General features: G+C 34.4%; 8 protein-coding genes, 3 long non-coding RNA genes and 4 pseudogenes across 12 annotated transcripts; 9 read left to right on the top strand and 6 right to left on the bottom strand.

The window, feature by feature from the left end:
- Positions 1-256: 256 nt before the first annotated feature.
- On the bottom strand, positions 257-1,503 carry LOC120189601 (transcription factor MYB10-like). The gene is made up of 3 exons (XM_039192837.1): positions 1,361-1,503; positions 1,133-1,262; positions 257-920 (listed from the first exon to the last, which is right to left on the bottom strand). The coding sequence occupies exons 1-3, from the start codon at positions 1,491-1,493 to the stop codon at positions 257-259; spliced, it is 927 nt and encodes a 308-aa protein (XP_039048768.1). The 5' UTR covers positions 1,494-1,503.
- Positions 1,504-23,716: 22,213 nt separating this feature from the next.
- Positions 23,717-25,263, bottom strand: LOC120189600 (transcription factor MYB28-like). The gene is made up of 2 exons (XM_039192836.1): positions 25,046-25,263; positions 23,717-24,380 (listed from the first exon to the last, which is right to left on the bottom strand). The coding sequence occupies exons 1-2, from the start codon at positions 25,261-25,263 to the stop codon at positions 23,717-23,719; spliced, it is 882 nt and encodes a 293-aa protein (XP_039048767.1).
- Positions 25,264-29,851: 4,588 nt separating this feature from the next.
- LOC120189663 (probable galacturonosyltransferase-like 4) lies at positions 29,852-31,016 on the top strand. Its single transcript, XM_039192885.1, has one exon. It carries the CDS (start codon positions 29,852-29,854, stop codon positions 30,881-30,883), a length of 1,032 nt encoding a protein of 343 aa, XP_039048816.1. The 3' UTR covers positions 30,884-31,016.
- Positions 31,017-31,609: 593 nt separating this feature from the next.
- LOC120189665 (BI1-like protein) lies at positions 31,610-34,458 on the bottom strand. The gene is made up of 4 exons (XM_039192886.1): positions 34,155-34,458; positions 32,592-32,705; positions 32,334-32,491; positions 31,610-31,987 (listed from the first exon to the last, which is right to left on the bottom strand). The coding sequence occupies exons 1-4, from the start codon at positions 34,426-34,428 to the stop codon at positions 31,781-31,783; spliced, it is 753 nt and encodes a 250-aa protein (XP_039048817.1). The 5' UTR covers positions 34,429-34,458; the 3' UTR covers positions 31,610-31,780.
- Positions 34,459-34,969: 511 nt separating this feature from the next.
- On the bottom strand, positions 34,970-45,001 carry LOC120189599 (annotated as a pseudogene).
- Positions 45,002-45,867: 866 nt separating this feature from the next.
- On the top strand, positions 45,868-50,238 carry LOC120189598 (structural maintenance of chromosomes protein 6A-like). Its single transcript, XM_039192835.1, has 6 exons — positions 45,868-45,928; positions 48,600-48,758; positions 48,900-48,996; positions 49,086-49,219; positions 49,689-49,785; positions 50,130-50,238. The coding sequence occupies exons 1-6, from the start codon at positions 45,868-45,870 to the stop codon at positions 50,236-50,238; spliced, it is 657 nt and encodes a 218-aa protein (XP_039048766.1).
- A 4,505-nt stretch (positions 50,239-54,743) lies between these two features.
- On the top strand, positions 54,744-64,550 carry LOC120189560. Of its 2 annotated transcripts, none has more exons than XR_005522541.1 (4): positions 54,744-55,269; positions 63,867-63,984; positions 64,080-64,191; positions 64,467-64,550. It is a non-coding gene; the product is annotated as an uncharacterized LOC120189560 (long non-coding RNA). The 2 variants fall into 2 exon arrangements; XR_005522540.1 differs by lacking the exon at positions 54,744-55,269 and adding an exon at positions 63,486-63,576.
- On the top strand, positions 56,769-57,798 carry LOC120189559. The gene is made up of 3 exons (XR_005522539.1): positions 56,769-56,811; positions 57,370-57,426; positions 57,627-57,798. It is a non-coding gene; the product is annotated as an uncharacterized LOC120189559 (long non-coding RNA).
- A 392-nt stretch (positions 64,551-64,942) lies between the features above and the next one.
- On the top strand, positions 64,943-73,741 carry LOC120189597 (annotated as a pseudogene).
- Positions 73,742-76,083: 2,342 nt separating this feature from the next.
- Positions 76,084-90,859, top strand: LOC120189477. Its single transcript, XR_005522522.1, has 3 exons — positions 76,084-77,570; positions 77,679-77,790; positions 90,782-90,859. It is a non-coding gene; the product is annotated as an uncharacterized LOC120189477 (long non-coding RNA).
- A 3,559-nt stretch (positions 90,860-94,418) lies between these two features.
- Positions 94,419-96,726, top strand: LOC120189596 (annotated as a pseudogene).
- A 13,588-nt stretch (positions 96,727-110,314) lies between these two features.
- Positions 110,315-111,889, bottom strand: LOC120189649 (ammonium transporter 1 member 1-like). Its single transcript, XM_039192868.1, has one exon. It carries the CDS (start codon positions 111,818-111,820, stop codon positions 110,354-110,356), a length of 1,467 nt encoding a protein of 488 aa, XP_039048799.1. The 5' UTR covers positions 111,821-111,889; the 3' UTR covers positions 110,315-110,353.
- Positions 111,890-119,217: 7,328 nt separating this feature from the next.
- On the top strand, positions 119,218-121,980 carry LOC120189525 (haloacid dehalogenase-like hydrolase domain-containing protein At2g33255). Its single transcript, XM_039192793.1, has 5 exons — positions 119,218-119,872; positions 120,579-120,621; positions 121,061-121,121; positions 121,215-121,349; positions 121,475-121,980. The coding sequence occupies exons 1-5, from the start codon at positions 119,443-119,445 to the stop codon at positions 121,637-121,639; spliced, it is 834 nt and encodes a 277-aa protein (XP_039048724.1). The 5' UTR covers positions 119,218-119,442; the 3' UTR covers positions 121,640-121,980.
- Positions 121,981-127,185: 5,205 nt separating this feature from the next.
- LOC120189595 (histone-lysine N-methyltransferase family member SUVH9-like) lies at positions 127,186-139,445 on the top strand. Its single transcript, XM_039192834.1, is given in 5 exon segments — positions 127,186-127,685; positions 127,687-128,145; positions 128,147-128,495; positions 128,498-129,049; positions 139,395-139,445. Coding segments are annotated over 4 exon segments (1,794 nt in total). The 3' UTR covers positions 128,984-129,049; positions 139,395-139,445.
- Positions 139,446-140,703: 1,258 nt separating this feature from the next.
- On the bottom strand, positions 140,704-142,185 carry LOC120189524 (annotated as a pseudogene).
- Positions 142,186-142,237: the final 52 nt, after the last annotated feature.

Raw genomic sequence — 142,237 nt, 5'->3', positions numbered from 1 at the left:
AATGAAAAAAAAAGTCAAAAGAGTGATTTTTTTTTTTTTAACAGTTTGGGGAATGGAAACTGAATTACTATTCGGCTCCCTTCGAAAACTGCATTTGTCTTTTTAGTCTATTCTAAAAGAATTAAAAAATGTTTTATAAGTTTAACAATTTATTGAATCGAAATTTGAATCTTTCAAAGTAAAGTTATGCAAATATTTGCGTTATATGCGGGAAGCTAGAAACATTATTTTCTCCTTTCATGCTCGAATATACATTTCAAGGACTATCATCTCTTGAAGTAAATAGGTGATCAGAGTCATAAAATCCCAGAGATCCCACCGTATCAAAGCTCATATGATCATCAATCACATCGTCATCCCAAAGTCTTTCATGGTAGTTAACAGTTGTAGAATCTCTATGATTATCAACTTGGATTTCTCCTGTTATAACGCTTTCGTTGTTGTTTTGCCAATCATTAAGCACATCGACGCAAGTGTATGGAGAAAATTCGGAAACCATAATGTCGTTTAAAACACCTTCATCAATGGCTTTTTCAGATTCCGGTTTTGTGAGCATATCAATGAAATTATTATCTGATGATGGTGGTACCGTACAACTTGAAAAGGGTTGGAATGGCATTGATTGTAGAGTTTGAGGAGGTCGTAGAGGGCCGACACATGGGTTGACCCTAGTGGCTAACTTATTGAGTAGCACTGCCGAAGCTGAGCGTTGCGTTTTGGGTTCGGATGGTTGTGGTTTTGCACATTCTGTGTCTCTCTTGGGACCGGCGGCAGTGACGGTGTTACCCCTGGAGTTTCTGCCGCTTGTTGTCGTCGGATCTATACGTGTTTTAGGTAAGTGCTTCTTGAGATGAGCGTTCCAATGGTTTTTAATTTCGTGATCTGTTCTCCCTGGAAAGTGCTTGGCTATTGTTGCCCACCTTCATGAAAATAAAAATATTAGTACATACATGAGATTGATTATAAAACAAAATAGTTTTAGGGAAGTGTTTCTTGAGATGAGCGTGCCCTTAGTTTTTCTTGAAAAGATATGGAAAGAGAATATATATATATACAACATTCTAAGAAAAGCTGAAGTCAAATCAATGAATGTGTTTAAAAGCAATTTCTAGATGTAGATCAGTGACCTAACCTGTTGCCTAATTGAGCATGAAGTTTAATAATGGTTTGATCTTCGTGAGGCGTGAAGTCTCCTCTCCTAATTCCAGGTTTTAGATAATTTATCCATCTAAATCTACAGCTCTTCCCACATCTTTCAAGACCTGCAAAACCAACATTATATCATCACTTCCACTTCCCACATTCCTACAGCTGAAACTTGCACTTGAATTCAAATGATAGAGAAGATGTGATGATTTACCAGCTTTCTGTGGCAGGGAACGCCACCCACCTTCGCCTTGTTTCTGAACGTAAGAAATGAGCTTGTGGTCTTCTTCAGGAGTCCAGGCTCCTTTCTTCAAACCATCTGAACTGCATGATGGGCTTCTTCCCATTCTGTATAACTCAAAAACAATTCAACTGATGAAATATATGCAAAGTTTCTTTGTTAATTTTGTGAATGTCCAAGAAGGGAAATGAATGGACCAATTCAAATAGAGATACTTTGGCAAGGTCTTAATAAAAAGAGAGAAACTGAAACAAATCCAAAAGAGGTAGATAGAAAAATAGAATCCAAGAGAAGATCGTGTGACGTGATGCGATGTAATACAACTTGCTTTTATTTTTTCAGCGTAATAAGTACTAAATTCCATGTTAGATTCTGTTCGCTTGTTAGCTTTTCCTACGTTTTCTTCTTTCTTTTTGTGTTATCCAAATACAGTAGTTTGTTTTGTTAAAAAATATTCAAAATTATTATGAAGTTTGTAAGCCATATATATAATTAGAATAATTTTTTTATAATTATTAAAATAAACTAATCACTCATGATCGAACATAAGTCTTCTACCCCTTTGCGTGCCTCCTTTTTATGTCCATCCAATAATATTTTTATACTCAGGAGTCTTATTTCACATCAAAACCTATGTAATCTTTAAAAAAAATAATTACTTTTTTTTATTTTACTTCATCTTCAACTTTTAAACCCGTGAAGTACCTACTACAATAGAATTTGGTTATCAAGGGATACTTGTGCCCATCTAAAGCAGCTAATGCAATATTTTAAAAAAATTATTTTTGATTTTTCAAAATGTTTTAAATATTTTTTGGAATTACTGTTTATAAAAATTATAAGTCCTAATTTTATATTTTGACTAAAGTTTAAAAATAAAAATAAAAAATTATTACTTTTATTAGTATGTTATTTTATTAATAAAAACAAAATTAATATTTGAATAATTATTTTATAATAAATCGATACATTAATAATTATAATATAACTTTAAAAAATTAAATTATCCGAATATAAGAAAATTAAAAACAAAAAATTTGATAAGGTAAGCCTTATATTTTGCCAATCAATTCACTTTAACCATTCACAACAACAAGACAAACTATACAACTAAAATTAATTAAAATATCTTAAAGATTGCCAATTTTTAATTATTCTTATTGTTGTTAGACAAAAAAAAGTGTTCACATTGTTTCATGAACCCAATATTAAATTCCACGAACAGCGTTGTTTTGGGATTTTAAAAAAATCACGATTATTGTACTACATAATTATCATATCACAATTGGCTATAAAATATAATAATACTAATTTTCAGTTATAAATTATAATTTTTTTAAAAATTTTACTTGGATTAAAAATCAGTTAACCAATAATTTGATTAAACTTTTAAATAATAATACAAATTTAAATGGTTTCACATGAAAACATAGAAAAAGAGAAAATAAATTATCTTGAACTATTTCCTTCTTAAATTACTAATTGTGAACTTATTTTATAGTATTTAAATAGATCATATCATTGAACATATTTTATTTATGCAACATATTTACTGAATTTAATTGACAACAATTCAACTTAACCCTAATAAGTAAAAAAATGTTGTTTTCTTTTAGGAATCTGAATTCGAGTAATTATATTTGTGAGGTGTATGCATATTGTCAATTGATTAAAAAAACTTTGAACATATAATAAATGGTAATCAATTAAGACTATTAAAAAAGTGACAACAATACATGAGAATTCAAAACACGTCAAATGAGAATTTAAAGAAGGTATAGCAAAATAATTTATGTATTTATTCTTAAAAATTAAATAAAGATAGGAGGGCGAATGATAATTTAGGATGAAGGGGCCATTAATTAGGATGAAGTGTCTGATATTTTATGTTCAGGTTTTATATTTTTTTTAATAATAATATTATTAAAATTTATCTTAAATATTTATTGTATCTTAACACTACGCTCAAAATTTATTCGTAAGTGACAAATCTATTTATCATGGATCGTTCCAAATTATTATTTAATTTATGACTTTATATTACAATAAATGCATACTACGTTTTTAATTAGTTTATATACTTGTATCTAATTTACTACAAAATATGCAATGGAGTTTGATATAATGAATTAAATAATAGCTGGCACGAGACAAACCATGCCTTTTTACCTCCTCTGGGATGTAGGCTTCACCTTTTGATGCCTTGTTCCAATGCCATGAAGTACCAATTCATTCTGATTAGGGACTGTCGGACAACTTTACTAATGTGGTGGACCTGTCTGGCAGCAATCTTTTTGATGTAAATAAAAAAAATTGATAATAACCCTGAGCCTAGCATTTCGATTGGATCTGGTTTTGTTGATATCCCTGTCAAACTTCATGGCTTGTGGAAATTTGTCATATTGATGGGTCAGACGGACAAAATGGGATCAGTCAGTTAGAACACAATGCAAGCTCAAGTTGTGAATAATCTAAGCAGTCGACAAGCAAGCCAGGTTCTCTGAGCAAATTGTGGGATATCTCCTATTGGTGCTCTCATTTCTTTATGGGATTCAAGTTTTTTTTCCCCTTGGAAAGAAAGGTAGTTCTCAACCGGGTTATCATTATAATCGGTGCTCTAGTCCAATCTAGAATCAGATGTGGCCTCATTAATATTTATGTGTCGAACCATCTAGTTGAGAGGAAGGTTTTTATGGATCATTTGGAGGAGCAATCTAGTTAAAAAAATTTAGGCTTATCAGCTTTTAAGTCGAGTCAAGTTCTATTTTAACATTTTAGAGTCGAACTTAGTAATACTCGAGCCCAACTTGACACGTTTACAGCCCTACATGACACGTTTACAGCCCTACAAGAACCTATTAAGTAGTCTAAATAGTTAAAAATAATATTATTCATTTTAGAACTTCTAAGATTAAGCAATTGTATGTTTGCGTTTACAATATACATGTGTTTTATTAATAATTAAAAAAATCCTAAACATATATCATCTTGTAATCATCTTAGAATATTAAAAAACCATTGAAAATTGACACTACATCCAAAATACCATATCTTAAACAATTCTTTGTTTTTCTTGAAGGTTTGTTATCTAAGTTATGTTCAAAATGTATGATTTTTTTTAAAAAGTTAAGTTTTAATTTTATTTTCTAATATATAGTTCATCTTAACATTCTAGTAAAAAATATTAGTAATTTATGCTACAATAAATGCATAATGGGTTTAAGTTATATAACTATATCTACTTTATTATATAAAATAGGCAATAGAGTTTTATATAATGAATTAAATAATAAAAAACTATATATTTATAAAAAATCGTGTCTTTTATTATTAATTAAAAATAAAAAAAACTAAATTATTTTAGATAGAAAAAAAAACTTCCAAATAACATATCTCTAAATTTTAATTTCTATGCACTTACATCAATCTTAAAAATTAGAAAAGGATACAATAAAATCTCTAGAAACTAACATTGTTGAGATCAAGTAATTTCATTAATTTAAAGAGATATTAATTAATCGATAAATTAATAATCTATTGATTTAAAGAGATTTTTTTTTCTATTCAACGAACCTACGTTATCTTTTATGAATGAAACATATACATTATATTGATTAATTGAACGATGTTCATGTACACTGTGACTAACTAAATATAATACATACTCTTAAAAAAATAAAGTTCATTGTAATACGTAGTACTAGTTAAAACTTAATACAAGTTCACCTATGGTAAGGAAATCAAGCATTATATAAACAACATCAAACATTCCTAATTAGTCAACCCAAATCAAAAGTGGCAACCAATTACGCGGAAAGAAACACTCATAGTGGCAACAACTCTTCACAATTTTTTGTTACAATATGAGAACACAACACTGAAACTTTTGGATGCAATAAGGAAAGTTAGAGATGAAATGCAACTAGATTTAAATTTTAAAAAGAAACAAACAACAATAGAATCATGTTTTACTAAGTTGTCCTAGTTATATTTGTAATTTTATAGAATTATTAATTTATAATATTGAAGGGACCATAAGTTTATATAAGGGTCTTCCAAAAAATTATAATCTTATTAGTTTATAGAAATTATTAATTTAGACCTTGAGCCCAATTCGAGACCTAGAAAAATTATTATTTTAGAGAAGCTATTAATTTATCGAGTGCTAATTTATAGAGGTTCTACTTTATGTCACATTTGGCTTTTATAATTTGATAATTTATCCAGTGTTATACATGCACTTTTAAAATATATAATACGGTATCAATACATTGATAAAAATGTCTAATGTTGATTCATATACTTTTAAAATGCCTAATGTTGTACCTATACTTACAAAATACACAAATGTGATAAATGAATTATTATTTGATGTATTAATATAGTACAATGGCGAATCTAGAAACTAGAAAAAATGGGTTCAAAATTCTAGTATTCCATTTTAAGAAAAAATGAATATATAAATTTCTTTATTTTTTTGTTAGTTTTAATATATTAAACTAGATTTAATTATTTTTTTCAAAATAATGGGTATGCAATTGAATCCGATCAAAACCAGATACATCCGCCCCTGCTATAGTACCTGTGAATTTTCATCGGTTGATTTAACACTTATTATAGTATTTGGCACATGCACCATAGTAATGCATAAAATAATAGTTCAGACATGACACTTACTAATGGTGTTAATCCAAAGGAATGATAGTTCAAATGCCTGAACATTTTTTTATATAGGTACCAAATTAAACATTTGCAAAGTACAAGAACTACATTAGACATTGTATAAAAGTAAGATACCATATTACATATTTTATCAAAGTGTATAATTAAATTAACATTCATTTTTTTTAAATTACAATTAAAATCAAATAAAATTTTGTTATCAATTAAAAATAAATCCTAGTTGAGTAGGATAAGTTTGAGTTACAATTACTTTCTATTTGAAAATATAGATGATAGATGCCTTTCAAAACTTCAGCAACATTTTCTAGATTTTTTTTTAACTTATATCTACTTTTACATTAGGTTTTCTTTATAATTTTATATAATTGTATATTCGTTTAATAAATTATATAGCTTTTTGATTTTTTAAATTTTAAAATTTTATACATATTTTTCTTGATATTTTTTTAGAATTACAGTTTATAAAACTTATATGAATCTTAGATCTATATTTTACTTAAAATTTAAAAATAAAAAAAAGAATTATTTTCAATATATAATTTTATTAATTTAGCGAAATTAAAGTTCAAAGAATTATTTTAAAATAAATTAATACGTTAATAATTATAACTTAACTTTGAAAAATTAAATCATCAGAATAAAAGAAAGTTAAAAAAAATTGGATAAGGCAATCCTTATAGTTTGCCAGTCAATTCACTTTAATCATTCACGAGGCAAATTATATAACTAAAATTAGAAAAAGTATCGCAAATTTGGTCAATTTTATTGTTGTTAGAAAAAAAAATGTTCACATTGTTTCATGAAAACAGTAATAAATTCGGTGAACAGCGGCGTTTTGCTGTTTAAGGGGAACTTGTATGTAATTTTATACAATCTCTTTTATAAATTTATATAATTTTAAGAAAAATATATTAATTTGAAAATATCAATATATTTATTTGAATTTGTAAAAATATAAATTTATTTTTATATTTTATTTTTAAAGAAATTACCGTTTTAAAGAATTATAAAATTCTTATATTTGTATTTTGACTAAAATTTAGAAGTTAAACAAAAAATAAAATCTTTTTGTTAACGTATTATATTATATATATATATATTTGAAGTAAAAGTTTAGATCAGGGGTGTCTCCCATCAATTTAGGGTCTAGGCATATTTAATACTTAATTGAGATTTACATAGGAATTTACATATTGCCTATCAAGAATGACGTTGGTATCGAACTTGATCTTATAAACTCAAATTCATGAATTCTAACCGCTTGTGCCAACATTTATCGACAACGTATCATATTGTTAATGTAAAAGCAAAAATTAGTATTTAAATGATTATTTTACAATAAATTGATTATTAATGATTGTAATATAATTTAAAAAAACAAATGATCAGAATAAAAGAAAGGCAAGACAAAAAATCGGATAAGGTAATTCTTATATTTTGCCATTCAATTGACTTTTTTTTATTCATTCACAACAGGACAAACTTTATAGGTAAAATTAATTAATATATGGTAAAGATTGTCAAATTTTTATTGTTGTTAGAGAAAAAAAATCTGTTCGCATTGGTAGAACTGTCCCTCGATTCTCGCAATTCATCATTTGAAAATTCATCGAATTATTTAAAGTTCGTCCAATTTATTTTACTTTTTTTTTCACTTTCTTTCTCATAATTTTGAAGTCCGAAAATCATGCTTTTCTTTAAAGAAATATGTACTAGTTGCATATGTGCAAATCATTGTAGTGAGTTTTCTTTTATTATGTAACACTCAAAACTCATATTTTGATGGTGTCGAACTCGATGATGCACTTGTTCTTTTTTATGTATGAGCCCGCAAATCTCCAAACCTTTCATTTTGAGCTCTTTCTAGAGCTTTAGTATGGTTCACCACTTCTTGAAATGAGAATAGATTTAACACAATTAACATCTCTTTCAAACGAGGATGTAATCCCTCCACCAACCAATGGCAAACATCCTTTTCGGTAGAAATCAACTCCGTAGCGAAACGACTCAACTTGTTAAATTCACATTCGTACTCATAAACTGTACGATTCCATTGCTTCAAATTCATGAACTCTTGCTTCATTTGTCGGATGAACTGATCTCCGATATATTTATGTTTGAACTCTTCTTAAGAACAAGGACCAAGTTACTTGATCACCAGGCATTCTCAATGTAACGTTGGTCCACCAAATCCTTGCTTGCCCTCGAAGCAATGAGACTATTCCATCCAGCTTTTCTGGATCGGAACAATGGAGTCCCTCAAGCATGATTTTTACATCATTAAGCCAAAGATCTGCAGCAACAGGACCTTCTTCGACTTCACCTCTAAACTCTGGTGCTCCTAAACCCTTCAACTCCTTTGCAACATTCATTCTTGGAGTTGAAGTAACAGAAGGTTGAAAATGCGCCAATACCGCATCCAGTGTTCTGAAGAACACATCTTGATCATTTACAGGCACTCCAAAGGGTGCCTGATCTTCACTCTGCCTGGCCAGGGCATGTGAATTACTACTTTCAGCGGGCCTATCATCTCCCGCTTCACTTTTAGAGCTATCATGTCCGGATATCTATAAAAACATACCCATATCATTCTATCAGCAAAACAACATACTTACTATTATATCAGTGTCAACACACCTTTTCGTCCTACTAGGATTCAAACTCCTAAAAATAGGATAGAATTTTAGGATTCAAACTCCTAAAAATAGGATAACATTTTGCTAGGATTCAAACTCCTAAAAATAGGATAGAGTTCTACTAAGATTTAAATTCCTAAAGATAGGATCCACAAGCACTATAAATAGCCATTGTAACTCACCATTGTAAGACACGATTTACACACAAAACACAGAGGAAAGCACGGAAAATACAAAGGCAAAGTTGTTGTAAACGATTCGAAAAGGAAATAAAAGGTAGCATCTTTTTTTACATTAGTTCGTTCATTTCTCTCATGTGCACGTTATTTTTCTTGAGATTTGGTTCGAATAACCCAAAGCGTGGGTTGCGCCGATGACTAAAAAGGGGTGGGATTTCGAAGTTTCGAACCTAGATCCACCCCCGAGGCGTGTTCATTTTTTAAAATATTTAATTCTCCCCCTAAATCATTTTTTCCTACTTTATTATTCTTGTTATATATGCATATTACTTTCTATTAATTATTATATATGTATATGTTTTTTATTAGTGTTATTATATATATATATATTCTATTTTGCATGTATATACGTATATTACTTTTTTTTTTTATTATATTATTTTTACTTATATATATATGCTTTATTTTTTTTATATATTTACTCATTTATTTATCTTTTTATTTATCCTATATTTTATGTTTTTATATTCTTTTACTTGTTTTATTTATTTATTTGCATTATCATTTATTTATTTAGTTGTTTGCTATGCATATATTAGTGTTATTGTTTTTTTATTTTATATATTCTATTCATTTTATATTTACTTTATTTCTTTCTTAATCTCCTTTTTATTTGTTTTACTTTATTTATCATTTATTCATCTCTTCTAACCCATATTTTGACTTTTAAAGGGTATATTTGTAAATCCGTTAAAGGTAAGTAATTTTGGATCATTATTTTATCTTTTAATTTAACTTGTTATTTTTCTTAATTAAGACAACTGGAAATTACGTAGTACCGAAAGGGCGGTTCAAGGGTGCTAATCCTTCCTTGACCGTAACCGACTCCCGAGCCCGACATATTTCTGGTAAGACGCAGATCAGGTAAGAAATAGGGTATCCGATCAACCCATTTATCTTTAAATAAATGATCGGTGGTGACTCCAATCCACATTTTCCAAGTCGAAGCCCAATTCCGGGGCCCAACCGAAAGACGGTTCCGACAGCTTGGCGACTCTGCTGGGGACAGGTAAGTGAGTCAGGCCATAATTAATTTTCAGTTGTCTTTTTATGCGAAAATAGTAAATTTAAATTTAAATTTATTTATTCGATTCCAATTATTTACCTTTGATTATTTTTGAAATAAATAGTTGTACTGACATTTTTTCAATGATTTCAGATTTTTAAAGTTTTCCATTTAAGGCTCTATACCCGAGCTCCGAACCCTATTTAAGTGGGGGTGAAAGCGACGCCTTCGTGTGAATTTATTCGTGCGGGCCTAGCAAGTAGCCTTCGGGATTCATATACCTTATGTCTTCGTGTGAATTTATTCACCGTGCGGGCATAAGGGAATGTTTCCTCTCGAGTTTAACTTAGTCCACATAAGCTTGTAATGGGCTTAGGACTAAGGGTCTGGCAAGCCCAAGGGGGCACCAGCAAGGAGAACTCGAGTACTGTTTTTAGAACCTAAACCGGGAGAGTGCAGGGAATTAGAGCCCACCCCAAAACCTCATTCCAAACCCTAGGCTATTTTATTTCCTACTTTATTTTCTGCTCAAAACATGCGAACTAGACAAATATGCGGTTAGGATTTGTTTGAAATTAGCATGCGGGATAGAGATCATGTCCGGATAGGAATTAAAGCATGTGGGGTAGATATCATGTGGGGTAGGATTTTTTTCATTTTTATTATTGTTTTGATTTACCTCACTAACCCTTTTATTTTTTGTTCTCTTTTATTTTGTGTACATCGTTTGCATCATTTAAAACGATGTGTTGATCCACCAAAAATGTGTTTGTTAAACATGAATAATCTGCATTAATGGACAAATGGGTTATAATACAAAGAGATAAAAAAAACTCAGAAGTCCAACCGTGGTCAAAGATATAGGTAAAAGTTGCAGGGGCAATACGAGGAAAAGGTCTGACCCGGTCGCTCCTTTCGAAAACTACAAGAACAAGATGGTGAAACACTAGCTGAGCTGGATGCCATTACTGACGAATTCAAGAAGCAAGCCTTGGATAGTTTCCCTCGATGGAGGGCTCCAATGACACTTTCGTTAGAAACAAGCTCGGTAGAAAGTGAAAGTCGGAGATGCAGTCCTTCGAGATCTTTCTTTTTGGGGCAAGCATCTCATTATTCGCACATTTTAGCCAAAGGAGCCGGAATGGTTCGACAGGATATTCAACTAGTGAAAAAGACGAATCAACTTGTCAGAAGCTGTACAGGATCTATACCATCAAAAAAGTTTTTTGTCTCTTCAGACGTAACATTTTTGTCCCCAATAAAGATTATTCAGAATAATAGGCACATTTTTCGGATCAATGCCTCGAACATTTCATGCATCATACATTCAGATATATTGTGCATTTTGTTACTTTTCTTTACATTCGCATTATGATTCCCTTTTTTTTCATTACATTCACATGTCTCATCAAAAATGAGAATATTCCGATCCTATGACATATAAGGAGCTTTACCAACAGTTGTTTGACGCACACGTGGTGTCACCATATCCAGAGAAATCCATGAAGCTCCGTACCCCAGGTAGTATGATGAGAACGCTCACTGCGAAAATCATAGTGGAGTCCCAGGGCGCACTATCGAGAATTACTCCACAATCAACAGTATCATACAGAAAATACGTAACAAGAATCGGATCGACTTTAACAACTTGGGGGCATCCAAGTGAGGAAGACCATTTCATCATTTGAGACATTTTGTTTGAATTTGTTTTTTCATTTTTTTTTCTTTCAAGTTTTTATAAGGACTTTTAAATAAATTTATGTTACTTTAAAGATGTTAAGCAATGGATCACATTTGCAAACTTGCAATTCTTTGAATATCATTTGAATTAAGAAACTCTGTGAATGGTTCAAAGTTACGGATCTTGACAAAGTAACATGTTTTAAAACAAGGACCTTGACCTTACCCAAAATATACCCTCAAACACCGTACCCTGCTCTTACAATTAACTAAGACAACATTTTCCTTTCATAAGGTACGGACAACATGGGGCATCATTTGCATATGACAATTACTATGTTTTTTTATTTAAGACGTTCAATGACGATGATGATCTTTACAAATGAAAGAGTCGAGTAGGTGAATCCAGTTTAGGTCAGTTGCTTGAAAATTGAACTCTAAAGATGAGATTCCTTGACTTTCAAAAAACACCTAGGCTATAACAGGTTCTTCTTGACAATCTTAGGAAATTAAATCCGTAAAAACTGAGCTATTCCGCTAAGGCAATTGGTTATAGAGGAAACTTGAAAGCCCTGGCCTTATGAGTAAATTACGTTCAAACCATGACATTGCTCGGACACTTGGCAATTCGGTGTTTGCTCCACTGCTCTTGTCAGGCTGAAGACTCTGTGATGAGATGAACCCTTCAGTTAAACCTGATAAAAGTGATTATAATTTAAGCTGTCCCTCTAAAGCAATTGGTTGAACGCCCCGCTTTATGGATTCGGCTATCCAGATAAAGGCAAATTAAATCAAGTTTATCTAAGCAAGAAATTTTCGGTAAAATGGACTAAGGGAGTTAAGGAACACCTGTTATAGTCAACTACACGAGCACTCAAGAATTTCATTTTTAGACCGAGTTTTTGCACTGCCTTTGTTAGAGGAGCCTGCAAAGCTTGAACAAATAGAAGATTTCAGAGGACTGAAATAAAAGGTCTAGTAAGTCATCATGCTAGTTGTGTCATTTTGTCCGCACCCAATTGAAGTGCCAAAGCATGTTGCGATATTTAAAAAAAAATGACTTTTTTTTTTCTTCCAAAACCTTATAAAGGAGGCCAAGCTAAAGCCAACCCATCCATTTGACACTGGTCAAAGAGCTGTAACTCTGAAAACGTTAAAAGAGCTATTGATTCCTTTGATATTCTTTGAACTCACGTTTATAATTTGATTCAATTGCGAATAATATTTTACAGCATTTTTATCGTTTTCTCTCCTGAAACAAGAAAAAAGAGAAAAACATTTTCAAACAGAACAATCTCAGATATGAAATGTCTGTAAAGCCCAAGCTCGAGAAGAAAATGGGGCACGATCGATTCCATGGACCAGATTGGCCGACAATGCACGAGACTCCATCCAGAAGATAACACATAATTCATTCATATTGCATGCATCTTAAACATACTTAGGTGCATCACATTCATCATTTTAGCATACACGTTTTTTGCAGCTTTTAGAGTCAAGTTTTGACTTCAGGATGAAGGATACTCGATTCTCAAGCGCCTTCAAAGAAGGATGGTGGTTGATTAACTCTGCAGTAAGAAGCTACACTTCGACCAACTCGATAGATTGAAAGTTTCTCTCGAAACTACACATATTGCTCGAGTGCCAATTTCAACTTCACAACGAAGGATATTGGACTCCAGACAACGCAAGTTCAACTTCACGACGAAGGGACCGCTGGTTGTCAATAAACAATTTCCCAATTTCAGAGCCAATTTCAACTTCACAACGAAGGATATTGGACTCCAGACAACGCATGTTCAACTTCACAACGAAGGGACCGCTGGTTGTCAACAAACAACTTTTCAATTTCAGAGCCAATTTCAACTTCACAGCGAAGGATATTGGACTCCAGACAACGCAAGTTCAACTTCACGACGAAGGGACCGCTGGTTGTCAACAAATAATTTCCCAATTCCAGAGCCAATTTCAACTTCACAGCGAAGGATATTGGACTCCAGACAACGCATGTTCAACTTCACGACGAAGGGACCGCTGGTTGTCAACAAACAACTTCTCAATATCAGAGCCAATTTCAACTTCACAACGAAGGATATTGGACTCCTGACAACGCAAGTTCAACTTCACGACGAAGGGACCACTGGTTGTCAATAAACAATTTCCCAATTTCAGAGCCAATTTCAACTTCACAACGAAGGATATTGGACTCCAGACAACGCATGTTCAACTTCACAACGAAGGGACCGCTGGTTGTCAACAAACAATTTCCCAATATTCAGAGCCAATTTCAACTTCACAGCGAAGGATATTGGACTCCTGACAACGCAAGTTCAACTTCACGACGAAGGGACCGCTGGTTGTCAATAAACAATTTCCCAATTTCAGAGCCAATTTCAACTTCACAACGAAGGATATTGGACTCCAGACAACGCATGTTCAACTTCACAACGAAGGGACCGCTGGTTGTCAACAAACAACTCTCAATATCAGAGCCAATTTCAACTTCACAACGAAGGATATTGGACTCCTGACAACGCAAGTTCAACTTCACGACGAAGGGACCGCTGGTTGTCAACAAACAATTTCCCAATATTCAGAGCCAATTTCAACTTCACAGCGAAGGATATTGGACTCCTGACAACGCAAGTTCAACTTCACGACGAAGGGACCGCTGGTTGTCAATAAACAATTTCCCAATTTCAGAGCCAATTTCAACTTCACAACGAAGGATATTGGACTCCAGACAACGCATGTTCAACTTCACAACGAAGGGACCGCTGGTTGTCAACAAACAACTTCTCAATATCAGAGCCAATTTCAACTTCACAACGAAGGATATTGGACTCCTGACAACGCAAGTTCAACTTCACGACGAAGGGACCGCTGGTTGTCAACAAACAACTTCTCAATTTCAGAGCCAATTTCAACTTCACAGCAAAGGATATTGGACTCCAGACAACGCAAGTTCAACTTCATGACGAAGGGACCGCTGGTTGTCAATAAACAATTTCCCAATTTCAGAGTCAATTTCAACTTTATAGCAAATGATATTGGACTCAAGACAACGCAAGTTCAACTTCACGACGAAGGGACCGCTGGTTGTCAATAAACAACTTTCAACTTCACGACGAAGGATATCCAACACGAGAAGGCTATCTGCCAAAGACCCCCGAGTTCGATTACGCTCAGCTCTAAGGCACATCATTTGCAGCATAACTTAAGTCGAGAAGGGTTATCTTCCAACCAAATACCTTTGAGTTCGACTACGCTCAGCTCCAAGGTACATCATTTGCAACATAGCTCAAGGCAAGAAGGGCTATTTGCCAACCAAAGACCTTCGAGTTTGACTACGCTCAGCTTCGAGGCACATCATTTGCAGCATAGCTTAAGTTGAGAAGGGCTATCTGCCAACCAAAGACCTGACGAGTTCGATTTCATTCAGCTCGATGACAGCGATAAATTGCTTTCTGGAAGAATTTTCAAGCCGAAATCTTTAAACCGAGAAGAAGACAAAGGCCCAATTCCAGGAAGCTCAATCACATTGAGAACACCAGACAAAAACTGGTTGTTTTTTTCGTCTTTGCCCTATTCTTGCTAACACAAGAATGTGCAAAGAGGGGCAGCTGTAGACACCCGTTTTTGACCGGACTTAAATAATATATATTATTATTATTATTATAATTACTTATTATTATTATTATATTATTAATACTATTAATATTATTTTTGCAGGCTCCACTACCCCACTATTATCTCAACTACACAACTACCCACCTACTCCACTACCACATGCATCAGGGAGCAAATGGCATGGATTTGGAGTGTATGAAATTAGCTTTAAATAAGGTTTGGAGGGGGTTAATACGGAGGATAAAAAGTAAACGTTTGCTGCCAATAAACTGAAGAAAAAGAGAGGGGAGAAGAGGGGGTTATCTCTGTAAGTGGAGCAGTTGCAATCTCCAAGATAAAAACATCAACATGCTTTCAAACTAAGGAAGAGCAGTTTTTGATATCTCCCGAACTGCAAAGACTTTCAAAACCACATTTTTTCCTTTGAGTTGAGCAACACACAACGTTCGCGTGCGCTTGAGAAACAACAACAAAATTCAGCCTTGCTTTTGCTCCACGGGTTTAATACCATCGCTATCTGGCAATGGCGTCAACAGGCCCGAGAGTTGTTTGAGAAATTTTTGATGAAGAAAAAAGATGTTTCATAGATCACCATGGGTCGTATGCATAGCCAAGATGCACTACTCTCTTTATACCTATACGATAAGTTTGAATCAATGACAAGATGAGTTCGTTCGTGACAAACGATGCAACGGTGTCATTCGGAAAGGAAGAAGGATCACAAAGAGTATACGACGAAAATACAGAAAAAAAACACAAGTCGTTTACACTTGTTAAACTTCGAGAAAGAAATAAAAGGCTAAGAACCTTACCTGAGGTTGTAGATGGTGGTGGCTCCGGCGATCAGTTTGTAAATTCCAACGGCGAGGAGCTAGGTGATGACGGGGGTAACAATATATCTCGACCTTGTGAAGATCCAACGGTGACAGTGTGAGATCAGTGGTGCGAAAGAAATCTAGAGACCTCACCATATTCAAGCGTTTGGGGTTGATTTATTTCAAACCCGAACCAGAAAAGAGCAAGGGAAGGGAGAGAAACCAAGCAACAACACCGACGATTGTAGAAGCCCTAGGATGACGACGAGCTTGAAGGTTTAATAGCGGCAGCACCTTTGTTTGCTATGGAGGAGATGATATCTTTTGCACTTTTGTTTTAATTAAGGCTACTGCAAAGTCCTTAGCAAAACAAAGGAGAAGACCTCCATTCACATAATTCAAGTGGGCTATCCATCTCGAGCCCAAGCTTGTAGTTGGCAAGTCCAATCTCTTGGACATTTGGGTATTTTTTCTATCCATTTATGTATGAGTTTTGTTTACATTAATGAATCATGTTGAGTTTCACATTAAAAAAGATTGAACATTTTTCTTCGTTTTATTTTTTATTTTTTATTTCAGTTATTCTTAACATTTTATTGTTATTTTCTCAATTTAATATTTATTTTTCAATCTAACCATTTTTCGACTTTTTTAAAGATAATTTCAATCGATTAAAGGTAAGTAATTCGAATCGAACGTTTTAAATTTTAATTTTAATTTTAATTTTCGCAAGTAAAGACAACTGGTAAATTAATTGGTACCGAAAGGGCGGTTCAAGGGTGCTAATCCTTCCTTGACCGTAACCGACTCCCGAGCCCGACACATTTCTGGTAAACGCAGATCAGGTAAGAAATAAGGTATCTGATCAACCCACTTTTCGTAAAGTAAATGATCGGTGGCGACTCCAATTCATTTAATCCAAGTCGAAGCCCAATTCCGGGCCCAACCGAAAGACGGTTCCGACAATCAGATCATAAGTTTTCACTATTTTGTTGGCATGTATACTTTATAGGACACTCTAGACTTCGGTTTATGCCGAGAATCGACTAAACCGTAGCTCTGATACCATTAAATGTAACACCCCCAACCAGTATCCGACCCGAATACGAGTCTGAGGTGTCACATTAACTTTTCAAACTTTGACACTTAAAGAAAACAAGGAAATTTAAAACTTTCATTAAAATAAAAGCAGTTTGTTTACATGGATTGACCAAAATAACCAAAATCGATCAGAGCATTCATAACTGACACTTTACTTACATGCCAACATACTATACACGACAAAATACATACTTTATCAGTTACTTCTGATCTGATCCGCTAGCAGTTCTGCTGTTCTTGCCACCCTATTCCGCTCTTCCTGATTCTTGGTACCTACGTGTAAATCACTTACACGCTAAGTCACAGACTTAGTGAGGCATATCATCAAAGTATGTATTCACATGTATAACCATGAATTTATGAACATGCATTTTTACCATGAATCAGGACATTTCAATGTTCATGTATCAATTACACGATAACATATATGATGATAACATGTACATATAACTCATACATTCTCATGTCAATTCCAATTTAATTTATCTTTGGATTGCCCATGTTATTGAGAACAAAGTTATGTGAGTTCATAGAGGTTGTGCACTATGCTGTCACCACAGCTCGTATAATTCCCTCAAGGGGCACTTAATATTTTTCCGAAAGACGAAGAACCACTATGTCCCGAAGGACCACTGATTAATCCCTCGACTCTTGGCATGCCAATTATACCTATATCTCTCGTATCATATAACATGGGCTTAAATATGAATACATTTCTCATTTCATATCTCTTTCATCATTTTTCATATAAACACATATAATCATTTCCATTAATCCACATACCTGGATTGTTTCTCTTGTAATGGCATTCGTTCCCATAATATCATATTGAAGTATAATGAATTATACATGAAATCATTATAAAAATAATACATGTATGCATGCACATGAATCTTAAATCATGAATTCCACTATTAGAGATAGACTTATCACAAGTCTTATCTCTATACACTTTAACTAGAAAATGCACTCACCTTGGCCTTGCTTGTTTCGACTTGATCTTAATCCTTTGTTTGTTCCGGAACGAAATTATGTTCTATATCTACATAGTAATACATTGATACTAATCAGTATATTAATTAATATATTCTAAACTATCACTCATTAGGCTAAAAATAAAGTTATTTCCAACTTTTAATGAAGGTATGCATCGATGCACTACACCATGTATCGATGCATCCCTTGACAGGTGCATCGATGCACTACCTATGCATCGGTGCATAAATCCCATTCGATGTTTGTATTTTAAACGGGTGCATCGATGCACTCCTTATGCATTGATGCATCAATGGCATTCGATGTTCATTTATTTGAGAGTGCATCGGTACACCTTGAAGGTGCATCGATGTACTCAACCAGAATTGCCATTTTCAACACGAAATTCACCCCTTTCCAACACAACTCTTATTATTTCACTTCCTTTAAGATTTATAATATTTTAAACGGTGCATCGATGCACTCCTTATGCATTGATGCATCAATGGCATTCGTTTCATTAATTTGAGAGTGCATCGGTACACCTTGAAGGTGCATCGATGTACTCAACCAGAATTGCCATTTTCAACACGAAATTCACCCCTTTCCAACACAACTCTTATTATTTCACTTCCTTTAAGATTTATAACTCGTATACATATACTTACACTCATTACTACTCAATAACCACTTCTTTAAACTTAAAATCCAATCTTCCGCATAGAATTCAAGAATTTCACCCAAATTCCAACATGTTCAAAATCTAATTCTAACTCTTCATCTTCCTTACTTAGATAGATGACAAGTCAAATTCAACTTCTTATTCCAATTATAGACTCTATTTCAAAATTTCATTCAAAAACTCCAAATCTTTAAATCCTTCTACACTCTTCATTTTGTTGTTTTACAACAAACTAAGCTTCCTTAAGCTTAATTAACATCTAAAGCAAACAACTTAAATTTCAGCAAACAATTAGCTTATGAAGAATCTCACATTTGCTATAAGTCTTCACGTTTGGGAGAAAAGAAGATAAGAAGAGAACTCTGGAACCTTTGTTTTTCTTTCCTCTCTTCCACGTGGAGCTAATATATATATATAAATCCCTTCTTAATTATTTTCCTTGCCAAAAGACCATTCTATCCTTCTATTTCTTCTTCCTTGCAAATTAACCCTATATCAAATTACAATACTATTCAATTATTCTACTTTAATCACCATGTTCTGAAATTTTACAATATAATCACTAACCCGTTATTGAAGGCTGTTACAAGTTCGTTCTTCGTGATTGATTTGTCGAACAAATATCCAATTCTTAGTACTAAATGTGATCTAGAGTTGAGCTGAATACTTCCAAAATTATCATCGAGCCAAACTTAAGAATACAAACACGCATTCAAGTGACATCTATGTCGTTCAGGTACTGATATAACACTAGAATTGGTTGCTTGGCTTAATATATGATCTATAACTTTTAAGAGCAGTACCACATCCATGTTTATTTGGACTCCTTAATTAATCTAACACCTCTACTTAGTTTAGGCCATAAGGGTATTTTGGTCATTCTGGTGCTCAGTTTCATTCTATTATTTTCAGATCTCGAGGATATCCAATCATTCCTGAGCTTGGTGATATTCTTGAGTCATTTCCATTACATGGGTATTTTGGTTATTTTACAGATTAACGGTATTTCAATCTTTTCCTTCCATCCGTTCTTATTATTTAATTTAATCTTATCATTTACTTCAGTCATTTCAAATAATTCTGACAAAATAACACCATTGATAAATCATTCTTCAAGTATTAACTTATAACTCGGATATTTTCGGTCAAGTGCCTTCTCAGATTTTACAAATGGAATATCACGAATTTTTTTGCACTAAGTCAGGATCTTAACAATCAAATACGTACTTAATCGAGTTAAGTATGAATCCTCAAAGTACTTTCTTATTTAGGGTTAACTCAGATTAGTTTCCCTTTCAAGGGCATTTTCATAATTTCTTAACCAGATAATTTTGGTATTAGCTCTTAACGAAAATAATTATAATTTAAAGATCTTATGGTCAATTGCTTTCCTGATCATTCTCTGATCTTGAAATTATTCCTTAACAAACTTCTAGCATCTTGTGCAAATCTTTTTTGGCGTTAAAAAGCCAACTATTCAAATTTTCTAAAAAAACATTATTTCTTATGCATATCTGTAATTATATCGGATCAATATGTCTTTTCAGAGTTATTAACCAACTTCCAGAGACAATTCTTGTCATCCTGCAACATAAGGGTGTTTTCGTAATTTTATCCTACCAGAGTATTCTCATAATTTCCTATCCAAATACCTTTAACGTTTAACCTTTGATGATATATAATATAAGTTACAAATCCAGAGCTGATTTCTTTATCACTAATCGCAAACTTGTAATTTAATTCTAACAATTCCTCAATCACTTATATTAGTCATTCGATCCGTATTCAGTTACAGAATTTCTACCACATTCATATCGAGTGTATAAATTATTCAACTCCACAAAAGTGATCAACATTATCTTATTCATGCATTTACCAATATCAACATATTCCATAAAGCATAAAGAGGTAGTAAAGTATTACCTCGATTTTCGTGCCATACTGAGCGACCATAAAAATTCTATTCGAACGTCCTCGATCTTTAATTTAACTTCCAATAATTTCTCAGATACATATCAATATAAATTATATAAAAAACAGAGCTTAATTGCGATAAACGGATCGAATCGGGTGATTAATCAGTGAAAACCAACTTACCGGGTTCAAATTTGGCGAAACAGACCCCAAAAACATATTCAAAACATCAAAAACATAAAATATGACTTTTCAAAAATTTTGAATTTTTGGTCAAAGTTAAAGTCAACGGGTTTGACTGACAATTTCGAAACCTTTGAGTCCGAATTTCAAAAAATGGACTGCGGAATTGGACTCAAAACGTTGAAAAATGTCAGGATATGTATACTCGGTAAAAGTCAAAGGTCGTTTAATGCCCGGTTAACGCCGGGCAAAGTTCTGGTCAACTGTGGTCAACGGTCAACAGTCGATCATTTTACACAAATATCACTCTAACAGAAATTAAATACAAAATTAGCCACCTTCTGCAAATATTTACGAAACTAATACCCAAATTTTACACAAATAGCACCCAAATAGAAATTAATTACAAAATTAACACCCAGACGATGCCCACTCTCGTGGGGTGGTGCGTGAACAGTGATACGGTGTCGGAAAATTCCCTGAAAATTTTCTAAAAATTATTTTAAGGCATTTTGAGACACTTACCAAGCTCAGTTCAAAATTTTGAACGGCGGAGAGCTTGATTCTGAAACGTCGGAAACTTTGACAGTCTCACCCCTCCACGCGCCGACGACGAAGGAGAAACGGAAGACACCAGCAGACTCGAAACGACACAATGAACACGATGCTGTGGGAGGTGTCGTAAACGGATGACCGGATCGTCGTGAATTGACGAAAAACCAACTGAAATTGAGTTAAAATCGATGATACTTATGGCTGAAATTAACGACGAATGACGATGAAAATGAACGGTTTGAGGGGTTTTGTTCATCGGTCGACAACGAACACGATGGTGGTTTCGATTCGTCGATCGGAGGTCAGACGGTGAGTAGATCGGAGTTGAAATGAGGGTTAATGGAGGAGGAAAACTGGGAAATATGCGCAAAAACATACGGGAAATGGGTATAGTTCGTCCCATAAAAAATGGGTAAACCATGAGTTTAGTCACTGAACTTTTTGCGCTTCTTAAAATGATCTTCCAACTTTGAAATTTTACAATTTAATCCACTGTTTCTTTCAAAATACCAATTAAATCCAATACTTTATAATTTCTAAAATTTAGCCCCTAAATTGGGGTGTTACAAGTTTTGCAATGAACCGGTAGAACCGGTTGAGAATCGGAAAAATTGGTTTGAACTGACAGTTCAACCAGTTCACACGGTTCTGTTTTTAAAAAAATAAAATAAACCAAACGACGTCGTTTGTTATGATTTTTTTCAGCCCCAAATTTATTTTCTGATTATGATGATTGATATTTGTATCAATTATATACTTTTTTTATTTAGTTGTTGATGAATTTCATTAGGTTTTGACCTTAAATATTATGTTGTAGTTAATTTGAATAATTTTGTTTCACTTGATTTTGTGGTATTTAACTTATATATGTTATGACTTGTGATATTTTTATACCTTTTAATATTGTAAACTTGAAAAGAGTGTTATATATATATATATATATATTATATATATATATATATTGTTTTAAATATTATGTAAAATTTTAAAAAAATATTCTTTTATATAAGCCGGTTCAATCCGGTTGAACCACTGTTAAACCAGTGAACCAATGAACCAGTACCTTCATCAATTTAAGGTCCGGTCTGGTTTTAAAAACATTGGTCGAGACAATCTCTAAATTTTAACTTCTTTATTACTTTCTTTTCAAAATATAATATATTTATCAAAATAAAATTCTAATAATATATATATATATATATATATATATATATATATCAGAGCTTCATAACACAAAATATAAACAAAAATAATAATAACTTTAAGGTTACAATCCCAATACATGAATAATAGTCTTATAAAGACACGTGTCTACTAAAAATAATAATAAAATACTTTAAAAGAAGATGCTAGACACCTTGTCGCGGCGGTGCTCCTTGAATAAGCTCAAACTACTAACATGTGAATGGAAACATTTAGATGTTTAGTTTCAAAAAGTTCAACAATATATCATTAATCTAGAATAACAGTATGAATCTCAAAACGTAAGTATGCTATAAGCTATAAGAATAAACAATAAATATATACATGATTCATAAGTCCAAAGTTACATGCTTTAGGTACATTAATTATCTCAAATAATATGGTAATGTCATACTTTCTTTAGTCTGTAACTAAGGGTCTAACTATGAACATAATCTGACCTTGTATCTCAATATATGTGAGTCGTACATCATCACATGTATATACATAATCATATTTAGTGACCTAATGTGACACACTTTGCCCAATATAAAAAATAGGGTGTAATAGTGATATTCTCCCTATTATATAAGTTAGTTGTTTAGCATTATCGTTGGTAAATTTATTTTGATAGAATAAAATTTTGTATAAGGCGTGGTGTAGATTTTATTTTCTTAAGTAGGGTGGTTTTTATAGTGTTTGGGAAGACGTTGAGATTATCTTATGTCTTTTGCTGAAAATACATGAAAAATCCGATATCTTCCCCCAAACAAGCAAGTAAAAGACATTGTGTTTTCCTTGTGTCTTCCATTGAAGATGTCGAATATTTCTAACGTCTTCTAAAAGATACTATAACATTCATCCTATTAAAAAGAATAAAATTTACACCAGCCCAAATAAAAATAAATATTTTTCCGATGCCCTATCCAAACAAATTTGCCCGTTATCATCATTAAGCAAAAGGGAAAAAAGAAACATACAATTCTGAAAGAAATTGTTGTTTATTGAATTGAAATTTGAATCTTTCAAAGTAAACTTCTGCATACTGTCAAGGACTAACATCACTTGAACTAAATAGGTTAGAATCATAAAATCCCAGAGATCCCACTGTATCAAAGATCATATGATCATCAACTGCATCGTCATCCCATAGTCCTTCATAGTAGTTAACAGTTACAGAATCACTCTGATTGTCAACTTGGATTTCTCCTGTTAGAAATTTGTCGTTGTTGTTATGCCAATCATTAATCCCATCAACGCAAGTGAATGAAGAAAATTCGGAAGCCGTGATGTCGTTTAAAACACCTTCATCAATGGCGTTTCCAGTTTCCGGTGTTGTGAGCGAATCAGTGATATTATTATCTGATGATTGTGCTGCCGCACAACTTGAAAAGGGTTGGGAAAAGGTACCGTTACCGTTGAATGGCATTGATTGTAAAAGGCCGACACATTGGGTAACTCTAGTGGCTAACTTATTGAGTAGCAATGTCGAAGCTGAGCGTTGCGTTTTGGGTTCGGATGGTTGTGGTTTAACACATTCTGTGTCGGTCTTGGGATTGGCGGCAGTGACGGTGGTACCGCTGGATGAGCTGCGGCCTGTTGTCGTCGGATCTATACATGTTTTAGCTAAGCGTTTCTTGAGATGAGCGTGCCAATAGTTTTTAATTTCATGATCTGTTCTCCTTGGAAACTGCTTGGCAATTGTAGCCCACCTATATGAAAATAAAAATTTAAATACATACCATGATTTATTATAAAAATTAAAACAAAATAAATGGTACAATTTTGTCTTATCTTAAACGTAAAAGGCATTGATATAATGATATTTACGACATATAGACTACATTAGATTTATCATGTTATGAAATAATTAAATTAGTCTTCAGCTTAATATTTTATTCTATTTACTGATGCAAAATACTGTACCAACTTGTCAAAAGGTTTATAATTTAAGAGATGCATTTCTAACATCACTATGTTCTCCGGTGCATGCATACATCTTATCACAATTTACAATATGTTTTCCTTTGTCTCCCGAACCCACATTGCTTGTTAAAAAGGGAAGGAAAAGAATGTAGGGGATTATCGTAACCCTGACCTGATGAGTTGATAATGTAAACACGAAGAAAACAATGGAAAGAGAACAGATTTATAGAACATTCTTAAAAGGAGCTGAAGTCAAATCAATGAATGTGTTTAAAAGCAATTCCTAGCTTGTAGATCAGTGACCTGACCTGTTGCCTAATTGAGCATGAAGTTTAATAATGGTTTGATCTTCGTGAGGTGTGAAGTCTCCTCTCTTAATTCCAGGTTTTAGATAATTAATCCATCTAAGTCTACAGCTCTTCCCACATCTTTCAAGACCTGCAAGACTAACATTATATCTTCACTTCCACTTCCCACATTCCCACAGCTGAAACTTGCACTTGAATTCAAATGATAGATAAGATGTGATGATTTACCAGCTTTCTGTGGCAGGGAACGCCACCCACCTTCGCCATGTTTCTGAACGTACGAAATGAGCTTATGGTCTTCTTCAAGAGTCCAGGCTCCTTTCTTCAAACCATCTGAACTGCATGATGGACTTCTTCCCATTCTGTATAACTCCAAAACAATTCAACTGATGATATAACTATATATATATATATATAAGTTTCTTTGTTAATTTTGTGAATGCTTCAAAATGGGAAATGAATGGATCAATGTTGCGAGAAAAGGTTTGAAAATGGTGGTGGGTGGGAGGTTCACATTTAGATAAGGTCTTACTGAGAAGAGAAACTGAAAGGGACATGAACAAATCCAAGGAGAAGGTCGCGTGATGTGATACAACTTGTTTTTACTTTTTCCATGAAAATTTCATGTAAATCCGAACCATCGTGTCATGCAGCGTACAAGTGAAAAGGACAATAATTTGTTTATGATAAAAAGCTTATCAGGGAATCCCATAATCAGTCAATTAATACTCCTTAATTATTCACTACAAGACACGATATATAATAAAATTAATTATGACTCAAATTTAAATGTGGGTAAGGTAATCCTTCTATTCCGCCAATCAAGACAAATATATATAATTAAAATATCGTAAAGAGAGTCAATTTTTAAGTATTATCATTGTTGTTAGACCAAAAAAATCGTTTCACATTGTTTCATGAATATAATAATAAATTCGGAGGGCAGCCGCAGTATTGGTAATGAATATTATTATGATTCATATTTATTTTATCACAGTTTACTATAAAATATAATAAATATAATCATAATCTTAGATTTAGAAGTACTTTTTAAAAATATTTATAAAAGAACCAGATCCATCGTGCACCATAATTTTATTAAAAAGATAAATTATACCGATAGTCACTGAATTTTTAACATTCTTGTATTTGGTTAATGGAATTGAAAAAAATATTATAACATAAAATATAATGATATGCTAATATATTTACAATATCAACTATAACATTGATTATAAGAATATATGTTTGTGCCGATGACAACAAGTTTATCTTGTTGGTTGTTAGTGATTCACTTTTTCTGATTCAGACAAAGAGTCGCACCGGGGAGAAAATGACTGTTGGTCGATATTTGGATGAAGAAGAGAGCAAGTGATCGTGAAGAAAAAGAAGATTGCATGCTTGTTCAAGGTGGATCAACCGTGATCCTAGGCGATCCATCCCTTCTTTTGGTCTTGATTAGGGATATTTATAGTAGTCTTTAGTGTGTGTGTGTGTCAATTGTAGGGTCATTATGGTTATTTGTAGACTAATGGGCTAGTGAATTCGTTATTCAGACTTTGGTTTTCGTTCTGGCATATCACGTGAGCCTGTTAAAGTTCTTTTCTATGCACTGTAGTTGATTAGAAGCTTGTGTTAAGAGGATGTAGGCTAGTCAGAGGCTCTAGTGAGTGGAAAGATTTGTTTTAAGACCTTGGGATGTGGGCAGTTGGCAGTTTCAGTGAGTTTGATCTAATGAAGGTTTGGAGGTTTTTGAAGGCTATCTCCGAATGTATAACAAGTTGTCTCCCCTTAGTCGAGGGGAATACCATAAAGTGGCTTTTTGTTGGGTGTTTTTTGGTGGGGAACGAATGGCTTGTGTTGATCGTTAGTAGTTCATCTCTTTTGACATGGGCAGATAGTCGTGGTTGATGCACGAAATATATTGGTTGATAGGGTCTTTTACGTGTTCGAAGAAGGCATCTTTAACGCTCATGCTTGAGTAGAGGGTGGAAACCTTAGGTGAGTCAAAGGGGATTCTTTCGTTTCTCAATTATGTAATGGTGGTAGATGACTTCAGAGTAGGAAGCATCTTAGTGCTTGTAAAAAGGTTATGTGCATCTCTTGCTGGAACGAAGGAGATATTTCTGGAGGCATTGGATCACACAGAGGATAAAGGGACAGAGATATATGTTTGGAGACTCTGTTAGGCTAGAGTTATTGGAGGTGTATTGTTTGGGAAAAAGTTTCTTTGGTTGACGGCTTTTAACACTAGGTGTGGAGGTATTAATTATGTTATTCGTGTAATTTTTTCTAAGGAGTGGAGAATCTCATTGTTTGAGGAGGGGATGTAGTCTAAGCTATTTGGATGCTCGAGTTTGATTATAACCAGGGGCATATTTCGATTATGTTATTTAGTGGGGGGACCTCGCTACTATGGCTAAGTAGAATATACAATTTGCTATGTGGTGGGCATTTTAACGTCGTGGCGGAGATATTTCACCCTTTGGAGATAACTCCAAGTAATAATTTGGCAACTTTTTAACGTAGTAGATTTCAACGCTTAATAGCAGAGAAACAATATGGAAGATTTAGATTCTCCGGTGTAATTGTGGGCGGAGGTCTTCCTATGCCAAATTCTCAATGCTTAAGTGGAGGTGTTGATCTATGTTGTGGATGATTGGTGGAGTCCCTTGGGTAGAGAGGACTTATCATTTTTAAAGGAATTTGATTGGTGAAGGAAGGCATCTTCTCCAGTATAATCGCAAGCGGAGGTTTCTTTGTGTTGAGTTATTTAACGGGGAACCTCAATACTATGACTGAGCAAAGGTGTCTCATAACATTAAGAGTGGTTTTGAAGGTTACTCCATTGCACATATTAGCAAAGGTCTCTCTACGCTTGTTATAAAGTTGTTATTGGTGTTTGAGACGTATGGGGCGAAAATTTATTCCCTTAAGATAGTGATAATTGTTTATGAAAGGGTGCATTTCCACCTCGACATTAATTTAATTAAGTTTACTTTAATGTTATCCAATCAAGGGTTGTCAGCTATCCCTTTTCAACCATTTTTAAAGGTAACCCTCTTTCGCAAATAAATTTAAAGTAAATGAATGAATGTGTAGATTGTAACATCTCGTTTTTGAACTTGATAGTTATTAGTAATTATTTGTAAATCAATACTTATATTGCTGTATCTGCATGTTATTGCTGTATCTGCATGAGATGATGGTGTCGAGGAAGTCCTTTCGATTGGTTTTGCTTTATTGGTTTTTATTTTTTTTGTCTTGATGGATGTAATGGTGTAATGTTCTGAGATGGATGTTCTGGTTTCTGTTTTTGGGCAGCAGTGCCTGTTGTTGTTCTCTTATGTAGCACTCTTTTCCTCCAATTTTAGGGAGATTTTTAATGAGGCTCATAAGGTGAACTTTGTATTCAACTTTAATTTAATAAATTGATTATTGCCGAGCAAAAAAAAATCAATACTTATATATTAATAGATATATCTTGAGAATATTCTAAAACAATATAGAAATAATATACATGCATTTAAAAACATTCACAAAATAATTTAGATATTTATAATATTTAATATTATATCTAAAATTATCTATAAAAGTACGAATCAAGCGACCTCAGTAGTTAAGGAATGATTGTTATTCTTAGAGGTCTCGGGTTCGAGCATAATATCTTTAAGGGTCTTTGAGTGTTCATTGCAAATGATTGATATTCTATCAAACATATATTACCTTGTAATTACATTAGATTAATCAAAGACATTATCTATAAAATAATCTAGATATTTTTAAAGTTAATATAGATAAGATGTTCACATGTCAACAATACAATGATTACTAAAATCATAAGGAGGGGTGATAGTTACCATTGTTGTTAGAGTAAAAAGAGTGTAAATTAAAACTATGAATTAGAGAAAGAGGACTTAAGTGTAGAGAAGGAAAAAAATAGTGAGATAAGGGTGTAATATTGTAATTGTATTGTGTATTAATAAAAATGTCCTTTTATCTTGTAATTATAAGTTTTCCGATTAAACATTAATTTATTTTAACTTCTCATTGCATTTGTATTAGTTTAATAAATGGTTGAATTTGTTGTCTGAATAATATATGGTCGGTTTTACTATCCGTATGATATATGGACTTTTTGTCGCCTAAATGATATATGATTGGTTTTTCCGCCTAAGTATTATTTTACACTAAAAATTTATGAAATAAAAGGCTAAACAACCTCAAAAAATTAATATAAGATTAATGATAGATTCTAAGTCCATAATATATATAATCAATGGTGGATCCAAAAATATTTTTTAACTTATACATATATGTAGTAATAATATAAAAAATTTGTATGGGATGAGTAAAAATAAAATTTCATAGACATGTTCAATAAATGAATAACTAACATAAACAAATTCAGATTTTAGAGTATATACCTACCACCCCGGGAAAATACATACATCCGCAGGAATATATATATAACATCGCTCAAAAAAGTATTTTTAATTGACCTCTTAAGTGTTAAGATGGACATAAATTCTAAAGTTATTTTTAAGAAAAATAAGGGGAAAATCATTAACAAACATGGATTAACGTGGGAATGATGTTGCTTATAAAAATTAAATTAACCAAAACCATATATATGTATAAACTCTCCACCGTTCTTCAAACAGAAAATCTTAGAGCAAAAATTTGTCTAAATTTTATCTCAAAAAGGGAAAATATAGACCTAAACACATCTTCAAAAATCTAGGTAGCTGTGGTCTTTTCTTTATCTTATTTTTTCCCCTTATAATTTGCTCATTGTCTTCCATTCAACCTTTAACCATCAACCAAATTTGAAAAAAAAAATTCTCATTTTTGCGGATTAATTTGAATCTCAAATGCCTGCTCTAATTTTCCTCTTCAACCTTCAACTTTAACCTCCACACGGGAAGAACACAAAAGCTAGGCACAGGATGGCCTTGTGGAGAACTTTATCGATCCCTATTGCTTCACCGCTTGGCCTTATTCTCTCATTCCTCTTCATCCACTTCGCCGTCACAACCAACGTCGCCATCCGTGTCAAAACCATCATCCACAACCCTTCTTCAGGGAACCTTCCCGTTTTCAAGGAAGCGCCGGCTTTCCGCAATGGCGATTCATGTGGATCCAACAAGTCTGACCTGATCCACATTGCAATGACCCTTGACGAAAACTATCTCCGAGGAACAATGGCGGCTGTTTTGTCCATGTTGCAACACTCAACTTGCCCGGAGAACTTGTACTTCCATTTCCTTTGCACTCACTCCCACGTCGAGCTCGTTTCCAGCATCCAATCTACCTTCCCTTACCTGAATTTCAAAATCTATCGTTTCGATTCGAACCGAGTTCGCGGGAAGATATCAAGGTCGATACGACATGCTTTGGATCAGCCATTGAACTACGCAAGGATTTATCTGGCCGATATATTGCCGGCGGATGTGACAAGGGTTCTTTATTTGGACTCGGACCTCGTCGTGTTCGACGATGTCAAGAAGCTTTGGGACGTGGACATGGAAGACAAGGTTTTAGCAGCACCAGAATATTGCCAAGCAAACTTCACCGTCTATTTCAACCATGCTTTCTGGTCGGACCAGAAGCTGTCGAAAACGTTCCAAGGGAGGAACCCATGTTATTTTAATACCGGAGTTATGGTCGTGGATGTTGATAAATGGAGAAGAGGATGGTATACGAAGAAAGTTGAGGAATGGATGACGTTTCAAAAGAAGAAAAGGATATATCATTTGGGTTCTTTGCCACCATTTTTGCTGGTTTTGGCAGGGAATATTAAGCCAGTGGATCATAGGTGGAACCAGCATGGATTGGGTGGCGATAACTTTGAAGGAAAATGCAGGAATATTCACCCTGGTCCCGTTAGCCTTCTCCATTGGAGTGGGAAAGGGAAGCCATGGTTGAGGCTTGATTCCAGTAAACCTTGCGTCGTTGATTATTTGTGGGGCTCCTTATGATCTTTATCGTTCTTCAAGACATCTTTTAGAAGAATAATAACATCATTTCCTTTTTGAAAAAAAAAAGAAACAAAGAGCAGATTCAAATGATTTGAGAGAAAACAAAAGGCAAAGGATATAATGGAGAGAAGAAAAGAGCAAGCAGGTTATACACAATCTATTCAGACTTTTAAAAAAACATATTTTATTGTTTATTCTTTTTGAACAAAAGAAACATTTTTATTACATGATAGTTTATATAAATCCACTTTTTGTTCTATGCATTCATTTAACCCAAATTATGAAATCAATTATTAATCTCTAAATTATTCTCGAGTAGAGGTTGAGAGCGACGCACTGAATGTGGTTATCATGGTGCATGCGTTGTCCACTACCATCTTCTACTACTACTACATTCTAGCCCTCACATTTTGCTCAATTATGTTTTGGATTGTCAACTTGATTATACGTTGTGTATTGTGTCTTCTGTTGTACATGATGCATGTTATGGCTAATAAAATATCTCCTGTTTTCTCAAAAAAAAAACTTAAATTATTATTATTACTATTTTAAAAAACTTTTTCTTTTTTGAAACGCGAAAAGCCAACCAAGTCTTTATTAAAAATAGAAAAGGAATAATAAAATGTTTCATTGCATGATCCATTAACAATGATTATTCACTAAGCAAAATTAATTTAAAAGATAAATCATAGACTCGATTATGCATCCGAATATCACAATGCATTCGCATACCACAGCTGATCAAGTTAGGGAAACTGCAAATCGGAGCAGCAAGCATATAGTATTGACATAAAACCACAAGATATAACATGCCATATAGACGCTATCACTCTTCCTATTCTTTCAGACGATAATTCGAATATCATAAATCCATTTTCACCGATCTGACCGGTACAACTAGTTATCGCCTGATCTCAGCACCCGCAATATGGAAATGAACAAGTTCAGGATGTCCAAATAGAGAGTGGCAGAAGCCAATATGTAATCATCGTATGTGAAGCGCTTGATCAAGTTGTCGGTGTCGAAGACTATGTACCCACAGAAAATGAAGGCACTAATTCCGCCATAGACGGCAGTTGATGTTGAGCCAAGTGGAAAGAACATCTGCATGACAATAATACAAACAGTGTGCGGATTCAGATAACTGTGAATATCATTTTCATTTTTGAGAATTCAAGTAGTGTGCGTGTGCGGTACTTGCAGGTAATTAAATCTCGAGTATCAATTATCTGAATTAGAATTCTAATGAGGGTAAATGATTCGGATATGGGATCTGCTATCCGAATCCGTTTTTCTTTTGTGGATTACTAATTCAGTTATCCAAATTGCTTATTTGAATCCCGCAGATGGTATTATTTAATTCAGACTCACATTCACATATTAATTCTCAAATGAGATTCCATCCCTACAGGCTACAACCATAAATATATAGGTGACTGAGAAATCTCACCTGGATCAAACCAGTTAAGATGAGAATTATAAGGCTGGTGAACAAAATTGGCCCAAGAAAGCTAAAGTCTTTGCCCTTCTTAGAAGCCCAGAAAGTGTAACCAGTAAGCGATGCAACCACACCTGCCGTCAAAATTAGTGCTTCAAGCACAATTCTCCCTGAAATCATTTGATGAAAAAGCAGTTAGCATAATTCTAGATTTAGAAGTCAACAATCAGCATAGGATTGTTAACCGTAAGCATAGAGTACGATACTAACCTTCAGTGTTGGCGCAGCTCACACCAACTGTGAGACTCAGAGACACAGTGAAAAGGCCAAGTATGATCAAGTTTACCGGGTGCTTTTGGTGATAAATGTGCAGGGGCCACAACACTATACGGTATGAGTTTATTGTTAAGATTGAAGATAAAGCACAGTAATGCGATAAAACAGATGAAACAGAGTCCGTCGTAATCTGAAGTAAATACTTGAGAACAAGAACACTTATAACTCAACCTAGTAGATTAGGTATATAGTCTGGGAAGTTTCTAACTTCTTTCTTAACCACATTAAAAAGGAGGTTCCCTTTTTTTATTTGTTTATAGCATCTAATAGCAATCTGGAAATAAGGTTGAAACCAAAACAAAAACTAAGACTTCATGACTACCAAGCATTCGATATCTATCTTCGATTTTATAAGAATTAGATGAAAGAAAATCTAGGCCATTATTAAGAGTGTACGGTGTCAACTGTTAAAGTCTAAGCTTGCAAAAATTATAAGACATAAAACTAGTAACTTCCAAATATCTTGAATGCATTACAAGTTTATAACCAACCCAAAAGAAAGGTAAACATTTTATGAATGTTAAAAAGGTAAAAATGAGAGCACAATGGCTAGTCAGTGCCATTATCGCATTAATGACTGAAACCTACTGCAGGAAAGACAAAAGCCAGTTCACTATTTCACACGAAATTAAGGTTATCATGGGAAGCCAACAAAGTTTACAGAAAAAACACCCAAAAGGATAGGCTATTGATTCTATATATCTTCAATTATTTTTTCTTTTGTTTAAGTAGCTGCGTTCGTATTTGAATTTTGAACATGTGTATCAGGATATGAACTTTCAAGGACCCTTCAAATACATGAAAAACAGAGATAAAAATTAAAATTATCCACATCTGAGGCTCACATAAAGTCCAAGTAGCATACTATTGAAAAAAAGATTTACAAAACATCAAAGCAAACATGAAGATCTCCAGCATTTGGTTAGGTTAGGAACATTAGAGATCTCTTTATTAAAATACCCAATATAACAAAATAATGGCACCAAATGAGACAGCAATAAGATCTAAACTCTTAACTTTCACATGGAAATCATCCGGATAAAGCAAATAGACCAAAATACAATATAGAAGCAATGGCAGAAAAAAACTGCCATTGTTTAGGGAACCAAACTTTTATCAATTCCTCTACTCAATCTCTATGTTCCTTTCTTCCTAAGATTCTCCATGTTCCTTTCAGGGATAATATATATCAATAATACTTTAGTACTTCACTAACCCAATTTTTTGTTCATCCAACAAAAATGTCAACTATAGACACAAATTGGGTTGGAATTTAAGATCAAACACTGGATTTATTAATGGATTCAATATACACTAACGCTCGGAAGAGATTTAACTTCATAATAAACAATTATAAGTGAACTAATCAACATGGAGGTCTAAGAAATAGTAGTATTTCTATCATAACAAATTCTAATTTACTAGGTTTAAAGGGCGTGGAATAGAAAGAATCAAGATTGAAAATTTGAAGGAAAGACATAGAGGAGATGACTTTACAGATGAAGGGGACTAAACAGAGGAAGAGCAAGAGGCCAGAGTTTCCACGGAGGAGCTCGTTCACCGGAGCCGACAACACCACGAAGGCAGAGACCACGGTGGTTAGAACCAGCTGTGCGGCAAGGATTCCGTAAACCTTCCGGATAAAGCCCCATCGGAGCTGATTCTCGCCGTAGCTCAGTCCAGGGTACAGAGTATCCCCCGACTCTAAATCTACTTCTACTTTATCCGCCTTAGTGGCGCTCGTGTTGCTCACGCGCTCGTATCGGTACATCTCTTATTCTCTCCTGTTTCTTTTCTTTTGTGTTTCCGGGAAATGAGAGCGCGGAAGTAATATACAATGGGAAAATTTTATTGTGATTTATTTTTATCACGCGCTATGGTGGGATCCACGCGTTCTTAGCAGTTACTATTCTATCCATTAATCATAGCTTTTGATTTTCTTGGGTAAATTACACAAACAATTATTAATATTTAAGTATATCTTTTTTTTCTCTCATCAAAATTTTAAAAATGATAAATTAATTATTAATATTATTAATTTATAATAAATTGATTTTTCGTTAATAACAGTTACCGCGATGATAAAATGTTGACGTAAGTATTAATCTTACCTTCTCACATCACTTCATCGTATTCAAAACTCACTTTTTCCTACTCATTCTGCTCTCTAAAATTTGTTCAAATTTTCTTCTTCTGTATACACAACCAAAATCAGAATTCAGAACCATTTTCACTGTAACTGCTTTGCCTCTCCACGAACTAAGCCGAGCACGAAGAAATATGACAATTTACTACTGTGATTTTACAGTACACTAGACTTTCATGGCGATATAGTTGGAACTTGGAAATAAACCAAATGTATAAGTTTTGCTAGGAGGACAGTAGAAATTCTTGTCACCAGCGAACCCACACTTGGTGTGGTACCCTGGGAAATCAGTCAAATTGAATCGCACCCGCACCTCTTGTATAAGCCTCAGCCCCACGGTGGCCGCCAGCCACCGTAAATTCCAATCCAGAAAGAACCCATTCGGTTTATGGGTCACATAGATTTCGCCACACTCGTTAATCATTTACTTGGCGTTCTTAAAAGAACAGCTCATCACCAACTGATGTCTACTACAAAAAGAAAATGGAAAAAAGTGAGATTTTTATATACGAGTTTGTGCAGAAGTGAAGATTTTTTTGGCTTACCGCTTCTGGAATTCGCCTGGTTCGTCTGAACAAAAACCACCGTCAGGGAAGTTATAAATGATTCGATAGAATTTAATGGCTCCAACGTAGCAATGGTTCGCCATTTCAGTTGCGTCTATACCATGAAAAACTAAGCATCCTCTGTTCCTTACTCCTTAGTTCATGGATATTTGCCACTTCCTTCTTATAATTTCTGAACAAGAATCCTGCAAAATGCACACATATCCAGCTTCACACCAGTCTTCTTAGTTAATATTCAAACGAGAAGACGTCGATGCAGATGGAGTTGACTTCGTCGCAGTAATCACGGTCGTCGCACTCTTTTTCAAGCCGGCCACCGAGATAGGATCAAGCTTATTCCTTCTTGGAATACCAGAGCTGATTTCATCGTTAGTTTCTTAGGTTCCGTTGATTCCAATATCGTTATTTTCTCTTCCTCTGTTAGCATAAAACTAAAACCCGGTCGGGCATATGGAGGATTCGTTGTCCTCAGTTTTTTAAAAGACTAATAATCGTCTTCCAAACATTTGTAATACATAATCATTGTATAAAGACTAAAGAAAGCTCCGTCCAAAATATTTTCCAAATTATATGTATAATGCGCCTGAAAATATAAATTTACTTAAATATAAGTTATATAATTTATCTTTTTTTATATTGTATCTTTAGAGAAAGATTATTTTTTTGTTATTATTAATATGTGATAAGTACAAAATTAAGATGACTTTCAACTATTTGACGTTGAATGATTACACCTCTAGTATTTCTAGTGCTTAAACCTAATACTTCAAGGAATAACAACAATTTTTTTTACTACGGAGGTCGCTTGGTTAGTACAAAAAACACTAATTGTATTAATTTGGTGGGCCTTCATCTATGTGGAATCAACTATTTAGGTTGAGTCATAGTTATCAAAATCCGACTTACACAAATAAAGTAGAGACTATAAGTGAGTAAAATTCGATTCAATTTAGAAAAAAAATTTGAATCGAGTTATAAAATAGAACTCAAATAACTTAAATAGTAATTTGAATTACTCAAATTTTTTAGTAATTAATTGATTGATTTTCAAGTTTGAGTCGAGTATCTTAATTTTGTATGATATATGTATATCATATATGAAAAAAATATGAAGAAATATATATGTATTGTATATATTTATAAAAAACCGATTAAATTAGAATCAAATAATATCATAATATTAAAAATATTTACAATTAAATTTAAACAAAAACTCGAACAAGTCGACTCGACTCGAATTTTATAAACTCGATTTGACTCCAAAAAAATTTAAATCAAGTTCAGGTTATAAAACAAGATTCGTCAACTCAAATAAATCAAAATATTTGACTCAACTCGATCTAATGCTCACTCTTAGTAAAAGCATCTTATCAATATTGTCTACCAAATTTAAAGCAGATGCTAAATTTTAGGGTGCGTTTGGTTCACGAAATGTAAGATTACCAGTGAGAATAAAATATTACCATGGAATAAGATTGCTGAGAATGTTGTATTTTGTGTTTGGTTGGTTTAATAGGAATGTAAGATTACCGCGTTTGGTTAAAGGAATAAAAGATTATTGGAATGTATATTTGACCAAACTGTCCTTATTATATATTTGTATAATATTACAAGTTGTAAAAGATTTATATATTTTCTTTAAAAATTTAAATTCATAATATTTATATAATTTTTTACAAAATTAAAAATATAAAAAAGGTTTAATGAAAGGGTAAAATTTTATTCAACCCTTGAACTTCATATAAATTTTAATTATAGATTTTTTGTAAATATAAAATAATTTAAGGATAAATTTGTAATTTAATCTTTGTAGAAATTTTATTTTTCAATAACAGAATAATGATATTTTTGAAAAAAAAATAAAAATTTAAGGGCATTTTAGTCCAAAACGCCTGTAATGTTACAATACCTAAGGGAAATTTTAATTATAGATTTTTTGTAAATATAAAATAATTTAAGGATAAATTTGTAATTTAACCTTTGTAGAAATTTTATTATTCAATAACAGAATAATGATATTTTTGAAGAAAAAAAAATTTAAGGGCATTTTAGTCCAAAACGCCTGTAATGTTACAATACCTAAGGGAAGAGATGTAATGACATTTCCGGTAATATACCCCAAAAAATCCACTATTGGTAATAAAACATTACCGGGAATGATATTCCCGGCCAAACCAAACGGGGGAATGTGAAATCCATTCCCGGGGTGTTAAAAGTCCAAAGGTTGGCAACCAACTTTGAAAATGGTTTTCAAAGTTTGGTAAATGTTTCTTTGAAAATGGTTTTCAAAGTTTGGTAAATGTTTCTTTGAAAAATGTTTTTCAAAGTTTGGTAAAGTTTGGTAGATGTTTGTTGAGAATAGGAATGGGTAAATTCACTTTAGTCATTGCACTGTAAGGTATTTTCAAATATTAGTCCCTAAGTTTCAACTATAAATACCCTAGCTCATTTAGCTTCAAAACCATCTCAAATCCCAAAAATCATTTCTTTTTCCCAATACTAGAGAGCTTTCTTGTGAGTAGTGAGTGTTTTGTAAACACCTGTAAATTTTCTCTCATAGTAAAAGATTTGCAGCTGTCCGGAGACTTAAGCAAATTGGCTGAACTCCGTTATCAATTTCGGGTATTATTTTTCCGCTTTTATTTCGCATTTTCACTAATCTGGTTATAGGAAAATTACTCGTACTCGGTTTATTTCCTAACAACTGGTATCAGAGCTTTTAGTTGTGAATTTTGTCAATTTTTTTTGCGATGTTACTATTCATTACTATTCACGAGAATAGTGAATTTTGTGAATAGTAAAAATTTTGTTAGCGATACGAGTTTGTCGATGGAGGTGTTCTAATATACGGTGGTTCGCAAGAATTGTCAGAAACGATCCAAACGAAACCAGATTCGAGTGGGAGCGATGGCTGCAGACGAAGGGAAGATGAAAATTGAAAAGTTCGATGGTGCGGACTTTGGCTTTTGGAAGATGCAGATCGAAGAATTTTTGTACCAGAAAAATTTATATCAACCTCTCTCAGGAAAGAAACCAGAGGGCATGAAGAATAAAGACTGGGCTCTTCTCGACAGACAAGCCCTCGGAGTTATCCGACTGACGTTATCCTGCAATGTTGCTTTCAACATAGCAAAGGAAAAGACCACGACGAGTCTTATGGCGGCTCTCTCCAGTATGTATGAGAAGCCATCAGCCTCAAACAAATTGCACTTGATGAGGCGATTATTCAATTTGCGGATGACGGAATGGGCATCAATGGCACAACACCTAAATGAACTCAACACAATCACAACCTAGTTGAGTTCAGTGGAAATTGAATTCGATGATGAAGTTCGAGCTTTAATTCTCTTATCATCTCTACCAGACAGTTGGAATGCTACTGTTACAGCACTTAGCAGCTCGTCGGGAAATAATAAATTGAAATTCGACGATGTTCAGGATCTGGTACTGAGCGAAGAAATTCGACGGAGAGAATCGGGTGAAGCATTAACCTCCTCAGCCTTGCACACGGAGTCCAGAGGGAGAACTTCAGAAAGAAATTCAAATCGTGGCAGATTCAAATCCAAAAGGGGAAAATCAAGAACGGGAAAGAAAAATTTTACCTGTTATAATTGTGGCAAGAATGGTCACTTTAAAAGAGACTGCCGAGCATTGAATAAAGATACCAGTGCACAGGAATATGCTAACATGACAGATGAGACATGTGATAAAACCTTGAAGATCGTCGGAAAAGGAGACATCCGATTAAATTTGCCAAACCAGGCCACCTGGAAGTTGACAGGAGTGAGACATATTCCTGGCCTCAAAAGGAATTTGATTTCTGTAGGACAGCTTGATGGAGAAGAATATAATACAACCTTTTCAGGTTGTGAATGGAAGATTACCAAAGGAGCACTCGTCATTGCTCGTGGTAAGAAAAAGTGTACTCTCTATATAACCTCAAATTTAGAGAATATCATTGCAGTAGCAGATGCTGATGGAAAATCAAACCTATAGCACCAAAGGCTTGGCCATATGAGCGAGAAAGGGATGAAGACACTTTTGTCAAAGGGGAAGTTGTCGGATCTAAAGAATGTAGATGTCGGACTATGCGAGGATTGCATCTTTGGCAAACAAAAGAAAGTCAACTTTGTAAAGATTGGTAAGACACCCAAGGCTGAAAAGTTAGAGTTGGTTCATACTGATATATGAGGACCATCTCCAGTTCCATCTCTTGCAGGCTCATTATATTATGTCACCTTCATCGATGATTCTACAAGGAAGGTGTGGGTTTATTTTCTGAAGAAAAAATCATAAGTCTTTGATACCTTCAGAAAATGGAAGGCCATGGTGGAAAATGAGACTGGTCTGAAAGTCAAGCAGTTGAGGTCTGATAATGGAGTAGAGTATAAAAATCGTAGATTCAGAGAATTTTACGCAAACAATGGGATCAAGATGGAGGCAACAGTTCCCATGACACCGCAACAGAATGGCGTAGCAGAGCGCATGAACAAAACTCTGAATGAACGTGCCAGAAGTATGAGGATACATGCCGGATTGCCCAAATTTTTATGGGCTGAAGCTATCAACACTGCAGCTTACCTGATCAGCCGTGGGCCCTCAGTTCCTTTGGATGACAGAATACCAGAGGAAGTTTAGAGCAAGAAAGAAATAAATCATTCACACTTAAGAGTGTTTGGTTGTATTTCTTATGTACACATAAACTCTGCTGAAAGAAGTAAACTTGATGCCAAGTCCAACAAATGTGTCTTTGTTGGTTATGGTGGTGATGAGTTCGGCTACCGATTTTGGGACTATGAAAATCGGAAGATCATCAGAAGTAAAGATGTCATTTTCAATGAGAAAGTGATGTACAAAGACATGTCAACTGTAGAATCAAGCAGCTCCAATACCAAAGTTGAAACAAAGGAATTTGCTGAGTTCGAGGAGATTTCTAGAAATGATGTTCAGATCAGTCCTGAAGCATTTCAAAAAGAACCAGACACACCGGAACTAAGACGCTCCTCCAGAATTCCTAAACCAACCCAACGTTATTCTCCTTCTTTGCAATACTTGTTGCTGACTAACAATGGTGAATCAAAGTGCTATGATGAAGCAATGCAGGTGGAGGATTCAGTCAAGTGGGAGTCTTCCATGAAAGATGAGATGGACTCGTTTATGTCAAATCAGACGTGAGAATTAGCTGAATTACCACCAGGCAAGAAAGCGTTCCACAACAAGTGGATTTACATGATCAAGGAAGAGCACGATGGGAGCAAACGCTATAAAGCAAGATTGGTTGTCAAAGGTTTTCAGCAAAAGGAATATATTGACTACAATGAAATTTTCTCTCCAGTTGTAAAACTGTCTACAATCATACTGGTGTTGAAAATTGTAGCTGCAGAAAATTTACATCTTGAGCAGTTAGATGTAAAGACAACTTTTCTTCATGGTGATTTGGAGGAAGAAATCTATATGAGGCAGCCAGAAGGCTTCATAGAGGCAGGCAAGAAAAACCTAGTATGCAGGTTGAAGAAGAGCTTGTATGGTTTAAAACAAGCTCCTAGACAGTGGTACAAGAAGTTTGATAGCTTCATGTGTAGCAGTGGTTTTACCAGATGCCAAGCAGAACATTATTGCTACATCAAGAGGTTCGACAATAGCTTCATTATTTTATTATTGTACGTTGATGACATGCTCGTTGTAGGCTCAAACATGCAAGAGATTATACACTTGAAGCAAAAATTGTCGAAGCAGTTTGCTATGAAGGATTTGGGTGCTGCAAAGCAGATTCTTGGGATGAGGATCAAGAGAGACACAAAGTCGGGGACTTTGATGTTATCACAGGCTGAGTACATCAACAAAGTACTCTCCAGGTTCAACATGCAAGATGCTAAACCAGTAAGTACACCTTTAGGTGTTCATTTTAGACTCTCCAAATAACAGTCACCAAAGACGGAGGAATAACGTGCATACATGGTAAAGGTTTCGTATGCCTCAGCAATTGGAAGTCTGATGTATGTCATGGTCTGTACCAGACCAGATATTGCTCAAGCAGTGGGAGCTGTTAGTAGGTACATGAATAATCCGGGCAAGGTACACTGGGAAGCAGTCAAATGGATCCTCAGATATCTGCGGGGTACCACAAACAAATCACTTTGTTTCAAAGGTGGAGATACGATACTGACAGGCATTGTAGATGCTGACTTAGCCATAAATGTTGACATCAAAAGGAGCACTACAGGGTATGTCTATACTCTAGGAGGAACCGCAGTGAGTTGGGTTTCTCAACTACAGAAGATAGTTGCTCTCTCCATAACTGAAGCAGAATATGTCGTTGTTACGGAAGCCAGCAAGGAGATGGTTTGGCTCCAAAGTTTCTTGGAAGAGTTAGGCAAGAAACAAGAAAACAATGTCTTGTATTACGACAGTCAAAGTGTTATACATCTAGCAAAGAATCCGTCTTTTCATTCCAGGACAAAGCACATACAATTGCAATATCATTTTATTCGGTCTCTTCTGGAAGATGTGATTTTGAAGCTTGAAAAGATTAGTGGAGCTCAAAATCCGACAGACATGTTGACAAAGACGGTGACCACAGACAAACTGAAGTTGTGTTCAGCTTCAGTTGGCATGCAAGAATAACAAGACTAGAAATACTGCTGCATCGATCGAGGTGTGAAGACAGATTAAAATCAGTCTTCAAGTGGGAGATTGTTAAAAGTCCAAAGGTTGGCAACCGACTTTGAAAATGGTTTTCAAAGTTTGGTAAATGTTTCTTTGAAAGTGGTTTTCAAAGTTTGGTAAATGTTTCTTTGAAAAATGTTTTTCAAAGTTTGGTAAAGTTTGGTAGATGTTTGTTGAAAATAGGAATGGGTAAATTCACTTTAGTCATTGCACTGTAGGGTATTTTCAAAGATTAGTCCCTAAGTTTCAACTATAAATACCCTAGCTCATTTAGTTTCAAAACCATCCCAAATCCCAAAAATCATTTCTTTCTCCCAATATTAGAGAGCTTTCTTGTGAGTAGTGAGTGTTTTGTAAACACCTGTAAATTTCTCTCTTAGTAAAAGATCTGCAGCTGTCCGGAGACGTAAGCAAATTGGCTGAACTCCGTTATCAATTTCGGGTATTATTTTTCCGCTTTTATTTCGCATTCTCACTAATCTAGTTATAGGAAAATTACTCGTACTCGGTTTATTTCCTAATATGGGGGAATCCCACATTCCCCCATCCAAACACCCCCTTAAGGTTATCGAAATTTAATGATAAATATGTGGATCTACTGTCAATAAAACCGCTTATTTGTGTTTAAAATGGAAAATAAATTTTATTTTAACGAATGAAAAAATATATTTTCTATTGGACATACTTAAGCATAGTACTAAGTTAAATTGTATTATTAAAATGATAATTTAGATTTTAAATCTAAGAAACATATGTAGGTTTTTTAAACCAGATCAAGTTATTTGATATATTATTACAAAAATTAGTTAAAAAAATAATGGCAGATGCCTATATGGTATATTATCTAATATATAAAAGTTTAAAAGTTTATCTGTCCATATAGAATGTTCTTTTTTTGACTAATATAAATTTATATGTTTTTGGATTAAATTTTGGTTTAGTTAATATTAATATTATTATAATACACCATAAATATAAATTTTTATATATATTTTAATAGAATGAGGTGATTATAATATAGTATTTATTTATTTTTTAAGTTATAAATTTTAATTTTAATTTTATATTTAACTTTGTTATACTTTTAAATAATATAATCATAATAATATTATAAATTTAATTATTATATTACGTTCTAATTATTTTTTTCCCATAAGTTCCAACGTTGTTCAAAATTATGAGGAATGGTCATTTTCAGTTTACAAACCTTAAAGGAAGAGGTTGGCAGCAGTCCCCATTAGGGCCGTAAATAAGACGAGATAGATCGTGGGTTATTCGAGATTGATTCGGTCAAAGCTCGATCAACACTCGAATTGAATGAACTCGACTCGAATTCTTAACAAGCTAAAACGAGTTACTTAATACTCGACTCGAAAAGCTCGCGAGCTACTCGAAAAAAATACTATATTATAATTTTAGATTTTTTAAAATTACATTATTAAAAATATATTAAAAATACGTTATTGATAATTATAAATTTTTTAAAAAATATTTTTAAATATAATATAAGATTTTTGACTCGAATTCTTAACAAGCTAAAACGAGTTACTTAATACTCGACCGAAAAGCTCGCGAGCTACTCGAAAAAAATACTATATTATAATTTAGATTTTTTAAAATTACATTATTAAAAATATATTAAAAATACGTTATTGATAATTATAAATTTTTTAAAAAATATTTTTAAATATAATATAAGATTTTTGTAGGTTCAAATTCGAGTTTGTGTTCGAGCTCAAAATCGAGTTTCAATCGAGCTTGAGTCTCGAGCTTCAATCGAGCCCCTGAATTTTTTTTTGAGTTCGAGCCTTTTCGAGTTCGAGTCGAGTTTCAATATTATATTTCGAGTTCGAGCTGAACTTGATAATTTTTAGCTCACGAGTTTTTAAGTCGAGTCGATCTTAATTTTAAACTTTTCGAGTTCGAGTCAAGCACAGCAATACTCAAGCTCGACTCGGCTCGTTTACAGCCCTATGACATAATCTCCAAACCTTATAAACTTTTGTTCACCGACTTTTTAAATAGATGCAATTTAGTCCATTTTTATATTAATTTCAATTTCACATTTTATAATTATTTCGATTTGATCCCTTCCATGTGTGTTGTTTAATTTATTTAAATTTTTGTTTGTAATTTGATGTTTGTTTAATTTCGTACTTTAAATTATATTTTTATCAAAATCGACCCATAATTATTTATACTTTTTGTAATTTATTCTAAATCATATACGATCAAATTATAACTCGATGTTCATGAAACATTGAAAGGCAAAAAATAATTAACCCAAAAACAACCCAACCTGAAGTCAATCCGTATCCGGTAAGATCCGACTTGAATTTTGTTTGTTAATGATGTAATTCAATCCGAACGAGATCCGAATGAAGTCCATCCGGACCTAAATTAACGTGGTATTTAACTAATTCAGACTTAGATCGTTTTAACCTGAATTGACATCGATTTGAACCAAAATTAACCCGACCCGACCCAAACCTGAACTGAATCTAATGTCAAATCAACCTGAAAATGATCCGAATTGATTTGATCTGAACCCGACCTGATCCGAGTCGAACTATTAAATTGATCTAACTCAACATGTATTCGATTTGAACTGACCTAACAGAATCCGACTGAAACTTAACACGATTCGAACTATTAAATTTGTCGTTTCAGATTTGAGACGGATTGTCCCGGTCGTGAATAGGCGTCATACAACTGTCGCCTATCCGACTCAATCTGTGTTTGTGTTATCACATATGTTCAATAGTTTTCAGATAGGAAAACAAAATATATAATAACCACATTATTTTGATAAAATTAGCCTTCTAATTTTCCTCTATAAATGATACATAAGATTTTGCGTACTTCTCGGGTGTACGAATACGAATTTGGAAAAATTGCGCTAATTTCAGAAGTGACGTCCATTCAATGATTACATTGGTCTTACTTCTAAGATAATTCCACGACATAGTTAACATTTTGTGATTGTTATTCGATTTATTTTTCAGTAAATACTGGCATATTTGTTTTATAATAGTATCATTTCTACAAGGGATGAAACCACTTTAAACATCAAGCAATATCTTTTTATCTGATTGTGCTTAGGGACATGATGATAATAGCTATCCTACTTAGTTCGATTGCGCCTTTTATTACAAAAGCGTTGATTTATTTGCTTTCGTGTTGTAAATTCCAAAAGTTGTGGTTGTAAAATCATTATTAATTCAATATGATTTTAACAGTTTATATAATTATAAAATAGTATATATTTATAATCCTTTTAATTATTAACAACGCACTTATTCATGTAGACACAATAGTTTGAATATGAATTTTTTAGGAATGACAATATTTATTTTTATCACTAAGTCTACTAATTAAGTTTATTATTCATTTAATATTTTTAAATTAATTTTTATTAATATCTATATAAATGAAAATAATTTTTAGGGTAATTACACATTTAGCCTATAAACTGTTACTTTTATTCTATTTTGGTACTCAAACTTTATTTTTTAAACCTAACATTTACTTTATGTTTCATTTTAGTACAATGCCATTAAAAACTTAACGGTGATGTTGGCGTGCCACCATCATATAATACCATGTCATCTTTTAAAAAATAAAAAAATGACACGTCAATAGTTATGTTGATTTTTTAACGGCGGGATATCAAATCAAAGCCTAAAATAAACACTAGGTATGTTTAAAAAAAAGTTGAAGTACTAAAACGGGACAAAAGTAATAGTTAGGTACTAAAGTAATATGTTTAAAATGAACTAAACATACAATTTGAAAGAAATGTATGTGAATTTAAACCAACCAAGTGATCTCAATGGTAAAAGAGAATGTCGTCCTTCTTAGAGGTTATGAATTTCAGCTACTGTGTCTGTATGGTGTGTGTATATTATTAATAGAATAATTTTTTGTATAAATACTACGTTGGTGATTTATGCATATTGATTGTTGAATTCTAGACATTAAAAAGATTACAAGTGGCGATCCTAAGATACACTTGGTTTAAAGAATGTGATAAGTCCCTATTTCCTAAAAGTTGATGGAATTTGTAGATTCTTAGACATTGGCTTTGGGATTTAAACTTTTTTATGGACGGTTAGATGTTGATTTGATGAGAATTTGATGCATATGCATGATGATTTGTTGTGTGATGTTAGTATTAGTTGAGTCGAATTTGAACCGTGTTAAACTTGATTTAATTTAAAAAGTATAAGATTGAATTCGACTTAATTCGAAAATTTATAAGCTTAAAATTGTCAAGCTTGACTCGAACTCGAAATAAAAAATTAAAGCTCAATTCGAAAGTTCGTGAGCTTAAAATTTTAAAGCTAGACTCGAAATAAAAAAATTGAGCTCGAGAAAACTTGAACTCAAAATATTTTCAGACTTAGCTCAATTGAAGCTTAAACTTGAGCTCGAACATAAATCTTAAGTACATGAAAGCCTTACATTGTATTTTTAAATATATATATATATATATATTATTAACAATAATTTAATTTTAAAAAATCTAAAGTTTTAATATATTATTTTTTTCAAGTTACTCATAAATTTTTCGAACCGAGTATTAAGTAGCTCGCTTCAGTTCCTTGAGAATTCGAATTCAGTTCAAGCTTGAATCGAGTCTATTCAATTTGAGAGTTAACCAAACTCTAACTAAGTTGATATAGAATAACTCTCATATCCGTATTGTCTTATTTACAACCCTAATTAGTATGATGCATGTATAGCTGGTTTACACGCATGGTCTAGTACGCGAAATGATGTGATTGTGAGCTATGGATGTTATGAACATGTTTAATATGTTAAAGTTAACGTGACTTGTTGGAATAGTGTTGTAACCTAAAATGTATGAAATGATATTGTCTGTTTATGTCGCATTGATACGGTACGGGATAGGAACGAGATGAAAAAATAAATTTTAAAATTATAAGGTACAAGTACGATAAATATAAAATAAATTTTAAAATTTTAAAAGACATAAAAGATAACAAAATATTTATTAAAGTCCATAGTGATTAGAATTCTTTGATAAAAATGGAGATTATAGTGAATGTAAACAAATCTTCAACACGATTTGAATTTAGTTTATTCCTCCTAAGAGAGTGGACGAATGAATAAGTATTCAAATTTCTATCACAAGAAAAGGATGAAGTAAGTCGTCCAAATACTTTGAAAGTTAAAGATTAGAGCAATATAGTTTCGACACAAGTTAGTCTATAACTTTTTAGAAATGAAAAATACCTTTTCGTAAGAGAAATTCAACCCTAATTAAAAAAAATAAAATTATATTATAATTCATCTATATCTTTTTTATTATTTAAATCTTACAAATAATCATAGATACGTGCATAAAGATCAAATATCGTCCCGGATACGTCCTCGAAAATTTCTCTGACTTGCCCAATTAAAATTCAACCATACCCCTTAAATGCGGACGTCCCTGATATATACTCAAACTGTACCCATTCTATACCTATGTTAGGGACTTGTTGAGTTATTGGTACAACTAGGGCTGCAAATGAGATGAGACAGATCGTGAGTTATTCGAGATCGATCAGTCAAAGTTTGATTAATACTCGACTCGAGTTATTAACGAAACGAAATGAATTACTTTATATTCGATTCAAAAAGATGGCGAACAACTCGAAAAAAATTATAATTATAATTTTATTTTTAAAATTTAAAATTATTAATAATATTAACAGTTATATGTTGATCTTTTAAAAAATACAATATAATATTTTTATGTACTTAAGGTTTATGTTCGAGTTTGAGCTTGAACCGAGTTAAGTTTAAGATTTTTTTTAGCTTTTACGAGCTTCAATTCATGGTTTCAAATTTGAGTTGAACTTAAAAATTTGAGGCTCATGAGTTATCGAGCCGAATCGAACTCTATTTTAAAGTTTTCAAATTGAACTCAATAATACTTGAATTTGACTCGACTGGGCTCTAGATACGGCATTAAGAGGACGTACCCGTGCTACATAGTTGTCGGAGCATGTTATGTATAAACAATGGCCTAAAACGAATCACTGGATATATATTTTCATTTATTGTGTTTTTTTGCTTTTTGAAGTCAAATTCAACATACAAGTTTATTTATGTAATTGATGTGTTGATAATATGTTAGGAGTATGTTTAGGATGTTTGAGGATGATTGGTGTCATTAAAAAATAATAATGTATTTTTATTCTGCAATATCAATATTATATTGATAAGGCTAGGGCTCATTGTTGAGGTCGTTTTTGTTCAAATAAGGTTGGGCTCAATTGCAGCCCCAACTTCAACTAAACCGACTTAAACTCTAAAGTACCCAACGGTTATAATTGATCTTGATGAATTAATAAATAGACCCGTTGGGTCTGGGTTAATTCATTGTCAGATAGACACGAGTATTGCATTTTTTTACTATTTCTTTCCCGCCCTGATCACTCCCGAATCCATCCCTTCTGAAGAGTCGAGTTCAAGTCTCTTTGTACGATCTCTTTTCGGAGTTTCAATTTTTTCGTTTCTTGCGAATTGTTGTTGGTGATCGCTAAACCCTAGTATACAACCATGAGTTGTTCTTGGGTTTTCTCCGGTGGCGCTCAAAGATCCGCGGGGCGGGTACTGATAGAAGGGTAAGTTTGGAGAACTTTATGTGCCATAGTAGTCTTGAAATCGAATTCGGCGAGTGGGTTAATTTCATTACCGGTCAAAACGGAAGTACATATCTCATCTCTCTCTCTCTCTCTCTCTCTATGTATATATATATATATATATATTGTGCATTTGATTCATGTTAATAATTTTCTTGGAATATGATACGAGCGACATGTTTGTTTGTTTGGTTTTTTGTGTTCCTAGGAGGGAAGAGCGCGATACTAACTGCTTTATGTATAGCGTTCGGCGGAGAAACTAAAAGAGCTTCGAAGTTGAAGGAATTTATAAAAACTGGCTACAAGTTTATTCTTTTTCTTCTTTTGCTTTTAATTGTTTGGTTTAGTCACGGTTAATCTGTTTGATATATCTGATATCTATCTTAATTCTCAGTTATGCTATTGTTCAAGTAAATATTAAAAATGGAGGAGTTGATTCTTTTAAGCCAGATATTTTCGGTGATACCATTATTATAGAACGCAGGATTACTGACTCTACGAGCTCCATTGTTTTGAAAGATTGTCAAGGTTTGAATCATTTTCTTCCGAATTTGCTTTAATGTCCAATGGTCTGTCTGATTACTTCTGAATGACGTGTTTTTCTTAATAAAAAATCAAACAAACAGATTTTTTTGCATGTGCAATTGTGTGGCGAGTAGTTTTGACATATGTAAATTGATTTTATTAATGTTTTTCTTTGCAGATTAAGTTCTTGTAATTTCTCTTAGCTTATAGAAATAATTTCGCCTTGAAGACCTTCACATCACTGATCCATTTTCCCTTTTATAGATTAAGTACCATGAAACAAATCAGCGTGAGATAGATGATCAAATTCGTGAGCTTCTTCTATATCAAGCCAACAGGGTCTGGGTAACTCTTGTTTTCTTTTTTATTTATTTGTTTTACATGAAAGGCATGAGGATGCTGTGCTTTTTTATTCCCCTAAACTTTTTAAGGACAACTTTGAACTTGATTTTTTTTCTTGGACTGGTTATAGCTTTTGGTGGGGATGAAGTGCTACGTCTTCTACGTGAAATTGAGAGGCATCAACGTGCATTTACCGTGCCGCCTATTGGTCCAATTGGTGCTCATGTGTTGACTGATGGAAAATAGCTACAGAAAATTTTGAGCACACTTCTTACACCTAGGAACTAAACAACTAAATCTTTATTTGATAATATAAGATCGGCTTGTTCATTTGGTGTTGGCTACATAATGCAGAATGTTGAATTCTTTTCATATTTTCCTTTCTCTAGATCTCTTTGTTAATGGTATAGGCAATTTAGGGATTTTTATGGTATAAGAACATTTGCTCGCAGGGGTTGTATTGAAGCTTTTTTTTTGTGGAAAAATCATGTAGAAATTGTTTTTAGTCTGCAAATAGATCTCTTCTGATTCTATAAGTAATTCTTGACGACTTTTTGGCAATTGTTGCTAGTTTTGTGGTTATTGTGCTGCAAACATTACTCAATGGTGATACATGGGGTCCTGCTGTTGAACAAGCTATTGGAAAGTTGCTAAATGCACTCATTGTGACAAATTCTTAGGATGTTAGTGCTCATAGAAAATGCATAAAAGAGGCAAGATATAATTACTTTTCGATTGTTATACATAGGTTTTCGAACCAAGGTGAAAGGATGAGAATTCTATTTTTCTTAAAAAGCCTCTTTTCATAGTACTGATGTTTCAGTACAGTTTCCTTGATATTTGGTTATGCTTTCTTTGTAGGTTGATTATAACTGATCATTCACTCTCCCAGATGAACCACACAACTGCTCAATCTCTTTTCCAATGATAATCCTACTGGTAGAAGTGGTAATTTCATGTTTTCATCATGAATTTCTAATCTAAATCCTGATATTAGGAAATTTATTTTTTAACTACCCTCTCTGCCTATTTCTTTTCAAATTTCTTTTATCATAATCCAATGCAGCGATTACTGGTTGGTTAGTTTATCAGGAGGCAATGAGCTTGTCCATGAATATTTTTCATGCTCTCTGAAGAAGTTATTGCTGCAGGCTTATGTGTAGCACTAACATTTTTTGTATTCTCAGGTCAGAGCTGAGAGGCAAGTTATTGTCGAAGATTACAACAGGGGAAGGGCTGTTGCATTTGATCGAAGAATACAAAATGTGTTCGAGGTTTTCACCTTAGATGGATTTAAAATGCAAGTCGAGAACTAATTTCATATGTTGTTTAGTGTCTCATCCTTTTTAAAAAAGTTACTTGGTATGTTTATGTATTCTCAGGTCAGAGCTGAGAGGCAAGTTCTTCTCGAATATTACAACAGGGGAAGGGCTGTTGCATTTGATCGAAGAATACAGAACGTGTTGGAGGTTTTCACCTTAGATGGATTTAAAATGTAAGTCGAGAATTAATTTCATATGTTTTTTCATGTCTCATCCTTTTTTAAAAAGTTACTTGGTATGTTCATTATTGTCTTTGTAGGGACCAATTTTTAAGGGAGTGAGAATTGAATTTGGTTTGTGAATCTAATTACATCGTTTAGATGGATTTATAAGTTTGTGCTTGTCAAATTATGCATGAAGAATTTTGTTCACTTCTCAAATATAAGATTGTTCTCATCTTTGTAGGGACCAATTTTTAAGGGAGTGAGAATTGAATTTGGTTTGTGAATCTAATTACATCGTTTAGATGGATTTATAAGTTTGTGCTTGTCAAATTATGCATGAAGAATTTTGTTCACTTCTCAAATATAAGATTGTTCTCATCTTGAATTCAATTTGAATTTAATCGTAAAACTTGAATTTAAGAATTTACGATCATTTGATTACTTTAAATTCCATGTTGTTGGATGCGATTGAACTGCCATCTCATGTGCCCAACAATTCTATCCAGATATAGTTATGCTAAAACATGTTTATAACAAATGGTTATAGGAATGATCAAGTGCTGGTTTGATTATTGAAAGTGACCTAGCATTGTAATGGTTACAAGATATTGTAATTTGGATGCTTTCTTTGCTTGTTCTCTTCTCCACCTGCTAAACATGGATTTTCATTTGCTTGGGTGTTTTATTGATTTCTCAGGTTTTCACGGGGTTCAGTTCATACAGTTCTCCTTGTAAAGAAGAACCTTAGAATTGGTCGTCTTTGTGGTTTTTAATGATCAAATTAGGGGGTTCGAGGGAGATAGAGAAAAACTTCAATATTTTAGATCTAAGATAATAAGAAGGTAAAAATAATGTGCTAAAATTTGTGTGTAGACCTTTTCTACTTTTTGATATTTATTTACTTTCTTTATTTGTTTAAGTGGTGTTAAAAGTTTCTCCATTTTTAGTTTTTTAATATATGTACAAGCATAGGTATTACTGTTTCCATATTAAGTAATTCTTGACGACTTTCTGGAAACAATTGCTAGTTTTGTGGTTATTGTGTTGCAGACAGACATCAGTCAATGGTGATACATGGGCTCCTGCTGTTGAACAAGCTATTGGAAAATTGCTAAATGGATTCATTGTGACAAATTCTCAGGATGCTACTTCTCTTAGAAAATGCGCAAAGAAGGCAAGATATAATTACTTTCTGACTGTTATAAATAGGTTTTCGAGACCAAGGTGAAAGGATGATAATTCTATTTTTTTTTAATAAAAAAAGCCTCTTTTCATAGTACTGATGTTTCAATACAATTTCCTTGATATTTGGTTCTGCTTTCTTTGTAGGTTGATTATACCAGATCATTCACTCTCCCAGACAAATCACACAACCACCCAATCTCTTTTACATTCTGATAATCCTACTGTTTTCAATGTTTTGGTAGATGTGGTAATTTCATGTTTTCATCATGAATTTCCAATCTAAATCCTGCTATTAGGAAATTTACTTTTTAACTACCCTATCTGCCTATTTCTTTTCTTTTATCATAATCCAATGCAGTGGTTACTGGTTGGTTAGTTTAGCAAGAGGCAATGAGCTTGGTCCATGAATATTTTTCATGCTTGCTCTTAAGAAGCTATTGCTGCAGGCTTATGTGTAGCACTAACATTTTCTGTATTCTCAGGGTAGAGCTGAGAGGCAAGTTCTTGTCGAAGATTACAACAGGAGAAGGGCTGTTGCATTTGATCGAAGAATACAGAACATGTTGGAGGTTTTCACCTTAGATGGGTTTAAAATGTAAGTCGAGAACTAATTTTATATATTGTTTCATGTCTTATCCTTTTTAAAAATGTTACTTGGTATGTTCAATATTGTCTTTGTAGGGACCAATTTTTAAGAGAGTGAGAATTGAATTTGGTTTGTGAATCTAATTACATTGTTTAGATGGATTTCAAGTTGTACTAGTTCTGAAAGGCACAAATCTAAGATCTCTAATCTTTTATTATAATTTTTATTTTGTTTTCTTTATGTTTATGCTTGTCAAATTCTGCCTGAAGAATTTTGTTCACTTCTCAAATCTAAGATTGTTCTCATCTTGAATTAAATCTGAATGTAATCGTAAATCTTGAATTTAAGAATTTATGATCATTTGATTACTTAAAATTCCATGTTGTTGGATGGGATTGAACTGCTATCTCATGTGCCCATCAATTCTATCCAGATGTAGTTATGCTGAAACATGTTTATAACAAATGGTTAGAGATACTGTAATTTGGATGCTTTCTTTGCTTGTTCTCTTCCCCACCTGCTAAACATTGTTTTTTTTCCTTGGGTGTTCTATTAATTTCTCAGGTTTTCACGAGGTTCAGTTCAGACATTGCATACTATCTCCAATAGGAGATCTTGATTTTCTCAAATTTGGTTTTGGTTACAGTGTTTTAAATCTTTATATCAATGACTTTGTTCGGTGTTATTATACCCAAACAATTATTCTTTACTTATTTTGGAATATAAAATAGGTTGATGCTTGTTCTGATGCATTGCATTTAAGTTGAATTTTCAAATTTCTCATTTTTATTGGTTGTCTTGACTGGGTTTCTTTTTAGTTGAAAGGAGTAATTTCAAAAATAAATGTGTATTTCACCTACTCTATGCTCATTCTACTCTGCCATGCACATGTAATGTTCTGTTTGTTTTATAATCTTTAACAAGTTTTATGTATTTTCTCTAATAATATTTTCTTTGCAGAAGGATGCAGAAAAGATGTACAGAATGCTAAAAACCATTGAATCGCAGGGTAAAGAGAGTTATATGCCATGTTGTCTTTGTGGTGGAACTATACATTCCTTTAAGGCACTTAGCATCGAAGCAGAAAGTGTTAAGAGTAAAACCAGCGGTGATGGGCTGCAACCAAGTCAAAGAGAAAAGGTTGAAAATCTTGGAATAAGTATAATAATTTTGATTTCTGGGTCACAGTAATATTATATAGTTTATTTACTCCTTTCCAGTGATTCAGTTCCAAAAGCTAGCTTGCCTTGGATAGTTTTCAGTCATCAAAGTCATTTTGCCTTTTATATCTCCTCTGGATTATTTTAATGTGCTATAGGCATATCAGTTCACCATGATCTTGTTTTTCCTGCCGTCAAAGAAACCTACTGGATATAGATCTGATCTTTGTAACCCTTGCAATAGCCCTCATTTGATGCTAAAAAGCAATTTGCATGCTTGCTTTGATGGTTAACATGTTATTAATCTCAACCTTTTCCAAGATGGGTGTTTTAGCATACTGCTAGATCTCTTACCTCCTTTTCTAGAGAATTATGATGCGAAAAAAAGAAAGTTGTATTGTTGAATTTAAGCAACTAGTTTCCTCTCTGTTTTGATAGATGGCATGGTAGCATTTACTGTAACTGGTAATTCCAACCATTGTAAGAATATGGGATACAGTAGTGGCCTTCCACGTTATGTGAACAATTTATTTAAACTGTTATTTCTTTCCCAAGTGCATGGCCCTTCTCTTTATATCTTTAGAGACTCTTATGTGGTTTCAATCTTGTTCCCCGTCACCATCATGTGGTTATTGATGTTTGAAAAAAATTGCATATAAAGCGGTTTGAGTTCAGTGTTATTATGCAGTCATGACTTGGCAGTACTTGCCATACAATCACAATTACTTATTTTAGAAAATAAGTTAGGATTTACCGTGCTGATATGCTAGTACATTGCATTTAAGTTGGAATTTCCAATTTCTCATGTTCATTTGGTTGTTGTTGTTATTATTATTATTTGAAAATGAACTTGTATTTCACCTTTTCCATTCTTATTCTATTCCACAGCACCACACAATGTTCAGTTTATTTTATAATGTGTAATAAGTTCTATGTATTCTCTAACAATGCTGTCTTTGCAGAAGGATGTGGAGAAGATTTACAAAAAGCTAAAAACCATTGAGCTGCAGAATAAAGAGAGTTCTATGTCATGTTTTCTTTGTGGTAGAATGTTACGTTCCTTCAAGGTGCTTAAAAATGAAGATGAGAGTATTGCGCGTAATGCCAGCAGTGATAGGTTTCTCCCTGTAAAGAAGAACCTTAGAATTGGCCGTCTTTGTGATTCTTTTGATGATCAAATTAAGGAGTTTGAAAGTCATGTATCAAATATTAAATAAGATATTGATCAGAGCAAGAGTAGGAAGAGGGAGATAGAGAAAAAACTTCAAGATTTTACATCGAAGATGATAAGAAGGTAAAAATAATGTGCTAAATTTGTGTGCAGACCTTTTCTACTTTTTTAACATTTATTTACTTCCTTTATTTGTCCAAGTGGTGCTATCCCACATCCATCAAGTTTTCGGTTTTCTTTGGTTTTATATTCATGTTGGTATGTTCACTTATCATCAATTTGTTTTAGTTTGGATGCTTAACATGGTATTAGAACTTAGGCGTGTTATGTTATTCTTGCCTAGTCTCATATAAGGTCAATTGCACGACAGAGCGCGATACTAACTGTTTTATGTATAGCGTTCGGCAGAGAAACTCAAAGGGCTTCGAAGTTGAAGGAATTTATAAAAACTGGCTGCAGGTTTATTCTTCTTCTTTTGCTTTTAATTTTTTGATTTAGTTACGGGTAATCTGTTTGATATATCTGATTTCTTTCTTAATTCTCAGTTATTCTATTGTTCAAGTGGATATTAAAAATGAAGGAATTGATTCTTTTAAGCCAGATATTTTCGGTGATACCATTATTATAGAACACAGGATTGCTGAGTCTACGAGCTCCAATGTTTTGAAAGATTGTCAAGGTTTGAATCATTTCCTTTCAAGTTTGCTTTAATGTCCAATGGTATGGTCTGTCTGATTACTTCTGAATGACGTGTTTTTTTAATAAAAAACCAAACGAACAATTTTTCACATCAGTAAGCGGATTAATTGAAATTTTCAAGCCATTCAATTTTGTGTATTATGTGCTCATCATGGGTCTTTCTTTGCTAAATGCCAATTTTGGTGATACCTCTATTTACTTGATTTGATTTTTTTTCCAGGTATCCAGTTTTAGTCGTTAATTTTTATGCTCCTTGGTGCTTCTGGAGTACTCGCCTGGTAATCTACTATTAGCATGTCTGATCTTTCACTCGAAGATACTTGTTGAAAACATTATTTGTTTAGCTCTTCTGTGTAAAGTGGCCCTCAAGCATAACTTATTATACTGATATAGTTGCCATATCTTCTAATTATAGTAATCCCTTTTCTGACTTTATATTCTTCATTGATACTATTATATTTAACAACCCCTCTTCTTTCTTTTTTTAGGATAAATGAGCATTTTAATAACCTCTAATATGCTTTATAGTGCGATATTTTCTTTAGCGGACCCTACTTTGTGAGGGCCCGTGTCTACCTTTAAACAAACACATATTTGTTTCAATATTAAAAAAAGCAAAATAGCATTTTGTATGAATTAAACCCTTGCTTCTAATGAGTTTGAAATCTTAGGTCAAACTGATAGTAATGACATGCTTTGAGCTGTTATGAATTATGACTAACTATATTTGTAGCTTCACCATGTTCTTTTTGGGCTTCAGAGCTCGCCATGGGAGAAAACTGCCAATATAATAAAAGAGAGGTCTGAGAATGCATTATTTCTCTTCCATGGAACAAATTTATTAGTACTTTCTTGATTTGGCTATGAATTTTGCACCCTTGCTTTTGACAGATATGATCCAGAAAGTGATGGACGTATTCTTTTGGCGAAGGTTGATTGCAGTGTAGAAGTTGACTTGTGTAGTAGGTATTTCCTTGTTTCATTTTCTATCACAAGTAAACTGATGCTTTATTGTTTGATAATATATCATCATTTGACCTGTTATAATCTAAGAAATAAACCGAAAGAGAGGGGAAGAATAAAAGAGATGCAAGAGAAATCTGATTGTTGAATTAGGAGATTACAATAGTTTAAATAAATTGAGTTGCTGACTTCTAATACTTTTCTGCTAAAGATACAATTCTATCTAGAGATAGAGATTATAAAGACTCCTAAGACTTATCCTTCCTAATCATAAAAGACTCTTAAACAAATGAGACTTCAACACGGCTGATTCTGACATGACCATGCATTCTGACTCTTTAACCATATTGTTGCATTCTGATCTCTTTGACGTTGCAGATACATATTAATATTTATCACATCATATATTTAAACTGTGTTTTCTTGCTTGTTGTATAGAATTATTTCCCAAATTTTTTCATCTTTTTATAGCTTTACCACATGTTTAATCTTTCTCTTTCTTCCTTAACTAGTTTCTTCATTACTATTGTGCTCACTTGTTCCGTCCTCTTCTTAACACAGTCATCACATCTAAGGGTATCCATCCATTCGTATTTTTCGTAAAGGCAGCGATGTGAGGTAAAAGATTGTATAATCCGTTCTTCCTCATTCCACCTTTTGTTTATGCCACTTGTTACTTAATAATATTACATTCCAATATGTTAAGCTTCCACTTCTCTTTGACCCTTATTACTTTCCTTTAGGCTATTTAGTACCACTGAACTTTATGATCTGTGCAATACAAACTCACCTTATTCTCTGACCTGTAAGTGTTTCAGGGAATCCCATGGACACCACGAACACAAATCTTATTATGGAGATCGTGATACAGAAACCCTGGTTAAGGTATGACTAAATTAGTTTTGAACTGGCCATTTGAGTTTATAGATCGGTTACAGAAATCTTATAAGATAAAGGTGCATACATGACCTAATGCTGCTGTCTGTTTCTTCCAGATGACGGGAGGATGCAGAATTGAAGGATACGTGCATGCAAAGAAGGTGATATTTATAATATTAGATTAGACTGACAATTCTACATATTATTTGGCATATAATTAGTTTGTCGAATCATTTATGTTTAACCTTGAGATAAATGAGGAGCTGAAAGTATTACTTGAGTTGCACCTTGCAGGTTCCTGGCAACCTTATCATCTCCGCTCGTTCAGGAGCCCATTCTTTTGATGCTTCTCGAATGAACATGTCTCATGTCATACGCCATCTTTCTTTCGGTAAAACAGTTTCACCTCAGCCCTTAGGTATTAAGTGATGTCAAGCGACTCATACCTTTTCTTGGTAGAAGCATGACAAGTTGAATGATCAATCGTTCATTAATCACCAAGATGTAGATGCCAATGTCACTGTAAGTTTTCCCTTTCTTGCGACCCTTTTTGCATATGCAATTTGTGTGGAGAATAGTTTTGACATATGTAAATTGACTTTATTGTTGTTTTTCTTTGCATGTGTTAAAAGGTTTTAGAGGATAAGTGATCATGGGAAATAAAAGGTCCAACAATATAACATTCTAAGATTATGGGACATTCTCAGGTTAAATTATTGATTCTAGATACTCTTCTGTCTGATTACTTCTGAATGACGTGTTTTTTATTATATAAAAAAACATGCAAACAATTTTTTTTTGCTTGTGCAATTTGTGTGGATAGTAGTTTTAACATATGTAAATTGACTTTGTTGCAATTTTTCTTTATAGATTAAGTTCTTGTAATTTCAGGATTTATTTCTCTTAGCTTATAGAAATAATTTCGTCTTGAAGACCTTCACATCACTGATCCATTTTCCATTTTATAGATTAAGTACCATGAAACAAAGCAGCGTGAGATTGATCATCAAATTCGTGAGGGCAACTCTTGTTTTCCTTTTTATTTATTTGGTTTACATGAAAAACATGAGAATGATGTGCGTTTTGGTTCCCCTAAACATTTTAAGGACAACTTTGAACTTGATTTTCTTTTCTTGGACTGGTTACAGCTTTTGGTGGGGATGGAGTGCTACGTCTTCTACGTGAAATTGAGAGGCATCCTTGCATTTACTGTGCCACCTATTGGTCCAATTGGTGCTCATGTGATAAGTGATGGAAAATTACTACAGAAAATTTTGAGCACACTTCTTACGCCTTGGAACTAAGCAGCTAAATCTTTATTTGATAATATAAGACCGGCTTGTTCATTTGGTGTTGGCTACAGAATGCTGAATGCTTTTCATATTTTCTTTCTCTAGATCTCTTTGTTAATGGTGTAGGCAATTTAGGGATTTTTACAGTAGAAGAACATTTGCTCGCATGAGTTGTATTGAAGCTTCTTTTTCTTTTTTGTTTTTTTTGGAAAAATCACTTGGAAATTGTTTTTAGTCTGCACATAGATCTCTTCTGATTCCAGAGGCTTTTTCCTATGAAAGTTTCTCCATTTTTAGTTTTTTAATATATGTACAAGCATAGGTATCACTGTTTCCATATTAAGTAATTCTTGACGACTTTCTGGAAACTATTGGTAGTTTTGTGGTTATTGTGTTGCAGACAGACATCAGTCATTGGTGATACATGGGCTCCTGCTGTTGAACAAGCTATTGGAAAGTTGCTAAATGGATTCATTGTGACAAATTCTCAGGATGCTAGTTCTCTTAGAAAATGCGCAAAGAAGGCAAGATATAATTACTTTCCGACTGTTATAAATAGGTTTTCGAGACCAAGGTGAAAGGATGAGAATTCTATTTTTTTAAAAAAAAGCCTCTTTTCATAGTACTGATGTTTCAATACAATTTCCTTGATATTTGGTTCTGCTTTCTTTGTAGGTTAATTATACCAGATCATTCACTCTCCCAGACAAATCACACAACCACCCAATCTCTTTTACATTCTGATAATCCTACTGTTTTCAATGTTTTGGTAGATGTGGTAATTTCATGTTTTCATCATGAATTTCCAATCTAAATCCTGCTATTAGGAAATTTACTTTTTAACTACCCTCTCTGCCTATTTCTTTTCTTTTATAATTTTCTTTTATCATAATCCAATGCAGTGGTTACTGGTTGGTTAGTTTAGCAAGAGGCAATGAGCTTGGTCCATGAATATTTTTCATGCTTGCTCTTAAGAAGCTATTGCTGCAGGCTTATGTGTAGCACTAACATTTTCTGTATTCTCCGGGTAGAGCTGAGAGGCAAGTTCTTGTCGAAGATTACAACAGGGGAAGGGCTGTTGCATTTGATCGAAGAATACAGAACGTGTTGGAGGTTTTCACCTTAGATGGGTTTAAAATGTAAGTTGAGAACTAATTTTATATATTGTTTCATGTCTTATCCTTTTTAAAAATGTTACTTGGTATGTTCAATATTGTCTTTGTAGGGACCAATTTTTAAGAGAGTGAGAATTGAATTTGGTTTGTGAATCTAATTACATTGTTTAGATGGATTTCAAGTTGTACTAGTTCTGAAAGACACAAATCTAAGATCTCTAATCTTTTATTATAATTTTTATTTTGTTTTCTTTATGTTTATGCTTGTCAAATTCTGCCTGAAGAATTTTGTTCACTTCTCAAATCTAAGATTGTTCTCATCTTGAATTCACTCTGAATGTAATCGTAAATTCAAATTCACTCTGAATGTAATCGTAAAGCTTGAATTTAAGAATTTATGATCATTTGATTACTTAAAATTCCATGTTGTTGAGTGGGATTGAACTGCTATCTCATGTGCCCGTCAATTCTATCCAGATATAGGTATGCTGAAACATGTTTATAACAAATGGTTAGAAGATACTGTAATTTGGATGCTTTCTTTGCTTGTTCTCTTCCCCACCTGCTAAACATTGATTTTCATTTCCTTGGGTGTTCTATTAATTTCTCAGGTTTTCACGAGGTTCAGTTCAGACATTTCTCCCTGTAAAGAAGAACCTTAGAATTGGCCGTCTTTGTGGTTCTTTTGATGATCAAATTAAGGAGTTTGAAAGTTATGTATCAAATCCCACTTTCATTAAGTTTTCGGTTTCTTTGGTTTTATATTCATGTTGGTATGTTCACTTATCATCAATTGGTTTTAGGTTGGATGCGTAACATGGTATTAGAACTTAGGCGTGTTATGTTATTTTGGCCTAGTCTCATATAAGGTGAATTACATGTAGGCCCTTGTTGAACTTAGTTACATGTATTAGGAAATAAGAGGTATTGTCTCACACCTATGAAGTATTTAGGTTTTTTTGGTCTTATATTCAGGTTCGGCTCCACCGTCCAGTATCGATTGGTTTTAGGTTGGATGCATAACACTTTTATCCTTCTGTTTAAAATTCTTTTTCAATCTTACGTGTAGGCCCTTGTTGAACTTAGTTACATGTATTAGGGAGTGTTAAGAGGTATTGTCTCACACCTATGAAGTATTTAGGTTTTTTTTGGCCTTATATTCAAGTTCGGCTCCACCGCCCATTATCGGTTGGTTTTAGGTTGGATGCATAACACTTTTTTCCTTCTGTTTAAAATTCTTTTTCAAGCTTAATAATAGTCTAAATAGTGCGTTTCCTTGCACATAATTTATATCTTTAAAAGTGAAATTGTGCCATTGTCACCTACTCTGTGTGCCTTAATTTCTTGCATAAGCTCGTGGGTGTAATAATTACCGATGACAAGAATCCCCTTCATCTTCCCAAAGCATATCTTTTAATCATTCTCTTTGTTTTCTGTATCACTTTTTCGGTTCATATATGCTAGTATGCCCTATGATCCATGCTTCACTTGTGTTGTGCAAAAAGGCGCTTGGATGGGGAGAATGATTTCATGGTTAAGAAGAGTCTGACATTTTACTCCCAAATAAATGTTTTTATCTTTTTGGGAACTTTTTACTCCCAAATCATTTATAAGTTAAAGAGGTTAGAAGAGTGACATTTTCATAATTGATTAATGTTGAACTCCAGTATTATTCTGATGATTTGTTGACTAGGAGGGGAGTGCTTCTCAGCATTTTGCTTTGTGCTGGCTCTTCATGATATGACCAAAGCCCCATTTCGAGCTATGGATGAGTTTGACGTTTTCATTGTGAGTGATTTTGTTTCCTTTTTGGGTTGGGGACTTGGGGTTGTAGTCTTTAGCATCACATCCCTTGGGATTAAGGTAAATGCTATTCTTCGTAGCAATAACACGTGGACTGAGCAGTTATGTGTAATATTTTCCTCCAGGATGCAGTTACCCAAAAAATCAACCTGTACACTTTAGCTGAATTTGCATATTCTATTGTTTTCTTATATCTTTTCCCCTTTTGTTAACTAGTCTGGTCAAAGTTAGCTCTCATTCATTTACCATGAAATTTTTTATTATTTGCAGGAGAAATTGGACAAACGCTTTTCAAAGAAGAAAGTTCAAGTTGCTTTTTTGGTGGAAAAAACATGAAGTTAGAAGAAGGAAGGATGAATTGCGGGATGCTTTTTGCCTGGTACATTAATTGTTCCCCATCTTTGTTATTTCAAAAGACAGGTTGAATCACAAGTCTTATGTTGTGAGTCAACCTTTCGGTGATTACTTGATTTCCTTAACATTTTTGCTAGGCTTATTATCAGTTTTCATATCAAACTCTTTCCTCGTTATTGTCTGCTCATTGATCTATCATCATATTCTATAACTCATGTGTAAGCTTTTATGCGTATGCTGTGTAATCATTGGTCTGACCTTAATATTTATAATTTTACGTTCAAGTTTATGTTTGTTTGATTGTTTTTGATTTCTGAATTTTCATCTCTGTTCATTATAGGCAAGAAATGAAAAGCTTGAGCTTGAAGAAGAGCACCGCTGTGGCACTCAGCAACTCCAAAGGATGTTGAATGATGTTAGGATGCTTGAAGCAAGTCCATGATATTCAGGAGAATCATATTAGAAATACACAGGTCTTTCATGGTTTTTTCTTCAACGTCACTTGTTAGTATTTTCTTTTTGACTACAGATGAGGTACCATTCATTTTGAAATAACATATATGTTAAAGTATGCTTATTCTTACATAATATTCATGTATTGTGTGCACATTTTAATTTGACATTCTGTGAAAAATATATGTATTCTGAGTTCAATTAGAAATATGGCTATTTTTATGCATGTAACAACATAGAAAAATACGATCTTGTTTACATCTTTAAAAGAGTACACCCTAGTAGGTACAACCATATGTATTTTTTTTTGGAAAAATCACTTAAAAATTGTTTTTAGTATGAACATAGATCTCTTATGATTCTAGAGGCTTTTTCCTATGAAAGTTTCTCCATTTTTAGTATTTTTTTTATAGGTACAACCATATGTATCACTGTCTCCATATTAAGAAATTCTTGTCGACTTTCTGGGAATTGTTGCTAGTTTTCTGGTTATCGTGCTGCAGACACTAGTCAATGATGATACGTGTGTTCCTGCTGCTGAACAAGCTATTGGGAAGTTGCTAAATGCTTCCAGTGAAATTCTCAGGATGCTAGTGCTCTTAAAAAATGTTCAAAGGAGGCAAGATATAATTACTTTCCAATTGTTATACATAGGTTTTCGAGACCGAGGTGAAAAGATGAGAACTCTAATTTTCTTAAAAAGACTCTTCTCATAGTACTGATGTTTGAGTACAATTTCTCTGATATTTGGTTCTTCTTTCTTTTGTATGTTGATTATTCCAGATCATTCACTCCCCTAGACGAACCACCCAACTGCTCAATCTCTTTTACATTCTGATAATCCGACTGTTTTCAATGTTTTGGTAGATGAGGTAATTTTTTTCCTTTTGTTTAAAATTCCTTTTCAAGCTTAATACTTGTGTAAAAAGTGTGTTTCCTTGCACATAATGCGTATCATTAAAAGTAAAATTGTGCCATTGTCACCGACTCTGTGTGCCTTAATTCCTTGCATAGGCTCGTGGGTGTAATAATTGCTGATGGCAAGAATTCCTTCATCTTCCCTAAGCTTATCTTTTAATCATTCTCCTTGTTGTTTGTATCTCTTTTTGGGTTCATATATGCCCGTATGTCCTATGATCAATGCTTCACTTGTGTTGTGCAGAAATGGCGCTTGGATGTGGAGCGTGATTTCATGGTTAAGAGAAGGAAACTGGAGGATGTGCAGAAGTCACAGTGTGTTGCCTGAGTCAACTACTAATGAACTTCTTTAAGAAATTTCAGTTTGTTCCATGATTGAAAACCTTGCTTTTATACTTATATTTGAGCAAGTTAAAATCCTTTTCTAATGATATCTTCATCATTGAATCGTCTTTAGGATGCTAAAATGTTGATGAAGATGGAGGCATTGCTAGAAACACTTAAAGAGAGGTCTAATGCAGCAGAAGAAAAAGCCAGAACTCTTAAGTTATCGTTCGAAGATTTTGGGGGTATTATTTTAGTAAACTATATTTAATGTTTAGTTCAATTTTGCATGTGGCTTTACTTGCATTCAGTTTAACCCCCTATGCGTATCATAAAATCAACAAAGGGGGAGGTTGAAGCTTCTCATAAAGCATAGGAGGAACTAACAGTCTAACAAAGATGGAGAAAGAGAGAAATAATGCAGAAGCAGTTTACTTTCTGCTCCTTTAACTTTTTATTCATTTACTTCAGTAACTATCTTGTGGAAACTTGAATTCAGAAATTGAAGTTTCTGTTTCAGAATAGGGTCCAGTACGAAAATGTTATGAAAGAAAAGGTTCTTCCTCAAATTAAGGAGGCAGAGGCAGAATATGTGGAACTAGAAAAGAATCTTAAGGTTGATATTTATGCCTTTCTAGATATACTAACCAGTTTTAGTCCATGTTATACTTCTGCAACTATTGTAGGTTATATGGCATTTGATAGTTGTTTCATTATAATGTCATTTCTCCTAATTATGAATTCTGAAAGAAATGATTGGTGCCTTACCTCAAGGTTTTTTTAGGTTGCTAGAAGTTTCTTAGCTTTTTCCTTCTTCTGCTTTGGTTGTTATATTGCAGGCTTGCTAAAATGCTCTTGATTTGCGTAGGGAAAAAATTCAACGTAATGCAGCGCTAAGACGGAAGTTGACTTGGCAATATGTGTTTTTGGTAATTATTAATCTTCTTTCATTATGATTATTTATTTATTATTCCTTGTTGGGTACAATTAGATTTAATGGCCATTTGGGGAAGAAAGGTGTCAGCAGACACATTAATGTTAATTATGATAAAGAAAAACCCTTTCAGTAAAGGTAAGCTATCTAAATTCTACTTGTTCTTTTGATCGTACTTACAATTCGCTACTTATGCATTTCGCCTGGTCACTATGCCCTTTGAAAGTCCTATGTCGTGTCTACTCAGCATTTTACAATGGGTTTGTTGATTCCATTTGGTTTAACAGGTTAAAAAGCCGTTCGTGATACAAGGGGACTTTCAGGTTTTTAAATTTCCCGTCCCATAAACTCTTTAGAATTTGTTTTTCTGGCTTTCAATGTCATCACTACAGAAAATTATCTACATGTGGCTTAATGGCTATTGTTTAATCCAAATAAATTTGATATCTTTTTGGGAACTTTTTACTCCCAAATCATCTATAAGTTAAAGAGGTTAGAAGAGTCTGATATTTTCATAATTGATTAATGTTGAACTCCAGTACTATTATGATGATTTGTTAACTAGGAGGGGAGTGCGTCTTCTTAACATTATGCTTTGCGCTGGCTCTTCATGATAGGACCGAAGCCCCATTTCGAGCTATGAATGAGTTTGGCGTGTTCATGGTGAGTGTTTGTTTCTTTTTTGGGTTAGGGACTTGGGGTTGTAGTCATTAGCATCACATCCCTTGGGATTAATGTAAATGCTATTGTCCGTCAAGAAGTCTCATGGACTGAGCAGTTATATTATTTGTAATATTTTTCTTCAGGATGCAGTTAGCCAAAAAATCAGTCTGGACAATTTAGTTGACTTTTCATATTCTATTGGTGGTTAGACTACCATATTTTGCCCCAGTTATGATAATGAATGCTTATTGTTTTCTTTTGTCTTTTCCCCTTTTTGTTAGCTAGTAAAAGTTAGCTTTCATTCATTGATCATGGAAATTTTTACTATTTGAAGTAGAAATTGGAGAAGTTGGACGAACGACTTTTAAAGAAGAAAGTTCAAGTTGTTTCTTCGGTGGAAAAAACATATGAAGTTAGAAGAAGGAAAGATGAATTGCAGGATGCTTTTTGCTTGGTACATTAATTGTTCCCCATCTTTGTTCTTTCAAAAGACAAGTTGAATCACAAGTCTTATGTTGTACATCAACCTTTCCGTGATTACTTGATAACTGAGGGCAAATAATACAACTGTTTATTTCGATTGGTTTAGTCACGGTTAAATACGAATAAAAGCTGAATTTTGAGTTTTCGTAACAAACTCTTTCCTCCTTTTTTTGTCTACTCATTGTTCTATCATCATATCATATAATTCATGTGTAAGCTTTTATTCGTATGCTGTGTAATCATTGGTCTGACCATATTATTTATGCTTTTACGTTCAAGTTTTTGTTTGTTTGATTGTTTTGAATTTCTGAATTTTCATCTGTAGAAATTAGAGGAATACCTTTTTATTTCTTTTTCAATAATCAAACAGGTTACACATCCCCTAAATATATACATGCTGAAACACCTAATTTCTAGGGATATATACAACTTACCTAGAATAGGATCAAATCTTATCTAAAACAGAAAGAAATAAACAGGAAATAAATATATAAGGATATGGTAACAAGCTACCAGAATCCCTTAATATATGGAACTGAATATTGATCTATTTGACTCTAGATTTCCTTAATTTCGGCCCTCTAACATGCAGACAGATATGCATTCAAACTAAACTCCAAATAATTCTACACTCCCCCTCAAGCTGGATGGTAAATGTTAATTAACCCCAGCTTGGAACTTAGATCATCAAAAGTCTTTCTTGGTAGAGCCTTAGTAAGAATGTCGGCTGTTTGAAGACATGTGGGTACATATAGCATTTTGATCATCCCTTCCTCTATCTTCTCCTTTATGAAGTGCCGATCAATCTCCACATGCTTAGTTCTGTCATGATGGACTGGATTCTTGGCAATGCTGATTGCTGATTGGTTATCACAGAACATCTTCATAGGTTCTCCACTAGAAATTCTTAATTCCTCTAGTACCCTTCTTAGCCATATTCCCTCACAAATACCATGGGCCATTGCCCGAAATTCAGCTTCTGCATGCTCCTTGACACCACTGATTGCTTCTTACTTCTCCATGTGACTAGATTTCCCCAACATAAGTACAATACCCTGAAGTTGATCTTCGGTCTTGTATTGATCCTGCCCAATCTGCATCACTGAACACCTCTATGTCTCTTCTTTGATTCTTCTCAAAAATAATCCTTTCCCTGGTGTTAGCTTCAGATACCTTAGGATTCTATACACCGCCTCCATATGTTCTTCATTTGGATTGTTCATAAACTGACTTACCATGCTGACTGAAAAACCAATGTCTGGTCGTGTGTGAGAAAGGTAGATAAGTTTACCTACTAGCCTTTGGTATCTGCCTTTATCCACCGGTGCACAATTTTCTTTAGTGCCTAATTTTGTTGTTGAATCCATAGGTGTGTCCGCTGGCTTACATCCAAGCATCCCAGTTTCTTTTAAAAGATCCGTACGTATTTTCTTTGGGAAACACAGATTCCTTTTCTTGACCTTGCAATTTCCATGCCTAGGAAGTATTTGAGCTGTCCAAGGTCCTTGATTTCAAATTCCTTAGCTAGAAGACCTTTGGTAGTGTTGATTTCTTCCTCATAATCTCCTGTTAGGATAATGTCATCCACATATACAATGAGGATAGCCAGTTTTCCTGCAAATGAGTGTTTGACAAACAAGGTGTGATCTGATTGACATTGAGAATAGCCATGATTCTTTATTACCTTGGTAAATTTCTCAAACCAAGCTCTTGGTGATTGCTTGAGCCCGTATAATGATCTTTTAAGTTTGCAAACTTTGTTGTCAGTTTTCGGTGTCTCAAATCCTGGAGGGATTTCCATGTAAACTTCCTCAGCTAAGTCCCCATTTAGAAAAGCATTCTTGACATCTAGTTGGTGAAGGGGCCAATCAAGATTTGCAGCTAGTGATAGGAGAACCCGAACTGTGTTTAACTTGGCTACTGGGGCAAATGTTTCTTCATAGTCGATTCCATATGATTGAGTGAATCCCTTTGCCACTAGCCGTGCCTTGAAACGATTAACACTTCCATCTTCATTGTACTTGATTGAGAATATCCATTTGCATCCTACTGGTCTTTTTCCCGATGGTAATTTTGATATTTCCCAAGTGCCATTCTTTTCCAGTGCATTTATTTCTTCAAGCACAGCAGCTTTCCACTCAGGAGATCCAAGAGCTTCTTGTATGTTATTTGGGACCTGAGTGCTGTCGAGGTTGGCAACAAACGACTTGAATTTTGGTGACAGGCCTTCATATGATATAAAGGTGTATATAGGATGTTTTGTGCAAGTTCTAACCCCTTTCCTCACGGCAATAGGATAGTCACTGTCATCACCAGTTAGTTTACTCTGTGAGGGCTCAGGATTAGGATTACCTAAAGGATCTTCACAAGATCTTGGACCAGGATCGATTCTTGGTTTTGCTGCAGAGGTGCTGGATCTTCACAAGATCTTGGACTAGGATCAGATTCTTGGTTTTGCTGCAGAGGTGCTGAAGGTTCCATCTCCTTTTGGTTCTTTCTCCTCCGTGAATAGGTAATCAACTCTTTATTAGTTGTTGATTTACTAATGTCCAGATTTTGGTATGAAGATTCTAGGGAGAGATGTTGTTGAGGAGAAATAGAGTTAGAATTTGGAGAGAGCTGAACTGATTCATCAATATCCCAAATTTGATATTCCTGGGTAAAATTGGTCTCCCCCTGAATATCAGATTTGGGGTAGTAGGGCTGGTGCTCAAAAAAAGTAACATCCATGGAGTGGTAGTACTGTTTAGTGACCGGTGAGTAGCACTTATACCCCTTTTGAGTTGGAGAGTACCCAAGGAAGATACACTTAAGTGCTCTAGGATCAAATTTATCCCTTTTATGTTGATGGACATGAACAAAGGCTGAACACCCGAAAACCTTGAAGGGAATAGTGTTGATGAGACGTGTATTTGGGAAAAACTGAAGTAAGGTTTGACAAGGACTTTGAAAGTTGAGAATCCTAGATGGCATCCGGTTTATGAGGTATGCTGCAGTGAGAATAGCTTCACCCCAGAAATGTTTCGGTACATGAGTAGAAAACATAAGAGATCTTGCAACATCTAGAAGGTGCCGATTTTTCCTTTCAGCAATTCCATTTTGCTGAGGGGTGTTGACACATGAGCTTTGATGAATGATGCCATGACTCAAGAGATAATCATTGAGTATGAATTTGAAGTATTCTTTGGCATTGTCAGTTTTCAGAATTTGGATTTTGGCTTTGAATTAAGTTTGTATCATGGTGTTGAAGTTTTTGAAAATCTGACCTGCCTCTGATTTTTCTTTCATGAGAAAGACCCATGTAAGTCGAGTGTGATCATCAATAAATGTAATGAACCAACGGGAACCAGTCACATTTTTTAGTTTAGATGGCCCCCAAACATCACTGTGAATCATTGAAAAAGGATGGGATTCTTTGTAAGATTGGTTGGGATAAGAATTACGGACATGTTTAGAGAATTGACAAATTTCACACTTGAACTCATTTGGATTTTTATTATGAAATAGAGAAGGAAACAGCTTCTCAAGATACAAGAAATTCGGATGGCCTAATCTATAGTGCCATAACATGATTGCACTATCATTATTAGAACAACTGACAGAAAAAGAAGTAGGATTACCAGACACTAGACAATCGGACTGATAAGTTGTGCCTTGAGGAGGATTTGTAACCTCGAGAAGATAGAGTCCCGAGCACATTTTAGCACTGCCAATCGTCTTCCCCGAGTCCAAGACCTGAAATTCACACATGGTTGAACCAAATTTAGTCACACAATTCAGGTCTCGAGTAAGTTTACTAATGGACAGTAAATTGCAATTCAAATTTGGCACAAGAAGGACTGATTCAAGTGTAATATTCTCTGATACTTAGAACCTGTACCAACCACTTTTGAGAGTGAACCATCGACTATTCTGACCGTTAAGTGTTTATCACATGGACTGTAAGTAGAAAATAGGTCCTCATTTCCAGTCATATGGTCTGAAGCTCCAGAATCTATAATCCATGGATTTGACGTCTCTTTTTTAACACTGAGAGCGCTTAAAAAATTACCTTTTTGGGCTAAGGACCCAGTACCAACCACAGTGGAGGTTTGGGCATGCAAAGACTGGTTGAACAGATTCTGTAGAACCTCTAATTGTTCCTTGCTGAATGGAGTGGGTTCAGGTGAAGGTTTGTCATCCATTGAGGCAAAATTGCCTCGCCTCTCTTTGTCGTTGGCAGACCGAGAAGACTTCCAATCTGCAGGCTTACCATGAATTTTCCAGCAAGTGTCCCTGGTGTGACCAGGTCGGCGGCAGTGATCACACCAAGGGCGTCTTTTCTTTGGTTTGGTGTCATTGTTGTTGTAGGAGTTCCCTCTAACAGCAAGGGCTGAGCTCTCAAGACTTGTCATTGGTTCTTGAGAGCCCATCATGATTTTCTTTCGACTCCTCTCTCCGGACTTCAGAAAAAGCCTCCCGGATATTAAGTAGAGGTTTGGATCCCAAGATTCTTCCTCTTACTTCATCTAGATTTTTATTTAATCCAATCAGAAACTTATATATTCTCTTCCGTTCAATGATCTGTCTATACCTGATTCCATCATCTAGGCAGCTCCAATTGTGCTCCTCGAACAAGTCCAACTGTTGCCAATAGCGGTTGAGTGTATTGAAGTACTGGGTTACTGTTAAATCTCCTTGACGGAAGTCATGGAGAACACTCTCCACTTCAAACAACTCAGATGTATTCTCATTGTTGGAATACGTTTCCTTTGCAGCCTCCCAGATTTCCCTTGCTGTTCTGTAGAGTAGAAAGTTCTCTCCGATTTCATTTGTCATGGAATTGATGAGCCATGACATGACCATATTATTCTCGGAATTCCAGATTTTGAACTTCTCAACATCCTGGCTTGGCTTGGCAGCCACTCCTTTGAGATAATCATCCTTTCCTCTTCTGCATATGAACATCATAACAGAGTGGGACCATTGGAGATAGTTGTTCCCATTCAGTTTGTGTCCTATAATGGGCATGGGATTGCTATCTCCACTACTGTTACTGGAGGCCATGGCTACCCGTATTTGGTTATATGAGGGATTTAGGGTTCAGAGAATGCTCTGATACCATGTAGAAATTAGAGGAATACATTTTTATTTCTTTTTCAATAATCAAACAAGTTACACATCCCCTAAATATATACATGCTGAAACACCTAATTTCTAGGGATATATACAACTTACCTAGAATAGGATCAAATCTTATCTAAAACAGAAAGAAATAAACAGGAAATAAATATATAAGGATATGGTAACAAGCTACCAGAATCCCTTAATATATGGAACTGAATATTGATCTGTTTGACTCTAGATTTCCTTAATTTCGGCCCTCTAACATGCAGACAGATATGCATTCAAACTAAACTCCAAATAATTCTACATCATCTCTTTTCATTATAGGCAAGAAATAAAAAGCTTGAGCTTGAAGAAGAGCATCGCCGTGGCACTCAGCAAATCCACAAGATGTTGAATGATGTTAGGATGCTTGAAGAACAAGTCCATGATATTCTGGATAATCATATTAGAAATACACAGGCCTTTCATGGTTTTTTCTTCAATGTGACTTGTTAGTATTTTCTTTTTGACTATTGATGAGGTATCATTCATTTTGAAATAACATATATGTTAAAGTATGCTTATTCTTGCATAATATTCATGTATTGTGTGCACGTTTTAATTTGATATTCTGTGAAGAATATCTGTATTCCGAGTTCAATTAGAAATATGGTTTTTTTTTATGCATGTAACAACATAGAAAAATACGATCTTGTTAACATCTTTAAAAGAGCACACCCGAGTAGGGCTTAGTCATGCAATATAGAAATACGGAAGCCATTTTCCTCCATCTGATTCTCAATGTTTTTGAAAATTTATCTCTTTATCTCTATTTCTTTTTAACCTTTTCAATTGGTAGCAATATACAAAGTTTTTTGATTAATGCTTTTCTGTTCTTATATTCAACAATTGTAAGCGTGAAAGATGTTTTGTTTTAGAAACTTTGCCTTTTGGTGTACTAATTCATAGAACTGTTAAACTGGGGTCGTCCTTAGTGTATTGTAGACTAACCTTCTCCATCCAGATGAAAATAGCTCTACTATGTTGCTTATGTTTTTTGGATCCTTATTTTGTTTATTATTCCTTATCTAGTTGTTAGACGATTAGTTTGATCTGTTAATATAAAGTGGCTGGTGAATGTTTTGTTTAATTTTGGTATACTTCGGAGGAAGGTAGGACTCATGGTTTTTCTTTTGTTGCTCTGCAGGATGAGGAATCAGAAATAGATGAACAAATAAAAATACTTGAATATGCCGTTGATAGTGTCAAAACAATGCTCTCTAGGTTATTCACTTTTTCATTTCCTTGCTCATTATGCCCCTGTTATCACTTAGTTATTCTAGATCTCTTTAACCCTCAAAATATTCTTTCCAGTTTGAAGAATGTGGAAAATACTTCATCAGAACATCTCTCAGAAGAAATGGATGCAATGAAGAAGATTAATGAAGACGTATGGGGAAGTTTAGAGATTATTAAAATTTATATGAATTTGCTTTTCCATTTTGACTCTTTGGTTTTGAATTGTGATTTTTATAATATAACCCTAGGTATATGCAAAACATAACCTTTTATGGTGTCTTTAGGTGGTAAACATTTAGAAGATAAATGGTCATGAAAAATGAAAAGGCCTGGTTCCTTTATCATTAAGTTATTATTACTTCAAAAATACTCTTATATCTGATTACTTATGAGTTTTGACTGCAGTGATCCTTTTTAAAAAAAATCTTTTTTACTTGTTCATTTTCTGTGGTGAGGGTTTAGTTTAGATGGTAAAGGTTTTCGGGGATAAGTAATAATGGAAAATTGAAAGGTACATCATCATAGCATGCAAAATATACCAAACATTCTCAAGATAATAATTGGTTCAAACTTTATATTCGAGCACTTATGACTGCTGTTAATTTTCCTTTTAAATCTTTTTTTACGTGTTCAATTTGTGTGAAGAGGAGTTAGTTTAGATGTTAAGAGGTTTTAGAGGATAAGTGATCATAGAAATAAAAGGTACAACATTATAACATTCCAAGATTATGTGGGACATTCTCAGGTTAAATTATTGACATGTTTTTTTAAATAAAAAAAAGCAATTTTTTTTGCATGTGCAATTTGTATGGATAGTAATTTTGACATATGTAATTTGACTTTGTTGCTGTTTTTCTTTGCAGGGTAAGTTCTTGCAATTTCAGGATTTATTTCTCTTAGCTTATAGAAATAATTTCTTCTTGAAGATCTTCACATCACTGATCCATTTCCCCTTTTATAGATTAAGTACCATGAAAAAAAAAGCAGCATGAGATTGATCATCAAATTCGTGAGCTTCGTCTACATCAAGCCAACAGGGTCTGGGCAACTCTTTTTATTTATTTATTTATTTATTTGTTTTTACATGAAAGAAATGAGGATGATGTGCTTTTTTATTCCCCAAAATATTTTAAGGTCACCTTTGAACTTGATTTTCTTTTCTTGGACAGGTTACAGTTTTTGGTGGGGATGGAGTGCTGCGCCTTCGACGTGAAATTGAAAGGCATCACCGTGCATTTACTATGCCTCCTATTGGTCCAATTTGGGATCCTTTGTACTTTCTGATTGTTATACATAGGCAAGATTTAATTACTTTCCGGCTCAGATGAACCACCCAGCTGCTCAATCTCTTTTACATTATGATAATCCTACTGTTTTCAATGTTTTGGTAGATGTGTAATTTTTCCCTTCTGTTTAAAATTTTTTTTCAAGCTTAATACTAGTCTAAAAAATGTGTTTCCTTGCACATAATGCCTATCTTTAAAAGTAAAATTGTGCTGTTGTCACCGACTCTGTGTGCCTTAATTCCTTGTGTAGGCTCGTGGGTGTGATAATTACCGAAGGCAAGAATTCCATTCGTCTTCCCTAAGCATATCTTTTTAATCATTCTCTTTGTTGTTTGTATCTCTTTTTGGGTTAATATATGGCAGTATGCCCTATGATCAATGCTTCACTTGTGTTATGCAGAAAAGTCGATTGGATGTGAGCGTGATTTCATGGTTAAGAGAATGAAACTGGAGGATGTGCAGAAGTCACATTCTCTTGATGCTAGTGTGTTGCCTGAGTCAACTACTAATGAACTTCTTCAAGAAATTTTAGTTTGTTCCATGACCGACTTGGCTTACAAACCTTGCTTTTATAATTGTATTCCAGTAAGTTAAAATCCTTTTTTAATGATATCTTCATCATTGAATTGTCTTTAGGATGCTAAAATGTTGATCAAGAAGGAGGCGTTGCTAGAAACGCTTAAAGAGGTTTAATGCAGCAGAAGAAAAAACCAAAACTCTTGATTTATCATTTGAAGATTTTGGGGGTATTATTTTAGTAAACTATAATTAATGTTTAGTTCAAATTTTCATGTGGCTTTACTTGGATTCAATTTACTCCCTATGTGTATCATAGAATCAACAAAGGAGGAGGTTGAAGCTTTGCAGAAAGCATAGGAGGAACTGAGAGAGAGAGAGAGAGAGAAATAATGCAGAAGCGGTCTACCTTCTGCTCCATTAACATTTTATTCATTTACGTCTGCAACTATTGTGTGGAAACTGTTTCAGAATAGGGTTCACTGCGAATATGTTAAGAAAGAAAAGGTTCTTCCTCAAATCAACGAGGCAGAGGCAGAATAAAAAGAATTGTATGGTTGATATTTATGCCTTTCTAAATATACTAACCAATTGTAGCCCATGTTATATTTTGCAGCATTGCAGGGGAGCTATAGAAAGGTTTTTTGTCATTTGTTCTGAGAGTGAAATTGACGCTTAGAGGACTTGGATGGAAGTACAACCGAGCAACTAGACATTAAATTGAAGAGTCTGAATCAGAGACTTATGCATGAGGGAAATCGGTATGGGGTGGTTAATTTTTGATGTTTCACTTTGAAAATATCTGTTTGCAGTTGGTTTCCATGTTAACTTTTGAATTTCTGCAGATATTCAGAATCGATTGATGATTTTAGGATGTTGTATCTGGAGAAAGAGCATAGAATTTTAAGGAAAATGCGTACTTAGAAAGCCTTTCGAGAAAGATTAGATAAAGTTTCTCTAAACCAGCCAGTTTTTTTCACATAACCATGATGAAACCTCCATTTCTTCTTTCTCTGATGATATTTTTCTGGGGATCATCTTTGTTAGTGTTATCTGCTTCTTTACTGCCTCTCCCTTTGATTTCTCTTTTGTCGTTGAAATCTTCCCTCAAAGACCATGTTTTCAGTTTCAGAAACTGGGACCCTACTCCAGCATTTTCCAAGCCTGGTTTTGAACACCCTGTTTGGTTTTCATGGTCTGGTGTCAAGGGCAATCCTAAAACAGCTCAAGTCACGTCTCTGGATCTCTCACATTTATTCCACCGAAAATCAGATATTTGAGGATTTTGGTGAACTTGAATTTGAGTGGGAATTACTTTGATTGTCCTCTCCAATGAGCCATTTTTGAACTCCCGCAATTTAGAACTCTTGATATCAGCCATAACTATTTCAATTCAACGTTCCGCTTGGGGCTTCCAAGCTCAGGTTCTTGAGAATCTTCAATGGATATTGCAACGATTTTGAGGGAGTTCGTATGGTTACGGTTCTTGGAGCAGCTCAATCTTGGGGGAAGTTACTTTGAAGGTGCAATAGCAGCTATTTCTGGAAGGTTTACCAGGTTGATGTTGCTTGACCTGGCTGGAAATGTACTGAAAGGCACTTTACCGTGTCAACTCGGATTCTTGACTCAGCTTGAACGGATAGAGATTGACTGCAATGCTTTACAGGCACCATACTAGTAAAGTTTGCATTGTTATCGAATCTCAAGTACTTGGACATTTCAAATTATACTCTTTCAGGTCCACTCCCGAAAGAAAACCCCCAAAAGAACTCAGCAATTTAACTAAGCTGGAAGCTCTGTACTTTTTCAAGAACAGCTTCACGGGTGAAATCTGGGTGAGTTACACGAACTTGAAAGCTTTTCAGGTTTCTTGATTTATCCGACAACCAGCCCAGTAGTGTCATTCTAGAAGGCATATCTTCTTTAACAGAGCTAACGTGGTAAAGCGTGCTCAACTTTTTTGGTACGGTCTCGGAAGGAATCAGTGAGTTACCCAATCTCAACACTTTACTTCTCTGGAACAACAATCCTAGCGACATTCTCCCACAAAAATTGGGTTCAAATAACTTGCTATCACTTGATGTCTCGACGAATTCTCTCACGGGTCCAATCCTGCCAATTCTTTGCTATGGGAACAAGCTATTCAAACTCTTACTGTTTAACAACATGTTCAAGCATGAGCTACCTGGAAGCTTTGTAAACTGCACTTCACTTTCAAGATTCCGAATCCAAAACAATCTTCTCAACTGTACCATTTCTTACTGTTTCGGACTGTTGAAAAACCTCACGTTTGTGGAGGTGAGTAAGAACGACTTTACCAGCGAGATTTAGAAGGATTTTGGCTATGCACCGATGTTACAGTTTCTTAACACCTTCGAGAACTCTTTCAATGCAGCGTTGTCGAGCAACATTTGGGGTGCACCAAGTTTGCAGATATTCTCAGCTAGTTCGGCTAAGCTAACTGGGGAAATCTCTAATTTCATCGGTTGTAAAAACATCTACAAAATCGAGCTCCAAGGTAGTTCTCTAAACGGAAGCATCCCCTGGTACATTGATCATTGTGAAAAGCTTGTCTTCGAATTTAAGCAGAAATTTTTTTACTGGAATAATTTCATGGAAATATTGACGCTTCCTTCAATAACTGTTGATATTTCGCATAATTTGCCCACCGGAACTATCCCTTCAAACTTCGAAAACTGTAGCACTTTTTCTATAACTTGCTAACCGGCCCAATCCCATCGCCTGGTCTGATATTTCCTAACTTACACCCTTCATTGTTTTGCGGTAACAACAGCCTTTACGGCAAAATTTTAGCGAGATTATGCCTAGTTGAGGCGATTGCCATAGGTGACATGGAAGTTCGTAACTAGCTGCAGCAGCCAAAGAAAATGACTGGAGTTATCATTTGGATTATGGCAGCCGTTTTTGGGATTGGTTTGTTTGTTCTCATAGTTGGTACCCGATGTTTCCATGTGAATTACAGTTGCAGGTTCAGTGACGATCGTGAGATCAGACCATGTATATTGATCACCTTCTAGCGTTTCATTTTCATTGCTGATGATGTTACTAGTGTCTTTCGATGGCAGACAAGATCATAGGGATAGATCCACGAGAACGATATGCAAAGCGGAGATGCCCCGCGGCGAAATCATAGCGGTGAAGTTGTGTGGTAAGAATAAAGAGATCATCTAGCGCGGAAATGTGTGTGGCAGAGGTTGACGTGCTGGGGAACGTCAGGCACCGTAACATAGTTAGATTGTTAGGTTGTTGCAGCAACAGGGAGTGTACGATGCTCTGCTCCATTATTGCATGCCAAGAACAAAGGGGAGAACTTGGTGGCCGATTGGGTGACAAGGTACAAAATTACCCTTGGCGTTGCACAAGGCATTTGTTATCTTCACCATGACTGTGATCTGGTGATCGTCCACCACGAACTCAAGCCAAGTAATATTTTATTTGACAGAGAGATGGAGGTCAGAGTGACAGATTTTAGAGTTGCCAAGTTGATCCAGAGTGATGACTGATGAGTCCATGTCTTTCATTGTCGGCTGGCTCCTATGGATACATTGCTCCAGGTGCGTTCTTTAACTTCATTCATTTTTGTCTAGGATTATTGATTACTGCTGTCCTACGCTTTATATTTGGTGCACGTTAATTAATAATCGAGATCCCATATATGAAATTTGTTTAATATTTTGGAAGACTTTTTTTATGCTTGAATATCCAGTAAAAATTTATTCCAGGTCGATTTGTTTATCCTAAAATGTATACAAAAATAAGAATTATATCAACAATAAGTTGATTTAACAGGATTAGGTATTAAATTCTTTTAATTTTTAATGTTATGAATAAAATAAATTAAATTAAAAAGATCACCTGATAATAAACTTCTATAGTATAAAAAGAGAAAAAAAATTATCATTGACCTTTTAATGATTTGACAACTTAATGTGATTTAGTGATCTCATTAGTTAGAATACTAGAATTAAACTTGACATTGACACACTTACCATATTGTTGAGTGGGTTAAGACACCTATTATCTTATTCCTCTTTTGGGTCCAAAAGAAAAGCATTAATCTCACTTCTCTTTTGTTGATATCTTCTCATGGCTTGCTTATTCACTGTACATTTTCTTTTACAATTTCAAGAATAATAATAAAAAAAGCAGGTGTTTATAGACTTGCTTTGGGAATTGTTAGCTTTCCACATGACACCATGAACTTAAACTAATGGACTTTTTGGCATCGCATGGTATCGTAAACTTGTTGCATGGATGGCCTATTATTGTGCGTGATGCTTTTTGTTCTTTACTTTTTTTTAACCCCTCATACCGATACAGGTAACTCGATCCGATCTGGAGTGTCACATTAGGGCCACCGGAGCGACCCACTATAAAAATAGCGGAATATTTAAAACTTTTTATAAAAACATATAAACTTATAAAATCATTTAACAGTATGTAGAAATAAAACAGATTTTCAGACCCGTATATAAAACAAAATACAATTATATGCTCCTTAATCACATGTACCATACTCTGCAAGCAATGCCGGAATAATTTCTTTATTGATGTCGATAGATGCACTGATACAATTCTTTTAACCTAAAAAGGTGAGTAGCAGAGTGAGCTTCGGAAAGCTCAGTAATACAAAACTACCAGATGATGCTATAGAGCGTGCAGATACAGATAAACATATATTTACTTATTAGTTCAGATATCTACAGATTTTTAGGCTGAGCGGAGATCTTTCGTATATTTCAGGGGTAACGAAAAATGAGCTTTCAGTTCAGAGAAATATTTCGGGTGACTGAGTTCAGAAGATTAGAATAGGTTGTCTAGTGTGTTCTCGTAAAACCAGTAAAAAGATACAGATCTTTTAAAACATATATATATATAATCTTCATCCATCACATACAAAATGTGTAGGTTTCCCAGAACCATACAACCCCGTCACGTATAGTAAGGTACTGAGCACAAAGTCGAGGAGCCTCCAGGTACTCTTCCTCCAACAATCCCCCCCAATAAAACATGTTTCGTCCGTAAACGGGTATATAAAAAATCAAAACATAATTCATGTCAAGTATCATATCAAAATCTAGGTCAAGTATCATATCAGAATCCAAGTCAAGTATCAGATTAGAATCCATGTTAGATATAAGATCAGAATTCATGTCAAATATTCATGTCAAATAACATATATTATTCAAAGATATTGGATAATCTTATCAGGTAGAGAAACACGGATCTTCAATTTACCGATAGAATGTCATAAGTTAGAATCATTATAGGAAGAGTTCATTAACTGACAGAATCATCAGTTATTCAGAATGTGATTTATAAGGATTATATCTTATTCATACATTTTTTCAGAAGCATAACGTAATCATAAGGGTGTTTAGAATCCTTTACAATCTTTGTCGATTGATTTGATTATCGAACAACTCTAGATGAATAACTCCCAGAACTAATGCTTGTTGACTGGACAATTCATTGTCTTTCCAGGATATTTACTTTTTAATACAAAAAATTATTGTCCATAGATCATCTTCAAAATCATCGTTGACTAGATCTTCCAATGGTGTTTATTTCATTTTCACGCTTCCACGATATCATGAAATACTGACGTGCTTGATTTGTAGTTCATGACCCATAAGGAAAATACATCTTATAAACTCATCAGAGTTTTCAGACTTATCCAAATCACTTACTTAATCCTCAATTATTGAGGTTACTTTACTCATTTAGCAGTCAAGTTTATTCTGTTACTTCAGGGTTTTCCAGTGTAATTCAGACGTTTTTGAATTTCAGATACATATTATATTTCCATTCAATTCAATTTGGTCTTTGTGGTCTAACGAATGTCCATTTCTTAGTACCGAATGTGATCTAGAGTTGAGCTGAGCTAAGTACTTCTAAAATTATCATCAAGTCATAATTGAGAAGACGAACACGCATTCGAGTAATATCTATGTCGTTCAGGTACTGACATATCATTAAGATTGATCAACTCACTTAAGTTGTGTTCCATAATTTTTAACGGTAGTCCAAAACCTATGCTTATTTGGATTGTTTAATTAATCCAAGACATTTACTTTGTATAGGCCATAAGAGTATTTTGGTAATTTTGGTGTTCAGTTTTATTCCAATCATTACAGAGCTCGAGGATATCTCATCATTCCTGAGCTTGGTGATATTATTGGGTCATTTCCATTATAGGGGTATTCTTATCATTTTACAGATCAAGTGTATTTCAATCATTTTTTTCCGTCCGATCTTATTATTAAATTTAAACTTATCATTTATTTCAGTCATTTCGAACAATTCTGTCAAAAGAACACCTCCGATAAATTGTTCTTCAGGTTTTTATTCATAACTCGGATATTTTCGAGTCAAGTGTCTTCTCAGATTTTACAAACGAAATATCATAAATTTTTCTGTACAAAGACAGAATCTGAACAATTAAATCCATAATTAATCGAGTTAAGTATGAATTCTCAAAGTATTTTTTCATTCAGGGTCAGTTCGGATTATTTTACCTGTAACATCCTCCATGTCGGGTTAGTGATTAATTTGCAAAGTTTCAACATTTGGTGATTAAAGTAGAATAATTATATAGTTTAAAAATAAAGGTTAGTAAATATGAAATGAAGGTAGGGACCAAATGGTCATTGGTAAGGAAAATTTAATTAAAATAAAATGTTATGGGGGTATATATGATACCCACGTGTGATTTTAGGTTCCAGAACCTCCCATTTCTTCTTCATTCTTCCTTACTTTCTCCTCTTCCTCCTCTTCCTCCTCCAACCGTGGGCTTGCAATTATAGGTAAGAAATTGAACTTGGTAGTTTCTTGGATTGTTAAGATTGGAAATGAAAGTTGGTATGTTATATAAGATAAAGGAAACCTTATATGACATTAAAACAACAAGATAAGTGATTTAGAGAATGATTTGGAAAATGAGTTTTTAGATGAAATCTTGATAGGAATGAGTTTTTGATGTTTGAATCAGATTTTTGACTTGTCAATAAGCTAATTAAGAAGTATGAAGTAATAGAATTGAAATTAGAACAAGTTGAAATTGGAGTAAGATTCTTCAATTCTATATGGATGAGGAGTTTTCTTAGTTTTAGAGGTATTGAATGGTTAATAATTAGTTTAAGTAAGTGTATGAGAGCTAAGAGTGTTAAAGGGATTGAAATAAGTATGTTTGAGCTGAAATTAGATGATTTCCGGGCTCAAAATAGGATTTCTGGGTTAGGGGAATCGGTACCCATTCAAGGGGAACCGATACCCCTTCAACGAAATGAATTTCCAGAATGCAAGAGGGGAATCGATACCCCCAGGGGGGAACCGATACCCCCCTCATCGTATATGAAATTCCAGATTGCTTGAGGGGAATCGATACCCCCAGGGGGGGAACCGATTCCCCCATGAGAAAAAGAAGAAGAAAGAAAAGAAAGCAAGACTAAGCTATAAATTCTTTAAATTAGTAAGCTATTAAAGCTTAATTGCAAGACATAGACATCTGATGATCATCTTAAAAATTATGTTTATGTAGATATCGAGCCTACTCGAGTTCGGGAACAATCTACAAGTAGGATCGATCGAGGAAAAGGCAAAGAAGTATAGGTGAGTGCATATGCATAGCATGAATATAGTAGTATATTCAGTTCTATACTTGTGATAAGTCTAGATTCCATATTTTGACATATGATTTACATTCCATATTATGATACATGACATGAATTTGTATTAAATGTATTACATGACATGAATTCATATTGTATGTATTACATGACATGATTATGCAGAAAAGTTATATGCACTATGTGATAAAGGTATGTAAATGATATGCCTATGTGTTAAAGGTATGGAAATACTATGTCTACGCGATATGAACTACGGGAAATGTATAAGCCCATGTTAGGTAGATGAGAACTATAGGTATAGTTGGCATGCCAAGGGTAGAGGGTATACTCGGTTCTTTAGGACATATGTATATCCTTTGGAACCTGTGTGAAGTCTTGAAAGACACATACTTGATCCATAGTATATGTATATGATTCTTAAGGAATTCTACGTGGTCCTTATGGACATAATTCTACGGGCACTTCGGTGCAATTCTACGGGCACTTCGGTGCAATTCTACGGGCACTTCGGTGCATTTATACGAGCTGTGGTGACAGCATAGTGCACAACCTCACATTACTCAAATACCTTAGGTTCTCAATATGCTATCATGGGCCAATAAACTTATTAATACAGAATAATGAATGTTACAGTCATCCGCTTACAGGTATGGATATTGATGAAGTATACTACATTAATTAGTTACATGTTTGCATCTCATCTCATATGATCCTGACATTTTCATTACATTACATTGCCTTATTATTGTTGCCTCACTAAGTCGATGACTTAGCGTGTGAGTGTTTCACACGTAGGATCCGAGGAAAATAGAAGAGACAGGTGAAGCAGCTTGACAGTATTACTCCTGCAACCATCAGATCAGAAGCAACTTAATCAGTAGGTCATTTTGCTATGTAAATGACAGTTGGCATGTAATTAAAGGGTTAAGTTGTGTATGCTCTGAATATTTTGGTAAACTTATATTACAGTATGTATATTATGGTATTTTCTTAATATAATCAAATATTTTACTATTTTTATTAAGAGTTGTGTTTTAAAGTCAATGTAGTATCTCTGACTCATATCCGGGTCGGGTATGAGTTGGGGGTGTTACATTTAATGGTATCAGAGCTATGGTTTAGCCGATTCTAGGCATAAACCAGAGTCTATGGAGTCTGTAAATGGAATACATGCCAACAAATAGCGAGAACTTCTGATCTGGTATAGTATGAGTATGTTGTTTTGCTAATAGAACAATGTGTTTATTCTTATTAGATGTCCGGACATAATAGCTCCCGAAGTGAAGCGGGAGAAGATAGGCATGCTGAAAGCAGTAATTCACCTGCCCTGGCCAGGCACGGTGAAGAACAGGCATCTCAAGGAGTGCCTGTGCAAGATCAAGATACGTTCTTCAGAACGTTAGACGCTATTCTGACGCGTCTTCAACCTCCTGCTCCACTAACTCCAAGAATTAATGTAGCAAAAGAGTTGAGAAGTTTAGGAGCTTCCGAATTTAAGGGAGAAGCTGAGGAAGGTCCGGTGTCAGCGGATCTTTGGTTGAATGATTTGAAAATCATGTTAGATGGTCTCCACTGTTCCGAAGTGGAGAAATTAGATGGAGCTGTGTCTTTATTAAGGGGTCAGGCGAGGATATGGTGGACGAATGTCACCATGAGGATGTCAACCGACCGGTTGACTTGGTCTTTGTTTTTAGAAGAATTTAAAAACAAGTATATTGAAGATCAGTTTATCCGACAAATGAAGCAGGAATTTATGAATTTGAAGCAGATGAGCCGCTCTGTGTATGAGTACGAATGTGAGTTTAATAAGCTGAGCAGGTTTGCAGCTGAGCTTGTGCCTACTGAAAAAGATGCTTGCGAGTGGTTCGTGGAGGGCTTGCGCCCTAGACTTAAAGAAATGTTGATAGTATTAAACCTGTCCTCGTTCCAGGAGGTGATCAATCGTGCAAAAGCTCTTGAAAGGGCTCAGAATGAAAGATTTGGGGACTCGAGAGTTCAGACATCAAAGAGGACGACTACTTATTCTGGTTCAACACCAACAAAAAGGGGAAGAGACTCGGGATTTCGATCACAAGCTAGATCAGAATCAGTTGCATCGTCTGCTAGGGGAGCAAGTCAGACAAGACCTAGACAGACGCAGTCAGTGGAATCTGGTGTTGGGAGATCTACTCCGGGTCAAGGGAGACAGTGTCAGCAGTGTGGGAAAAACCATTACGGAACTTGTCGTATGGCAGCTGGGACTTGTTTTCGATGTGGAGAGGCCGGACATTTTGTCCGTGATTGTCCATTGATTATGGGTGAGCCGACACCATCTGGAAGAGCTGGTTCTTTCTCACAAAGAGGACGAGGAAGAGGCAGAGGAAGGAACCCGTCTGAATTCTCTGCTCAACCTGAAGTTCGATCCACTGCTCGAGTATACAACCTAAAGACAAGTGAAGACCGTGATGACCCTGATATTATAGCAGGTACTTTTCAGTTGTATGATAAATTAGTATTGGTACTGATTGATCCGGGTTCTAATTATTCTTATATTACAAGTAAGTTAGTAAAGGAGTTGGGGATTCCCTTAGAAGCTACGAGTAATGAGATTATAACGACTCCGTTAGGCCAGAGTGCCCGGGTGAATAAAGTTTGTAAGGGGTGTCCCATAAAGATTCAGGGAATTGAATTCCCTGCTAATCTGATGGAATTACCCTTTGACGAGTTTGAAGTGATTCTGGGAATGGATTGGTTGTTCCGGTATTATGGAGATGTTAGTTGCAGATTGAAAAAGGTAACTCTGAAAAGTCCAGACGGAATAGAGATAAGTGTGAACAGTGAAAAGTTTAATCCGTTAGCGAATGTAATATCAGTGATGTCTGCCAAGAAATTATTGCTACAAGGATGTCAGGGTTTTCTGGCAAATGTGATTGATTCAAGAGCTCAAGAGAAAAGGTTAGAGGAAATTTCAATAGTTCGAGAGTTCCCTGATGTTTTTCCTGCTGAATTGCCAGGATTACCTCCAGATAGAGAGGTAGAATTCCAAATTGAAATAATGCCGGGAACAGCTCCGATTGCAATGGCACCTTATCGAATGGCTCCGAAAGAATTGCAAGAGTTAAAGAATCAATTACAAGAATTGCTAGAGAAGGGATTTATCGACCAAGTGTATCGCCTTGGGGAGCTCCGTGTTATTTGTTAAGAAGAAGGATGGATCAATGCGTCTTTGCATTGACTATCGACAGCTCAATAAGGTGACCATCAAGAACAAGTATCCCCTTCCACGCATTGATGACTTGTTTGATCAACTAAAAGGAGCTTCGTATTTTCGAAGATTGATCTACGTTCGGGTTATCATCAATTGAAGATCCAGGAGAAAGATATTCCGAAGACAGCTTTCAGAACGAGATATGGTCATATGAATTCATCGTAATGCCATTCGGAGTAACGAATGCACCTGCTGCTTTCATGGATCTTATGAACAGGGTTTTTCAGCCCTACTTGGACCAGTTTGTTGTTGTCTTTATTGATGACATACTGGTGTACTCGAAATCCCCTGAAGAGCATAGCACACATCTGAGGATCGTCTTGCAAATTTTAAGAGATAAAAAGTTGTATGCCAAATTGTCCAAATGTGAGTTCTGGTTAAAGGAAGTAATTTTCCTGGGGCATGTGATCTCGGCAGTTGGGATTAGAGTAGACCCTCAGAAAGTTAAAGCTATAATGGATTGGGAAGTTCCTAAGAATGTGTTTGAAGTTCGGAGTTTTCTTGGACTTGCCGGTTACTATCGAAGATTCGTTAAGAATTTTTCGATGATTGTGCTGCCTCTAACAAAGCTAATGAGAAAGAACGTACCATTTGTTTGGACTTCTGAATGTCAAAAGTTTCGAAGCTTTAAAGAGAATTCTGACGGAAACTCCGATATTGGTTCAACCGGAATCTGGCAAGAATTTTGTTGTATACAGTGACGCATCCCATAACGGGTTGGGGTGTGTACTAATGCAAGAAGGAAAAGTGGTAGCGTACGCATCGAGACAGTTGAAACCACATGAAAGGAATTACCCCACACATGATCTAGAAATGGCTGCTGTAGTATTCGCTCTCAGGATTTGGCGTCATTATCTTTATGGGGAACGTTGCTACTTATATACGGATCATAAGAGCCTGAAGTACCTGATGACTCAAAAAATTGAATTTGAGGCAACGTAGATGGGTAGAGTTCTTAAAGGATTACGATGTGATAATTGACTATCATCCCGGAAAGGTGGTAGCAGATGCTCTGAGTAGAAAGACGTTTGCAGCTTTACTATGGATGCAAGATTATCTTTAACGGGAGATGGTGGTCTTTGTGCAGAATTAACCCTTAAACCAGCATGGTTGGAACGAATAAGAGAATTGCAAGGTAAAGATGAAATGTGTTTGAAAAGAATTGAACAAGTCAAGAACAAAGAGATTAAAGACTTTGAGATTAAGTCAGATGGAAGTCTATATTGTAAAGGAAGAATTGTAATACCCGACAATGACGACTTGAAGAAGGAGATATTAACAGAGGCTCATTGCAGTCCGTTAACGATGCACCCGGGTGGAACCAAGATGTATATGGATTTGAAGGATCGATTTTGGTGGTCAGGGATGAAGCGAAGCATCACAGAATATGTGTCTAAGTGTTTGATATGTCAACAAGTCAAAGCCGAGCATCAAGTTCCCTCAGGATTATTGCAACCGCTTTTCATTCCTCAATGGAAATGGGAAAATGTTACGATGGATTTTGTTTCGGGGTTACCCTTGACTCCGAACAAAAGAGAATCAATCTGGGTAATTGTTGATCGATTAACTAAATCCGCGCATTTTCTCCCTGTTAGAACGGATTTTTCTATGGAAAAGTATGCAGAGCTGTATTAGAGAAGTTATTAGATTGCATGGAGTACCTGTTTCCATAGTCTCTGATCGAGACCCTCGATTCACTTCTAGATTCTGGAAATCTTTGCATGGAGCGTTGGGGACTCGTTTAAACTTTAGTACGGCTTTTCATCCTCAGACTGATGGGCAATCAGAGAGAACTATTCAGATATTGGAAGATATGTTGAGAGCATGCGTAATGGAATTTAAAGGATCATGGGAAAAGTATTACCGCTGGCAGAGTTCGCTTACAACAATAGTTATCAGTCTAGTATAAAGATGGCCCCATATGAAGCATTATATGGAAGAAAATGTCGTACTCCATTAATTGGTATGAACTCAAAGACGAAGTGTTCTTGGTCCGGATTTAATTCAAGATGTAGAACAGAAAGTTCGAGGAATTCAGCATAACCTCAAAGTGGCCTCTGATCGGCAAAAGTCCTATTCTGATCTTAAGAGGAAAGAAATTGAATTTCAAGTTGGAGATAAGGTGTTTTTAAAAGTGTCTCCATGGAAGAAGGTGTTGAGATTTGGTCGGAAAGGAAAATTGAGTCCTCGGTTTATTGGACCATATGAGATTGTAAAGAGAGTAGGACCAGTAGCATATCAGCTAATTTTACCACCTGAGATGGAAAAGATACATGATGTTTTTCACGTTTCAATGCTTCGAAGATATAGATCTGACCCTTCTCATATCGTGACACCAGAAGAGATTGAGGTTCGTCCTGACTTGACTTATGAGGAAGAACCGATTCAAATCTTAGCACATGAAGTTAAGCAATTGAGGAACAAGATAATTCCTTTGGTCAAAGTATTGTGGAGAAATCACAGAGTAGAAGAAGCAACGTGGGAGCGTGAAGAGGATATGCGACATCAATACCCTCATTTGTTCGTGCAATGAAAAATTCGAGGACGAATTTTTCTTAAGGGGGAGAGATTTGTAACATCCTCCATGTCGGGTTAGTGATTAATTTGCAAAGTTTCAACATTTGGTGATTAAAGTAGAATAATTATATAGTTTAAAAATAAAGGTTAGTAAATATGAAATGAAGGTAGGGACCAAATGGTCATTGGTAAGGAAAATTTAATTAAAATAAAATGTTATGGGGTATATATGATACCCACGTGTGATTTTAGGTTCCAGAACCTCCCATTTCTTCTTCATTCTTCCTTACTTTCTCCTCTTCCTCCTCCAACCGTGGGCTTGCAATTATAGGTAAGAAACTGAACTTGGTAGTTTCTTGATTGTTAAGATTGGAAATGAAAGTTGGTATGTTATATAATAAAGGAAACCTTATATGACATTAAAACAACAAGATAAGTGATTTAGAGAATGATTTGGAAAATGAGTTTTTAGATGAAATCTGATAGGAATGAGTTTTTGATGTTTGAATCAGATTTTTGACTTGTCATAAGCTAATTAAGAAGTATGAAGTAATAGAATTGAAATTAGAACAAGTTGAAATTGGAGTAAGATTCTTCAATTCTATATGGATGAGGAGTTTTCTTAGTTTTAGAGGTATTGAATGGTTAATAATTAGTTTAAGTAAGTGTATGAGAGCTAAGAGTGTTAAAGGGATTGAAATAAGTATGTTTGAGCTGAAATTAGATGATTTCCGGGCTCAAAATAGGATTTCTGGGTTAGGGGAATCGGTACCCATTCAAGGGGAACCGATACCCCTTCAACGAAATGAATTTCCAGAATGCAAGAGGGGAATCGATACCCCAGGGGGGGAACCGATACCCCCTCATCGTATATGAAATTCCAGATTGCTGAGGGGAATCGATACCCCCAGGGGGGGAACCGATTCCCCCATGAGAAAAAGAAGAAGAAAGAAAAGAAAGCAAGACTAAGCTATAAATTCTTTAAATTAGTAAGCTATTAAAGCTTAATTGCAAGACATAGACATCTGATGATCATCTTAAAAATTATGTTTATGTAGATACCGAGCCTACTCGAGTTCGGGAACAATCTACAAGTAGGATCGATCGGAAAAGGCAAAGAAGTATAGGTGAGTGCATATGCATAGCATGAATATAGTAGTATATTCAGTTCTAGACTTGTGATAAGTCTAGATTCCATATTTTGACATATGATTACATTCATATTATGATACATGACATGAATTTGTATTAAATGTATTACATGACATGAATTCATATATGTATTACATGACATGATTATGCAGAAAAGTTATATGCACTATGTGATAAAGGTATGTAAATGATATGCCTATGTGTAAAGGTATGGAAATACTATGTCTACGCGATATGAACTACGGGAAATGTATAAGCCCATGTTAGGTAGATGAGAACTATAGGTATAGTTGGCATGCCAAGGGTAGAGGGTATACTCGGTTCTTTAGGACATATGTATCCTTTGGAACCTGTGTGAAGTCTTGAAAGACACATACTTGATCCATAGTATATGTATATGATTCTTAAGGAATTCTACGTGGTCCTTATGGACATAATTCTACGGGCACTTCGGTGCAATTCTACGGGCACTTCGGTGCAATTCTACGGGCACTTCGGTGCATTTATACGAGCTGTGGTGACAGCATAGTGCACAACCTCACATTACTCAAATACATTAGGTTCTCAATATGCTATCATGGGCCAATAAACTTATTAATACAGAATAATGAATGTTACAGTCATCCGCTTACAGGTATGGATATTGATGAAGTATACTACATTAATTAGTTACATGTTTGCATCTCATCTCATATGATCCTGACATTTTCATTACATTACATTGCCTTATTATTGTTGCCTCACTAAGTCGATGACTTAGCGTGTGAGTGTTTCACACGTAGGATCCGAGGAAAATAGAAGAGACAGGTGAAGCAGCTTGACAGTATTACTCCTGCAACCATCAGATCAGAAGCAACTTAATCAGTAGGTCATTTTGCTATGTAAATGACAGTTGGCATGTAATTAAAGGGTTAAGTTGTGTATGCTCTGAATATTTTGGTAAACTTATATTACAGTATGTATATTATGGTATTTTCTTAATATAAGATCAAATATTTTACTATTATTTATTAAGAGTTGTGTTTTAAAGTCAATGTAGTATCTCTGACTCATATCCGGGTCGGGTATGGGTTGGGGGTGTTACATTACCTCTCAAGGGTATTTTCGTAATTTCTTAACCAGATAATTTCGGTATTAACTCTTATCGAGCATACTTATAATTTAGAGATCCTATGGTTATTTGCTTTCCCGAACATTCTCTTATCTTGAAATAATTCCTTAACATACTTCTAGTATCTTGTACAAACCCTCTTAGGGTAAAAACTGGTTATCCCAATTTTCTAAGCAAATTAGCATTTCTTACACACATTTGTAGTTTTATCAGATCAATAAGTCTTTTCAGAGTCATTAATCAACTTCTAGGGACAATTCTTATCATCTTTCAACATAAGGGTATTTTTGTAATTTTACTCTACCAGAGTATTGTCATAACGAAATTAATGATGAACGACGACGATTCATAACGAAAGGTTTGAGGGGTTTTATTCTTTGCTCGACAATGAACACGATGGTGGTTTCGGTTCGTCGATCGGAGGTCGGACGACGAGTAAATCGGATTGGAAAGGAGGGTTAAGGGGGAGGGAAAATTGAGAAAATCTCCCTGGAAAACTAACGGGAGAGTTTATAATTCTCTCCTATATAAAATTGACTAAATTAATAGTTTAACCACTGAATTTCATGCACTTTATAAAACAGTCTTCCAACTTTGAAATTTTACAATTTAATCTTCAATTTCTTCCAAAATATCAATTAAATTCACAACTTTATAATTTTTTAAATTTAACCCTAAATTGGGGTGTTACATTTCTTAGCAGTACTTGTTTGGTTTTCAGTATTTGTTTGGATTTTTGTGATGACCATGTTTGTTTTATGAGAAAAATATTAACTTTGTATTTTTTTAAAGAATATGCTTACACTCTCCGAGTCGATGAAAAAATACTATAGCTTTGGGGTAGTGTTAATGGTGCAAATACTTAGAATTGTGTTGCTATGCACCAGTTCGAACCCGACGGACTGGCCATCGATGAGGGATGTTTTGATGATGTTGCAAGAAGCCAGGTCCATGAGGAAACTACTAGAGAGAGTAGTTAATAGAGGGTAATGTGGGTTGTGTTGGTGCTACTGATAAGATTGACGATTCTTTAGCACAAAAAGTTATAGTGGAATATTAATATTGAATATCTTTCTTTTTCCTTTTTTTTCCCCTTTTTGGTATATTTTTAAAATGGGGAAAGGAATTGGTACAGGAGAAGTAATTTTTCTTTTTATTTAGTGAAATTTTCAAGTTTTTTTTTTATTTCTCATGTTATATTTGAATTAGTACAATTATGATAAAGTATATTTGAAGTGTGTTAATGATGTTTATCACTGGTTAAGGATCCATAACATGAGTTCAAAAGTCAAGTATTTAAGGAACAATGTGAAATGACATCAACTTTCAAGAAAAATAATATTGATAAAGCTTATTTTAAAGTTGATGATGACAAGCTTACTTTGAAACTCTATGTATTCTCAAGTGGTTGATTAAATGAAAATATAAATAAATTCTCTGAGGTCAAAAATTTTATATTGGAGAAAATTTGGGAGAGAATGAAAGAACTGGTTAGTTAATTTCTTCTCCTTAATCTTCTTGACAAGAAATTAAGAAAATTTTAATAAATTTAATTATATTATATGATTATTTTTGTTCACATTAATTAGAACCAATCAAACGATGACATATATCATCATATGGTTGGTTTAAGAATAAAAAGGAAGGAAATCAAAATTTGCAATTACAAGGTATTAAACTTAGGTCTTATGGGTTAAGGCTTAACGTTTTACCACTAAAACAAAATAATGGTAAGGTGTTATACCTTAATCTGCAAGAAAGGGTGTAAATAAACTGTGGTTGAAGGAACAAGATTGTGTTCGTGTTCGTTTAGTTATTTTTAAAAGTGGTTGTGTTTAGTTCATGTTCGTTTAATTTTAATATCATGTTCGTGTTTGTTTATTTATTTTTGAAGATGTTCGTGTCCGTTCATTTAAAGTTTGCGAACGTGTTCGTTTAGTAATCGTTTAGCGTTTGTTGAACGTTCTTGAACATGTGCATTTAGTGTTCATATAATGTTCGTGAACATGTGCGTTTATATATATGTTCAAAAATGTTACTAAACAAATAGAAAGAAAATTAACAGAACTACCACTTGTGCAAAAATTGAATTGCAAGATAAAATTAGCATGTATAAACAAGAACAGTTTTAGATTGACACATAATATATATTTTAACAAAGATACATAATCTGTAAATAATTGAAATTATCATAGAAACAAAAATACTTGAGATAAAAAGCACAGATGCACAATTAAAACAATATTTATGAATTTAACAATGAACACACAAAGTAAAGAATTTACATTATAAAATGGAATATGCTTTGTGCAATATTGTCCCCCAAATGAAATGAGATTAGAGCAGATTGATAATTTATAATGATAATGAAATTTCCCATCTATAATAAATTTATGCAATTTCTCAATATTAATTTGCACATGGATTTACATTATAAAGTTTATTTTTTAGATTACATTAGGGTTTATGCGGCTTTAGTAGGATTAGACACACAAAGTAAAGAATTACATTATAATGGAATATGCTTTGTGCAATATTGTCCCCCAAATGAAATGAGATTAGAGCAGATTGATAATTTATAATGATAATGAAATTTCCCATCTATAATAATTTATGCAATTTCTCAATATTAATTTGCACATGGATTTACATTATAAAGTTTATTTTTTAGATTACATTAGGGTTTATGCGGCTTTAGTAGGATTAGAAAGTGAAAGAGAGAGAGTTGCCGAAGTCAAAGAGAGCATCGATGAAGTTAACTGAAATTCTAATAACCAAGATCTTAAAAAAAAGAGAAAAAAGATATAAGCATGAATTTAACAAGAAAATTTTATCTAATTATTACCACCGCTGAACAGGGAGAAACATTGATGAAACAGAGAAATAAAGGGTAATCTTATAATCCCTGTTAGATTTGTCTAGAAATTAAGTTGACAAGTTAAAATTTTATCTGGTTGGTGGCCAACTTATTGGAAATTTTATCTTGGTTGGTGGCCAAACTTTGAACATGTGAATTTTATATTTGGTGGCTAACTTGTACACATTGGAAAATTCTTTGGTAGGTGGTCAAACTTTGAATATATTGTTCTTGAAACTCAACTATAAATAGGCCTAATTATTTCTATTAGAAATCATCCCAAAAAGAAGTTCTCTCTTCCTCTTGTATTTTTCATTCTCCCACTTTGGGAATTCTAAAGAATTCCATTTGTTGTAATATTAGCGATATAGTGAAGTTATCATCCGGTGTGGTGTCTGAGGAATAAATGATATTCTTGTCGAACCTCGTAAATTTGGTGTGTTCTCTCCTTTATTGTTTTTTATTCGATTCTTTTCTATTGTGTTTCAATATTCAATAGTTTGACAGGTTTATCCGCTGTGCAACCTTTGGTGGTTTTAATCTTGACATTTTAGGTCAATTTTAAAACTACGTTCGTGTGGAAAATAATTCGTTTTCCCCCAACAATCCCAACATGAAAACTCTTGTAAAGAGATTAACAAAATTTTAAGAGTTGATAAATCTTAACACATATGAGTTTAAGGTTGATAAATCTTGTGAAAAAAATGGGAAAGGAAACTTGGAAGAGATGAACAGCTCGAAAGGAAAAAGAGAGCAAGGAAAAGAGTTTGTGTTACAATTACGGAAAAATGGTAAATTACACAATTGGTGCTTAAATTTTTTATATTTCACAATTTAAACTCTAAATTTTACTATGTATTTAATTTAGTATATACATTCACTAATAATTAAAATATAAAATTAAACGAACTTTAAATGAGCTTTTAAACGACCTTATTCATGAACACATAAACAGTTTGCTCATAAACCTATAAACAATCTTGTTCGTTACATAAACAACCGAATACACCTTTATTTGTGATCATTCCTTTATTAAATAAACATAAAAATTTTGTCTATACTCGTTTATTTAGTCTTAATAAACAAACATAAATGAACGATTCACGAACAGTTCACCGAACGCTCTGTTTATTTACACCCCTAGCTAAACTAGAGGGGGCATGCCTCCCAAAATTAAAAAAAATGACCCTTAAAATATTTAAAAAAAATTAATTTGGCCCCTCCAAAAGTTTTAAAATTCACACCTGTTGCTTGCCTGCCGCTTGCATGGACGTCAAAGTTGCCTTACAAACAAAAACAAAATCCTCTTATCTTATGTCCTAACCCGAAAGGACCGGACTCGTGAATTCTCAATTTTTAGACACGTCTCATTCTCATTTGATATCCTCTTTCAGTGCTTTACTCCATAAACGCGTTCATGCTATTTAGTTAATCCAACCGTCCATTCTCACGTGAGTCCAGCCATCGTAGCCGTTGCCTCCTAGATCGCCTTTTCTTTAGCCACGTAGTAGAAACAACACGTGTCGAGAAAATAACGGGGTTTTGGATTAATCATTTTTTAATTTTGTTTTTTATTTATAAATAATCCATTTCACCTCTGCCTCCGCTCTCATTCAAAAGCATCATTTTCTATAAAAAAGCGCACAAAAGAGTAAAATTTATCTCGTTGTTCTTCTCGTTTCTGTCAGTTAATTGGAAAAAATGGCATTGAATTTGGCAACCAGATTGGGGCTCTTTCCGGGACACAGTTAGTGGCAGAAATTGCCACCGGAGACAACCATCGTCGGCGCCGGCGAATGTGTCTGGAGTTCGGAAACTTCCATTGGCGAATCTCCGGTGCAAGTCCCCTGGGGAAATATCCCCTCCTATGTTAACTCCACCGCTGACACCGCGTAGCATGGCAACCAGATCGGGTATGATGAATCCGATGCTGCGTGCGGATCTTTCAGCTGCTTGCCAGACGTACGGGACGTTAGCGCCGTTGGAGACGGCGGAGGATACGGCGGCGGCGTCGTGGAAGCGGGGAGGGAAGAAGGAGGAGAAGGTAGGGGTTCCGGTTTACGTGATGATGCCTTTGGATAGCGTGACGTACGGGAACACGAATAGGAAAAGGCGATGATGCGAGTCTACAGGCGCTGAAGAGTGCGGGGGTGGAGGGGATAATTACAATTGGGGTGGCTACGCCGAGCTTCTGGAGATGGCCAAGAAAACACGCCTTAAATTCCATCCAATTCTCAAGAAAATCAATTAAATTAAGCTGTGAACGTCTTGTTAAGAAATGTTGAAAATGAAACGAGAGCTTATGTGCACGTAAGCTCTCGTTTTCATTTTCAACATAAGCTTAATTTAATTGCTTTTCTTGGAATTTGATGGAATTTTGGGGAATCAAGATTCAAGAAGAAAGCTTACGTTATTGATTACAAATCAATCATTTTAAATATACCAAGATAGTTGATGAATCAAACAACTTTCTTGGGAATGATTAGGGCCCATTTTCATGGATACAAATTTTATTTATTTTTCTTAAAAAAATGGTTGTTTTTGTACAGAATTCCTTTGCCCAAGTGGGTTACAGAGGAGATGGAGAAGGACCCGACCTTGCATATACTGATCAATGGGGAAGAAGGAATCATGAATACGTTTCACTTGGTTGCGATACCCTTCCTGTCTTAAAAGGCCGCTCCCCTGTTCAATGTTATGCTGATTTCATGCGTGCCTTTAGGGACAATTTCAAACATCTCCTTGGTCATACCATTGTGGTAAATTTTCCAACTCATTATTCATCCTATTTTGTTCCTTTTGGAATGAATTAGCCGCTAAGGAATTGCCAATGTTTTTCATTGCAGGAAATCCAAGTCGGAATGGGTCCGGCAGGTGAGCTTCGGTATCCTTCGTACCCCGAAGCCAATGGGACTTGGAAGTTCCCCGGAATTGGAGCCTTCCAATGTTATGATAAGGTACTTGACATTAGACATTGCAGTGTTCTCTCTTGTTCCTAGTTTTAGTGTGCTTTTCGTGTTCATGTCAGCTGATATCCATGTTATTTGATGCAGTACATGCTTAGCAGCTTAAAGGCGGCAGCCGAAGCGGCTGGTAAGCTGGAATGGGGTAGCACCGGCCCAACTGATGCTGGTCACTACAACAATTGGCCAGAAGATACACCATTTTTCAAGAAAGAAGGTGGAGGTTGGAATAGTGCCTATGGCGAGTTCTTCCTTTCCTGGTATTCTCAGATGCTGTTGGAACACGGTGAGAGAATTCTATCCAGCGGCATCGGTTTTTGACGGCAAAGGTGTGAAGATCTCTGTGAAAATTGCTGGAATCCACTGGCATTACGGAACCCGATCCCATGCTCCTGAACTCACAGCAGGGTACTATAACACAAGGTACCGAGACGGTTACCTCTCGATTGCTCAAATGCTAGCACGTCATGGAGCCGTTCTCCTGAACTCACAGCAGGGTACTATAACACAAGGTACCGAGACGGTTACCTCTCGATTGCTCAAATGCTAGCACGTCATGGAGCCGTTTTCAATTTCACTTGCATAGAGATGCGTGATCACGAGCAGCCTCGAGATGCACTATGTGCACCTGAGAAGCTGGTGAAGCAATTAGCTTTTGCTACTGCATCAGCGCAAGTTCCACTTGCCGGGGAGAATGCACTTCCCCGTTACGATGAATACGCCCACGAGCAGATCTTACAAGCATCATCGTTGGATGTTGATGGCTCTCCGGTCGATAGAGAGATGTGTGCATTCACGTACTTGAGGATGAACCCATCGCTGTTTCATCCAGAAAACTGGAGACAGTTTGTTGGATTCGTGAAGAAGATGAACGAGGGGAAAGGTGCTCGTTGGTGTTGGGAGGAGGTGGAGCGCGAAGCTGATCAATTCGTGCTTGTGACACAGCCTTTCATCCAGGAGGCCGCTGTGGCCCTTATGCACTAGCAGCAGCAGGGTTTTTTTCAGTTTTTTTTCTTTTCCTATGGAAAAATGCATGTTGTATAATTTAGTATTGCGATTTTACTTTGCACCAAATAGTTAAAGCTCTTTCTTTTCCACGACGGGATAATTTATAATATATTAGATTATTTATCCAAATTTGAATTTCGATTTATTTTCTGAATGTAAACTATCTTTTTGAAAGTATCAAATTAATTTTCTTTTGATTAGTATGAAAATATTTCAAAATTTTTATAATTATAATAACGCATACATTATAAAAATGATATTTTTATTCGAATCGAACCTTTGGATGGATTCTTCCGAATCAAAATTATTGACACAGAAATCACGAGATTTTCATTAATGTAATCTTTGAAGTTAAATTTATTGACCCACCTTAATAATAAAAAAACTTTAAATCAATTTTATCTTATAATCATACCAAAATATTCTTTATGATTATAAAGAAATGTAAAAATAGATACGGTTTTACAAAACGCATTTGTTTAATTTAAATATTTGAATTATATTAGTTTAATAAAATTTCTATATACTTTAATATTATAAATAACAACTTAAATGTTTAATATTTAAATTTTAATAAAATTAAAAAAATCATTTCTATAATAAATTCGTAGAAATGTTTACAATACCTAAACAGATTGATAATTTCAGCCACGTAATTCTAAGGTGTCGTTGGAAAATAATGTTTAGTATAAATTCGTGTGGAAAGTGAGGGGATCTTTCTGAAAGTTCCACTTCCTATATGATGACAAGATATCTGTTTCCCATTCTCCTGACCCATGATTTTTTTAATGTACTCAAAATATCTCATAATATTTGCTATTTTAAATCTCAAAATTTATAATTCAATTTCTTTGTCACATGAATTATGTTATGTTTCTTAACCACAAAGTTTAAACCTTTCTCCTGGCACGATAACCGGGGTTAATTTGTCCGTATATAATTGTTAATACAAATCGGACAACCATAAAACTAGTGTACGTGGTATTGTCTTTAATCGTTTAAAAAATGTATATATATTAATCGATAATCTTCAGAGTAGATAATTAAAAGTTCTCGGTTGACATATTTTCTTTCCCTAGGTTGTTGGTTTAATATCTATTAGAAGCAAAATTCTCCTTCTCCTACTCTAAGTAGGAATTGCTTAAAAAATGTATATATATTAGTCAATAATCTTTAGAGTAAATAGTTAAAAGTTCTCAGTTGACATATTTTCTCTCCTAGGTTGTGGGTTTAATATCCATTAAAATCAAAATTCCCCTTCTCTTCCCCTAAGTAGGAATTATTCAAAAAAGAATGTATATCAAATAGACTATATTTAAGAATTTACAAAATTAATGTTTAATCAATATGGTATTTATATTATGAATCCCATATCGATTAGATATTGATGTCTTTTCAAGTGATTAAATATAATATTTTAACATTGAGTTATTGAGTGATTAAATATAATATTTATCCATACATGTCATCATCGTCGCCTGACTCTTGCTTATGTTCATATTCGTGCTCAATTAACAAGTATCTTTGGTACGTACCACACATATTTCTTATTTTTTAAAAGAAGGTTTGTTTAATTTTTCTACTTTTTTATTTTAATCATTAGTAATTCGTGTATTGTTAAAAATATCGTATTTAAATTATATGTATGTATGTATGTAAAAATATGTGTCATTTTGATAAATAATAAAAAATATAATCCCTCGTTCCTATTATTTTTGTCTCATTTTGACTAAGCATATAGTTATAAGAGATGAGTTTAACAATTTGTTAAGTTATATAAAACAAAGGAAATGACAAAATTACTCTAAAAAAGTGATTGATATATTTAACATGTTTATTTTGATAGGTGCAAAAGAATGAGATAGATAAGAGTTAAAAAGGAAATATAAATGTTGTTATTTGTTGATTTTTCTAATATGATATTTTGAATGAGACAATTTTAAAATTTAAAAGGGACAAATTTAATGGAAAGGAGGGAGTAATTATTTTAATATTTGATTCTAAATTATATATTTGTCTTTCTCTGCGATAAAATCACATGAACTAAATGGTCAGGAGTTTATTCTTTAATTTGTGTTTAATAAACATTGAAACAGTTGAACAAAATAAAAATAATAAAGAAACTTTGAAACAGACCAAAAAAAACCAAAGGACAAAAATTAATGGCCACAAAATGTTGATGCCAGTGCACCACTGCGAGTGTAACTTACATAGCATACCAATCTTAAAATATTATAATTAATATGTCATCACTCAACTCCATTATTATCTCCTATTCAAAAAACTCACTATTCTCCGTAGTCCGATAGTAATAATCAGCATAAATCAAATAATCATATTGATTAAAAGGATAATTATTATCTCCATATATATTGAGTTTGAGTACATAATCCATCAGAGTATTTGAATGTCAAATTATTAAATAATAGAGAATTTTTCTAATAGATATTATATTGTAATCACTCCTGACAAATAAAAATAATAATCAATATTATTTGTCTGTGATACGTTGAGGACTGTAATTTATCTTTTTCAAAAAATAAATTGAAGTGTAACATGGGCCTTTGTTCTGGGCTACATGGTCCGGAAAGCTTGAAGAAGTTGGGCTTTAGATTTTTTTTCTTTTTTATTTCAGTCCTAATGATTATCAATAAGAAAAAATTGTACAAAAACTAATATGGTAAACTACAGGATTGATCAATTTATTTTAAATTTTGTAATTTTTTATTGAATTCAAAAAAAAAAAGATTTGGTTTGTAACTCCATAGACTCAGCCTATGCGTTACGGACTAAATTTAGTGGATTACAATAAAATTTCAAAAAAAACATTTTCGATAATTTAAAACCGTATTATAAACAATATCTAACAAAAAAACACATAGTTAAAAACGATAAAAATTTCATCGAGTAAATATCAATTTGTCAGTGACTGAATAAAATAAAATACATCATAATTCGTATCACAATGAAAATCATAAGCATAAATATTTCAAAATAAGGGCACATGTCATCGTAAATAAAGCAGTTCGAAAGATATAAACATTACAACAAAAAGTTATTAAAGAATGTGTCGATCCTCCAAGTTTTTGGTTCGGAGTGTCTATCCAAAAGTATCTGAAAAAGGGGGAAACAGTTTGAAAATGGTGAGCTAGGAAGCTCAATGTGTCCTAAATAGTGCAAATAAGATATAATAGAAAAAACAATCAATAAGTGTTTCAATAAGATTTCGTAAAGGTCATTGATAAGTTGAATTTAAAACTCATAGTTACCTTCTTCCCGTACACCAAAATGCAGTTCCCCCATAACTACATCCATAAGGGCTACCTTATACTCATTGGGTATAGGAGCTGTAACACCCCCAACCCGTATCCGACCCGGATCCGAGTTCGAAGTGTCACATTGACTTTTCAAAAACCTTTACTTGTATAAAATAGTGAGTAATTAAAATTTATTATTACATATAACTTATTTAGAACCTTTATCGAACTATTCAGAGCTTCTACAATATATTATTATTTTGAATACATGCCAACTAGAACTTTATGTATTAAAATACATATTATTCACCTTTCTTCTGATATGACCTTTTTCAAGGAGAACTGACCTGTCTTGCTCCACATTGCTCTTTACTCTTCTCATTTCGGTAACCTACGTGTGAAATAATCACACGCTAAGTCGATGACTTAGTGAGGCAATAAACATAAAATATAACTATAGCTTGTAAGCATACATGAACAATTACTACTATCACTCATACCCTTATTCATATAACAAATCCCTATAACACATATGCAATATATATCATTACACATATAAAAACATATACACACATATATATTCATCACTCATCATTTCCATCATTAGCCTTATTTCATTATCAATATTATTATCGTTTATATCACTTAATACATATCCTCTTATACCTAGCATTTTAACCAATATTTACCTCATTTAATCCTACAATCCACATATCATCATATAAATCATCTAATATCATTCATATCACAAAAGCATACAAATCACATGTAATATATTTGTTGTTTTTCTTATTAGCCCATGTACACATGTGAGAACTATAGATATATGAGCCTATAGAGGTTGTGCACTAATGATGTCACCACAGCTCGTATAAATGCACCGAAGTGCCACGTAGAATTGCACCGTAGTGCCGCTTAGAAATGCACTGAAGTGCCATATAAGATTGTCCCTAAGGACCACATATCATTCCTTAAGAATCATATACATATACGAAGGATCAAGTATATGTCTCAAAAGACCTCACACATGTTCCAAAGAATACATATATGTCCCGAAGGACCGCGTAGACCCTCGACTCTTGGCATGCCAACTATACCCTAGCTCTCATGACACATAACATGGGCATCATCATTTATGTCATTTCACATTTTCACATAAACACGTAGTTCACTTTCACATAGCACGTAGATTATGTCACATAAGTTGAATCACATATACGTATAAACACGTAAGTCACTTTCACATATCACGTAGCTCATACACTTTTTATACTATTTAACATTTCTTGTCACATTGCTTATTTCTTACTTTTATGTCTTAACCTATATATATATATATAGATATTCACATGTTCGTATAATCCATCATTTCATCATCTAAATGTGTATTCATATAATTCATCTTCCTATATATATATCATTTTTCCTATACTTGTATTCACATCATTTATATTCTTCTTCTCATAATCTCATATGTCCTGATTAATAGCTTATATCATATATGTATAAAATAACTTATCTCATATCATATAACTTATACCTCATTCTATGATATTCACCTAGATCATATCACATCTGTCACACTCATAAACATATGTCACTTCTATTATTTCATTTATATACTAATCTAATCTATTTACCTAATTCAATTCATATAGTACCTACAACTTTCTAATATGACTACGTAGATTTCCATCATACAACCCATATATAATAATTTTATTTAAGCATATGTATCTTTCCCATCTAACTCATCTTATATGTTCCTATTATCACTTATGTTCAAGTCTCATATCATCATATAGGTCAATATTATCTATCTTGTTTCAATTCTCATTCAATGATATAATTCTATTTTACTATTTCACATAAATGTTTATACCACTATTCACTTACCCAACTCACATTCTTATTGTTTATATAACCTTTACACTTGAGTACTTCATTCCCATCATTTCTTCTAAACTCGCTTTTTACCATATTCTCATATTATTACCTAATTTATTCCATATCATGTATTCGCGTAATCTTATATTCCATTTCTATATATCTCAAAAATCTTATCACATAACTTCTCTTTTATATTCATATAATTTCTTATCATATCATCATAACATAGCATATATTCACATCAACCATGAAATACATATACAATAACATGTCAACACATACCATAACATATAACTCAGACACTCATAACAACCACATGTTCATGTTCATGCTTCATGCACAATACTATAGAAATTAGACTTGTCACAAGTCTTATTTCCCATTACACATCATATATATAAAATAATATGCACTCACCTTAACCTCACTAAGTTCCAATCCATTTTTATAATTTCCTCTCTTGCGATCGAATCATAACTTGATAATCGCCGGGACTTGTTCGTGCTCGATATCTATATAATCATACATTGATACATATTAGTATCCAATTGATATACACTAATCTATCATTTCTTAGACCAAAAGAAAGGTATAATTCTATTTCCCTTGAAGTGCATCGATGCATTCTACAGTGTATCGATGCATCCCTTAACATGTGCATCGATGCACTCCTTATTAGAGATGGGTATACGGGCTACCCGCCCGTTTAGCCCGCGGGTTTTGACGGTGCGGGCTTAAACGGTGCGGGTTAAAAAGCCCGCATTCATAAACGGTTTTGAATTTTAAGGCCCGCGGCCCGTCCATTTAACCCGCGGGCTAAACGGGCTTACCCGCGGCCCGTTTAATAAAAATAATTTTAAATGCTTTAAATACAATAAAAAATAATGTTTTAACTTACTACACCTTTAAAAATGATCGAGCAACTTGAAAAGGAAGGTAGCACTGTCAAAATAATAAATAATATTTAAATTTTATTTTAAATAGCCGGAAATGATTATAAAATAATATTTTTTAAATTTTTTAATCATTAATATATATATATATATATATATATATATATATATAATGATATAATTACTTAAACTCAAATTAAAAAAACAATATTCACTTATATCACCAAATTGAAAAACAAATAAAACAATAACCACATTATACTTTTATAAAACACGATTATTTAAGGCTATAATATGAATACACAGAAGTGTCTGAAAGTAGAAATTCAAACATAAAAATTTAACAAAGTCAAACATTATACAAATCTAACAAGAAAGTTGTCAAGTGTTTCTAATAATTGTATTTTATGGATACTTTAGAGAAATACTAAAACATAATATGAAAATATAAAATAAAATACTTACAGTATAAGAGCAAATTTGAAAGATACAATTATACTAAAATTGATAAAATATAAGTCATTAATTTGTTAAAATATATTTTTTTTGTAAAAGTTTTTAAAAGTTGAAAAGTATATTTTCAATTTTTTTATTTTACTTTTCTTTCTTATTTTTAATCCAAATATTACGTGTCATGTGATATATTATTAGAATATCACGTGACTTTTTATAATTAAAGAACAAAATGGATAACATACTTCATGAAAAAAAATAAAGGCCAAAATTAAATAAAAAAAAACTTTAAATACCAAAATGATAATGATGTATATTTAAATGAAAAAAATATCAAGCAACGGTAAAATTATGACAAACACCCTAATAAATTTAAGAACTACAATAGTTATAAGTAACATCATATTTATAAGTAATTTATTTTCTTTTTCTATAAAATTCTTTAAGTTTATTTTCTCTAAAATTTTATAAATTTTAAATTAAGCGGGCTTTAGCGGGTTTAACGGGTAACCCGCGATTATACCCATTAAACCCGCGGGTTTAACGGTCCGGGCTAAAAAGCCCGCAATTTAAACGGTCTTCAATTTTGAGGCCCGAAGCCTGCACTGGTCGCGGGTTAAACGGGTAGCCCGCGGGCCTTAGCCCATATACCCAGCTCTACTCCTTATGCATCGATGCATTAATTGCATTCGATGTTTCCATTTTTAAGGGTGCATCGATGCACTTCCTGTGCATCGATACACACTGAACAATTTTTGGAAATTTACCCTTGATGCATCGGTGCACATTGAATGTGCAGCGATGCACATATCCCAGAATTCATTTTTAATCCCGAAATCTACTCAAATCAACTCAAATACTTCATCTTTCAACCCCTTTCATGTTCTCAACTCATATACACATGCTTAAAACAATTTATATCCATATAAACCATCTTTAGCTTCAAAATTCTTTTCCTCATATGTAACTCAAGAATTAAACCAACTTTGCAATATGTTTTAATTCCAATTCTATGGCTTCTAACTTCTTAATTAGACCCTTGACAAGTCAAATTTAACTTCCAACTCTAGTTATGAACTCTATTTCAAGATTTTACCCAAGAACCTCAAATCTTTAATCCCTCCTAACTCCATCATACTTTGATTTTAAGATAACTTAAGCTTTCCTTAAGCTTAGTTATCATCTAATAATCAAAACTCAACCTTAAAATCAACAATTAATTCATAAACAAATAAACTCACCTTTGAGCTTGGAGATACGGGAGGATGAAGAAGAAGGAAGAAAACTCTGGATAATTCTCTCTTTTCCCACGTGGTTCCTTATCTTATAAAAGGAATATAAAAATCTTTCTTATCAATTGACCATTTTACCCTTTAATTCATTCAATAATTACTAAATAACCTTCATCATATTTCCAATAAATCATTGAACTATTCAATTATCCTACTTTAATCACCAATTTCTAAAACTTTACAATTTGGTCACTAACCCGGTATTGAGGATGTTACAGGAGCCATCCTAATGGAGTACATTGGGGCCTAAGAACCTACCAAAGAAAATTATCGAGACCTTAGAGACTACCCAAGGGTCACATTAAGTCCATAAGATATTACCAGCTTGATCAGAGTTGAACCTCCATACTCTATTATCCTACCCAAATCAGTATCTCAATAAAACAATTCACATAATAAGCAGTAAATTTCATGATCCATAATCGGTATAATCATATTTCTAGTGAAAACAAATAATCAAATAACATATATCATCCAGCCATAGTCCATAAGCCATCAACTAGTAAATCAGTAAATCATAAATTTCGGTGAAACACATTTCAAAATAGATAAAACAGTCATGTAGCACATAGGGAACACACCTCGCAAAAAGGGGTCGGTCAGGGTTTCTACTAAGCACCTGCTTCACCACACTCTGTAGTAGTGCAAGAACATATTTCATAATAAAATTGGATTAATATTGAAGGAAGATTTTAACCTAGGTATTCATAGGGATTGCGAGTCATACGAGTAATCACTGGCTCACGAGGTCGAACGGATTGAAAGGAGCTGGTTCGAGCTGTCGAACGATCGTGAGAGTCTCGTGTACCATCAAATAACAATATCTGATTAGTATCTAACCTTAATTTAATTATTCGTAACCAAATTACTTAAGTACATATGCATACTTAAGTTTGACGGTCAATTCGGAGGCTTTCGGGTTCGAATTTGACAAAACAGACTTCAGATTCAGACTTAAGACGTCAAAAAACATAAAACACGATCTTTCAAAAAAATTGACTTTTTGGTCGAAGTCAAAGGGTTGACTCTGACGAGTTGACTCAGTTCAGGTTGAATCGAGCGGGTTAACTCGGTTCAGAACAATTTGATTAGACCGGTTCAGTCTGACTGGACCAGTTCCAAAAACTTCCTGGACCAACGAAGGAGCCCCACGCGCAATGCCAGCGCATGTGACGGCGATGGGGGCCATTTTTAACGGCTGATTCTCCCCTAAGCAACTACATACTTAAAACAACCTGCATCAACTAAAAATTCGCTGGAACAACATGCTACAATCGCCAAAAAAAGTCTTTGACAACTTACCTCAATGGCGATCAATGACGGCGCGTCGATGATGAGTGAAATCGATTGGGTTTTGGTCGTATATCGCCGACAAAGTTGATGGGAGTGGCGGTGAGATAGATCGGTCACCGGATCGGCCAAAAATCAAAGAAAATCACGGCGAGGGCTCATTCTTTCCGGTGATGCTTCGAATGATGATTCATGACTTTGTTCGGTGCGAGGAGGCTCGGGTTTTAGTCACCGGTTAACGTCGAACACAAATGGTGGCGGTGGCGAGCTGAACGGTAGTTGGACTGCGATGATTCGAAGAGGGCCGACGGGGTTTCGGTTGGGTGTTAGTGATTTGGGTTTTTAATTTGGGGATTTTGGGGGTTAACCCGGGTTTTAAACCAACATAACATATTTTTAATTAAAATATCCCAAATAGTACCCTAGCCTAAATGACTAGGTATGGCTGACCTTCACGTAGGGGGTTTCGAACCTTGCATCACCTAATCCATTTCTTCTTTTATTTTTTTCTCTGTTGACATAGAATGGAAAATTTTGGGGTTAAGTCCCTAAACTTTCTACAACTTCCTAAAACGGTATACATGTTTCAGAAACGTACAATTTTGCACCTAAAGTTCAACCAAATTAAAATTTTATTTAATTTAATATTATTTTATTTTTATTTAGGGTTGTGACATGATCACTTTTATTTTATTTAATTAATATGTTGTCACTAAGGGTTAACTGTCGTTAGATCTTTAACGGTTACTGGTGTGACACAATGAATTTATAAAATTAAAAAGAATAAACTACATAAATGGTAACTATTTTTTGAGTAAGTTTTCATTTCCCCATTGAAGTTCAAAAATAATAAATTGGTTACTAAAACATCAAATAGGTCCTTGAACAATGATTTTATATCTAATTTATTCCAAAAGCTTTCTAATTTTTCCATTCTTTTGCAATTGAATATTTCGAATGATAAACAAAAAATTAGAAAAATTTTTGGGGTAAATTAGATATAAAATCATTGTTCAATGACCTATTTGATGTTTTAGTGATTAGTTTATTACTTTTAAAACTTTAGTAGGGAAACAAAAATTTACTCAAACATTAGTGGCCATTCATGCAGTTTATCATTTTTAATTATATAAATTCAATGTATCACATCATCAATTTGTTAAAGGTTTAACATCAAATTAACCCTCAATGATCACATCTTAATTAAACAAAAACGAAATTGACCAAATTTTAATTAAATAAAGACGAAAATGACAAAATATTTTGATTTTTTGAATTTAGTGAGGAAAAGTGTACAAAAGTTAAATGAAAGTGATTTGTTTTATAATTTACTCAAAATAATAATATGGACACGTGTTGTCATTTTATTTGCTCAAATATATATATTTTAAAAATCTAACAATGATATAAACTAAAAAAAGTTTGAGATGCGAACAGAAAACTAGAAACTGAAAATATTTGTTTTCTTTCTTTTCCTATTCAATATTTAAATCGTTTGAATTTTTACTCATTTATAAATTAAATATAAAGTATTTGAAATATGTTTAATTTTATATTTTCTTATATATTATATCAATAATAATATTATTTAAATTAATTTAATCTTTGATAATATATATTTTAACTCAATACATTTTTTGAGGAATTAATTTAATACATTTTTAATATACTAATAATAAATTCATTAATTTTCGTAGCTCTCGTAAATATTAATTTTTATTTATTAATTGTTTGTGATTATTTTTTAAATTTTAATCATAATTATTTTAAATAATTAAATTTATAAAATATATTTAAAATATAGTTTTTAAAATATATTTTCATAACTAATACAATTTAAATCATTTCTGAACACTGATTCATTATTTATTTATTGGGTAAATTGTACATTTAGTATATGAATTATCACTTTTATTCCGTTTTGGTCACTCAATTATTTTTTTGTTTCAAGATCATATTTAACGTTACGTTTTGCTTTCATTTGGGTCATCTATTGTTAAAAAATTAATAATGATGTTGATGTGTCATCATTAATTTTTTTTTTAAAAAAAACACGTCGGTAGTTCTGTTAAATTTTTAATGGTGGATAAAAAAACGTAACGTTGGGATACCAACGTGTAGTTTACCCTTTATTTTTTTTACTGTGGAGAAAAAATTAATAAGTCAAATCTGAATGGATGGACTTGGAACTTGAAACATTCATGGTATATGCCTCCAAATTGAATTTTGTAGAAATCTAGGGTTGTCATTTGAGAAGAACAAAACCAGATTAATGAATTTGGGCAATTACTTTTGTCATGTTGTTGGTTACCAATTGAAAGGGCAACAAGATTGGTCCCATTTGTGTGTTTGACTATAAAATCATAGCCTACTTCCTTGATATTTTCTATACCAAGTGGAACACAACTTCTAATCTTTAAATAGAAAACAGTTTATGTAAACATCATAAACTCTTAAATATTAGGGTAAACTACACAAATAGTCAATGATGTTAATTAAGTTTTTGTTTTCTCTACTGAAATTTTAAAAATAACAAATTGATAATTAATGTTATCGATTTATAATAAATCGTTCACCGATATTAATAGTTGTTACTGTGAAAAAACTGACATAATGTGTTAACTGCCCACCTAGGTTTCTATTCCATCTCCATATTTCTTTTAACTCCTTAAAACCAACCATTTCTCTTCAATCTTTACGCTCTGTACATGCATTGTTCACCGAATGTAAGATTACCAGTGAGAATGTAAGATTATCAGAGAATAGGATTACTGAGAATGTTGTATTTTGTGTTTGATTAGTTTAGCAGGAATGTAAGATTATCGTGTTTGGTTAAAGGAATAAAAGATTATTGGAATGTATATTTGACCAAATTGTCCTTATTATATATTTGTTTTTTTAACAAGTTGGAAAATATTTATATATTTTCTTTAAAAAATTAAATTCATAAAATTTATATATATTTTTCTTACAAAATTGAAAATATAAAAATGTTTAATGAAATGGTAAAATTTTATTTTAACCCCTGAACTTTATATAAAAATTTTAATTATAGATTTTTTTGTAAATCTAAAATAGTTTAAGGATAAATTTATAATTTAACATTCGTAGAATTTTTATTATTCAATGACAGAAGAATGATATTTTTGAAGAAAAAAATTTAAGGGCATTTTAGTCCAAAACGCTGGTAATCCAACAATACCTAAGGAAAGAGATGTAATGACATTCCCGGTAATATACCCAAAAAAATCTACTATTGGTAATAAAACATTACCGGGAATGAGATTCCCGGCTAACCAAACATGAGAATGTGGATTTCATTCCCATAGGAATCTCACATTCCTTGAACCAAACAACCCCTTAAGAGAGCACCATGAGCAGTAGCTATGGGCCTCCAATTTTTATATTTATAATTGGGCTCTCAATTTCTATATTTATAATTAGGTCCCTAATTTTACTCAATTTCATAAAATTTTTCATGTTTAACTTTTTTTCTTTCAACTTTCTTATGAATTCATTCAATTTTGAATTAAATATAACCATATTTTTTTTCTCTTTTTCAAATATCATTATTCAACTTATCAAACATTCTTTAACCTTTTGTCTTCTTCAATCTCAATCTAACGATAAAATAATACATCATTCTTTATTTTTATTTATTTATTATTTAAAATCAAGCTTCATATCATATCCACGTTCAGCTTTTTTATATTTATTCTCTCTTAGTTGTATTTAAGGTATTTTTTTAACAAAATAATAAAAATGACACGAATGACAAAATTTGATCATTTTTCTATGATTTATTAATGTAATGTTAATTTAATTATTCAAAGTAATGGAATATACTTTAATTCTATAGGGGCTTATTTTTAAGTTTTTGCTCAGGCCTTGAAAATATTTCGAGACAAATATGTGTATATATAAGAAGTAATGTCAAAAGGATGCCTTAGGCTTCAACTAGGCAACATGCAGATGGTTTAATGATTTTTTTGTTAAGCTTTGTATAGAGTTGTATACATATACAAGAAGTATTGTTAGAAGAAGGAAAGCCTCACCGTCATTTCACTTGTTGGTATTTCTTTACAGACTAGTAAAAGATTCGTAATGGTTCTCTCTACATAGAAAGGGACCCGCAACCATTAATTATCATAGACAAGTTTCTGGATAAATGCAGTGATTTGAGATTATATGAAGGCAAGGGTCATGTTTCTGGCCAGGCAAAGTATAAACCTTCTTCTCCCTAACTTGAACTTGTTTTAGATTTTACCTTCAAAATAAGTGAATAATTCATACGCCTTCAGATCCATTAATGAAGGGATTCCACTTCTCGAGATTGATGCAAGAGAGAAAACAGAAGTAGTGATTTGGTTGTTTTTCTGTTCCGAAAGAAGACAAAACAAGGCCATCATGAATATGTTTCCATTGAAGAAAATTAGTAAAACCACCAACTGCCAAAGACCAATATTGTTCCCATAAGAAGAAAAATCAAACCATTGAATATTTGAAGTCAAGCACTTTGATTATCTTACACAACAGAAAATTACAGAAAAACAAGTTTAGACTGAAGAAGGTGGAGTAGGATGACTTTCAATTTTTCTCAACTCAGTCCTCTGTTTTTGTGATTCAGTTTCATCTTCATCATCATAAACATAAGCAAGTCCCCCATGCCTTGTCAAGTCCATACCAGCAAGTTCATCATCACCTGATATCCTTAAAAGCCCGAATTTGTGAAGGATATAGAACAAACTCCCCATTGTAGCACTCACCCACCCAACAATCACCAAAATCTGGATAATATGAGCAGCCAACAGCCTCCCTCCACCGCCCATGAACAGCCCGTATCGAACCGGCCTGCTCGGGTAAACTTCCCTCACGTACTTCTCCGAAGCAAACAAAGCTGTAAAAATAACACCCCAAGCACCACATCCACCGTGCAATTGAGCTGCTTCTAATGGATCGTCGTACTTGACTTTCTCAGCCAACTTGTTGCAACCGATCAACACCAAAGCCGCTACGAACCCACAGATGATCGCCGCCCATGGTTCCACAACGGAGCAGCCTGCAGTGATGGCAGCGAAGCCGCCGAGTAAACCGTTGCAAACATCGGTCACATTCCAATGGCCTGTCAAGATCCTTTTCCCGAAAAGGGTAGTCAACGCCGCCGTGCATCCGGCTAAAGTCGTGGTCACCGCCGTTCTCCCCACCGCACTCCATTGCCCGTAATAGTTTCCCGAGGTGTAAAAGGGGGAGATTCTGTTGAATGATCCGGGGTTGAATCCGTACCAACCGAACCATAGCATGAAAGTTCCAAGAACAACAAGGGTCGCACTATGACCACGTAAGGTAACTGACCTACCCGAATGGTCGAACCTGCCTATTCTCGGTCCTTCAATAAGTGCACCCCATAAACCGGCTACACCACCTACGATATGAACAACCCCTGAACCAGCAAAGTCAATAACCCCACTACCGAAAAGGAAGTCATCGGTTCGGAAAGCACTGCCCCAACCATCACTCGCCCAAAACCAATGAGAAACGACAGGGTAAACGAAACCGGTTAAGAAAGATGAATATATAAGATAAGCAACGAACTGGGTTCTTTCGGCTATGGAGCCACTGGTGATTCCAGCAGCTGCAATAGCAAAAGCCCATTGATAAAGGAAGTTGCTATAATCAAACGAAGATGAAGGAACGGATCGTAATCCAAAGTGGTGGCGACCAATGAATCCATTGGAAGGGGAACCGAAGGCAAAAGCAAACCCGAAAAGGTAGTAAAATAAGCCGCCGATTGCAGCGTCGAGGACGTTAGTGAGCATGATGTTCATGGTGTTTTTGGCACGCACTGAACCAGCACAAAGCATGGCGAAGCCGAGTTGCATGGAAAAGACTAGGTAGGCTGAGAAGAGAAGGTAAGTGTTGTCAACGGCAAAGGATGAGTCACTGAACTTGTTGCATATGTAGTCGGCTGCCGCGGTGGCGTTGGGGCCAAGGAGCGGAGCTAAGTCCGCTGAACAAGTAGCCATCGCCAAAAATGGTGCAAGTAAATTAAAAGAAATGAGCAGAAAGGAAAGTGCGGGCAAGGAAATGGTGCAGATGTTTACTTAAAGAGAGGAGTCTAGGAGAAACGAAGACTTTTCATTTCTTTGAAAGAAAATATTAAATTGCATTATTTTAATATCTTTCTAAAGAAAATTTGGTTTGGTGATGACAAATTCGTTTTGTATAAAAAGTAAAACAGTTTATATTGTTTAATTTTGGTGATGATTTTTTTTCAACAAGTTAAACTGTAATATTAAATTATAAATATTTGAATGAAAAATCATAAAAATATTTTAATTTTCACACTGTTTTAATTTTGAGAAAAATACATTAGTATGTGATTTAGACCTCTCCTCACTCGAAAATTAGAGAATATTAAACGCTTAAATATATTTGTTTTTAAATTCTATTGTATATTATCTCAAAGATAATCAGAGGCGGATGATAATAAAAGCATCAGCAGCCTACCGTAACATCAAAGAATTTTCTTTTAATAAATTCTAAATCTAATCCTAATCTTAATTAGAGGAGGGAGGGAAAGGGACTATAGAGGAAAGAAATGGAATGCTCTTAATATATCTAGAATCTATGACCTAAAGAAATATAAGAAAATAAAAATGAGTAGTTTAACTAACTGATCAAATATACCTAATTCAAAAGAATTTAAACACCGACGATGATAAAATATTTAAGGTATTTATATAATATAGTTATCTAAACCCAAAATAAAAGATATCACCGTTTAAAATGCATAGCATCTTAAAATAAGCAAGAATTTTAAGTGTAAAGTATATAAACGGTCCTCCGACTATAAGAAATTATTTTGTTGAGTCTCATGATTATTAAAAGCTATAAAATGATCATTGGCTATAGGACATTATTTTATTAAGTTTCCTGACTATTAAAAATTATAAAATGATCACCCAACTATTATATATATTCTAAACTCATCATTTTCCGTAAAAAAAAATTGACGATAGTTTGAGCTAGACGTTAACATGTTGGCTTTGATATGATAAAATATAATCACATAATCTAAAATGACTATTATATCACAATCATCATGACAATGTCCAGCTCAGGCTGTCATCAAATTTTTAACAGAAAAATATGAGTTTTGAACATATGAATAATCGAGTGATCATTTTGTAACTTTTAATAATCGGAAGATTCATAAAGGTAATACCCTATAGTCGGGGACCATTAGTGTACCTTACCCGAATTTTAATAACTAATTCATATTATAATCTCATGTTTAATTAACACTTGATTATCGGGTTATTCTGTCGTTCAAAATTGGCCGTTAAACCGTACAATTATAGCAAATCAGATGAGTAATGATAAAGAAAGAGTAATAAATAAATCGACCAAAGCAAGTTGACCTTATAATACAATTTTTAAAGCTTTATATTTTATATCCACGAAAATCATGGAAAGTATAAAATGCTGCTGTTTTAATATATAATTAAGGAAATATGTCACTTATTTTGTTATTATTTTTTTAATATTTATGGTAAAAATTATCTAAAACATTATTATTTCTACCGGTTTTATTATTATTAGACACTTTATTGGTTTTGTTAACATGTCCGGTAAAACCCTAACTAAAACATTATTTTTTTCTACTGATTTTGTTATTATTGGACAACTTTACTAGAAATGTTGAAAAATATTAATGTTTTAGATAGAAATAATAATGTTTTAGGTAATTTTTTGCCGGAAATGTTAAAAAATAATAATAAAACCGGTAGCGCCTTTCCTTAGCCGTATATTAAGACTGCCGCACGGTAGAACTTCATGCGAAATCAAAACAAATCTCCTGGCGCCCCCCTTTTTAGTTTCAGTCATCAAATTTTTACTTATGTCAACCGATTGATATGTTTGCATGGTTAATGCAGGAATTCTTGGGTAGTACCAAAAATGAATTAAATTGAATAATTAATATTTTGGAGGGGCTCAAAAGCCATTGTACCTGATTGTCATTGACTTCGTTGTTGATTGCTTTAATTTGAAATTGATTGAAGGGTTTACAAGTTAGATATATTTAGTAATAAGTTAAAAATTAAGAACTCATTACTAATGATCGGTTGGTATAGTGAGATGAGACACTAAATTTTTTAAGCAAGCTCAAATGTTCGGATCTTGATGTTTGCGAATGAAACATATTGAGTATAAAATGTTGTCCCCATAATGGACCTCTTTAAAACTTGATTTGAATTAATTAATTAACATATCGGATATCGATGATTAATTTAAAAAAAAATAAAAGTCATTAAAACGTAAGAGTTTAATAGTTTATTTAATTGCACGGTTAATTAAATGCTTAACAGTTAAAATTGTTTCTAAATTATACCTTACTAATTTATATAGCGAGTGGAGGGGCTTTAAGTACTTACTAATTTAAACTTTAATCTCCGCTAATTTTTTAAAATAAATATTTAATAAATTTTTATTATTTTAAATTTAGATACTTTGTCTCTTTTAATATTTGGTCCCAACGTCATTCACGGTTTCACTCCATCGAATGCCACTGTCAACACTTTATTCTTTGAACAAGCTTTGCCATTTAAAATAACTTACACATAATACAAAAATTAGATTTATCAGAATTTACATCGACTATTTGGTCAATGCCAAAATCTTAAAATTTTAAAAATTGGAGGACTAAAAATTATTAAAGTAGAATATAAGGACCAAATCACATTTTAAACATAATATAGGGACTATAAAAGTATTTGACTTCTGTTTATAAATTTAATCAATATGAGAAGAATTGTCTTGTACGAAAACTAATTTGGCATCACGTTATTATTATATATTAAAATAAAATACCATATAAAAGTAAACTACGTACTTCCAAAGGCAGTAGAATGAATCATATGAAGATGTGAGTTTAGGAATAATTTGCGCCTATAATGAACATCGCTAATCGGGATTAAGCTAATTAAAAATTTATCAAAAGACAACTTGTCATAAAAAAATCTATGAAGAAATTCAGGTTGCAGAATCTCCAGCGTATGCACCGATGAAATGATTAACGTATAAATATTACTAGTGACAAATAATTTCTTAATAAATATCAAGATCAAATTAATGGAATTTGAAACTTGTATAATGTTGAAATTTACTTTAAGACGTTAATAATTTGCAATTAAATGTGTTGTTTTGACAAAAAAAAATTCTAGATTGTGAGTTTATTATCATTTGGAGCAAAATTTCTCGTTCCTTTCTCTAGTTAGAAATTGTTAAAAAATACTTTAAGGTTTAATTAAATAGTTTTTTTTATTTTATTTTTTGTAGTATTTTGTTCTTTAATTTTTTTAGATCAAAATGATCTTTGGTTAGATAATAATTGTTAGTTGATTAAGAATTATTAATATTTATCGATGACGTGATATTTGTTACATGTATATAGATGAGACATATCGCAAGTTCAAAGTGATGAGATAACACATGATATATTAAAAAATAATGACATGATATGGATGTTTGTCACATGTTACATTATTATTTTGACACGTAATATATGTCACATTATTACTTACGTACACATATAACACCGTGTTAGTGATAAGCATTGAAATCAAAGACCATTTTGCCCAATAGCAAAATATTAAGAATTAAAGTTTTTTCAAAATTTAAAGTGATTAATGCTAGGGGTGTATTTTGACATTATGATTTTAAAATTTAATCTAATTGATTTATTTAATTATATCATTATAAAAATAATTTTTAAGAATTTACTACTTATATTAATTAGTTTATGTAATCAATTTTATTAATATTTTACAGAATATGGGTAAGTACAAGACATTATCTGTTCAAAGATAACTCTCAACCTCTCGACATTGAACGCTCACACCATTGACATCTATAGTGTTCGAAGTCGAGTCCTCAAAGAATAACAACAATTCATTTACCACAGCGACCACTTAGTTCGTGCTACAGAATAAATTTAAATTTTAAGCTTTTCAACTTGTACTATTCTCGGGCTAGACTTTCTTTGCATATAAGAAATGGATCCCATAGAGATTCCAAATCCCAGCGGATTCAATGGCTGGTGGCATATAGTTTTCACGTTTATATCCATTAAAATATCAGAGTAAACTCAAGCAGCCAATGAATCATGACAATACGCTATTTTCATATTTTAAGGAAGATGGATGTTAGAAGCAATAACAATAGAATATTTCAAAATTCTCGTGTGTTCACTTGAAAGAATTCATGCTTGTATCAAATTATATCCGACGCTCATAATTCATAAACTTGAGTGGTTAATTAGTTTAGGAGGTCAGTTGCGAATAATTTGTTAAGCAGTTAGACAAGTGTGTGTATATATGTATTGTAGAGCCACTTTGATTAATAGAAGTCAAAATATTTGTTAACATGGTATCAGTTTAGGCAGGTTCATTTTTTACCAAAGCCTTGTTATCTGCATTAGGGCTTTCTTTTTCCAAAAAGTTAGTTGTATGATTAGCATCCTAATAAAATGATATTAAACACATGTTTTCTAAAATTATGAGTTTAAAACTACAAATTGAAATGTAATCCCTGGAAAAAAAATCTATTTTCAGATGGATTTTGTTTAAAACTGAAACGTTCTTGAAAATATAAATTTTATTTTTAAAAATTAAAACTTTTTTTTATCAGATGTAGTTAATACAGTCTAGATTAAACATAACTTTTAAAATATCAAGAGTAATATTAATTTCCCTAATGTTTAGAAAATATCGAAAATTAATCTCACTATAGATAATATTTTATTTTTATTACATGATGCAAATATTAAAATAAATTGTTTCAAGTTTTAGTCGGGATAATTTTACTAAATTCCTTCTATTCCGTCACCAGCATATTTAAAACATTTTTATTAAGTTTTTACCAAATACTTATTAAATTTAAAGCTAAAATGATTTTGATGCGAGTGATCAAAAGAAAATAAAAAGATTAGTGATAATTTTGGAAAACAAAAATTAAGTGGTTAAAACGAAACCATATGCATAGTTGAGTGATTAAATATATAATTTAGTTTTTTTTGACAAAATTAATAATTTGAGACAAATGAGATAATGATTTAAATTTTAAGAGACAAAACATCCTAAAAATACTTAAAGAAATTAACAACTTGATACACATAGTTTAAAGGGTAATAGTGCTTAATCCATGATTGTATAAAACACACAAATTGGTGACTTTTAGCGACACTTTTCCCCCCCAAAAATGAGTTTATAATTATATATTGTTGGTGTGTTTAATATTAATTTATAATTTAATAAGAATTATGTGTTTATATAATATTTCAATTATATTTTCAGTTGCTTGATTACATTGAAAATTTGCATAGCAAGAAATCAATTGCAAATATGTTTTTTTTACTATCAATTAACATAAAATAGAATATATTTCATACTTTCAATCAAAATAGATTTTCCCTAATCAATTTGAATCGGACTGAATTTTGATTAAACTCAAATAATCTTCACTTGAAATGAATTCTAAAAGGTACAAGAAGTTCGAGACAAAATCTAAATTCGATGAAACACTCAAACTCAACAAAAAAATAAATAAATATTCACATCGACGAACAAGTTCTTCATCTTGAGAACATATTATCCACCACGAAACCTCTTAAAATGATATTTTTCAACAATGATGACTAGTTGAATCCAAGCTTTGTCCAAGCTTAGATGTAGTAAGTAACTTAGTCTTCATATCATTAATGTCATCATAAGTGTCATCTTTGCTCACAATTATATCACCACGAGCAATATCATACACACCATAATCCCAATCATCAATAGAAATGTTATCTTTTTCGTTGTTTTTCTATGATGAATTAAACTCTCTTCTTCTTCTTAAATTCGTTATGTTTATAAAATTGAATTCTATTATGCTTCTTAAATCCTTTGTTTGATTCAATCAAGACGTGTTCACCAATAATGATATCATCTAACACGAAGGAGAAAATAAAGACTTCATCTTTGAAAATTGTTGAATCCTATAAAACATAAAACTTGACAGTCTTTCTTTGTCGTTTCATCACAATGAAAGAATCCTTGTAAATTTTCATACATCTACGTACCACAATGCAAGTCTGTTGTTCTAATCCAACATCAAAATTTTATAATTCAATGATGCCATTATTGTAATAAAGAAAAACAACTTGAATCCTATGATACAAATTTATTGAAAGATAACGAAAAATATTACGATTGCACAATAAAATAGATATCAATATTTTACATAAAAAACTATTTTATGGGCTTAAAAATCAGAAAATGATCAAAATGCTTTTGGTCATGATAAATGAGTAAGATTGCAAGGAAAATATTATAATACACTAATAATTAATTAAGTAGAAATTAATAAGCTATAAAATATTTGATGTACTCTCGAGTGTAGAAATAATAAAATACCTTTTATGGACTAAAATGATTAAAAGGCCAATTTAAATAAAAATTATTAAAATATCCCTATAGTTGTCTACTTGGAGTTTAAGGATCTATGTTGATTGTAAACACAATGACTAGATGATGGTAGTTATGGGTGTATAAATTGTATAATTTATGCGATCACTATGTAACACTAATATAAGATCTTATTCTCAAATCAATCCTTCAAGTACACAACCCATATGCAAGTCTTTGTCTACTCATTCTTAAGCAATGTAGGATTACAAACATTGGAAGATGGGTATGGGAAATTAGGATTGTCCCTTTACATTAAATTACCCATATGACGAGTTGGAAGAGAGAAAGTGATCAGCAAACGGTTTGATTGAACTCGCTAATGGACAAGCAGAAAATAAGAACCTTCTCCCTATTTGAAGAAGATAAAATGGTGTGGGAATTTGAAAAATACAAACAATTAGGTTTTATGATCCAAACGATTTTAGTGGTTAAAGGACATAATTATTCTTTAAGGTCTCAAATTTAAGCATTACGTACGTCATAGATATGCGCTTTCATTATTAAAGGTTAAGAGATTTTGAACATATACAAATTTATATTCACCTCATATTTATTAAATAAAATATGTACTAAATTGCTGACACAATAAAACACTTTTCAATATTATCACGATATCAATATCGTATATGTAATATAAAAATACAATTATTTGTCTAATATATATCACGTTATAATATCTATAGCATTCATAACTACTATATACAACCGCGACCACAACTACAATTTAGTACTCTGGTTGGTTCAAGATCAACATGTTCATCTAGAGCATATTTACGGGATGCCTTCCATGTGAAAATGAGATTAGTAGTAGAGTACAAAATTTGGACTCATCAAGAGTTCCAATGGGGTGAGTCGATTCGTTCGATTTCTGGGTCATATTTTGTTCTCTTTCTCTTTGAAAGGAGAAAGAAATTCCTCTTGTCGTCGTTATTGCGACAACAAGGCAGCCATATCTGCAAAGATCTTGTTTCGTCTGCTGAAAAGAGGGTAACAGCACACCACTCTGCTTAGTTTAAGGTTTTGGTTTTGTCTATAAGATCGTTTTATCCTTTAGGATGTGCCGTTTCACACTATTTTTAAAAAAAATGGATTTTTATTTGGAGTTAATTTTCACCGCCACACATTGATGATGACAGATGATTCACATCAATCGCCCCCCAAAATCCACATACCCCCAAATCCTCAATCCCATAAATAGCATCCCAAAGTTGTTTTCACTTTTATCTCGAATGCATCCGTTTCTCTCGAATACCTTCCTCCGGTTACCCACCAAATCCCTTCTCTTTTCCCATCTTCCCATGTCCGCCGTCGCTTCCAAACCCCGCCGCCTCCGCGGCGTCGTTTTCGACATGGATGGCACCCTCACGATCCCTGTCATCGACTTCGCCGCTATGTACAAGGCCGTCCTCGGAGACGACGAGTACAAGAGAATCAAAGCTGAAAACCCTTCTGGGATTGATATCTTGCACCACATTGAGAAATTGAGTACCGATAAGCAGCGAGAAGCTTATCAGATTATTGCTGACTTTGAAAAACAGGGCCTTGATCGCCTCCAAATCATGCCCGGTTAGTGTTCTGTGGCTGGAAACGTTGAAGGAAAATGTTAGAGGGAAAGGGTTTTCAAAGCATGCTTCTTATATAGATATTCTTTCAATATTTGAACCTTTTGCATTCTAGTTTAAGTTTCAAGTTATATGCTTGAATATGAATAGAATGTAAGAATACCCTTTTGAATTCAGAATGTGATGTTGCCATGTTTATTTATATCTGGTGAGTGGTTGCTGAGTTCTGTGGTTCAATTATAATGGTTGTGATCTATTATAGAGCATGGCTATTTCCCCATTTTTATTAGGAAAATGTACGTTTTTTTTGGATTTAGGGTAAAATTAGTTGATGGATTGTTCGTTTGCTGAGTCTATATTGTTCATGCAAAATTCTGACACTGAACTGAGTTTATGAATATATTTAGCTAGCTACTTCATATGCTTTGTTCTTGGGTTCCCAATTGTTCCAAGGTAGCAACCATTTGGGAGTGCATCTTACTCGACCTGTAATGCCACTTATGGATTTGGTGTTTCCTTTGATCAATTTTCATTTTATGTAATTTACCTTTGTGGTTGTTGGGATCTCCCTTTTAAGTTGAAATAGTGTGTGTTTAGTTCAAAATATAACCTATCGCAGTTTCTCTCTTTCAGCTAAAGAACTTCACATGTTTTCCCATTTTACATGCTAATCAATATAAGCTTGTAACATTTGGTTGATAATGGTGCAGGTGCGGCTGAACTTTGTGGTTTTCTTGATGCAAAGAAAATAAGGTCTGGTTCCACTATGCCTTAGCTTTTCCTCCTATACTTATTTGTCATCTTTGGGTGCTCGGTTTCTTCATTTTGCTTGAACTACTTGTACTCAATACATATTCGTACATGGGTGGGGATATTGCCTTCCAAAAATGCTTCAAATACACAGACAAACTTGGGAAATTTTTTTGAACATATATCCGTATGCGACTTTTACTCTCAAGTCCATGTAACTGAGTTTCTCATACGAAGATAACTGTACAAGACATGATGTGGATAACTGCAAGTATAATAGTTATTGTTTCACACTAGATCAATGAACTTCCATATATGCCCTATTTGGCTTTACTGTTGTCTGGACACGAGTTACCATAGTTATATCACTTGATAATGATAGCAAATTGTCTTTCTTTCATGATGTCTTTAAAATGTTAACCGAAGCTTCTATTTGTTTCAGAAGGGGACTAATCACTCGCAATGTCAATGAAGCAGTTGATCTGTTTCATCAACGGTTCGGGGTAAGCTATTCGAAGCTTGGAATCAAACTATTCTGAACATTTCTTATTGGATTGGAAGATTGAAATAAATCTTTCCAACATTCATTGTTTCAGATGATGTTTTCTCCGGCACTCAGCCGGGAGTTTCGCCCTTATAAACCAAATCCTGCTCCTTTGTTGCATATCTGTTCGACTTGGGACATTCAACCAAATGAAGTCATGATGGTCGGTGATAGTCTTAAAGATGATGTAAGTGTTTTTGCCCAAAGCAAATGATAACGAAAAATCAAGTGAAAAAGACCCGGTGATGTATGCTTTTATCATCTTCGTTCATGGGATGATCAGGTCCCTTATATTACATCATGTATTTACAGGTGGCTTGTGGGAAACAAGCAGGGGCAGTAACATGTTTGCTTGATGAAAAGGGCAGGTATAGCTCTCAAGACTTTGCCAACTTGGATCTGAAACCAGATTTCAAGGTCTCGTCCCTGAATGAAGTTCAGTCTCTTTTGAAATCTAATTTTGACTTAACACCCTGAGTTCAAAATCCAGATTCAACCGCCGGTAAAGGTCCTACTTTTGATAACTTATAGCTTAGGAACACATGAAAAGTGAGAACAGTAGGTAATTAAGGAACTAAACTTTGGCATAATATGCTGCTTCGTTTATCCGAGGACAACGAAGAGATGTTTTGTGCTTTGAGTTGACACTTGGAAACTATAGCAGCATAACCATGGAGGCAACATTCAGTTGTTCATGGTGGTGTGTATTTTATTCTTGGTACATTTGTTATTCATGTAGGCGTTCAACTGTAAAGAAAATATTAGGCCGAATTATGCCTTTTCCGTTGGTGAATCCAATTATGTTGAAGAATTATTATCTTTATTAAGTACTCATTACTCTAAAATTTTGGTTTAGTAAATTGGATTTCCACAACACTGATCTCCATGGAATTGTTGGAGAAATTCCCAGAAAATGATATTGAATTGTTGGAGAAACCCCCAGAAAATCATGTCTAGTGTTGTACACTAAACACGAATCAAAATAATAAAACGACTTCAGTGGTAAAGAGATTTGTTATTCTTTGAGGTACTAGGTTCGAGCACCACATATACAGGGGTATGAGCGTTCATTGTTAAATGATTGAATCTTTAAACATATATTATACCTACAAAAGAAATGTCAAATAGTATCATAATATTATAAATATTTACAATTAAATTTAAATATATATTTGAATAATTCTACTCGATTCAAATTCGATAAATTTAACTCAAAATTTCAAATGAAATTTGAGTTATAAAATAGAATTTATACACTTAAATAACTCCAACTTTTTTAACATAATTTGATTGAATACTCACCTACTTTGTCCATAGGATTGCCATGAAATCATTTGATAGTTCCCATAGTGGTGGAGCCGTTGAGCGAGCCGTCAGTGTTGAGGGTCACCCAACTTTCTTCAGCAGCTTTCCATTGGATGGTTTCAGGATCAAAATGAACGTGTGCAGTAGTAGGGAGTAAGAGCTATAGTGTTGCGCCTAGGATAAGTCGAGAGAGTAGAGCATTGGACATGCCTTCTCCCGAGAAGATGGCAAAGGTTCCGAAGTTACAAGAGGTAGCAGTACCAATGAAGAGATTATTAGCAGATAGGTTCCGAAGTTACAAGGTTTCAAGCTGGAGATCGAAGAAATCTGTCAAGTATTGAGTTTGACTGATAGCTAACCAAAGGTCCTTCGTTGTAGGGCAGTCTCAAAGGATGTGGATGACGATATCATTCTCGATGCCACAAATGCTGCAGATAGGATTATCAAAGAGGTTTCTGCACCAGCGGTTGAGGTTGGAGATGAGCTTGTCACGCATGCAAAGCCAAAGTAAGTAACGAACACGTTCAGGGACCTGTGCGTGCCAAATGATATTCCATTTGTTGTCTTTTGGCTCCCCGGCGGTGTTGGCAAGCTGGAAGTAGGCAGAGTTGACAGAGAATTTGATATGCTTTCCATGGTACCAATTGCAAAGGTCATGATCGGCGGTGAGAGAGGGCATTGTGATATTGTGAAAATAATGGAGGATTGGGGTTGGTAGAAAGTTATTAAGAAGGCTCCAATTCCATGTTCCATTGGGAGAGGCTACGTCCATGACAAGGAGGTTATCGTCGACGGTCACACTACTGGCTTGGTGATCGAACAGCGGGCCAAGGCGAGGGATCTATACGTCATGCCAGAAGCGAGTGGACGCACCATCATCCACTGACCAAGTGAGGAAACCGTGAAAAGAAGGCCAAATGTTGGTGAAGCTCTCCTTAAATGGGAACAATTAGGGCGATTGATTAAAGTGGGAAAAACGTTTTTCCCATGATTTTGTACTTTTGCTGAAGCAATTTGATCCAGTAGTTGTCGGTGTTGTTGACAACGCCATAACAATCTTCATAAGGAAATCAATGTTGTGGTTTTTGAGCTAACGAATTGTGAGGCCTCTATTGACCTTAGGTTGAGATAAAGAACCCTAATTAACAAGCAAGATACCCTGATGGGAAGGAGAGTTACCCCAAATAAATCGATAGATTAATTTCTCAATATCATCGCAAATGTAGGCAGGGAGCTGGAAGGTTTGCATGAAGTAGGTAGGGATGGCTGTGAGGATGAAATTAGCAAGGGTAACTCTTCCAGCAAAGAAAAGTATGCGAGCCGACCAACCTTCTAACTTCTTACGGATTTTATTTAAGAGGAAATTGTAGAAGTCACAGGTAGCACACTTGTGCATAACAGGAATGACTAGGTAGAGGCTAAGGTCATGAACATTACGCATCCCAAGATGAGCGCTAATCTCAGAAGTCGTACCATATTATTAGTATTAGGCGAGGAATAGACTTAAGATTTATGCTTATTGACTTTATGACGAGAGAAGTTTAATGTTAAGATTGATGAAGCTTAATTGATCAATTTAAAAAGTGTCAAGAGGGGGAGAATTGGTTTTTTGAAAAATTTGGGTATGAAATAAACAGAAAAACAATTTGTACAAGAATTTATAGTGGTTCGACTTCTAAACCAAGTCTATATCTACTATCTTAGCTTAACACTATGGATTTTCTAATAAATTCACTAATTTGTTCTTTTTTTTTCTAAATTCAAGAGTAACCTTTATAAATCATATCTTTTGAAGACTAAGATAGAATCACTCCCCTTTTAACAAAAGGTTAAAAGAAGTAAACAAAAAAATCTAACAAGATAGATGTTTACAAAAATTAAACTCACAATAAAATAAATAAAAGGTTTGCAATGAGCTTAAACACTTATGTACAAGAGAAAAGGGAAATAAAGAGTTAAAGAGTTTTTCTCTTGATATCTATTGCTTGGATATGTATTGTAACCTTCTTCAAGTGTCCTCAACTTTTTTTTTATATGTTGAAATGAGTTTGTGGTCGTTTCTAGCCGTTGGCGGTGTTTTGAAGCCGTTGGGATGAATTTTCTGCAAAAATAAAATTGTCAAGAATAAGGAGTATCAGTACTACCTTTATAATATTTAAATAAACTAACCGTTAAAAACTATTGGGCTTGACCAGTATTAATACTAGGGTTCATGGTATCGATACTATTAGATAAAGTAGTATTGGTATCCATTGAATATCGGTACCAATTTTGCATTTTGAAATTTGAACAATCTGGAAAACAACTAGTAGTATCGATATTTCTCTTACATTTGGCACGGTACCTCATGAATAGTATCGATACTATAAAAACAATATCGTACTACTTACCCAAAAAACTGTTTTGTGTTCAAATTATAATTTTAATGAGCTTTGAATTATTTTTGAAAATTTTAAACAAATTCAAAAGTCCAAAAACATTTCACCTTAATTTATTATATCAAAATATTATAAAAATGGTTCAACATTTCCAAACTCACAAAGGATATGGTCTACGAGACGAGCTTGTTCAACTGTTGCTTCATTAATAGAGGATAAGGTCATCAACAAAGAAGAGATGGAAAATGGGAAGGTTGCCACGAACCAATTGAAAAGGCTTCCAAAGATCGTCTTGAACAGCTTTATTGATTCACTGGCCAAGTCTCTCCATGGTAAGAACAAATAAATAAGGGGAGATCGGGTCCTCTTATCTCACTCTCCTTTCAGGTTTGAAGGACTGGCTAAGGGAGCCATTGAGCTGAATTTGAATGGAGGACGAAGAGATACAGTGAAGGATAAGTTTAGTTACACCCGACGATAATTGAACGCCACGAAGGGAGTCTTCGATGAAGTTTCAACACAGACGGTCGAAGGCTTTCTTTAAATCCACCTAGATAGTCATCCAACCAGTTTTACCTTTTTTGGTCTTTATAGAGTGTACTACTTCTTGATTAATCATAATGTTCTCAAAGATGGTTTTGCCCGAGATAACGCTCTTTTGATTAGGAGTGATAAGTTTAGGCATAATGTGTTGAAGGCGATGAACCAGAAAATCAACTTGTATATGACTGAGCAGAGGCTAATTGGTCGGAAATCTTTAAAGCAACAAGGATTCTAGACCTTGGGGCACAAGAATGGTGCTATTGAAACAAGGGCTAACATTAGAGCCAAAGAACACTTAGTGTCATTTTGCAGACAGAAGTACCAACAATGTGCTAGTTCTTTTAGAAGAAATGAGCATGAAGACCATCCCCACCAGGAGATTTGAGAGGAGTCATGGCAAATAGAGCCTCTTTAATCTCAATGGTGTCGAGATGTGATGGAGGCGTTGTATTTCCCCAGGGGGGAATGGAAGGGAAGAAGCCAATGAGAAAGAATTTACCCGGGATAGTACTATCAATAGAGAAAAGGTTTTTGAAGAGTTAATGGCCTCTTCCAGAAGTTTGATTTCATCAAAGCACCAGTCTTTGGACGAAAATTGGAGTGAGGAAATACTCATGAATTGCTTCTTCATTGTGGCTTTTTTGTGGAAATAAATATTGTTCCTATCTCCAAAATTGATCCAATCAGAGCGAAATTTTGCTTCCAAAGAGGTTCCTCATGGCTTAAAGTGCGCTCGAGCTCGATTAAAAGATGGGATTCGAGATGGACCAAATAAGAAGAGTTGCTTTGGTCGAGACAACTTTAAACTCCACCAAGTCTATCCACGAGGTTGTGTTTCCTTTGGGTGATAGAGCCAAAGACATCGCAATTCCAAATGACGGTAACTTCGGTGAATTTGAGAATGGTCTCGTTAAGAGGAAACGAAGAGTCCTAGTTGTTCTCGACCATTTTGTTAAAGTAACGTGGTGTAGCCAGCTAAAGAAATACATGAATTGACGTTGTTTGATGCGATTGTGGAGGTAGCCAAAGTGCACGAGGAGGGATCTATGGTCAGACTTCATGTGAATGAGGTGATGGACGACTGTGCCCAGGAAGGCTTCAAGCAAAGAAGCATTGTAGATACAACGATCAAGATGAACATCACAATTACATGGTGCTGACAAAATCTTTGACAGGGCTGCTTGAGGTCGAGCAGCCCTTGCAGTCTTTAGGAGAAAGGGTGGCATTGAAGTCACCCATAATCCAATGATTAGAGATGTGGTGCGAGAGGCGTTTCAAGTAAGACCAAAGATACTTACGTTTAGAATAATTAGGGCTAGCGTAAGTGAATGTGACAAGGATTGAATTGTTATCAATTTAAGAACGGACCCTGCGATGAATGAATTGAAAATGACTGAAAATGATATCTATATGAACTTTGTCATACCAGCAAATCCAAATACCCTCGAAGAAGCCTATAACTCTTAAGGAGTTGAGGAAATTAAGGGTAATAATGACATGTCGGCATTACTTTTGTTAATCCTAGTTTCCACAATGCCCATAATATCGGGATTATGGTCCCGAATATACTGTTGAGAATTCCACATGAAAACTTTAAATTCATGAGATAAAGAGGAAGGAACAGTATCACCCAAGGTGGTTATTCAACCATGGCCAATTGGTCATTCTTTGTTGCGACTCCTTTAATTGCCTCTGTTGGGATATTGAGGTGGTTACTGTCTGAGACATGGATAGATTGATGCATGGATGGGTCCAAGGTTGAAGCTGACAGCTTTGGGATCATGGATAGATTGATGCATGCATGGATGGATTTTGTGTGGTTACGCTCTGTACTCCGAATATTTCCGAATTTCCGAGCTCTTCCGATCCGCTTTCGCCCATAAATTACAAAAATATGGCGACGTCAAAGTACTTAACCCGGATTCTGGGGCCATTGTGCCCGTACCCCTACCCGGAGAACCGCAACCAACCTCCGAAATAACTGCAGCTGACGCCTCCAAACCGGACCAAGATCTCTCCGTCGTCGTTTCACGTCGAAGGTCCAATGAGTTGGTTCGGGTGACGAATTTGGGAATCGAAGATGAGAGGAACTTCCGGGATGTTGTCAGAAGAACACGAATGATGTACGATTTCATCCGAATATTGGCCATTGCGGAGGAAGAAAAGAGGATGGGGCCGGGGAGCGGGCGACGGGCGCGCGGAGATTTGAGGGCTGCCGCGGTGATGAGGGACCGAGGGATGTGGTTAAATCGTGATAAAAGAATAGTGGGTGCTATCCCAGGTATTGAAATAGGTGACATTCTTTTTCAGAATGGAGCTTTGTGTGGTGGGGTTACATGGGCAAGTTCAAGCAGGAATTGATTACTTGTCTGGGAGCCAAAGCTCAAATGGAGAGCCAACTGCCACCAGCGTTATTGTTTCAGGTGGATATGAGGACGATCAAGATGCGTGTGACACAATAATATATACCGGTCATGGCGGACAAGATAAATTTTCAAGGCAATGTATGCATCAGAAGCTTGAAGGAGGGAATTTAGCTCTAGAAAGGAGCATGCATTATGGAATCGAGGTAAGAGTTATTAGACGGATTAAATGTGAGAATAAAGTTTCAAGTAAAGTTTATGTCTATGATGGTTTATATAAAATTCTTGATTGTTGGTTTGATATGAGGAAGTCCGGTTTCGGTGTTTATAAATATAAATTGTCGAGAATCGATGGTCAACCTGAGATGGGTAGTTCAATTATGAGGTTTGCTGAGTCTTAGGACTCCTTTGTCTGCTAGGCCGATGGGGTATTTGACTCTTGATATATCTATGAAAAACGAGAAAGTTCCGGTTTTTCTTTATAATGATATCGATAGTGATCATGATCCTATGTATTATGATTATCTTGCGAACTCCGTGTTTCCTCCATATGCATTTAGTCAAGCGAGCAATTGTACTGGATGTCAGTGTGTTTCGGGGTGCACAGTTTGTTCTTTGAAGAATGGGGGTGATTTTGCCTATGATTATAATGGTTTTCTCTTGAGCGGGAAACCAGTGATATTTGAATGTGGGAATTTCTGTCAATGCCCACCAACTTGTCGGAACCGTGTTTCGCAACTTGGTGTCTTGGTTTGAGGAACAGAATGGAAATATTTAGGTCAAGAGAAACAGGATGGGGAGTTAGATCCTTGGAATTGATACATGCTGGTGCTTTCATATGTGAATATACAGGTGTAGTTCTAACTAGTGAGCAAGCACAAATTTTCTCGATGAATGGTGATACATTGATTTATCCCAATCGATTTTCTGAACGATGGACAGAATGGGGGAATTTGTCTCAAATATTTGCAGAATATGTGCATCCGTCATATCCCTCAATTGCACCGTTGGATTTTGCAATGGATGTATCAAGGATGAGGAATGTTGCTTGTTATATTAGCCATACTTCCAGACCAAATGTGCTAGTGCAATATGTCTTGTTTGATCACAATAACTTGATGTTCCCTCACCTTATGCTTTTTGCAATGGAGAATATCCCTCCTATGATAGAGCTTGGCATTGACTACGGCATGGCTGATGAATGGACTGGGAATCTCTTTATCTGTAACTAAATAACTTCAGCGGTTGTTTTGGACATTGATGTGGTTCAGCCGGGCAGGGATACGTGGTGCACTGAGGTGAGCTTACTTTTAACAAATGCAAGCATTTCCATTCATATACCAGTTCTAGATTCTTATTAGTATCTGTTGTGGCCATCTTATATTTAAGAGAAAATCGCCTCAGTGACCAAAAAAAAGTTATAATATACGATTTTAACCAACTTTTTTTGGATTTGCCAAAATGACCAACAAAATCGCAACGCGAAATAAAAATCGCAACGCGATCCCCAGAATCGCAAATCAGTTTCCAAAATCGCAACGCGATTCTTGAAAATCGCGATGCGATAGTACAAATTCGCATTGCGATTTTCAATAATCGCAACGCGAATATGAAAATCGCAACGCGAACACATAAATCGCAACGCGTATCCGTAAATCGCAACGTGTATCCGTAAATCGCAACGCGTATGGGTAAATCGCAATGCGTATCCGTATATCGCAACGCGTATCCGTAAATCGCAACGATAATACATAAAATCGCAACGCGTATCCGTAAATCGCAACGTGTATCCGTAAATCGCAACGCGTATCCGTAAATCGCAATGCGTATCCGTAAATCGCAACGCGTATCCGTAAATCGCAACGATAATCCGTAAATCGCAACGCGTATCCGTAAATCGCAACGATAATCCGTAAATCGCAACGAGAATCTGTAAATCGCAACGATAATCCGTAAATCGCAACGAGAATCTGTAAATCACAACACTGAAATTTTGGGTATATAACACTGAAATCATAAACTAAATCCCTAAATCGCAACTCATTCCATCTCCATCTATCACTCTCTCCGCGACATCCGTTCCTATATCCAACGACATCCTTCCCAATCCGGCAACAGGTTTTAGTTTCGCAGCTCGTCTGTTTAGTAAATTAATTTACAACCATGAAATCATCTGATCATGTTTGGATAGATTTGTGTTTTGGAGGGTCATGGGATAATGTTCATGTGTTTTACAATATATGCCTTTACCCATGAATCTTCAACTAAAATTGTCTTTACAAAAGTTAACTTATGAAACTCTAATGCTACGTGTTTCAAATAAATTGAATTTAGAGCCCCTAAGTGGATTTAGGCTATCTTATCAGAGAAATGGTAAAGTTTATTTGTTAACCGACAATGAAGATGTTGAACGATTCATTGCTTACATTAGTGTTTCACAAGATGATGTTACATTGTATGTTGTTGAACCTAGAAGTAGTATTGTTGGGTCAGTAGCGGTAGTAATCAACTAAGTTTTTCTCAAAACCCACAACCTTTCTCTAATCCAAATCCCAATCAACTTTCAGCACCAAATTCCGGTTTTCGTATTGACCAGTTAGACGATGATGAGCCAACAGAAAAATTGTGAGTACTAGTCAGTATTCGAAATTTGGTCTTGGTCAATATCCGGACTTTGATATTGGTCAATACACGGATTTTGATGATGTTTCAGAAGAAGAACAGACCATGTGTGTAATGATTTTAATATTGGTCAATACCCGAATTTTGATGATGAAACACCCGTTGCCGAGGAAGATGTTGTTGATGATAATGAGGAGGAAGTTACGACTGTGAATGAACATGTTGAACATCCATTCTGTAATTCATATAATCCTGAAGAAGAAAAAGAAGAAGAAAAAGTCCCCGAAGAAAAGAAAATGCCACGGGAGTATAACTGGAATATGCCAGAATTACTTCATTACCGGAAGAAGAGTTGGCAAAGAAAGCAGTTGATTGTTACACAAAAGTTATTCGTGTCAAGAAAGATGATTGTTTTGATACAAAGGAAGACTTGAAGATAGCTTTGTATACAAAATGTGTGGAAGATGGCTATCAACTAAAAGTTAACAAATCAAGCAAAGATCGTTTCGAAACAAGGTGTATGATTGACAAAAACTGTACGTGGCGTATGATTGCAAGAGAATAAAAGATTGCAAAATGTTTCAAGTTAGGACTTTTATTGATAAACATACATGTTCAAGAACCCTCGTTTTTCCTCACCATAGACAGGCAAACAAAAAGGTGTTGGGTGGTTTTCTGGCTGAGTTAATGTTTTTGAATGGCAGGGTATATCGGGGACATGAAATTATGACTGACATGAATGCTCGGTTCAAGATTAGTATATCATATTCTCAAGCTTGGAGAGCCAAATGTTATGCCTTGGAATTGTTGAGGGGTCGCCAGAAGCATCGTTTGCCCAACTGCCGGCTTATTGTCACAATTTAAAGCTGAAAAATCCTGGGTCGGTAACTCATATCAAAACAGATAGAGATGGACGCTTTGAGTTGCTGTTTATCGCCATTGGTGCTACGGTTAGTAAATCAATATAATTTGTTGACTCATTTTTGTTAGTTACATGCATTTCACATTTAAATGATTATATTTCTTGTGTATATTATTTTGTAGATTCGTTCGTTTATTACTTGCATGCGCCCAGTTATTATAGTTGACGGAGCACATTTGAAAGGTCGATACCTTGGAGTAAACTTATTAGCAGTAGCCATGGATGCTAACAATGGATATTGCCAATAGCTTACGGGGTTGGCAAATCTGAAACCTCTGATTCATGGACATGGTTTATGGGGCATCTTAGGGATTGCATAGGTCCTATTAGCAATCTGACAATCATATCCGATAGGGCAAACTCATTGACAACGCTGTTAGAAGTGTTTCCCAGATGCTTTTCATGGACTTTGTGGTGTTCATTTGTATAGAAATCTAAAATCAAGGTCTGCTGGTAAAAAAGCACAAATGGACATACTGGAAGGCTGTAAAAGCTTATCGGGAAGTGGATTTCAATAAGCATATAAATTGTTTAAGACGTGTTTTGCCTCAGTGTGCTCAAACACTAGAAGATGTCGGGTTTGAAAGATGGTCAAGAGTACATCAACTTGGAGCAAGATATGGTTTCATGACGTCTAATAGTGCAGAATCAATCAACGCTCTAAGTCGTCATTCCCGGAAATTACCCATTACTATGTTAATGGAGTTTTTTCGAGCCTCTATTCAACAGTGGTACTACAAGAAAAGAAACCATGCAGGTATTATTTCTTTGAATTCGTAACTTATCATATTTATATATTTTACTAAGTATTGTTTATTTAAATTTACAGGAACATTGGAACATCGTGTTACACCATGGACTGAAAAAAAAGATAACGAAACGTGTTGTGAAGTCACGTCATGGAGAGTTGAACCATGTTCAAACACTTTGTTTCAAGTACTGGATAATAACTTAAATGGGCTAGTCGATCTAAATGCAAAGACGTGTAGTTGTATGAAATGGCAAACATCTGGTTATCCGTGTGGCCATGTTATAAAAGTTGCTCTTCATTTAAACCAAGATGATTCAAGCGCATACGCTATGGATTGCTACACTACAGAAGTTTATCGACAGACTTATGCCGAGATTGTCTACCCTATTCCACATCCTTCTGAGTGGGACATACCAGATGACTTACAAACAGTTTTGCCACCAGCCATGGACAGAAGGCTACCTGGCCGACCAAAAAGTCACGATCGTATACCGTCTAAGGGTGAAGAGAAGAAGAGATCGACATGTAGTCGGTGCAGGAAAGTGGTCATACAAGGTTGACATGTGGATCACCAGTGCCATCAAAATCATCTTTTCCTCTACCAAATATGGATCCTCATCAAAATCCAAAGCTCATATGGTGTCAAGCAAAGGCAATCATCTTTAAAATCCCAATCACGATTGGCTTCACCTTTTGAGACTGTTAACTTAGGTGATTTTTAAATGCAAACGTTGTATTATGTGGATTTTATGTGTGAACTTTTAACATTTTCAGTTGAATTAATGACTCAGGCCAACCATTTTGACTTAACCAACTCTTGTTATTCAGTTGTTATCACTATTAGGCATGCATTTGACTATCGCAACACGGAAAATACAATCGCAACGCGAAATGAAAATCCCAACATGAAAATCGCAATGCGGAAATGAAAATCGCAACGAGAGAATCGCAATGCGAAATGAAAATCGCAATGCGAAATGAAAATCGCAACGAGAGAATCGCAATGCGAAATGAAAATCGCAATGCGAAATGAAAATCGCAATGCGAAATGGAAATCGCAATGCGAAATGAAAATCGCAATGCGAAATGAAAATCGCAACGAAAGAATCGCAATGCGAAATGAAAATCGCAATGCGAAATGAAAATCGCAACGAGATAATCGCAATGCGAAATTATAAACGCATTGCGATTTTCATTTCCGCATTGCGATTTTCATTTCGCATTGCGATTCTCTCGTTGCGATTTTCATTTCGCATTGCGATAGTCATTTTTTGCCTTCAACATAATGCAGATTGAAATCAACAAATCAACCATTACATTTCAATCAATTAACAAGCACAAATAAGAATTATGTTCGCATCAATTACACAATCAACTTTTACAAATCATCTTTTACAAATCAATTAACAATCAAAAAATAAGCAATAATTCTTATTTCCGATCATCTACTATTGAATCAACTTTTACAAATCAATTAACAATCAAAAAACATCAATTAAACTATTGAATCAACTTTTGCAGCTCGACATCATTTTCACGCAGTTCACTCTGAGATTAACCTGCAGAAACCAAACATTTGTTCAGACAACACTTTCTACAAATTATTGAATTCTAGTTACTTAACCAAACATTTTCAAACCAAAAGTATAAACTTACCAATTGTTTATGGACATTTTTATAACGCGGATGCAGGTAGGCAGCGTCTCGTATATATCGATTTAGCCATATAATGCCGAAACCACAAGCCTACTGCAGCTTTATCTCTATCGGTGGGAGGTAGATACTTGATGCTTCCCGTCGTCAAACGCTCCAACGCCAAGCATACGAGGACCACATCTCCTCTGGCTCCGCTCGTTTGTTGTGGCGCGGTCTCGTCTCTAATAACTGTAATATTGAGCTTCTTTGGCTTCTTGTTTCCAGAACGAGTCCAATAATTGATCGCATCCAAGAATTTAGTCAAATGAGAGCTCCATCCCTTAATAACATCTCTTAATCAGCCAATGATATGTAATTTATCATGCTGTCATACACTATTGTCTTAAGGGATGGGAGCTGAAGCTCGACGAGAATCCAATGTTTACGTTCCAAAACAGGGATAAACACCTGCAATCATAAGTAATAATTCATTCATTTGCGCACTTATTTCATAAAACCTTTAAACTCAATCTAAAATAAATACTAACCTTATCGACCTCCCACCATGCAGGATAAAGTTTAGCTTGTCCATTGCCCAAATCAAATGATTCATCTCGTGCATTCTTCAAGTGAACGGCGTGAAAAGACGTCGGCATTATTGTATATCGTATATTTTTATTTTTCTTAAGTTTTCTTATTATTAGAGACGTGTCACCCACGCATCGATATGCTGTTTTACAAAAAAAGACATATATTAGTGACTTACATAAATTTAAAAAAAAAATTAATCAAATTGAAATATAAGAAAAATATAAGACTTACCCCCCCATCGAAATAGCCATTGTCTTCGACCCCTAATAATACGCCCCACCAAGGCCGTTCAAGCAACAAAAGATATCATCGGTGAGCTTGCATATGTCATGAAACACCCTTGCTCCGCTCATGTAGATAAAAATCAACTGCGGTCTTAGCCCAAAGGGTGTTATCCAAAATTGTGTCCGGTAGTTGTTCCCTCTCCTCTTCAGATACCGGTATGGTACTGGCCGGTAACTCATACGAGAGCCAACTTGAATCCATCATGTCCGGCACGACAGAGGGTTTCTCAAGAAGCCTACATATGACGCCATGTGAATCGGGCTCTTGAATGGTGGGAGGGACCTCTTCAATGATGACAGTGGCCTCTTGAACGGTGGGAGGGACTCTCGAGGAATGATATGGGGGGCCTCTTCAACGATAGGAGTGGACTCTTGAGGGATGACAGGCGAGTCGGCTTCTTCTTGCGGTGTCTTCGCACTATTGGGGTGTACGGAGACTTAATAGCACGTGCACGCTGTCTGATGCGTGAACTCCGTCGTGCAAGCATAACCCGACGTAAAGCATCCACTCTATCGGGCCGCTAAATAATTAAATACAAAAATCAGTAAATAAACAGACATGATATTTAAACAGTGAAAACAAAGACAAATAGTTTCAAACTTGCATTGTATTCACCCAAGTCATTATTCTATCATAGTTCACAAAATGCATCAGATAACAAAGAAAAATGTTTCAAACTAATACCCTGAAGTTAGTATTTGTTTTGTCTATTGGTTGAAGTAAATTTATCCATTCAAGTTTCAATTTGCAGAAGAAGAAATAGTTTACTTTCGCAACACGAAACTTAAAATCGCAACGCGAAACCAAAATCGCAACGCGAAATGAAAATCGCAACGACAGAATCGCAATGCGAAATGAAAATCGCAACGAAAGAATCGCAACGCGAAATGAAAATCGCAATGCGATTTTGGTTTCGCGTTGCGATCTTGTCGTTGCGATTTTGGTTTCGCGTTGCGATTCTGTCGTTGCGATTTTCATTTCGCGTTGCGATTTTGGTTTCGCGTTGCGATTTTAAGTTTCGTGTTGCGAAAGTAAACTATTTCTTCTTCTGCAAATTGAAACTTGAATGGATAAATTTACTTTCAACCAAAAGACAAAACAAAGACAAATACTATTTCACAGTGTTAAAGAATACACAGTTTAGCAGAATTGGCAGCAACCGAACAAATTTACTTTCAACCAAAAGACAAAACAAAGACAAATATATTTCACAGTGTTAAAGAATACAGTTTAGCAGAATTGGCAGCAACCGAACAAATTTACTTTCAACCAAAAGACAAAACAAAGACAAATATATTTCACAGTGTTAAAGAATACACAGTTTAGCAGAATTGGCAGCAACCGAACAAATTTACTTTCAACCAAAAGACAAAACAAGACAAATACTATTTCACAGTGTTAAAGAATACACAGTTTAGCAGAATTGGCAGCAACCGAATAAATTTACTAAGCAATCTAAGTGAAATGGCTAATCTAAGTGAAATTACGAGTAAATTTATCATTAAGTTAAATATGGAAAATCTTAAACTTACCTCGTTGCGTAGAGTATGAACCTCATTCTGCAACGATACTATCATCTCACGTAAAGCGGCAACCTCACCACGTAAAGTTGACACCTCCACACGCCATGCACCATCGTTATCGCGTAGAGTACCGATCTCCTCACGCAAGGCATTGACCTCATCACGTAACTCCCTTGACTCATCCCGTTGAGGTGGAGGTGGAGAACAGGGAGATAGGAGTCGAGGCATCTTTGCCGGTCGCCTATCATGAGGTGATGGTGGAGAAGAGGCTCGATGATGTGACGGGATAGGTGATGGCTCTCGTTCTAGAGGTGTATAGTCGTCACGATCGGGTGATGGCTCTAGGTGAGGTGATGGCTCTCGAATTGGAGGAAGTGGATGCTGCTCATCATCTGTGCCATCAAAAAAACTCTGACTAGCTTGCCACCAATCAGTGGCAAGCTCTTCCTCCGTGGGTGACAGTCTTTGTAATGGAATGTTGGCCTCCTAAAATATAAAACTCAAACAAAGTTAAACGTCTACTATTAATAACTTGTTTATATATTATATGAAAGTATTTGTGTTAACTTACATTATTTATTGTGGCATATGGTATTAAGTCTTCCCAATCCAACAGAGTTTCCTCTTCCAGGAAATAGCCCTGGGAATATCATTTGACGTTTTTATTGCATATGTACGCATGCTGGGGAAAGCCTCGAATATCCAAATCTACAAACAATATAATAACAAAATTAGTAATTGTTAAATAATTAATTATAATTTTAGAAACTTATATAGAAATTCTTACCTTAAAGGCCCAAACAAAGCCTGACAAAGTGTATTTGGACCCATCGCCCCGCAAACTTTTGCGGTCATCAAAGGCAGACGACAACTTAGTCCAGGTAGCTTTCCATATATACGAACCCCACGGAAACAGATTCCATGCATTCAGGTCCTCTACCAATATTATTAGCTCCCGATGAATAGGTTGTCTGGCCTCTCTGCCTAAAAAGCCGGCATACACAAGTAGTAGAAGGCATACTCGGACAACATCGACGTCTTCCATCCGAGTGAAACCAGCTTTCTTATTAAATAATTTCTTCAGGTCGTCGACATGTAGGTTCGGCTTCTCCATTGACTCATCCGGAAAAACCCGGGATAACCATGATGGGCGGGCGATATGACGAGTGTACCGGCCTACATCATCGTGTCCGAATCGTAGACCAGTGATTAAGCAAACTCCTTCCGCCCAAAGCAAGTATACGCTGGTGGAAAATGAAACCATATCTCTTCCTCACCACGTTGTATACTGTCGGGTAGATTTGATGTCATGGTCTGAAGCCACAAATGGGTCAAATTAGCATCTCCACCCGGATGCTGTACTCTCAGCCATGGCCCGAAGCAGGTTTCCTCAAACAATTGTCTTTGAGCAGGTGAAAGCTTCTTTGCAATTGTAGTGGCCAGGCTGACTTTATTTCTCAAGGTCAATTGAGCCGAAAAAAATTTCTACAAAAACAATAAACATACCAAGTTAGATATACCAAAAACTACACTGTGAAGATATACCAAAACAATAAACATAAAAAGTAGTAGTTTATTCTTGAAACTAAAATTTGCAACACTGTTTTGTCTTTTGGTTGAAATGAAAATCGCAACGAGAGAATCGCAACGCGAGATGACAATCGCAACGAGAGAATCGCAACGCGAAATGAAAATCGCAACGAGAGAATCGCAACGCGAAATTAAAATCGCAATGCGATTTTGGTTTCGCGTTGCGATTCTCTCGTTGCGATTTTCATTTCGCGTTGCGATTCTCTCGTTGCGACAGTCATTCTCTCGTTGCGATTTTCATTTATCTCGTTGCGACTCTTCTGCAAATTGAAACTTGAATGGATTGCATTACTTCAACCAAAAGACAGAACAAAGACAAAGACAAATACTAACTTGAAAATCGCAACGAGAATAGCAACGCGAAATGAAAATCGCAACGACAGAATCGTAACGCGAAATGAAATCTAAGTGAAATGGTTAATCTATTATTGAAATGACCAGTAACTTATCATCAGTTTCAATATGAAAAACCTACAATAATGCAAACATTTCAAAATAAAAATAATTAAAAAACTACCCTCGGAGGTTGATTTTCCATTTCTGAATATTGTGAGGGATTTCTGACCGTGAATGGTTGTGAGGGATTTCGCCGGAGATGGGGACGGAAATCTTCGGAGATGGGGACGGATTTCTTCGCCGTAGAGAGTGAGAGATGGAGATGGGACTGAGTTGTGATTTTAGGTTTTAGGTTATGAGTTGCGATTACGGGATTTTGTCTTAATATTCTTTTTGTAATTTGAAAATAAAATACGCGTAGCGATTATAATGGCGCTTTAAATATCGCGTTGCGATTTACGGATACGCGTTGCGATTTTATGTATTATCGTTGCGATTTACGGATACGCGTTGCGATATACGGATACGCATTGCGATTTACCCATACGCGTTGCGATTTACGGATACACGTTGCGATTTACGGATACGCGTTGCGATTTATGTGTTCGCGTTGCGATTTTCATATTCGCGTTGCGATTATTGAAAATCGCAATGCGAATTTGTACTATCGCATCGCGATTTTCAAGAATCGCGTTGCGATTTTGGAAACTGATTTGCGATTCTGGGGATCGCGTTGCGATTTTTATTTCGCGTTGCGATTTTGTTGGTCATTTTGGCAAATCCAAAAAAAGTTGGTTAAAATCGTATATTATAACTTTTTTTTGGTCACTGAGGCGATTTTCTCTATATTTAAATACTACTCTTGGTTTGTCTTCTCATCCTTTCTCTTAGTCTAGTTGTCTGACTCGTTACCCATTTGTCGGTGCTAGGAACATTCATCATTTCCTTGTGCAGCTACATAATGTACATATCAAGTAGTCAACCATATACGAAAAAATGGAACATTGCATTTCCACAGTGCTTGATGAGCGTTATTTCTGATGCAGTCTGTTATATAAACACATGTTTTGTTTTATAAGTGCATTTTGCTTTTATGTAGTGTATGTTTTGTAGTATAATAGCATATCTGAAGAATGTATTTGGAAATATCCCTTATTTGCTTCTTTTCCATTTTTAGATTAAAAATGATAAAATTTGATACATTATAATGCTGATTACTGTCAGCTGATGCATTTTATGAAAGCATTCACATCAAATAACCCGTCTACGAAAATAATAAGTTCATTTAGAATCCTTTTACATAAATATGTTTGTTTATATGATTCTGATGTTTCTAGTTCATGGGTTTGAGATATTTATTTTACATTGTTTCCGATGGTTTTCTACAGGTGGGGATTGGACAATTGTTTCATCTTGTTCCTTGAATTTTTTGGTCGTCGTCATTCTCTTGAATGTTTCTGCTGCCAATGTGAATTTGTCTAATCTGCCGCTGCGGCTTTACATCTCTGCTGCCTCGGTTTTGCAGTGGTAATTGAAACTTTCTGCTTTGCTCTGATGATGGCTACCGTTTATGATCTTTCTACAGCACCATTGTACCGAAACTTTGTACGAGCTTTTCTGCATCAAATTATCACCGTATGCTTCTGTAAGATCTTATTCATGACTCAAATGCTTCTAACTTGTTCATTCGAAAACCTTGATATATATGAGTTCCATAACCAACAGGCTTGTACATGAATTGTACATCAAATTATCAAACACGCGATGTGTCATATTTTGAGTGGTTGACGATATTTTTAATAGATATTATGGTATAAACAATTAAAATGATAATGTTTATAACATTAAATACCTACATTGATCGGGGGGAAATATACATCTAAATAAATATATATATAATTTAGATATATTTTATATTAAACTTTAAAAAAGTTATACTTTAAATTTGTAATTTATTCATAATGAAATCCGATAATCTAAGTGCCGATCATTAATAACAGTTTCATTGCTGTTGCAGCACTCAAAACTTTACACAATGATGCTTCTCAACACAAAAGCAACAATGCTTTATTACATCCACCCGCCAAGTTTTCCCCTTGTGCTTCTTCCGTGACACTAGGTTTGTTTTTTAAGCCGAATTATGTTATTTAAACTCTTATTTCCTTTATAGACATATTATTCGACCTCTTAATTCTTCTTAAAATATTTATATTTTTTATAGATATTTTATTTGAACTCTTCATTTTTCTTAAAATATTCGAACAGGATTTGTACTCCAAAGCCGATAAGTATGGCAAAACACTCGAACTTGAAATGTAAAGATAAAAGGATGGCCAAGAAACACTTTTGAATCAGAATCACACACGACATTTCTTTCTATGATCGGTAAAAACCCTGAGCTGCGATTGACAGCAGCAAAACTCAAAAACACTCTCTAGATTTCGAGATAGTCCCATATTTACAATATGACAAAACAGCATTCAGTCGAGGGTTGCTGGATTGCATATATGATCATGGCACTTTATAAGAGTGAAAAACCTAGATTGAATATCACCTAACAAAACCAACCAAAAAACAGTAAGGAGAATCATGTAAACACGATATCGATATCCAACTCTTCAACTTCTCTAATTTGCTTTAGCTTCTGTGTTCAAACTGTAGAGCTTTTTCTTCCTTTTTTTTGTTTTGTTTTTTTACTATGGAATTTGTAAATGGCTAATGGAGATGATGTGCCTAAATAGGCTTGCTTCTTTGCCTATCGTCGCTTTCATTGAATCTTGGGGCTGCAACAAATGGAAAACAGGATTTAGAAACCGAAAACGAAATCAAGAATTGTTTGATATGCTTTTCTGTTACAAACCAAGTCCATTAGCCTGAGAGGTCCTCATGATTCGTAGCCTTCGAATTGAACTGACAAACATCCTGAAACATAACAAGGAACCAAAGCATACTATAAGCATCATAAGAATCGAAATCGAACGACTTTCCATTCTTTTTTCGTATAATTATTCATTCATACCTCCATGGGACATCCCCTACAAGCATCCAGTCCCCTTCTTTGTCTTCATAAGTCAAAACAAATTCAGATGATCCATCCAAAAGCTTAGCGGCCATTGTTAATGGTTCCTTATCTGCAAAAAAAAAAGGGTTTAATGGCATTAACATCTTCATACAAAGCAGAGAAGAACACTACAACACAACTAAAGAGGAACTACCAACTGAGTTATCAGATCTGAGGAACATATCTTCGAGTGCTTGGGCCAAGCACTCATAGGAAGAATGAGCATTCAAATCAACTTTCCTTCCTATTGGAATCCCATCCATATTCACCTTAACAAACCCAAGGTTTCCCATGTCATAAACAGTTGCTGAACTGATTTGTTTACCATTGTAATCAAGTTTCTTTTTCAAAGCATCTTTGGGTTTATCTCCTTCATCACCTCTTTGTGCTTAGCTTGGTTCACCAAGCTGTTCATCCTATAAGCTCTTATGGGTGGCCACCCCACAACTTGACTGCTTCCAATAGGGGAACCACCGTCATGGGAGACAGACTCAGCAGCTCTCTTGGTACCCGAAACGGAAGAAGGACCGTCGTTGTTGCTTCTTTGAGAAACAACTGAAGGGAAGTCCTTTGCAGTCAAGATTCTCCCACACTCACTCCATGAAGAATTAGCAGCCTTGGTATTCCCGGTCGAACCGCCGCCGCCGCCAAGGCTCAGCCCAGCTTAACTCTATCTCACTCTCAGCTGGATATGAACACGCCTCAGAAATAACCTCCACTTTAGACAACACTGCAGACTCATTTGTCGAAACCCCAGAAGAACCACCTCCACCGCCGCTACCGTCACTGCCACCACCAAGTAATACTAACCCACCTTCCATCACCGAGCAGAGAAAGAAACCCAATGTTCAAGAGTCGTTACAAGTGAAGAAATTAAACAGAATATTAACCGGTTTCAACAGAGGGAAATGAAAAGAAAAACGAGGCCTTTCCTTTGGGGGAAATAGGAGAGGTAGATTAGAGAAGATGGTGGAGGAAGTGATGATGATGATGGGGTCCATATGTCTGCTAGTGCGCCTAGCACTCTCACTGGACACCACTCGCTTTACTTAAAAAAACAATTTTTGGTCCTAGACATGATCATGTCTCTTTAGAATCTGGTTTTCCGTCTGTTTGTTGAAAAAAATAGGAAGCTTTAAGGAAGGAAGTATAGCCATAGTAGAACCTGAA

Source organism: Hibiscus syriacus, unplaced genomic scaffold, assembly GCF_006381635.1.
Source record: "Hibiscus syriacus cultivar Baekdansim isolate YM2019G1 unplaced genomic scaffold, ASM638163v2 tig00116958_pilon, whole genome shotgun sequence".
NCBI lineage: Eukaryota > Viridiplantae > Streptophyta > Magnoliopsida > Malvales > Malvaceae > Hibiscus > Hibiscus syriacus.
This window is presented reverse-complemented; position numbering and strand designations above follow the sequence as displayed.

Bases quoted from the DNA above. Each gene is read 5' to 3' on its own strand.
- LOC120189601 (XM_039192837.1), bottom strand. From the start codon at position 1,493: ATGGGAAGAAGCCCATCATGCAGTTCAGATGGTTTGAAGAAAGGAGCC. The intron at 1,263-1,360 runs GTAAATCATCAC...TTGGTTTTGCAG, and splicing joins TTCCCTGCCACAGAAAGCTG to GTCTTGAAAGATGTGGGAAG. The intron at 921-1,132 runs GTTAGGTCACTG...ATTTTCATGAAG, and splicing joins CATGCTCAATTAGGCAACAG to GTGGGCAACAATAGCCAAGC.
- LOC120189663 (XM_039192885.1), top strand. From the start codon at position 29,852: ATGGCCTTGTGGAGAACTTTATCGATCCCTATTGCTTCACCGCTTGGC.
- LOC120189598 (XM_039192835.1), top strand. From the start codon at position 45,868: ATGGTAAAAGAGAATGTCGTCCTTCTTAGAGGTTATGAATTTCAGCTA. The intron at 45,929-48,599 runs GTGTGTGTATAT...GCTAAACCCTAG, and splicing joins TCAGCTACTGTGTCTGTATG to TATACAACCATGAGTTGTTC. The intron at 49,220-49,688 runs GTTTGAATCATT...GACTGGTTATAG, and splicing joins TGTTTTGAAAGATTGTCAAG to CTTTTGGTGGGGATGAAGTG.
- LOC120189600 (XM_039192836.1), bottom strand. From the start codon at position 25,263: ATGGGAAGAAGTCCATCATGCAGTTCAGATGGTTTGAAGAAAGGAGCC. The intron at 24,381-25,045 runs GTTAGTCTTGCA...ATTTTCATATAG, and splicing joins AGTGGAAGTGAAGATATAAT to GTGGGCTACAATTGCCAAGC.
- LOC120189525 (XM_039192793.1), top strand. From the start codon at position 119,443: ATGATTCACATCAATCGCCCCCCAAAATCCACATACCCCCAAATCCTC. The intron at 119,873-120,578 runs GTTAGTGTTCTG...ATAATGGTGCAG, and splicing joins TCGCCTCCAAATCATGCCCG to GTGCGGCTGAACTTTGTGGT. The intron at 120,622-121,060 runs GTCTGGTTCCAC...TATTTGTTTCAG, and splicing joins CTTGATGCAAAGAAAATAAG to AAGGGGACTAATCACTCGCA.
- LOC120189665 (XM_039192886.1), bottom strand. From the start codon at position 34,428: ATGTACCGATACGAGCGCGTGAGCAACACGAGCGCCACTAAGGCGGAT. The intron at 32,492-32,591 runs GTTAGTATCGTA...AAATGATTTCAG, and splicing joins GAGCTGCGCCAACACTGAAG to GGAGAATTGTGCTTGAAGCA. The intron at 31,988-32,333 runs GTGAGATTTCTC...ATTGTCATGCAG, and splicing joins TCTTAACTGGTTTGATCCAG to ATGTTCTTTCCACTTGGCTC.
- LOC120189649 (XM_039192868.1), bottom strand. From the start codon at position 111,820: ATGGCTACTTGTTCAGCGGACTTAGCTCCGCTCCTTGGCCCCAACGCC.